Source organism: Microchirus variegatus (genome assembly GCF_963457635.1).
Source record: "Microchirus variegatus genome assembly, chromosome: 21".
Lineage (NCBI taxonomy): Eukaryota > Metazoa > Chordata > Actinopteri > Pleuronectiformes > Soleidae > Microchirus > Microchirus variegatus.
The window spans coordinates 18,835,878-18,971,332 of NC_139822.1; the positions used below are offsets into that span (position 1 = coordinate 18,835,878).

Sequence of the window (135,455 nt, forward strand, 5' to 3'; positions counted from 1 at the left end):
AGCATTTAAAAATGATCAGATTAATATTTGTATGTCTGAAATTTAGCAAAAAGAAAACAACAACAAACTCCAGTGCATGAGAGAGAGCAGGAGATGCATTCAATGACCCCGGGAAATTCTATCAAAGTCACTGGAGAATCCAGGTTGTTCAATTCTCTCTCTCTCTCTCTCTCTTTTTGGTAATCTGATTATGAAAAATCTCCTTTACTTTTTTCAGTCAATCTGGGGTCAAACCGGCAACTTTGTCTGGAGAAACTGTCATCATTGAACTTTGAGCCCTGAATTCTACACTGTGAAATGCAGCAAGCTAAGCTACAGCAGCATGCTTGTAAAAACCTAGCTTGCGTGAACGCTACCGAACTATTGGGTCAATAAAAGAGCTAATGCCAATATCACAGTTTCGCCAGACCTGACCTCCATGCTAAGTTTCAGGTGTTTTTAATGCACGTCAACCCCCTCAAAAATGACCGCAAAGCCACAGAGAGAACAATAATCTGAAGGATTAAAATAGGTTCCTTGCACTAATAACAAACACGGACCACGTCTCATCATCCTCAGACTTCTGTTTGTCAAAGCTCCACTGTACGACGCCATCTTCTCCTTCTTCTGTGACGACAGAAGGTATAATGTTTTCAAGATCTCCTCAAAACTCTTTCTTCTGCTGCTGCTGCTATGACTGCTATGACTGCTGCTCCTGCTGTTGCTCCTGCTAACACTGCTGCTAACACTGCTGCTAACACTGCTGCTAACACTGCTGCTCTTACTCCTCCTACTGCTGCTCCTAGTGCTACTGCTGCTGCTACTGCTGCTGCTGCTGCTGCTGCTGCTGCTCCTGCTGTTGCTCCTGCTGCTGCTGCCGCTGCTGCCCCTACTACTACTGCTGCTGCTGCTCCTGCTGCTGCTGCTGCTCCTGCTGCTGCTGCTGCTACTACTGTTGCTGCTGCTCCTGCTGTTGCTGCTACTGCTAATACCATTGCTGCCAGTCCTGCTGTTGCTCCTACTGTTACTGCTACTGCTACTGTTGCTGCTGCTTTCATCATGTCCTCAGTGTTTGGTTCTAAAAGGAGAAGAACATTTTCAGTCCATCAAACCAACAGGAAAGTGAGTGAAATGTAATATCTGTACATGACGTTCATCATCTCCTCCTCTAATGTTCTCCTCATCTTTCTTGTTGTGTTACAGTTTTCCACATTAATGTCATTCAGCAGCTCATTCTGTTCTCAATCAAGAGCCAAATATTTAAATATGTGGTGATTAAAACTAAATAATGTTGCTTTGTGGACATAAGAAGACATTTGAGGACTTCACTGAATCAAGGTTTGGGAAACACTGATCAACATCTTCTGACATTCTATGGATCAAACAACTCAACAAACAATTATTTACTGATTGATTATGAAAAGAATTGTTAGCAAAAGCACAATTAATATTTAAATGCCATCAATTATTTAAGAACTTACGTTGACGTCTGCTTATTATGATGATCAGATACAGAAACATAAGCAGCTGAACTGACGTTATGGCAACTACAAGAAACCACACGCCTACGAGTTCACCTGTACTGAGTTTCTCAAAGAGTTTCTCTGAGGAAAAGAGGAAACAAACAGGATGTAAATGCACAGACGACAACACGAGCATCATCACAGGTGAAGATCTGAGAGTCTCACCTGACAGAGTGATGTTAACCTGAACTCTGTGGTAAATGTCCTTCTGTTTGACCACACAGTTGAAGCAGTTGGTCTCCGTCTTTGTCACAGTGACAAACCTTGTGGTGTCGTAACGTCCTCGTGTCTCAGAGACTGTTTGATTTGTGGCTTTAAGAGAGATTCCTTCACACGTCTCCCACTCTACACTCGGCTTTGATGAAGAACCTCTGACGACACACTGGAGCTCCACGCTGTCCTCTGTCACGTTAACAATATTGAGGACTGGATCCTGAGCGGCTCCTACAAACACAGGAAAAACAATACAGTCATTATAAACCACTGCAGCACGAGACATGTCATATTCCTGTGGTTATCATCATCCTTCCAGAGTCAGGAGATCCTCCTCCAGATGTGATGAAGTCTTTTCAGTAGCTGCTCACAGTCTATAGAAAGTTTAACTTATCACGTAAGAGCAGCTCAGACCTGAGAAACATCCAAGTCCCTCCTGAAAACACAGCTTTTCTCCTTCAGCATTCAACTCAGGACGAGATAGACAACTTTCTATTGCACTGCCTCGTTCTTATTTTATTATATCCATCCATCATCTACCGCTTTTTCCTCCACCAGAGGGTCGCGGGCGGTGTTGTGCCTATCTCAGCTGACATTTGGGCGATATTATTTTAGAGACAAACAACCATTCACTCACACTCTCACACCTACGGTCAATTTAGAGTGACCAATTCACCTAATCCCCATATCGCATGTTTTTGGACTGTTGGAGGAAGCGGGAGAACCCGGAGAAAACCCACGCACACACGGGGAGAACATGCAAACTCCTTGCAGAAAGGTCCTTGTTCCGAAGATGTTCCAAACGGGCCTCGAACCCAAGAACCTGGGTCTTCTTGCTGCAAAGGCAAGAGTGCTAACCACTACACCAACAGTGGGCCCATTTTATTATATCTCTATATTTATTTATTTATTAGTTTGCTTTTTTATGAAAGTACTCACCGACAATGAGCTCCATCCTGGACTTTTCTAAATGTCCTGGCCTTATTGAGAAGCTGCAGGTGTAAATCCCTGTGTCTTCAACCCTCGTGTTTCTGAGGATCAAAGATGAGTTTCCGTTCTTCAGCTCGTGGTAGAAAAGTGACACTCGTCCTCTGTACTGATCAGACCAGCCACCCTTAGAATAACGTCCACGGTTGTAGAGGAACACCTCATTATTGTCTTTATTCTTCCACTGTATCACTGAGTCTTCGAGGTTCTCACTGTTTCCAGAAGAACATTGAAGGACGACGTCTTCTCCCTCCTTCACGTACGTTCTGGAGACACCTGGACCAAAGAAAACATAATCAAAATGTATACATTTAAAGTTGACAATAATAAACACAGCCAGTCCAAGGCATACGCATTAGTGGTTTGGTCCAAAATATGTCAGAAAATGTTTTAAAATGTGTGTTGCTGCTGTTAGCATCACTTTGAAGAAGCTAACATTCATGATTAAATATATAACGTATGTTAGTATAACTCTATACTCTTTATGGTTAAATATGTAGCTTCTGTTAGCATCAAGCTATACTCTTTATGGTTAAATATGTAGCTTCTGTTAGCATCACTCTATACTCTTTATGGTTAAATATGTAGCTTCTGTTAGCATCTCTCTATACTCTTTATGGTTAAATATGTAGCTTCTGTTAGCATCACTCTATGCCAGGGGTCTCAAACTGGCGGCCCCCCACTTAATATCATGTTATCATGAAAACATGGCCCACGACTTCACCATCACAGTGTGTAGCTGATGCACAGCTGCCAGCGAGGTGATAGAATATAATTTGCTAGAAATGTTTATTATCACAGTAATAATAAGACATTTGGTCACAATTATCCCATTATTAAAAAATAATAAAAAATAATAAATAAATAAAATAAATGTCTGTTTTTGATATTAATACATTAATTTTGCTTCATAAATAGTATTATTAAGTTAGCATCACTCTATACTCGTTATGGTTAAATATGTAGCTCCTGTTAGCATCACTATGGTTAAATATGTAGCTTCTGGAAGCATCATTCTATACTCTTTATTGTTAAATATGTAGCTTCTGGAAGCATCATTCTATACTCTTTATTGTTAAATATGTAGCTTCTGGAAGCATCATTCTATACTCTTTATTGTTAAATATGTAGCTTCTGTTAGCATCATTCTATACTCTTTATTGTTAAATATGTAGCTTCTGGAAGCATCATTCTATACTCTTTATTGTTAAATATGTAGCTTCTGGAAGCACATCTCTATGGTTAAATGTGTTGCAAGGGTTAGCATCTCTTTGAAGAAGCTAACATTCACGATTAAACATGTAGCTTCCCCCTTTATTATGCTAACCGTTAGCGAAAGGTAACGCGCACACACACACACGCACCACTTTTAAAGATGGCGGATTCATGGAAATATATTATAATGAAACATGATTAATGATATTTTACTAAAGCAGCAGGTAGAGAGTGAACCGAGTGTGTTATCGTGGTTCTGACAGCAGCAGTAACTTTGTAATAAACCTCGCAAATAACTTATAATAATATTTATCACTTTTTAATGAGTGTGGACGTGAAAGTGAAAGCTAAAGTAAACAGAGCGGAAGTGAAAGTGAAGCCTGTATTTTTAAAATAAGTTATTATTTATCGTTTCGACACAAACAATCAGCAAAGTTTGACTTTATTTCTGTCACATGTTTAACTCGACATCTCTCCGTCACCGCAGCTGTGTGTGTGTCTGACACCGTTTACGATAATAAAGATAACTGCGTTCTCAAATCTAAAAAGAAGCGAAAAAACTTCACCGTTTGCTCACCTTTATCTTCTTCTTCCTCAGATGTTGATCCAAAACAAACCAGAGAACAAACGAGGACGAACGCGAGCGTGTTTTCAGCAGAAAAACACATCCTTTACGCTCATTTAAAGCTAATAAATGATGGAACAGTCTTTTCTACACGTTTATTTCCGACATGAGATTGAAACAGAGTCGGCGCTTCAGTCGCGCTCTGGAGAGGCTGCTGTGGCTGCAGTTGTCCACCAGATGGCGCTGTCACTGAAGGGTTGAAGCTTTGACTCTTTTTCAGCACAATTGTGAGGAAAGACTTTCATAATAAGGCTTCACTTGACCATCACTATAAGATAGATGAGATATTATTATATATATATACAGGGCCGTTTCTAGCTGTTTGGGGGCCCTATGCGAGATACTATTTGGGGGCCCCTATTTTTTTTCAAACTCGAGGTAGAGATTCCTAACTTTTTCATATATTCTGTGATGATGCAGCAGTTTGTTACATTTTAAGAGGAAAGCAGGATAGAGTACATTCATAAATGCAACAGATTACAGTATGTTCTTTAAAAAAAATTTAATATAAAATTTAAGGTAGCATAACAAGGTAGCATAAGAATGTAGCATAACAAGGTGGCATAACAAGGTAGCATAAGAATGTAGCATAACAAGGTGGCGTAACAAGGTAGCATAAGAACGTAGCATAACAAGGTGGCATAACAAGGTAGCATAAGAAGGTGGCATAACAAGGTGGCATAACAAGGTAGCATAACAAGGTAGCATAACAAGGTGGCATAACAAGGTAGCATAAGAAGGTAGCATGACGAGGTAGCATAACAAGGTAGCATAAGATCATTCTTTTTATTTGGTATCTGTGATAAGGCCTGATGTTAATGTAAAATTTCAAAAAAAAAATACAAAGTACAAATGTATACAATCTTTATAGTTTGTGCTTTTTAACGTCATCACACTTTCATTCACATTTAGATTAAAGAAATACAGAGGACGCTGAAGAATTTCCTTTCAATACGTAAACATTAAAAGTGCAAACACCTTTTATGTGTCTTTTAAAGGACCAGTGTGTTGATTTAATGGCATTAGGGCGAAGTTGAATGTTGAACTAAGGAAAGAGCATTTAAAAATGATCAGATTAATATTTGTATGTCTGAAATTTAGCAAAAAGAAAACAACAACAAACTCCAGTGCATGAGAGAGAGCAGGAGATGCATTCAATGACCCCGGGAAATTCTATCAAAGTCACTGGAGAATCCAGGTTGTTCAATTCTCTCTCTCTCTCTCTCTCTTGTTTTTTGGTAATCTGATTATGTAAAATCTCCTTTACTTTTTTCAGTCAATCTGGGGTCAAACCGGCAGCTTTGTCTGGAGAAACTGTCATCATTGAACTTTGAGCCCTGAATTCTACACTGTGAAATGCAGCAAGCTAAGCTACAGCAGCATGCTTGTAAAAACCTAGCTTGCGTGAACGCTACCGAACTATTGGGTCAATAAAAGAGCTAATGCCAATATCACAGTTTAGCCAGACCTGACCTCCATGCTAAGTTTCAGGTGTTTTTAATGCACGTCAACCCCCTCAAAAATGACCGCAAAGCCACAGAGAGAACAATAATCTGAAGGATTAAAATAGATTCCTTGCACTAATAACAAACACGGACCACGTCTCATCATCCTCAGACTTCTGTTTGTCAAAGCTCCACTGTACGACGTCATCTTCTCCTTCTTCTGTGACGACAGAAGGTATAATGTTTTCAATATCTCCTCAAAACTCTTTCTCCTACTGCTGCTATGACTGCTATGACTGCTGCTATTGCTGCTATTGCTGCTATGACTGCTGCTCCTGCTGCTGCTGCTGCTGTTGCTCCTGCTGCTATGACTGCTGCTCCTACTACTGCTGCTGCTGCTGCTGCTCCTGCTGCTGCTCCTGCTGCTGCTCCTGCTACTGCTGCTAACACTGCTGCTCCTGCTCCTGCTCCTACTGCTACTGCTGCTGCTACTACTGCTGCTGCTACTGCTGCTCCTGCTGCTCCTGCTGCTCCTGCTGTTGCTCCTGCTGCTGCTGCTACCACTGCTGCTGCTGCTGCTACCACTGCTGCTGCTGCTGCTGCTGCCCCTACTACTGTTGCTGCTGCTCCTGCTGTTGCTCCTTCTGCTGCTACCACTACTGCCACTCCTGCTGCTGCTGCTGCTGCTGCTGCTGCTGCTTTCATCTCGTCCTTGGTGATTTGTTCTAAAAGGAGAAGAACATTTTCAGTCCATCAAACCAACAGGAAAGTGAGTGAAATGTAATATCTGTACATGACGTTCATCATCTCCTCCTCTAATGTTCTCCTCATCTTTCCTGTTGTGTTACAGTTTTCCACATTAATGTCATTCAGCAGCTCATTCTGTTCTCAATCAAGAGCCAAATATTTAAATATGTGGTGATTAAAACTGAATAATGTTGCTTTGTGGACATAAGAAGACATTTGAGGACTTCACTGAATCAAGGTTTGGGAAACACTGATCAACATCTTCTGACATTCTATGGATCAAACAACTCAACAAACAATTATTTACTGATTTATTTAAGTATTAAAAATATATAAAATATTATTTAAGAACTTACGTTGAAGTCTGCTTATTATGATGATCAGATACAGAGCCATAAGCAGCAGAACTGACGTCATGGCAACTACAAGAAACCACATGCCTACGAGTTCACCTGTACTGAATTTCTCAAAGAGTTTCTCTGAGGAAAAGAGGAAACAAACAGGATGTAAACGCACAGACGACAACACGAGCATCATCACAGGTGAAGATCTGAGAGTCTCACCTGACAGAGTGATGTTAACCTGAACTCTGTGGTAAATGTCCTTCTGTTTGACCACACAGTTGAAGCAGTTGGTCTCCGTCTTTGTCACAGTGACAAACCTTGTGGTGTCGTAACGTCCTCGTGTCTCAGAGACTGTTTGATTTGTGGCTTTAAGAGAGATTCCTTCACACGTCTCCCACTCTACACTCGGCTTTGATGAAGAACCTCTGACGACACACTGGAGCTCCACGATGCCCTTTGACGCTTTATATACTCCAACATACGGAGCCTGAGCGGCTCCTACAAACACAGGAAAAACAAAACAGTTATTATAAACCACTGCAGCACGAGAAATGTCATATTCCTGTGGTTATCATCATCCTTCCAGAGTCAGGAGATCCTCCTCCAGATGTGATGAAGTCTTTTCAGTAGCTGCTCACAGTCTATAGAAAGTTTAACTTATCACGTAAGAGCAGCTCAGACCTGAGAAACATCCAAGTCCCTCCTGAAAACACAGCTTTTCTCCTTCAGCATTCAACTCAGGACGAGATAGACAACTTTCTATTGCACTGCCTCGTTCTTATTTTATTATATCCATCCATCCATTATCTACCGCTTTATCCTCCACCAGAGGGTCGCGGGGGGTGCTGTGCCTATCTCAGCTGACATTTGGGCGATAGGCGGGGTACGCCCTGGACAGTTCGCCAGTCCATCGCAGTGCCACATATAGAGACAAACAACCATTCACTCACACTCTCACACCTACGGTCAATTTAGAGTGACCAATTCACCTAATCCCCATATCGCATGTTTTTGGACTGTTGGAGGAAGCCGGAGAACCCGGAGAAAACCCACGCACACACGGGGAGAACATGCAAACTCCTTGCAGAAAGGTCCTTGTTCCGAAGATGTTCCAAACGGGCCTCGAACCCAGGAACCTGGGTCTTCTTGCTGCAAAGGCAAGAGTGCTAACCACTACACCAACAGTGGGCCCATTTTATTATATCTCTATATTTATTTATTTATTAGTTTGCTTTTTTATGAAAGTACTCACCGACAATGAGCTCCATCCTGGACTTTTCTAAATGTCCTGGCCTTATTGAGAAGCTGCAGGTGTAAATCCCTGTGTCTTCAACCCTCGTGTTTCTGAGGATCAAAGATGAGTTTCCGTTCTTCAGCTCGTGGTAGAAAAGTGACACTCGTCCTCTGTACTGAACAGACCAGCCACCCTTAGAATAACGTCCACGGTCGTAGAGGAACACCTCATTATTGTCTTTATTCTTCCACTGTATCACTGAGTCTTCGAGGTTCTCACTGTTTCCAGAAGAACATTGAAGGACGATGTCTTCTCCCTCCTTCACGTACGTTCTGGAGACACCTGGACCAAAGAAAACATAATCAAAATGTATACATTTAAAGTTGACAATAATAAACACAGCCAGTCCAAGGCATACACATTAGTGGTTTGGTCCAAAATATGTCAGAAAATGTTTTAAAATGTGTGTTGCTGCTGTTAGCATCACTTTGAAGAAGCTAACATTCATGATTAAATATATAACATATGTTAGCATAACTCTATACTCTTTATGGTTAAATATGTAGCTTCTGTTAGCATCAAGCTATACTCTTTATGGTTAAATATGTAGCTTCTGTTAGCATCACTCTATACTCTTTATGGTTAAATATGTAGCTTCTGTTAGCATCACTCTATACTCTTTATGGTTAAATATGTAGCTTCTGGTAGCATCACTCTATACTCTTTATGGTTAAATATGTAGCTTCTGTTAGCATCACTCTATACTCTTTATGGTTAAATATGTAGCTTCTGTTAGCATCACTCTATACCAGGGGTCTCAAACTGGCGGCCCCCCACTTAATATCATGTTATCATGAAAACATGGCCCACGACCTCACCATCACAGTGTGTAGCTGATGCACAGCTGCCAGCGAGGTGATAGAATATAATTTGCTAGAAATGTTTATTATCACAGTAATAATAAGACATTTGGTCACAATTATCCCATTATTAAAAAATAATAAAAAATAATAAATAAATAAAATAAATGTCTGTTTTTGATATTAATACATTAATTTTGCATCATAAATAGTATTATTAAGTTAGCATCACTCTATACTCGTTATTGTTAAATATGTAGCTCCTGTTTGCATCACTATGGTTAAATATGTAGCTTCTGTTAGCATCATTCTATACTCTTTGTTGTTAAATATGTAGCTTCTGTTAGCATCACTCTATACTCTTTGTTGTTAAATATGTAGCTTCTGTTAGCACATCTCTATGGTTAAATGTGTTACTAGTGTTAGCATCTCTTTGAAGAAGCTAACATTCACGATTAAACATGTAGCTTCCCCCTTTATTATGCTAACCGTTAGCGAAAGGTAACACACACACACACACACACGCACCACTTTTAAAGATGGCGGATTCACGGCAATATATTACGATTATAATAATGAAACATCATTAATGATGATATTTTACTAAAGCAGCAGGTAGAGAGTGAACCGAGCGTGTTCTCGTGGTTCTGACATCAGCAGTAACTTTGTAATAAACCTCGCAAATAACTTATAATAATATTTATCACTTTTTAATGAGTGTGGGCGTGAAAGTGAAAGCTAAAGTAAACAGAGCGGAAGTGAAAGTGAAGCCTGTATTTTTAAAATAAGTTATTATTTAACATTTCGACACAAACAATCAGCAAAGTTTGACTTTGTTTCTGTCACATGTTTATCTCGACATCTCTCCGTCACCGCAGCTGTGTGTGTGTGTCTGACACCGTTTACGATAATAAAGATTACTGCGTTCTCAAATCTAAAAAGAAGCGAAAAAACTTCACCGTTTGCTCACCTTTATCTTCTTCTTCCTCAGATGTTGATCCAAAACAAACCAGAGAACAAACGAGGACGAACGCGAGCGTGTTTTCAGCAGAAAAACACATCCTTTACGCTCATTTAAAGCTAATAAATGATGGAACAGTCTTTTCTACACGTTTATTTCCGACATGAGATTGAAACAGAGTCGGCGCTTCAGTCGCGCTCTGGAGAGGCTGCTGTGGCTGCAGTTGTCCACCAGATGGCGCTGTCACTGAAGGGTTGAAGCTTTGAATCTTTTTCAGCACAATTGTGAGGAAAGACTTTCATAATAAGGCTTCACTTGACCATCACTATAAGATAGATGAGATATTATTATATATATATACAGGGCCGTTTCTAGCTGTTTGGGGGCCCTATGCGAGATACTATTTGGGGGCCCCTATTTTTTTTCAAACTCGAGGTAGAGATTCCTAACTTTTTCATATAGTCTGTGATGATGCAGCAGTTTGTTACATTTTAAGAGGAAAGCAGGATAGAGTACATTCATAAATGCAACAGATACAGTATGTTCTTGAAATTTTTTTTAATATAAAATTTAAGGTAGCATAACAAGGTAGCATAAGAATGTAGCATAACAAGGTGGCGTAACAAGGTAGCATAAGAAGGTAGCATAACAAGGTAGCATAAGAAGGTGGCATAACAAGGTGGCATAACAAGGTAGCATAACAAGGTAGCATAACAAGGTGGCATAACAAGGTAGCATAAGAAGGTGGCATGACGAGGTAGCATAACAAGGTAGCATAAGATCATTCTTTTTATTTGGTATCTGTGATAAGGCCTGATGCTAATGTAAAATTTCAAAAAAAAAATACAAAGTACAAATGTATACAATCTTTATAGTTTGTGCTTTTTAACGTCATCACACTTTCATTCACATTTAGATTAAAGAAATACAGAGGACGCTGAAGAATTTCCTTTCAATACGTAAACATTAAAAGTGCAAACACCTTTTATGTGTCTTTTAAAGGACCAGTGTGTTGATTTAATGGCATTAGGGCGAAGTTGAATGTTGAACTAAGGAAAGAGCATTTAAAAATGATCAGATTAATATTTGTATCTCTGAAATTTAGCAAAAAGAAAACAACAACAAACTCCAGTGCATGAGAGAGAGCAGGAGATGCATTCAATGACCCCGGGAAATTCTATCAAAGTCACTGGAGAATCCAGGTTGTTCAATTCTCTCTCTCTCTCTCTCTCTTGTTTTTTGGTAATCTGATTATGAAAAATCTCCTTTACTTTTTTCAGTCAATCTGGGGTCAAACCGGCAGCTTTGTCTGGAGAAACTGTCATCATTGAACTTTGAGCCCTGAATTCTACACTGTGAAATGCAGCAAGCTAAGCTACAGCAGCATGCTTGTAAAAACCTAGCTTGCGTGAACGCTACCGAACTATTGGGTCAATAAAAGAGCTAATGCCAATATCACAGTTTAGCCAGACCTGACCTCCATGCTAAGTTTCAGGTGTTTTTAATGCACGTCAACCCCCTCAAAAATGACCGCAAAGCCACAGAGAGAACAATAATCTGAAGGATTAAAATAGGTTCCTTGCACTAATAACAAACACGGACCACGTCTCATCATCCTCAGACTTCTGTTTGTCAAAGCTCCACTGTACGACGCCATCTTCTCCTTCTTCTGTGACGACAGAAGGTATAATGTTTTCAAGATCTCCTCAAAACTCTTTCTTCTGCTGCTGCTCCTACTACTGCTGCTGCTGCTGCTCCTGCTGTTGCTCCTGCTGCTGCTGCCGCTGCTGCCCCTACTACTACTGCTGCTGCTGCTGCTGCTCCTGCTGCTGCTGCTGCTACTACTGTTGCTGCTGCTCCTGCTGCTGCTGCTGCTGCTACTACTGTTGCTGCCAGTCCTGCTGTTGCTCCTACTGTTACTGGTACTGCTACTGCTGCTGCTGCTTTCATCTCGTCCTTGGTGATTTGTTCTAAAAGGAGAAGCACATTTTCAGTCCATCAAACCAACAGGAAAGTGAGTGAAATGTAATATCTGTACATGACGTTCATCATCTCCTCCTCTAATGTTCTCCTCATCTTTCCTGTTGTGTTACAGTTTTCCACATTAATGTCATTCAGCAGCTCATTCTGTTCTCAATCAAGAGCCAAATATTTAAATATGTGGCGACTAAAACTAAATAATATTGTTTTGTGGACATAAGAAGACATTTGAGGACTTCACTGAATCAAGGTTTGGGAAACACTGATCAACATCTTCTGACATTCTATGGATCAAACAACTCAACAAACAATTATTTACTGATTGATTATGAAAAGAATTGTTAGCAAAAGCACAATTAATATTTAAATGCCATCAATTATTTAAGAACTTACGTTGACGTCTGCTTGTGCTGATGATCAGATACAGAGCCATAAGCAGCTGAACTGACGTTATGGCAACTACAAGAAACCACACGCCGACGAGTTCACCTGTACTGAGTTTCTCAAAGAGTTTCTCTGAGGAAAAGAGGAAACAAACAGGATGTAAACGCACAGACGACAACACGAGCATCATCACAGGTGAAGATCTGAGAGTCTCACCTGACAGAGTGATGTTAACCTGAACTCTGTGGTAAATGTCCTCCTGTTTGACCACACAGTTGAAGCAGTTGGTCTTCGTCTTTGTCACAGTGACAAACCTTGTGGTGTCGTAACGTCCTCGTGTCTCAGAGACTGTTGGATCTGTGGCTTTAAGAGAGATTCCTTCACACGTCTCCCACTCTACACTCGGCTTTGATGAAGAACCTCTGACGACACACTGGAGCTCCACGATGCCCTTTGACGCTTTATATACTCCAACATACGGAGCCTGAGCAGCTCCTACAAACACAGGAAAAACAAAACAGTTATTATAAACCACTGCAGCACGAGAAATGTCATATTCCTGTGGTTATCATTATCCTTCCAGAGTCAGGAGATCCTCCTCCAGATGTGATGAAGTCTTTTCAGTAGCTGCTCACAGTCTATAGAAAGTCTATCCATCACAGTGCCACATATAGAGACAAACAACCATTCACTCACACTCTCACACCTACGGTCAATTTAGAGTGACCAATTCACCTAATCCCCATATCGCATGTTTTTGGACTGTTGGAGGAAGCCGGAGAACCCGGAGAAAACCCACGCACACACGGGGAGAACATGCAAACTCCTTGCAGAAAGGCCCTTGTTCCGAAGATGTTCCAAACGGGCCTCGAACCCAGGAACCTGGGTCTTCTTGCTGCAAAGGCAAGAGTGCTAACCACTACACCAACAGTGGGCCCATTTTATTATATCTCTATATTTATTTATTTATAAGTTTGCTTTTTTATTAAAGTACTCACCGACAATGAGCTCCATCCTGGACTTTTCTAAATGTCCTGGCCTTATTGAGAAGCTGCAGGTGTAAATCCCTGTGTCTTCAACCCTCGTGTTTCTGAGGATCAAAGATGAGTTTCCGTTCTTCAGCTCGTGGTAGAAAAGTGACACTCGTCCTCTGTACTGAACAGACCAGCTATCCTCAGAGTAACGTCCACGGTTGTAGAGGAACACCTCATCATTGTCTTTATTCGTCCACAGTATCACTGAGTCTTCGAGGTTCTCACTGTTTCCAGAAGAACATTGAAGGACGATGTCTTCTCCCTCCTTCACGTACGTTCTGGAGACACCTGGACCAAAGAAAACATATAATCAAAATGTATACATTTAAAGTTGACAATAATAAACACAGCCAGTCCAAGGCATACGCATTAGTGGTTTGGTCCAAAATATGTCAGAAAATGTTTTAAAATGTGTGTTGCTGCTGTTAGCATCACTTTGAAGAAGCTAACATTCATGATTAAATATATAACGTATGTTAGCATAACTCTATACTCTTTATGGTTAAATATGTAGCTTCTGTTAGCATCAAGCTATACTCTTTATGGTTAAATATGTAGCTTCTGTTAGCATCACTCTATACTCTTTATGGTTAAATATGTAGCTTCTGTTAGCATCATTCTATACTCTTTATTGTTAAATATGTAGCTTCTGTTAGCACATCTCTATGGTTAAATGTGTTGCTAGTGTTAGCATCTCTTTGAAGAAGCTAACATTCACGATTAAACATGTAGCTTCCCCCTTTATTATGCTAACCGTTAGCGAAAGGTAACGCGCACACACACACACGCACCACTTTTAAAGATGGCGGATTCATGGAAATATATTATAATGAAACATGATTAATGATATTTTACTAAAGCAGCAGGTAGAGAGTGAACCGAGTGTGTTATCGTGGTTCTGACAGCAGCAGTAACTTTGTAATAAACCTCGCAAATAACTTATAATAATATTTATCACTTTTTAATGAGTGTGGACGTGAAAGTGAAAGCTAAAGTAAACAGAGCGGAAGTGAAAGTGAAGCCTGTATTTTTAAAATAAGTTATTATTTATCGTTTCGACACAAACAATCAGCAAAGTTTGACTTTATTTCTGTCACATGTTTAACTCGACATCTCTCCGTCACCGCAGCTGTGTGTGTGTCTGACACCGTTTACGATAATAAAGATTACTGCGTTCTCAAATCTAAAAAGAAGCGAATAAACTTCACCGTTTGCTCACCTTTATCTTCTTCTTCCTCAGATGTTGATCCAAAACAAACCAGAGAACAAACGAGGACGAACGCGAGCGTGTTTTCAGCAGAAAAACACATCCTTTACGCTCATTTAAAGCTGTAAATAAATGATTGGAACAGTCTTTTCTACACGTTTATTTCCGACATGAGGTTGAAACAGAGTCGGCGCTTCAGTCGCGCTCTGGAGAGGCTGCTGTGGCTGCAGTTGTCCACCAGATGGCGCTGTCACTGAAGGGTTGAAGCTTTGACTCTTTTTCAGCACAATTGTGAGGAAAGACTTTCATAATAAGGCTTCACTTGACCACCATTATAAGGTAGATGAGATATTATAATATATATATATATATACAGGGCCGTTTCTAGCTGTTTGGGGGCCCTATGCGAGATACTATTTCGGGGCCCCTATTTTTTTCAAACTCGAGGTAGAGATTCCTAACTTTTTCATATATTCTGTGATGATGCAGCAGTTTGTTACATTTTAAGAGGAAAGCAGGATAGAGTACATTCATAAATGCAACAGATTACAGTATGTTCTTTAAATTTTTTTTAATATAAAATTTAAGGTAGCATAAGAATGTAGCATAACAAGGTGGCATAACAAGGTAGCATAAGAATGTAGCATAACAAGGTGGCGTAACAAGGTAGCATAAGAAGGTAGCATAACAAGGTAGCATAACAAGGTAGCATAACAAGGTGGCATAAGAAGGTGGCATGACGAGGTAGCATAACAAGGTAGCATAAGATCATTCTTTTTATTTGGTATCTGTGATAAGGCCTGATGCTAATGTAAAATTTCAAAAAAAAAATACAAAGTACAAATGTATACAATCTTTATAGTTTGTGCTTTTTAACGTCATCACACTTTCATTCACATTTAGATTAAAGAAATACAGAGGACGCTGAAGAATTTCCTTTCAATACGTAAACATTAAAAGTGCAAACACCTTTTATGTGTCTTTTAAAGGACCAGTGTGTTGATTTAATGGCATTAGGGCGAAGTTGAATGTTGAACTAAGGAAAGAGCATTTAAAAATGATCAGATTAATATTTGTATCTCTGAAATTTAGCAAAAAGAAAACAACAACAAACTCCAGTGCATGAGAGAGAGCAGGAGATGCATTCAATGACCCCGGGAAATTCTATCAAAGTCACTGGAGAATCCAGGTTGTTCAATTCTCTCTCTCTCTCTCTCTTGTTTTTTGGTAATCTGATTATGTAAAATCTCCTTTACTTTTTTCAGTCAATCTGGGGTCAAACCGGCAGCTTTGTCTGGAGAAACTGTCATCATTGAACTTTGAGCCCTGAATTCTACACTGTGAAATGCAGCAAGCTAAGCTACAGCAGCATGCTTGTAAAAACCTAGCTTGCGTGAACGCTACCGAACTATTGGGTCAATAAAAGAGCTAATGCCAATATCACAGTTTAGCCAGACCTGACCTCCATGCTAAGTTTCAGGTGTTTTTAATGCACGTCAACCCCCTCAAAAATGACCGCAAAGCCACAGAGAGAACAATAATCTGAAGGATTAAAATAGGTTCCTTGCACTAATAACAAACACGGACCACGTCTCATCATCCTCAGACTTCTGTTTGTCAAAGCTCCACTGTACGACGCCATCTTCTCCTTCTTCTGTGACGACAGAAGGTATAATGTTTTCAATATCTCCTCAAAGCTCTTTCTCCTACTGCTGCTATGACTGCTGCTATTGCTGCTATGACTGCTGCTATTGCTGCTATTGCTGCTATTGCTGCTATGACTGCTGCTCCTACTACTGCTGCTGCTGCTGCTGCTCCTGCTGCTGCTGCTGCTGCTATGACTGCTGCTCCTGCTCCTGCTCCTAGTGCTACTGCTGCTGCTGCTACTGCTGCTGCTGCTGCTGCTGCTGCTGCTGCTGCTATTGCTGCTATGACTGCTGCTGCTGCTGCTGCTGCTGCTGCTGCTCCTGCTGGTGCTCCTGCTGCTATGACTGCTGCTCCTGCTCCTGCTCCTAGTGCTACTGCTGCTGCTGCTACTGCTGCTGCTGCTGCTGCTGCTGCTGCTGCTGCTGCTCCTGCTGCTACCATTGCTGCTGTCGCTGCTGCTGCCACTGCTGCTGCTGCTGCTGCTACCCCTACTACTGTTGCTGGTGCTCCTGCTGTTGATCCTTCTGCTAATACCACTGCTGCCACTCCTGCTGTTGCTCCTACTGCTACTGCTCCTGCTGCTGCTGCTGTCATCACGCCCTTGGTGATTTGTCCTTAAAGGAGAAGAACATTTTCAGTCCATCAAACCAACAGGAAAGTGAGTGAAATGTAATATCTGTACATGACGTTCATCATCTCCTCCTCTAATGTTCTCCTCATCTTTCTTGTTGTGTTACAGTTTTCCACATTAATGTCATTCAGCAGCTCATTCTGTTCTCAATCAAGAGCCAAATATTTAAATATGTGGTGATTAAAACTAAATAATGTTGCTTTGTGGACATAAGAAGACATTTGAGGACTTCACTGAATCAAGGTTTGGGAAACACTGATCAACATCTTCTGACATTCTATGGATCAAACAACTCAACAAACAATTATTTACTGATTGATTATGAAAAGAATTGTTAGCAAAAGCACAATTAATATTTAAATGCCATCAATTATTTAAGAACTTACGTTGAAGTCTGCTTATTATGATGATCAGATACAGAGCCATATGCAGCAGAACTGACGTCATGGCAACTACAAGAAACCACATGCCTACGAGTTCACCTGTACTGAATTTCTCAAAGAGTTTCTCTGAGGAAAAGAGGAAACAAACAGGATGTAAACGCACAGACGACAACACGAGCATCATCACAGGTGAAGATCTGAGAGTCTCACCTGACAGAGTGATCTCACTGTGAACTCTGTGGTAAATGTCCTCCTGTTTGACCACACAGTTGAAGCAGTTGGTCTCCGTCTTTGTCACAGTGACAAACCTTGTGGTGTCGTAACGTCCTCGTGTCTCAGAGACTGTTTGATTTGTGGCTTTAAGAGAGATTCCTTCACACGTCTCCCACTCTACACTCGGCTTTGACGAAGAACCTCTGACCACACACTGGAGCTCCACGATGCCCTCTGACGCTTTAGATACTCCAACATACGGAGACTGAGCGGCTCCTACAAACAGACAAGAGAAGCATGAGAAATGTAATATTCCTGTGGTCATCATCATCATCCAGACAAGTGTCTGTGGGTCAGCTAAGTGGTACACAAAAACTGTTCATTTAACACATGAATAGATGACAAAAGGTGCACTGGTCTCTGAGAACCATTTCAACCATGTGTCAAACTCAAGGCCCGGGGGCCAGATGAGGCCCACCAAGTCATTTTATGTGGCCCGCGAGTGATTAATTGATCTTAGAAATCTGTGTTAAAATAGGTCCGTGCTGCTTTAAGGCCTGCGTTGATCATAAACTACATTTCCCACAATGCATGCCGATTGCGTTACCCGCAAAGTGACGACATCCCACCACTAGATGGCAGTGTATCATCGTATATGCATCATGCGACGAGTGAAATTGAGATTGAGGCTGTGATCGCAGCATAATGTGTTCACAAAAGCCACATTCAAAAACGATGCTGCAGTGAAAGCTAGCTTTATTGTGGCTGAAGAAAATTTTTCTGAGGGTGTGTTTTTGAAGGAGTGACTGCTGTTGCCTCGTGTGGTCAGTTTGTGTCACTGAGGTAAATCGGAATTAAAAAGGATTTCAAACACTGCAGTCACAAAATAACACGTTTGAACTTAGTGATGGAGGCAGCAGTGGATCAACAAACTCCTGTGTACTGTGATGTTAAAATCACTAAATATCTCTGTGGACTTTGGTGTGGGAGAGTGAGTGGTTTACAGTAACCATGGCAACTGCAGATTTAGGGCGACACACTGACCAATGAGGTTTATGTATGAAGATATGACGTGTTTATACATCGTCAGAGGTGATTGGTCCATTCTACGTCTGAGATCCGCCTCAGCTGGGGTCACTGTTAATAATTGTGTGTCGAGCACGTCCACTTTCAACTTGAAGGTTGTGGGGTTTGATTCCCGCTCCGCTCGTCTGCACACTTAACCCTACGTTAGTCCTGAGGGCTGTGCTGACATGGTGTGAATGGGTGATAGAAAATGAGCTGCACGTGAATGTGTGAGTGAATGTGTGAATAGTGACACTGAAGTTTGAGTTGCTGTATAAATAAAGACCATTGACCATCGACCATCATCACTCACCTTTTTCAAGTCCAAATCTGTTTCTGTAGACCGGTTCTAAAAGGAAATAAATAAATACATTATGTTTCTTAAAACCTTAAACTAGTCATGAAATGAGTCTCGTAAGTAACGTTAACCTTTAAAACAGAGGCACACATACGCAGTACACAGGTACGCTGGTTATTTGTAGCGCTGCTCTTTTCCTTTAATAAACAAACCGCTCTAGTTCCACTGTAGGCTAACACTAATGGTGCTAAAGGAGCTGATGCAGCTAACGGAGCTAACTGATAAACGGTGCCTGGACTCCGGTGTCGCGGCACGTAAACATGACGTCACGCGCGTCTTTTTCCAGTCAGTCGTCATGGAAACGCGGCATGCGTTAACCTAGTGCCCAGCACTAGTATCATTATTTGGAGAATGACAGACAATGGAAGAAAATGTTTTTCATGAAGAGGAGACAAGGGAGAGGACGAGGTGGAGGTGACCTCTGAAGAGAGAAGGTAAAAGACGACGACTCACTGACGATCAGCTCCATCCTGAATATTTTACTTCCAGGACTCAACAGTGGAAGTTCACAGGTGTAATTCCCTGTGTCTTCAATCCTGGTGTTTCTGAGGATCATGGATGCGTTTCCTTTCTTCAGCTCGTCGTAGAAAAGTGACACTCGTCCTTTGTACTGATCGTCCTGACAGCACCAGCCGTCCTCAGTGTGATGTCCACGCTCGTAGAGGAACAAATCTTTACCGTTTGTGTTCTTCCAGTGTATCACTTTGTTCTCAAGGCTTTCTCCAGAAGAACAGTGAAGGACGGCGTCTTCTCCCTCTGTGACGTACGTTCTGGAGACACCTGAGTTTGAGAGGAAACATCATATATTTGAATGTTTACATTTGAACAATTGACCGTCTTAAATCCTGGGTTGGTATCAGGGACACAGCACTTGATTGGTTTTGTTCTTACCTTTTTAACAGAACCTGTGCGGTCACCATTGGCAACTACCCATCCTTTACATCCTCCCAAATAGCATATAGTGTACCACAGGGTTCTATTTTAGGTCCAGGTTTATTTTCTATTTATATGCTCTCACCTCCAATTTAACAACTCCAAACCAGAAATAATACTGTTCAACCCGCCATCTCCAGTCCCATCAGTCTTGGTTTGTTATCTGGTAACATTAAGCCCACTGCCAGAAACCTAGATATCATTTTTGACTCAGACTTCACCTTCTGTTAGCATCACTCTATACTCTTTATGGTTAAATATGTAGCATCTGTTAGCATCACTCTATACTCTTTATTGTTAAATATGTAGCTTCTGTTAGCATCATTCTATACTCTTTGTTGTAAAATATGTAGTTTCTGTTAGCATCACTCTATACTCTTTATGGTTAAATATGTAGCTTCTGTTAGCATCACTCTATACTCTTTATGGTTAAATATGTAGCTTCTGTTAGCATCACTCTATACTCTTTATGGTTAAATATGTAGCTTCTGTTAGCATCACTCTATACTCTTTATGGTTAAATATGTAGCTTCTGTTAGCATCACTCTATAATCTTTATGGTTAAATATGTAGCTTCTGTTAGGATCACTCTATACTCTTTATGGTTAAACATGTAGCTTCTGTTAGCATCTCTCTATACTCTTTATGGTTAAATATGTAGCTTCTGTTAGGATCACTCTATACTCTTTATGGTTAAATATGTAGCTTCTGTTAGGATCACTCTATACTCTTTATGGTTAAATATGTAGCTTCTGTTAGCATCACTCTATACTCTCTATGGTTAAATATGTCGCTTCTGTTAGCATCTCTCTATACTCTTTATGGTTAAATATGAAGCTCTTTATGGTTAAATATGTAGCTTCTGTTAGCATCACTCTATACTCTTTATGGTTAAATGAGTTGCTACTGTTAGCATCACTCTATACACTTTATGGTTAAATATGTAGCTTCTGTTAGCATCACTCTATACTCTTTATGGTTAAATGAGTTGCTACTGTTAGCATCACTCTATACTCTCTATGGTTAAATATGTAGCTTCTGTTAGCATCTCTCTCTATACTCTTTATGGTTAAATATGAAGCTCTTTATGGTTAAATATGTAGCTTCTGTTAGCATCTCTCTATACTCTTTATGGTAAAAAGTGTAGCTTCTGTTAGCATCACTCTATACTTTTTATGGTTAAATGAGTTGCTACTGTTAGCATCTCTTTGAAGAAGCTAACGTTCACGATTAAATATGTAGCTTCCCCACAAGACACTTTTAAAGACAGTGGATTGACATCAAGATTTGTGATTATAATTAAACATCAGTCATTGTGATATCGTTTCACCCAAGTTGTGCGCTACAAGTGAGTGACGTCCCTCATGTAGCGCAAGGCTTGTTGTTGATTAATAGATTTTTATGACTTTTCTTTGAATCCGTTATGCTTCCTTATCTTTTGACCTATGGACAGGACGGCGTCCTGTATTTGACACAAACATCAGCAAAGTTTGACTTTGTTTCTGTCACATTTTTAACTCGACATCTCTCCGTCACCGCAGCTGTGTGTGTGTGTCTGACACCGTTTACAATAATAAAGATTACTGCGTTCTCAAATCTAAAAGAAGCGAACAACTTAACAGTTTGCTCACCTTTATCTTCTTCTTCCTCAGCTGTTGATCCAAAACAAACCAGAGAACAAACGAGGACGAACACGAGCGTGTTTTCAGCAGAAAAACACATTCTCCTTCAGCTAATTTAAAACTATTAAATGATGGAAAATTATCGATTACTCAGTTATTATTCAGTAATCGATCAGTACTCAGGCAAGTTTGAGCACCGTCACGCATACACATGGATGTAGTTATTATAAGAAGTGGGTAAAAAACAAACAAAAACCCTCCTGTGGAAGAGCTCAGCGGATGATACCTGTCTACAGGTGGATTAAGCCCTGACTGCAGTATGCTGATTGAGGAGTGGCTCGAGTGTGATTGACCCGTGGGTGTATTATAAAATCTGGATAGATCACCGCCCCTTTGGCTCCGTTTGTTCCTATGGAGTTGCTCACCCAGCGCATACGCCAAAAAAGTTTTTAAACATTTAAAAGTAGCTTCATAACGCCAGATTCTTTCACTGAGCCTGTTTATCTTATCCCTAATTTGCATGTTCATCACATTTATCAGTAAATTTATGAACAGATGGCGATAAGACAAAAAGCCTCCCCTGGAATCAGTGGTGAAGTGAGCGCTGGTCTCAGTGGATCACACGGTCACAGCTCCACAGTCAACACCGTCATCAGTGTCATGACATCATCATCACACGGTCACAGCTCCACACTGTCATCAGTGTCACGATGACATCATCACACGGTCACAGCTCCACACTGTCGTCAGTGTCACGATGACATCATCACACGGTCACAGCTCCACAGTCAACACCGTCATCAGTGTCACGATGACATCATCACACCGTCATCAGTGTCACGATGACATCATCACACCGTCATCAGTGTCACAATGACGTCATCACACCGTCATCAGTGTCACAATGACGTCATTACACCGTCATCAGTGTCATGACATCATCATCACACAGTCACAGCTCCACACCGGCATCAGTGTCACGATGACATCATCACACGGTCACAGCTCCACACCGTCATCAGTGTCACGGTGACTTCATCACACGGTCACAGCTCCACACTGTCATCAGTGTCACGATGACATCATCATCACACGGTCACAGCTCCACACTGTCATCAGTGTCGCGATGACATCATCACACGGTCACAGCTCCACAGTCAACACCACAGTCAACACCTGCATCATCATCACACTGTCATCAGTGTCACGATGACATCATCACACGGTCACAGCTCCACACTGTCATCAGTGTCACGATGACATCATCACACGGTCACAGCTCCACAGTCAACACCCTCATCAGTGTCACGATGACATCATCACACCGTCATCAGTGTCATGATGACATCATCATCACACGGTCACAGCTCCACACCGTCATCAGTGTCATGATGACATCATCATCACACTGTCACAGCTCCACACCGGCATCAGTGTCACGATGACATCATCACGCAGTCACAGCTCCACACTGTCATCAGTGTCACGATGACATCATCATCACAACTTCACAGCTCCACAGTCCACACCGTCATCAGTGTCACGATGACATCATCATCACACTGTCATCAGTGTCACGATGACATCATCACACGGTCACAGCTCCACACAGTCATCAGTGTCACGATGAAATCATCATCACAACGTCATCAGTGCCATGACAAATGTAGACAAAGGTGTGTGAAAGTGTGTGAAAGCACGGCCTGGAGGGGCAGACCCCTGCAACAGACAAAGGGATGTGAGAGGTGCGTTCCTCAGGTATAAAAGATTAGCTCTCGCTATGCTCTGGGTCGTTCTTCATCTTCGATCACTCGTGTGTTGATTGACCTTTTCTTTGCAAAGATTATTCTCTATTTCATTCTTCACCAGCAGCAGAGAGAATTTCCACAACAATTTGGTGTCAGAAGTGGGATCCCTCGAGCGATCATCAGGGGCAGTACATGGCCAGTGACTGGCCATCCTGGAAGAACAATTTTCTAGCCTCCAATCTCAAAATACTCCTCTGAGAAGGGAGGACTGACCCCAAACGCCCCGGATCATCGCCGCTGGGATGGGATTTCCACGGGCGCAATTCACTGAAATATTAACATTTAAATTACACTTGTTCCATAAACGAAGTAACCAGGTCTTCGTTAGGCTGTTAAGTTGAGGCGGCTTTTAACAATAGAAAGTTTCATGTGATCCAAGAGTTAATGTCTCAGACATTCCTGGAGTTGAACAACCTGATTTAAAGTATGTGTCAACTTGGAAAAGGGCAGTGCTCTCTCGCAGCCATTGGTGCGCCGGGGATTCCGTGTTTTGTGTCCGTCAGAGTGAGTTAGTACTAAATACAGAGTAAATTATCAAGTTATCGCTAAATACAGAGTCAGTTCTCAGGTGTGTTGGTTTATTAGTGCTAGACGAGCGTCAGTTGCGTCTCTTTAACCGCTCACTCTGGACTAACACTTTGTCAACAGTCGAGTTTTGGTTCAAGCTAACTTACGCTAACTGTTAGCATCGCACGTCGCTAAAGGAACGATGAAAACTCACTTTTCTACTGAAAACTCGCTCGTGTTTGTCGTCGTTTGTTCTCTGGTTTGTTTTGGATCAACAAAGAAGGACGAGACTAAAGGTGAGAAACACTTTTTTACTAAGTTTGAGTAAAATTAGCACTTTAATAACCTGGTTTAAGTCTATTTTAACCACTTTATTAAGTTACAAAGTGGAGATGACATGATGATCCTCAGTGACAACAAGTTTAATTCTTTAACTCTGGTAGAGCTGCAACTAACCATTATTTTCACCGTCGTCTTGATCTGTCGGTTATTTTCTAATTGTTCCATAAAATGTAAAGAATAATATAATAAATATTGATCATCATTAATCATTAATCGAGTAACTGACTCTGGATTTTGTGATATTTAGACCAAACACTGCAGCTGTTATCTTAGGTGTTAACACATAAGGAAGAAAACTAGATTTTTGTATTTGATTGAAAAGTTTATTTAACTGTTAAGATTTTTGAGTCATGTATTTAATATGTTGGGTGAATACATCATTTTATTTAAAATGCAGGCCTAATGGCCTTCTTGTACATTTTTACTTTCACTTTCCTCTGAACGTCTTAACAGCCATTTATTATTGTTTCCTGTTTGTTTCAGCGGAACCTCACCCTCAAGTTTGTACTTTTCAAAATAAAAGTCTGCATTCTCATGGAAGAAATATAGACAACAAAAGGACTAAACCATCCAGCAACAATAAATATGTGCAGAGAAACTCTCACCCTCCAATCTGAGTGTTACAGTGAATTTAGATGCAAAGACACTTTATTGTCATCCTCATGGACAAATTCAAATATCCACACAGAAGCTCCCACTCTCCACTTCTAAAGACTGAAAGAATGGAAAACCAAAGAATTAATAGTTAGTTAATGGTGTTCAAATAATACTGTGAGCATACTAAGGTGATCAGGTTTAGAGTGAAAGAGCACAGTCACATCACTTCAATTATAACAGCTGTTTATTAAAGTGTGTTTGAAGTGTAAATAGTATGAACTTAACATTTACGTTAGCCTGCTTGGCGTTCTGTAGCATAGTTTCATGTTCATGAAATGATTAAATCCAAGGTTTTTCCACGACTGAATAAGGTCAAAGTTCTTAGTAATACAGTAATGATGATAATAATCATAATGATATGATTTTGGAGGAATTGGAATCACGTACCAGGAATCACCAGGAAAATTGTAAGTCTGATTGCTCTGTTCAAATGTAACCATTCAAATATACGATGTTTCCTCTCAAACTCAGGTGTCTCCAGAACGTACGTCACAGAGGGAGAAGACGCCGTCCTTCACTGTTCTTCTGGAGAAAGCCTTGTGAAGACAGTGATAGACTGGAAGAACAAAGATAAAGAAGTGTTCCTCTACTCGTACGGCGAGCACTATGAGAACGGGCGACCAGGTCAGGACGATCAGTACAAAGGACGAGTGTCACTTTTCTACGACGAGCTGAAGAACGGAAACGCATCCATGATCCTCAGAAACACCAGGATTGAAGACGCAGGGATTTACACCTGCATACTTCCACATGTGAGTTTTGGCAGGGAAATACCTGCGATGGAGCTGATCGTCGGTGAGTCGTGGTCTTTTACCTTCTCTCTTCAGAGGTCACCACAGCAGGTCACCTCCACCTCTGTGCTCCTCACAAAGTGTCCTGGTGACGGAGCGCTGTACTTCAGAGTTTTAACATAGTCTGTTTTATGTTGTTTGAAATTATAAATAATGGGAATCGATTCAGTATCGTCCACGTCTGGATCACGATGCATCCAAGAATCGTTGTTTTTCCCACTCCTAACTCGTTCATGAACGTCACAGCTCGAGTTGTAAATGCTCATAACGTACATCACCAGGAAATGTGTACGTTTGATTATTTGTTTTGACTGTTCTGTTCAAATGTAACCATTCAAATATATGATGTTTCCTCTCAAACTCAGGTGTCTCCAGAACGTACGTCAAAGAGGGAGAAGACGTCGTCCTTCACTGTTCTGCTGGAGGAAACCTTGAGAACACGGTGATACAGTGGAAGAACACAAATGGTAAAAAAGTGTTCCTCTACTCGTACGGACAGCACTCTGAGAGCGGCCGGTCCAGTCAGGACGATCAGTACAAAGGACGAGTGTCACTTTTCTACAAAGAGCTGAAGAACGGAAACGCATCCATGATCCTCAGAAACACCAGGATTGAAGACACAGGGATTTACACCTGTGTACTTCTACTGTTCAGTTCTGGAAGTAAAATATGGATGAAGCTCATCGTCGGTGAGTCGTCGTCTTTTACCTTCTCTCTCCACGTTGTCATTTTGAGTGATGGAAAACATTTTCCTCCATTGTCTGACATTCTTTCCAAATAACAATACCGATATCACAAACTAGAGTATCTACCGATACAGATATTTGTCCAATACCATCATGTTAGACTCATTTATGCTGAGTCATTTCAGAGACATAATTCTCCAACTGTGGAAGAAATATTATTTGAAGAAACAAACAGCCCAAACAGCTAAAATGCTTTTGCTGATTTTTATTTACCTTTTTCTTCAGTCTGTGCAGAGTGAAGCATGAGATATCTAGGATTTTTGGATTTTACATTTTTATCTGTCTGATATCTGATCCAGTGATTTTGACCAGTATCAGACTGATACACATGACTAGTTTAAGGTTTTATGAAAAATAAATGTATTTATTTATTTCCCTTTTAGAACCGGTCTACAAAAACAGATTTGGACTTGAAAAAGGTGAGTGATGATGGTCAATGACAACTCAAAGCTGCTTTACACCAGTGTCACTATTCACACATTCACTCACACATTCACGTGCAGCTCATTTTCTATCACCCATTCACACCATGTCAGCACAGCCCTCAGGACTAACGCGGGGGTTAAGTGTGTAGACGAGCGGAGCGGGAATCAAACCCCACAACCTTCAAGTTGAAAGTGGACGTGCTCGACACACAATTATTAACGAAGTGACCCAAGTGGACGAGGTATAAATACGTCATGTCCTCGTACATAAACCGCATTATCCTCCTCAACACTGGCGACGTCACACTGGGGGGCGTGGTTAAATCCTCGATTCCATCGTTTCGATTTACAATCGAGATCGTGACGCCTCTGTTAGACGACCTTGTTTAAAGTATCAGAAGAAGGACTGGCTAACTGGTTTCCCTCAGACCAGTGCCGTGTTTGGTTTTCCTGCCTCCTCTTTCAGATGCCAGACACTGAACAAGCCTGGATAATGGTATCAGACATGAGAATGGTGCTTTTGCGTGTCCACTGGGCTACATAACCACCAGGAATATTACATTTCTCATGCTTCTCTTGTCTGTTTGTAGGAGCCGCTCAGGCTCCGTATGTTGGAGTATATAAAGCGTCAGAGGACAGCGTGGAGCTCCAGTGTGAGGTCAGAGGTTCTTCGTCAAAGCCGAGTGTAGAGTGGGAGACGTGTGAAGGAATCTCTCTTAAAGCCACAAATCAAACAGTCTCTGAGACACGAGGACGTTACGACACCACAAGGTTTGTCACTGTGACAAAGACGGAGACCAACTGCTTCAACTGTGTGGTCAAACAGGAGGACATTTACCACAGGGTTCACCAGGAGATCACTCTGTCAGGTGAGACTCTCAGATCTTCACCTGTGATGATGCTCGTGTTGTCGTCTGTGCGTTTACATCCTGTTTGTTTCCTCTTTTCCTCAGAGAAACTCTTTGAGAAAAAATCCTGCAACTGTACAGGTGAACTCGTATTCATGTGGTTGACTGGAGGTGTCATAGTTGTGTCACTGCTGGCTCTGCTTCTGTATCTGATTAAAACTAGACGCAGTGTTCGAGGTAAGTTCTTAAATATTTGATGGCATTTAAATATTAATTGTGCTGCAGCTAACAATTCTTTTCATAATCAATCAGTAAATACTTTTCTAGCATTAATCAATGAGTTGTTTGATCCATAGAATGTCAGAAGATGTTGATCAGTGTTTCCCAAACCTTGATTCAGTGAAGTCCTCAAATGTCTTCTTATGTCCACAAAGCAACATTATTTAGTTTGAATGATTTTGTTGTCGTTGTGTTTATATGGATTAGCGCAGCCAACGTTAATCGACTATTGATGACTGAGTTTTTGACTGATGACATTTTAAGCTTCATAAATGTGAATATTTTCTGATTTCTTTGCTTCATATGACAAACACTGATCAACGTTTTTTAACATTTTCTGACCAAGCGATTCATCGAGAAAATAATCGTCAGTTGCAGCTCTACTCACGTCTGTGACTTGTTCATCATGAAATGGTTGATATTTGTCACAGTTTATTCTCTTGATTCACTTTGACGTGATTTGAGTTTGTGTCAGAACAGAATGAGCTGCTGAATGTTATTAATGTGGAAAACTGTCACTGTGACACAACAGGGTGGATGATGGGAAAGATGAAACACATGATTAAATCAATGGAAGAGATGGAGCACAGGTCCACTTACAAGACCCCAGGTAAATATTATCTACATTTTATGTTTCATTCACTCATTTCGCTCACTTTCCTGTTGGTTTGATGTGATTCTGTTTATGAGACGAACATTTGCTGATCCTTTAAGATCAAAACACTGGAAACGGAGGCGAGAATGACGAGATGAACTTGTTACGCAAGTCCAGTAACAAGACCTCAGGTAAACATGAGCAGGGGTTTTCAACCTTCAACTAATTCCCCTGAAATAATCAGGTTTATTGATGATTTGACTGATTAAACATGATCATTAAAAAGTAGAACTTCTGTCTTCACAGGTGAAACGGACGGTGTTGTCAAACGGAAGATTCCACAAACTGGCGATTTGCCCCCTACGTAAATGAACAGGAAGTGCTCTATGACTTCAGCATACATCGATCGCCTCCAAACTTTATACGTGACACAACACACTGACCCTGAACACGTCTACGTTCTCTATTATTATGTATATTTTATGTCTCTAGTGTTTCCTGTGTGTGGCTCTGTGTAACAGAACATAGATTATTAATGTCCGATTTAAAAGATCGTGGAGATGATGGAACAACAATGAATCGTCCAAAGATATTTTTATATATGTTTGAAGAACTTGTTTTAAATGTCCTCGAAGCCATTAAATCTACACACTGGTCCTTTAAAGACAAATAATGTGTTTGCACTGTTACTGTTTATAAGGAACATGTTAAACTTCTGTGTATTTCTAGAATCTGAATATGATGAATGTTGACACGTTTTTGTATTTGATGAAATCAAGTCATGCAAACACTGTTTAACCTTAAATAAGTTTTAAGTTTTTCATTCTTTGTTTCATTATCAGGTAAAAATACACTTGTGCCTTCTTTTATACACTGTATATACATTTGTCACTTTATTAATGTGAAATAAATATATGTTACTGCCTCTGTGTTGTTTCCTGAAAACTGAAACACAAACGTCTCCGTTTGTCTTCGGACACAAAGTCAAAGTGCGTTAAACCATCATTGATGGTCGGTTCCTGACGTTCTGACAATGTTGTTTTTACTGTGACGTCAGAAAATGTCTTCAAACATCATTATCATCATCTAAAGTTTATTCATAATAATAATAATAATAATTAACATTAGACATAATCGACACGAGTTTGTTAAAATGAATGAAAGATGTCAAAAACGACATTAACACATGTTCACATAGTTGTATAATGAGATGTCGGTAAGGTCCAAATGTAGCGTCGTTACACGTCACAACACAATCTATTAAAACCAGAAGAACTATAAAATTCTATGTATTAAATGAATTATTCTTTTTACAAAATATATTATGAACAGCCTAAGAATTTTTAAGAAAAGTATGTGCAATTTCAACAACACTATCACTCAGTTCAACATTTATTTCAGTTATACCTGAGCACAGGTTAACAAAACATTTACATTTGTCCCTGAAACATGGCGTCTTTTAGCCTACAAAAGTGCATCAAATCTAACTTCCCGTTTAACGCATAATACATCCATGGGAAGACACGCCAACAGTTCATATAACTATGTTGGGCCGGACAAAAATGTCGATAAAATAACAGCAACGCACAGAGAACGTCAGACGACCTGAAACTGCTTAGCGCTGTTGTTAGCCACACCGGAGCTAACTGCTGGCAACGCAGCACATGACGTCATGACGCGCGAACGTCGCAACCAATGAATGACGGACGTTAAGAAACTACGTCATCGCGCTCTTTGCGAGCAGTGCTGCGTTCAAGTCAGCTTAGGAGATCGCCTACTCTTCCACTCGGATAATGTTACAAGGATGCGTTCAAGTACCGATTCCCCGGGCCGGACTGGAGCCACTGGCGGGCCGTATGTTTGACACCCCTGCACTATAACATATAAGTACTTAAACGCACCGCAGTTCAAATACACTATAACATTAAAGTACTTAAACGCACCACAGTTCAAATAAAAGTACTTAAACGCACCACAGTTCAAATACACTATAACATAACAGTACTTAAACGCTCCACAGTTCAAATAAAAGTACTTAAACGCACCACTGTTCAGATACACTATAACATTAAAGTACTTAAACGCACCACAGTTCAAATACACTATAACATTAAAGTACTTAAACGCACCACAGTTCAAATAAAAGTACTTAAACGCACCACAGTTCAAATACACTATAACATAACAGTACTTAAACGCACCACAGTTCAAATAAAAGTACTTAAACGCACCACAGTTCAAATACACTATAACATAACAGTACTTAAACGCTCCACAGTTCAAATAAAAGTACTTAAACGCACCACTGTTCAGATACACTATAACATTAAAGTACTTAAACGCACCACAGTTCAAATACACTATAACATTAAAGTACTTGAACGCACCACAGTTCAAATAAAAGTACTTAAACGCACCACAGTTCAAATACACTATAACATTAAAGTACTTAAACGCACCACAGTTCAAATAAAAGTACTTAAACGCACCACAGTTCAGATACACTATAACATAACAGTACTTAAACGCTCCACAGTTCAAATAAAAGAACTTAAACGCACCACAGTTCAAATAAAAGAACTTAAACGCACCACAGTTCTCCGCCCTAAACTACCAGTTTCCACAAGCACATTCTGCAATTTGACAGGGCTTTTATTTTGAAATGCTGACTTGCTCGGTGCGATGTGAGTAAACACACTGACAGCTGCTGTCGTGTTTACTGGGATTTATTATAAAAAATATTGTGTGGTTTTGTGATTTTTTTTTTTTCAATGCTGTATTTAATATTTAGTATATTTGTAATGCGTTTAAAAAATGTTGATCCGCCTCAACTGACGAAAATCAAAGTGACTGTAAACTGAAGGGAAAAAAAAGAAAGAAAAAAAAAGCAGCGCGAGAGCATACGCCCATTTTCAAGTGGTAGCTTGGTGCTGCGGTTCAGTGTGTGTGTGTGTGTGTGTGTGTGTGTGTGTGTGTGTGTGTGTGTGTCAGAGTCAGTTGTCAGTTGTGTTGTTTTATTATAGTGTTAGTCGAGAGTCAGTTGTGTCTGTTTAACCGCTCCCTCGCTCATTCTGGTCTAAAACTTTGTCGACAGTCAAGTTTTGTTTTAAGCTAACTTAGGCTAACTGTTAGCATCGCACGTCGCTAAAGGAACGATGAAAACTCACTTTTCTACTGAAAACTCGCTCGTCTTTGTCGTCGTTTGTTCTCTGGTTTGTTTTGGATCAACACAGAAGGACGAGACTAAAGGTGAGGAACACTTTTTTACTAAGTTTGAGTAAAATTAGCACTTTAATAACCTGGTTAAAGTCTATTTTAACCACGTTATTACGTTAAAGTGGAGATGACATGATGATTACAACAAGTTTAATTCTTTAACTCGCTCATTTTTCGTCTAATGTGTTCAGACATTGTGAAATTTGAATTATTATTGTTAATGAAGTGACTCTGGTAGAGCTGAACTAACCATTATTTCCACCGTCGTCATGATCTGTCGGTTATTTTCTAATTGTTCCATAAAATGTGAAGAATAATATAATAAATGTTGATCATCATTAATCACTAATTGAGTAACTGACTCTGGATTTTGTGATATTTAGACCAAACACTGTTTCTTAGCTGTTATATACAGTATATATAGGGAAGTTTACAAAAGTATGTTTACTGAAGTGTTTTTATTTTTAAAAACTAGATTTTTGTATTCTATTCAAAAGTTTATTTGACAGTTAAGATTTCTGAGTCATGTATTTAATATTTTGGGTGAATACATCATTTTATTTAAAATACTTCTTGTACACGTTCACTTTCACTTTGAACAAAGGCTGACAGTCAGACACGCACTAAGATTATGTCTGTTTCCTGTTTTGTTCAGCGGAACATCACCCTCAAGTTTGTACTTGAATGAACCAAGTGTGAACTCGCGTAGAAGGAAACTAGACAATGAAAGGAATAAACCATCCACATAAATATGTGCAGAGAAACTCTCACCCTCCAATCTGAGTTTTACACTGAATTTAGATGCAAAGACACTGTATTGTCATCCCCATGGACAAATTCAAATATCCACACAGAAGCTTCCACTCTCCACTTCTAAAGACTGAAAGAATGGAAAACCAAAAAATTAACAGCTAATAAATCCTACTTAATTTAAAAGTTAGTTAATCTAGTTATCAGTAATACAGTATAATCATCATTATAATTATTATTATTATAATCATCATCATAATGATATGATCTTAGAGGAATTGGAATCACTCTTAATTCTAACTCCCTGGTTTTTGACATCACTGTTCTATATTTAACCTTTTTATAAATGATTTAACTGCTGCTTTACAGTAAAAGACGTGTCATGTAAATGTTACCCGATTGCTCTGTTCAAATGTAACCATTCAAATATATTATGTTTCCTCTCAAACTCAGGTGTCTCCAGAACGTACGTCACAGAGGGGGAGGCCGCCATCCTTCACTGTTCTTATAGAGGAAGCCTCGAGAAAACAGTGGTAGACTGGAAGAAAGACCAAGATAAAGAAGTGTTCTTCTACGAGAACGGCGTGCACTACGACAACGGGCGCCATGGTCAGGACGCTCAGTACAAAGACCGAGTGGAACTTTTCTACGACGAGCTGAAGAACGGAAACGCATCCATGATCCTCAGAAACACCAGGATTGAAGACACAGGGATTTACTCCTGTGTACTTCCACATTTGAGTTCTGGAAGGCAAATATTTAATATGGAGCTCATCGTCAGTGAGTCGTCGTCTTTTACCTTCTTCATTCAGAGGTCACCGCCAGGCTTTTAGCGATGGATTAACATGGGATAAGGAAATGTTCTACTCAACGTTCAAGTCCCATTTTCTTACAACACATTAGTCTGTAACTTTATTTTGGAGCGTTTAAAGGGACACTGTGTAGTATTTATGGGTTTATATGACCCAAAATCCACTTTTTTATACATATTATGTGCTTCTGCATTGTCTAGTCGCTGTATAATAGTTTTTGTTTCATTTTCGTAGTGTTTCAAAAAGTCATGTAAAATAACATGATCGCGGGCCGCGGTTGCATAGCCACTGTTAGCAGAGAGACGCCATGTTTCTACCGGAGCCTGTAAGGACAAACGCGAGAGAACAAATCAAGCGTCTCTTTACTCGTAGCTGAAGTCCCGCCTCCTCTCTCTCCGCTTCGTCTGCTACAGCCGCGGTAGCTCCGCCCTCTCCCTCGCCTCACGAACCTCATCTGCTGACACGGAGAAAGACGACGAGGACGACATTTGACCGGCTGAGGACACCGTAGCGCTCAGGGAAGGGAGGGGGTGAGCAGAGGAGCAGTTCTTTGTTGTACATTTCAGCCTCTCCTCTAGATGGCACTATAAACTACTTATTTCCCCTTTAAAACATTGTAGATTGACGTGTGTTCACGTCTTCACGTCAGCAGCTGTGTAGACATAATGAAATTATTTTGAAACACTGCGATAAGTTTCAGAGCTTAATATTGCAGCAAATTCTCACGGCAGCCCGAGAGTTTGCGCTGCGGTCCGCAAAGTTCCACGCCAAGTACATTTTTATAAATGCCATCGTGTGCGTGAAAGCAAGCGTACGCCCGTCTTTTTGTGCGTACGCACTGTTTATACATGAGGCCCCTGGAAATTTGTAAGTTTGATTATTTGTTTTGATTGCTCTGTTCAAATGTAAACACTCAAATATATTACGTTTCCTCTCCGACTCAGGTGTCTCCAGAACGTACGTCAACAAGGGGGAAGACGCCGTCCTTCACTGTTCTTCTGGAAGAAGCCTTGAGAACACAGTGGTAAACTGGAAGAACAAAGATAAAGAAGTGTTCTTCTACGAGAGCGGCCTGCACTATGAGAACGGGCGATCAGGTCAGGACGATCAGTACAAAGGACGAGTGTCACTTTTCTACGACAAGCTGAAGAACAGAAACGCATCCATGATCCTCAGAAACACCAGTGTTGAAGACGCAGGGATTTACACCTGCAGCCTCTCAGTAAGGACAGGACATTCAGAACAGTCCAGGAAGGAGCTCATCGTCGGTGAGTCGTCGTCGTCTTTGACCTTCTCTATTCAGAGGTCGTCTATTTTACGTTATTTAAAATGTAATATAAAGGGAATTTGGACATTTGTGAATCGATTCAGAATCGTCCGCGTCTGAATTGCGATGCATCTAAGAAGCAATGTTTTCTAGTTGTAAATGCTCATAACGTACATCACCAGGAAATGTGTAAGTTTGATTATTTGTTTTGATTGCTCTGTTGAAATGTAACCATTCAAATATACGATGTTTCCTCTCAAACTCAGGTGTCTCCAGAACGTACGTCAAAGAGGGAGAAGACGCCGTCCTTCACTGTTCTGCTGGAGGAAACCTTAAGGACACGGTGATACAGTGGAAGGACAAACACAGTACAGAAGTGTTCCTCTACTCGTACGGACAGCACTCTGAGAGCGGCCGGTCCAGTCAGGACGATCAGTACAGAGGACGAGTGTCACTTTTCTACGACGAGCTGAAGAACGGAAACGCATCCATGATCCTCAGAAACACCAGGGTTGAAGACACAGGGATTTACACCTGTGAATTTCCACGTTTGAGTTCTGGAAAGCAAATATGGATGAAGCTCATCGTCGGTGAGTCGTCGTCTTTTACCTTCTCTCTTCAGAAAAAACATTTTCCTCCATTGTCTGTCATTCTGTCCACTAAACAACAAATCCATTAATCATGAAAATAACGATAAAGATATCACAATCTCGAGTATCGTTTTAGACGGTTTATGAACGTATGAATCCGTTAACGACACATTTATCATTTCAGAGACATAATTCTCCAACTGTGGAACAAATATTGTTCTCCTAAAAGAAGAAGAAACAAACAGCCCAAACATGACTCAGCTGACATTTATTTAAATGTTTTCAGTCCTGTGCAGAGTGAAGCATGAGATTTAGTTTTGGATTTTACATTTTTATCTGTCCGATATCTGATCCAGTGATTTTGACCAGTATCAGACTGATACACATGCCTAGTTTAAGGTTTTATGGAAAAAGTCATGGCGTAAAAACATACATTTGTTTATTTTCCTTTTAGAACCAGTCTTCAAAGACAGATGTGGACTTGAAAAAGGTGAGCGGTCTTTATTTATACAGCACTTTCCTTGACTTGATGACAACTCAAACTTCAGTTTCACACACGTCGTCGTTTCCCCGGCCGATTCCGCGGAGTAGACGCGGACATCGCTGGGATTCACGGCAGCACAAGGACTCGGTCTGTGTGTCCAATCGGCGCAGAGTGTGAGCACTTTACCACGTTACTCTGCAGAGCAAGAGCCGGTCAGCGTAACTATTGTCAAAGGCGGCAGACACTGTGTTTACATTCTGAGGATGAGGTCACTCTCCTCCCCCTATGGGTGGGTCTAAAAAGTGTGGCACTCGTGTTGTAGTTCAAACCTTGAACCGACGCTTGGCCACCGAAGACTCGCGTCATTTGATGTCATCAATTACCTTGTAAGTCGCTGTGGATAAAAGCGTCTGCTAAATGACTGTAATTTAATGTAATGCAATGTCATTTCTCGTGCTGTTTCTAGGAGCCGTTCATGCTCCATACCTTGGAATATCTAAAGAGACGGAGGACGGCGTGGAGCTCCAGTGTGTGGTCAGAGGTTCTCCATCAAAGCTGAGTGTAGAGTGGGAGACGTGTGAAGGAATCCCTTTAAATGCCACAGGTCAAACAGTCTCTGAGAGACGAGGACGTTACGACACCACGGTCTACATCACTGTGACAGATATGAGGACCAACTGCTTCAGCTGTGTGGTCAAACAGGAGGACATTTACCACAGGGTTGACAGTCAGATCACTCTGCCAGGTGAGACCCTCCTTAAATACATGTCAGCTCTTCACGTGTGATGTTGTTATGACCACTCAGTGTTTCCCCCAGAGCTGGGACGACTAGTCGACTTAAAACATTCGTCGGCATGGATATTTTTGCGTCGACGTGTCTCGGCCTGTCCTGAGGACCAATCGCAGCTCTTGCCGTCTCCGTTGTCCCTTGACGGAGTGACGGACACCTGAAAAATATTTTGTGCAGCCGGAGACGACGCAGAGGCTCTGTGACGGGCTCTACGGTGACATAGAGGGCTCTGCGTAACCGACGTAGAGTACTTTACGCAGGAGTATACATTGGGCTTGAGCCCACTCTCCACCTCTCCGGTCCGCCGCTGCCACGTACATGTAGGGGAAACACTGTTCTGCTCGTGTTGTCGTCTGTGCATTTACATCCCGTTTGTTTTCTCTTTTCCTCAGAGAAACGCTTTGAGAAAACCCTCTACAGTACGGGAGATCTCGTAGGCTTTTGTTTTGCTGGAATTTTCACAGTTGTGTTACTTCTGCTGCCTCTGACTCTGCTCCTGATCATCACAATACGCAGAAGTCGACGTAAGTTCTGAAATATTTGACGGCATTTAAATATTAATTGTGCTGCAGCTGACGATTCTTTTCATAATCAATCGGCAAATAATTTTCCAGCATTAATCAATGAGTTGTTTGATCCATAGAATGTCAGAAGATTTGTTTTTTTTACATTTTCAGCTTCATAAATGTGAATATTTTCTGCTTCCTTTGCTTCATATAAAGAAGAAATAATTATCAAGTGAAAAATGTCAGTTAGTGAGGAAAAAGGAAACGTTTCAGAACTTGGGCAAACCTTGGGAAACACATCACTGTTATTTATGTGCTTCAAAATTGTTCTTTCAATAAGAGAAAAGCAGATTTCTTGTACTTTTCCATGTGAAATAGTCACAGCTGATGACAGCTGCTGGGTAAAATGTGAATTCTAGGGTGTTTGTTACATACAGTAAATGTATGTGCTGGTTAATATGTCATTTATTTCACATTTCCTACTGTCTCTCAGCGACTGAACAGCTGTTCAGACACGGGCTTGGAGTCGCCGTTTTCCCCGTCGACATCTGACAAAATAATCGTAAATATCTAACGTTTATAATCTGACAAACGTTAGATATTTACAATTAGAAGTTCCAGACGGACAGCGACTGCAAGCCTGTGACGACTTCCTGTCCAGTGAGCTGTCACTCCAAAACCCAGTAGCCAATCAGCAGGCAGCTTCCTAAGCCCCGCCCACAGTCAGAACCACTAACAAAAAACGAAACTTAAAGAACAAATGTATTTTTAACAATAAAATACAATATTTTTGAATGATTAAATCAATTTTATTATTGTATTTTATTGACACAAATCTAATTCCATGTGATGGTTACAGCCCTAAAATCAATGCGGTTTTAGTTCATTAACGACTGATAATCTCACGTCTGTTACTTGTTCATCATGAAGTGGTTGATGTTTGTCACAGTTTATTCTCTTTGATTCACTTTGATGTGATTTGAGTTTGTGTCAGAACAGAATGAGCTGCTGAATGTTATTAATGTGGAAAACTGTCACACAACAGGGAAGATGATGGGAATGATGACCCGCATGATGACATCAATGGAAGAGATGGAGTGCAGGTCGACTAACACGACCTCAGGTAAATATAATCTACATTTTATGTTTCATTCACTCACTTTCCTGTTGGTTCGATATAGAGCTGCAACCAACGATTATTTTGGTAATCGATTAATCTGTCGATTATTTTCTCGATGAATCGCTTAGTTCATAAAAATGTCAAAAAACGTTGATCAGTGTTTGTCAAACCTGGAAACGACGATGTTCTCCAATGTTTTGTTTTGTCCACAAACCCAAATTATTCAGTTTGAATGATTTCTTTGTTTATGTGGAGCAGAGAAGCAAAGAAAATATTCACTTTAAGAAGCTAAAACAATCAGAAATCTTGCTTTAATCATGAAAAAAAGCTTCAAAGCGATTATCGATCATCAAAATAGTTGACGATTCATTTAGTAATCGAGTAATAATCGATTCATCAATTAATCGTTTCAGCTCTAGTTTGATGTGATTCTGTTTATGAGAAGGAACATTTTCTGCTTCTTTTAGTTCAAAACATTGGAAACCGAATCATCAACGTGGAGAATGTACCAGAGGAGGAAGTGAAGTTCATGCCCACTAACAAGACCTCAGGTAAACATGAGCAGGTGTTTTCCAACTTTCCTGTTCAGTCAAAGTCATCTAGTTTTTTTTCTAACTCGTTATTTCAACTAATTCACCTGAAATAATCAGGTTTATTGATGATTTGACTGATTGAAACATGAACTTCTGTCTTCACAGGTGAAACAAACGGTGACATCGAACTGAAGATTCGACAAACTGACTCTGTCTATGATGAGAGGTGGACCTCACAGAGCATTTATGGTATGAATGAATAGAACAAACCTTTAAAGCTGCTCTCAGTAAATGATGAGTTTAAAGAACTGACACTAAAATAGGACCAGTTCAACGATAATGTTTGACGTAGCAGAGAAATATTGACTGTCCAGTCTTCATGTCATAGAAACACTGACAAACTCATGAAGCTCTTAAAGACACAACCATCAGTTTAAAAACAGATGTTTTGCACCTAATTATAGAGAATAGTATCAATAACAGTGTTAATAATGATCAATATCAATAAGAGTGTCGATAATTATCGGTATCAATAATTATCAGTATCAATAAGGGTGTTGATAATTATCAGTATCAATAATTATCAGTATCAATAAGAGTGTTGATAATTATCGGTATCTATTATTATCAGTATAAATAAGAGTGTTGATAATTATCGGTATCAATAATTATCAGTATCAATAAGAGTGTCGATAATTATCGGTATCAATAATTATCAGTATCAATAAGAGTGTCGATAATTATCGGTATCAATAATTATCAGTATCAATAAGAGTGTCGATAATTATCGGTATCTATTATTATCAGTATAAATAAGAGTGTTGATAATTATCGGTATCAATAATTATCAGTATCAATAAGAGTGTCGATAATTATCGGTATCAATAATTATCAGTATCAATAAGAGTGTCGATAATTATCGGTATCAATAATTATCAGTATCAATAAGAGTGTCGATAATTATCAGTATCAATAAGAGTGTCGATAATTATCGGTATCAATAATTATCAGTATCAATAAGAGTGTCGATAATTATCGGTATCTATAATTATCAGTATCAATAAGAGTGTCGATAATTATCGGTATCAATAATTATCAGTATCAATAAGAGTGTCGATAATTATCGGTATCTATAATTATCAGTATCAATAAGAGTGTCGATAATTATCGGTATCAATAATTATCAGTATCAATAAGAGTGTCGATAATTATCGGTATCTATAATTATCAGTATCAATAAGAGTGTCGACAATTATCGGTATCAATAATTATCAGTATCAATAAGAGTGTCAATTATCAGCATCTATAATTATCAGTATCAATAAGAGTGTCGATAATTATCGGTATCAATAATTATCAGTATCAATAAGAGTGTCGATAATTATCGGTATCAATAATTATCAGTATCAATAAGAGTGTCAATTATCAGCATCTATAATTATCAGTATCAATAAGAGTGTCGATAATTATCGGTATCAATAATTATCAGTATCAATAAGAGTGTCGATAATTATCGGTATCTATAATTATCAGTATCAATAAGAGTGTCGATAATTATCGGTATCAATAATTATCAATATCAATAAGAGTGTCAATTATCAGCATCTATAATTATCAGTATCAATAAGAGTGTCGATAATTATCAGTATCTATAATTATCAGTATCAATAACAGTGTTAATAATTATCAGTATCTATAATTATCAGTATCAATAAGAGTGTCGATGATTATCAGTATCAATAAGAGTGTTGATAATTATCAGTATCAATAATTATCAGTATCAATAACAGTGTTAATAATTATCAGTATGACTAACAGTGTTAATAAATATCAGTATCAATATCATTGTCGTCAATGATCTGTGATCAGTTTAACTAAATGTCCTGATGATCCGTTCACATCTGATACTGGAGGACAAGATCTGGCCGTCCTCGTCTGTCTCATTGATCACCACAGTGATCAATGTACACAGTAAAAAAAAAAGGGCTCTATAGCGCCCCCTTAGGTGAAAATGTGGGCAAAATTAAGTTCCATCCAATTTTCCCGAAACCTGGTGTGAAGATGTTATCGACCAAGACGAACAAAAAAAAGTCTGTCGTAACCATGGCCTCAACTCAACAGGAAGTCGGCCATTTTTAGTTTTGGCATTTGTCGTGCTGACGGCAATTCAAAACGTTGTGGCCACGGCAACCCTCTGCGTTTTGGCGAATTTCGACCATTCGCCATGAAACAGGAAGTGCCCTATGACTTCAGAAGACATCGACCGATCGCCTCCAAACATCATACGTGACACAACACGCTGACCCTGAACACGTCTACGTTCTCTATTATTATGTATATTTCATGTCTCCAGTGTTTCCTGTAGGGATCGACCAATTATCGGCCTGGCCGATAATATCGGCCGATATTCGGCATTTTTGCGATAATCAGCATCGGCCATTTTTTTCACCGATAACCGATATAATTAATTAATGTATTTTAAAACGCGCTCCTTTGGCTCTGATGCAGCGTCTCTGCCTGAAGTCACCACTCTCTTGGTTGTGTAACAATGTCCCGCCCACAACCCTCACTGATTGGCTACTTGGCGCAAGTCAGTCAGTGACAGCCAATCAGTCCACACTGAAGCCTCTACATGCAGCGCCACAGACACGGAGGATGGTGGAAGTTTTAAAAAATACCACAGCCTTATCCTCTAGTATAATGGAGGAAAACCTGCACTTTGGCTCTGGAGATTAAACTACTTCAACACGTGTACCGCTCAATAAACACCCGCGGTGATTATAGCCTATAAGTTTAACAGCACACGCTAACGTGTCCTTGTTTGTTTTCAGTCGCCTCTCTCTCAGCGCTCTCTTTTTTCATTCAATAAATTTACCGTCGTGTCTACAACTCACGTGTGTAAAGTAGACTTTATTGTTTTGATTTCCAATTGCCAAGTGCCTTATTCTTATTTATGTAATATGACACAGTTCTAAGAACAAGAGTGTACATTTAATGATCTGAGATTCCAAATATGACTTAATTTCTCTAAATATATAAATACATATAATAATAAATAAGGAACTATAAGTGAAAAACTCAGCACTGAAAGTTGTGTCTTTATTTACTCATTATGCTGTTTGATGTAAAATTTTTCATAAATAACTATTAAATCTATAAAATGAATGTAGTGAGCCAAGGTTCAGGCCACACTCTGTATTGGTTTGCCCTTAATCAGGCTGAATCAGATGTAGCCGACCTGAAAGAACATAAGACGTCATTAATTAAATGTTATTCATAATAATATTATGTAGTGCAGTGGAAGTTTAATAGACAGTTTTGCTCTAATAAATTAATATAAATGTTCTCTTTTAATTCTCACTCTTTCTTTTTGTCTCTCTTTCTCTAAATCCTCATTACACATGGATGGATCCAAGAAGTGGGTGAAAAGTACAGTACGGCAGTATTTCACAAAGCCAACCCCAGGAAGTGCAGCGTGTAATACCTGCAAATACATTAATGATTATGTGATTATGTTATTATGTTAATTGTGTATTCATGTTATTTTACAAAAAGTTAAGGCCATTTGTCAGTTTAAACAAACGGTATACTGTATTCAATTTAATCCCAAGTTTGTTTCTCAAAATTTTGACACCAAAATTTTAATTTTTACTGCAAATACATATCGGTTCTACATATCGGCTATCGGTTTCGCTTGGTTATTAATAATCGGTATCGGTATCGGCCCTGAAAAACCCATATCGGTCGATCCCTAGTTTCCTGTGTGTGGCTCTGTGTAACAGACCATAGATTATTCATGTCAGATCTAAAAGATCGTGGAGATGATGGAACAACAATGAATCGTCCAAAGATATTTTTATATATGTTTTTATGAAAGTGTGCTTAACTCCAGCTGTCACACAGAGGAGAAGCTGAAAGTCAATCACTGTCATCTATACAATCCTTTGAGTTTATATTTTTACCGCTTTAATGAAAGAATTTCTATATTTTTAAATACGTCTTTGAACAGGTCAGTTAGTTTCCAGTGTAGCCTGACCTGTTACTATGGAAACACATTTCTGTGTTTTTAAAAATTAGTAAATAGTGTTTGTTTATGGATCCACTTTGTCGTCTGCACTAAAATGTATTTTGCGTTGATGTAAATGAGTGTTAAAGGTCCACTGTGTAGAATTTAGAAGTCAAAGTTTTGTGACAACATGTTTGTTTTAGTTTAACCTCAGATTGACTGAAGAGTTGATCAGTGACGACATTTACCAGGGTCACTGAATGCATCTCAGTGTCGCTCTAAACTTACTTGTTGTGGTTGTTGCCGTCAGAATAAATTACGTTTAAATTTCGGACATAATTTAAAGCGCTGACGTCTGATAATCCAGAGTGAGTTTGGAAGATCTTTTTCTTTTATTTTTCTTAAATGTCCTGATTGAATGCCATTAAATCTACACACTGATCCTTTAAAGACACATTTACTGTGTTTGCACTGTTACTGTTTATGTTTATAAGGAACATTTTTAAGCTTCTGTATTTGTAGAATCTGAATGTGAAAATGTTCAGGGAGTTTTTAAAAGTCGAATGAAATCAAGTCATACAGACACGGTTTAACCTTCAATAAGTTTTTCATGCTTTGTTTCATTATCAGGTAAAAATGCACTTGTGCCTTCTTTTATATACTGTATACACATTTTTCACTTTATTAATGTGAAATAAATATATTTTACTGCCTCTGTGTTGTTTCTTGAAAACTGAGCGTCAGAAAAACAAAACAAAAAAAACAACTAGAGTGGCGATAGTCGACGACTACTAATGCTCCGCGCTGAGTCCATGCGCCCACATTTTTATGCCAATTTTAAAGCAAAATTTGCATAGGCAATGAAGGCCACTTTGGACATGTGGTGTGCAGCGGTGACCTTGGAAATAGGTTGAGGTCACCGATCTTCGAACTTGTCCAAGATACTTGTAAGAGGCATCCACAGTGCCAGTTTGGCAGCAATACAATAAATATTTGTCAAGTTATCGCGTTGACGAGGTTGAAAAGTGCCGGTTTTTGGCTATTTTTCAAGTTTCAAGTGCAGCTGTGACCTTGAAAAGTAGGTCAAGGTCACCCATCTTGGAACTTATTCAAGATACTTGTAAGAGGCATGGACAGTGCCAGTTTGGCAGCAACACAATAAATATTTGTCAAGTTATCGCGTTGACAAGCTTGAAAAGTGCCAGTTTTTGGCTATTTTTCAAGTTTCAAGTGCAGCTGTGACCTTGGAAAGTAGGTCAAGGTCACCCATCTTCGAACTCGTCCAAGATACTTGTAAGAGGCACGGACAGTGCCAGTTTGACATCAATATGTCGAATAGTTGTCAAGTTATCGTGTTGACAAGCTCGTAAAGTGCCGTTTACACATTTCTCACATTTCCCCGGGAAAAAAAAAAGCGCAAAAATTCACGAAAAATTCAAAAAAAGGTTTTTGAACAAAACGAAAAAAAACACCTGGAGATATTCACCCAGTAAACAATCCTGCAAAATGTGAAGGACGTACGCGCACAGGAAGGTATTCATTTTAGTCCGGACGTCCGGACGGAACGGTGCGAACGCTATATGCTCCACGTCGCTCATAACAACTGTTTCACTGTCTCTTAAACAAAGTCAAAGTGCGTTAAACCATCATTGATCGTCGGTTCCTGACGTTCTGACAATGTTGTTTTTACTGTGACGTCAGAAAATGTCTTCAAACATCATCGTCATCATCATCATCGACATGAAGAACGACGTATGAACACATGAAATAATGTGTTCACGTCGTCGTACAGCGAGATGTCAGAAAGGTCAAAATATAGCGTAGTTTCACGTCACGACACAATCTATTAAAACCACAAAAATGATATCGTTTAGCGAAACGTCGTCATAAATGTGATGGTATGGTCAGACACGTACGGAGGAGCATAAATGACATAATAATATATAAATAAATAGAGGAATTGATGAATAAATAGAAGAATAGAGTAAATTAATGTATAAATAAACATTCTGTCACACTTTCTTCTCTCATGCTTTGATGTTGTGACGCCCTCTAGTGTACAAAGTGTGAAATAAAAACATCGATCCTGAACAAAGTGTGTATGTGTGATTTCTGCTCATGGTGTTTCTTTCGTTTACATTTGGTCATGTTTAAAAAGTACATGAACGCACCACAGTTCAAATACACTATAATGTAAAAGTACCTGAACGCACCACGGTTCAGATACACTTTAATGTAAAAGTACGTAAACGCACCACGGTTCAGATACACTATAATGTAAAAGTACTTAAACGCACAACGGTTCAGATACACTATAATGTAAAAGTACCTGAACGCACCACGGTTCAGATACACTATAATGTAAAAGTACGTAAACACACCACAGTTCAAATACACTATAACATTAAAGCACGTAAACGCACCACAGTTCAAATACACTATAATGTAAAAGTACGTAAACGCACCACAGTTCAGATACACTATAATGTAAAAGTACGTAAACGCACCACAGTTCAGATACACTATAACATTGAAGCACGTAAACACACCACAGTTCAGATAAAAGTACTAAAAAGTATATATATATTATTATTGTTGAAATAATGCACTATTTAAACCGAACGGAAGCCGCGGACCAGACTTTTTGGACATAACCTGGTTTAAAACGACGTCACTCGTAAACACTGTCGAACAAACCAAGTGTCAAAATACACACCAGAACCTTGTAAACGTTGATAAATTAAACAAAGTTTACCTCCGTCAGAACAGCACGTTTCCCCGCTTCCCGGAGCCGAACCTCGCTCACGCCTCACGGTCCCTCGGTGTCGAATTAATCCCGGTTCTGTCAAACTTTTCCTCCATGTTTGAGAAAATCACCGCCGTGAGGTTGAATTGCCGGCGTTACGTCATGACGTCACGTCACGTCACGTCACGTCTCCCCCTCCTCTGCCTTGAAGACGTTTGTCCTGGTGGCCACTGTGAGTACTGCAACAACAAATACTCACGGGGCCCAAAAAATCAATTTTCCCATTGAGCACAATAGTAAAAGAGACGCGTGTAAAAGTGTCCACAGGACACCTCGAGACATGGACACGAGCTTTTATAGATCTTTATATTCTATATTTTTAATTCATGGAGATCCATATTTGAAAAACATTCCTAAAGATCATAAAAAGCTCAGACAAATCTTATATCCCAGAGTGACGGAACGGCGCTGCTGTCGGTGAACATACGACATGAAAACTTTATGAGAAATGTGAATAAATGAAGACAATGAGGGTTTTTTAAAAACATTATGACAAAGTAGTTTTTAGTTATTTATTTGTGGCTCATTAGCATTTATTTTCAAACTTATTATCGATGTATTAAAAAGCTGCTGTGTGGATTCATGGAGGACATTCTAGAAATGAAAAGCCCAAAATATGTGTTTAAGGGTTAAAACATTTATTCAGTATTATATAAACATTAGTTCCAGAACTTAAACCTAAGACGTCAGAACCAAACTCAACAGGAACAGTTAATCTGTGACACACAAACATGATCTATACACTTTTAATGTTTGTCTTTATTTATGGGTTTGTCACATTATTTAAATTAGCTTTAACCGCTACGTCTTTTCATCATGATGATGATGATGATGTTTGAAGACATTTTCTGACGTCACAGTAAAAACAACAATGTCAGGAACCGACCATCAATGATGTTTAACGTACTTTGACTTTGTCTGAGAAAAACACAGTGAAATAATAAATACAACATTTCTATTTTACATAGTGCAACGACAATTGTATATATGAAGAAGGCACAATCTTTTTTTCCTGATAATGAAACAAAGCATGAAAAGCTTACACTACTTCAATATCAAATACTTGATGTTCGAATGCAGACTTTGAAAGACAGTCAACATTCATTCATTCATCCCTTTAAAGTCATCTGTCCATTCATTCACAGTTCAGTTTTCAGTTCAGTTTAAAAAAATACAGAGTCTTAAAAATGTTCCTTATATACATAAACTGTAACAGTTCAAACACATTGTATGGGTCTTTAAAGGACTAGTATGTAGATGTATGATAATGGCATTCAGGACATTTAAGAAAAAAAAATCCTTCCAAACTCAAACTGGATCATCAGACGTTAGCGCTTTAAATTATGTTTAAACATTTAAACCTACGGTCGAGTTTCGGGGAGCGACACCGAGATGCATTCAGTGACCCTGGTAAATGTCTACGACTGCAGATATCAAATATTTTTGAAGTCGAGTATTCGACTAATTATTTTTTAATTAATCGAGGACTCAAAATGCTAAGTTTATATCAATGTCTTTTTCTGTTATTTAGAGTATTTTATTGTTCTATACATTTATATTGTCTTATGATGCGAGTTCTTTACAGTATAATGTTTATATATAATTTTTTAACTAAGCTTATATATTAAAAAAAAAAAAAAAAAAAGTTATTTACAGTATTTTTTTGTTCTTTACATTTATATTTACACATACTTTATTGTCTAAATTACAAGGTTTTCCAATGTTTTTCGTTCGTTTGGAATAAACAACCGTTTGACTTCATACATTTTGGTTGGTCTTCGGTGTCAGATTATTTATGACATAATAATGATGAACACCGCTCAGAAGGGCCCCCTGGGTATTTTTTGGTTCAGGCCCCAACTGAATCTAGAGTCGCCTAGATTCAGTTGATGTTTAAGTTCTCTAGAATCTTCCCCAACTCTCTGACAACGATAAAGACCTCACAGGTTACTTTGCATTTTCCACCGAGGAGTAAAAACAATTACGATTAATAAGAGCAGCACACGCAAGAAATGTGTTTCCATAGTAACACGTCAAGCTACACTGACACTGGAAACAAACTGACCGTTTCAAAGACGTCTTTACAAACGCAGAACTCCTGCAGTAAAAGGATTGTACAGATGGCAGTGGTTGACGCAGCTTTTAGATTTGTGTAACAGCTGGAGTTAAGTACACTTTCATAAAAATATAAAAATATCTTTGGTTGTGTCACGTATAAAGTTTGGAAAATTGTACAAATTGGCTAGTTTTTTTTTGTCAGTACAACAAACGCACTTGGCTTCGCTCATTTACGGAGAGGGTGAGGACGCTAAAATTAAAAAATGGCCGACTTCCTGTTCCATCGTCAGACTCAGTTTATGGAATCTTCAGTTCAAAGTCACCTTTTGTTTCACCTGTGAAGACAGAAGTTCTACTTTTTAATGATCATGTTTAATCAGTCAAATCATCAATGAACCTGATTATTTCAGGGGAATTAATCGAAATAATGAGGACTAAACAGGAAAACACCTGCTCATGTTTACCTGAGGTCTGGTTAGTGGACATGAACTTCTCCTCCTCTGGTCCATTCATCATGTTCTTGCTTCCGTTCCCAATGTTTTGATCTTAAAGAAGCAGCAAATGTTCGTCTCATAAACAGAATCACATCAAAACAGCAGGAAAGTGAGTGAAATGAGTGAATTAAACATAAAACGATGATTATATTTACCTGAGGTCGTGTTAGTGGACCTGTGGTTCATCTCTTTCATTGATTTAATCATGTGGTTCATCTTTCCCATCATCCACCCTGTTGTGTTACAGTGACAGTTTTCCACATTAATAACATTCAGCAGCTCATTCTGTTCTGACACTAACTCAAATCACATCAAAGTGAATCAAGAGAATAAACTGTGACAAATATCAACCACTTCATGATGAACAAGTCACAGACGTGAACTAAAACCACAATGATTTTTAAAATGATCAATTCATAAATAAGATGTAGTGAAATTAAAACTGAATAACTTCAAGGTTTGGGAAACACTGATCAACATCTTCTGACATGGTTCAGGTCAAACGACTCATTGATTAAAAGAGAAAAACGATTGATTATGAAAATAATTGTTAGCTGCAGCAGAATTGATATTTAAATGTCATCAAATATTGAAGAACTTACGTCGACCCCTGTGTGTTCCGACGATCAGAACCAGAGCCAGAACCAGAGGTAACAGAACTGTGACAACACCAGAAAACCAGACTACGAGAACTCCTGCATCACAGCCAAGAGTATAGCGATCTTCAGCATCGTGATGTTGAGTATTGTTGCAGGACTTTATCTCAAAGAGTTCCTCTGAGGAAAAGAGAAAACAAACAGGATGTAAATGCACAGACGACAACATGAGCAGAACAGTGGTCACAACAACATCACAGGTGAAGATCTGAGAGTCTCACGTGGTACGATGATCTCCTGGTGAACCATGTGGTAAATGTCCTCCTGTTTGACCACACAGCTGAAGCAGTTGGTCTCCGTCTCTGTCACATTGACAGAGCTTGTGGCGTCGTAACGTCCTCGTGTCTCAGAGACTGTTAAATCTGCTGCATTTAGAGCGATTCCTTCACACGTCTTCCACTCTACACTCGGCTTTGATGAAGAACCTTCGACCTCACACTGGAGCTCCACGATGCCCTCCGTCACTTTCTTCACATTCTTGACGTGTGGTTTATTCACGGCTCCTACAAACACAGGAAAAACACAGTGGTTTGATTTTTCAGCTTCTTGAAAGTGAATATTTACTGGTTTCTCTGCTCCATTTGACAAAGACATAATTAAAGCTGAATCATTTCAGATCATCGCGTCAAGGGTTTATGAACCAAACATGTAATCAATCACGGGAGAAGCTTTGTACGGGAACCCTCGTTTGTAGGGGCGGGAATCTTTTACAATCTCATGATTCGATTCCGATTTTTGTTGCTACGATTCGATTCAAAACGATGAGATTCACGATGATTTCTGCTTCAATCTATAAGGACAATCTTCTTCAGTCTGCTTTACAAGACAGAATGACAGATGGAGACATTAAAGTGTCTATTTCACATTTATTAATTGCATAAGTAACACAAATAAAAGTGCCTCTTTATTAGTACTGGGCACTGTAATGGTAAATATAATTTCTCTGTCTCAGACCTACAACTGCCCATCACCCTATACCTGCCCAACACACAATACCAGGTCCTTTTGTATATTGTGTATATCTGAACTGACACCTTCCTACAACATCCGCAGGGAGTCGGCTCCCAGATAGCTACAGTAGACAAAGAGGTGTGAAAACACAGCCTGGAATGGCAGACTCTTTGTCTATTGGAGGAATGCGAAAGGGGAGTTGCTCAGGTTTAAATGTGGAGGGCTCACTTTGCTCGGCCGGCAGACGTTTCTCTATTTCATTCTTCACCAGCAGCAGAGAAATTTCCACAACAGCACGCTAACGGCGTCAACATTAACGCGCGACACGTTTCCATGACGACTGACATGTTTGCGAAACTCGCGATTGTTAAAATGAGTCTCTAAAGTAACGCTAAAGTTTAAAAACAGAGGCACACATACGCAGTGCACAGGTACGCTACGTTATTTGTTAGCGCTGCTCTTGTCTTTTAATAAACAGACCGCTCCAGTTCCACTGTAGGCTAACGCTAACGCTGACGCAGCTAAAAGGAGCTAACTGGTAAACAGTGCCTGGACTTGACATCGTGCGCGTATTTTTCCCGGTCAGTCGTCATGGAAACACTGCTCTTTAAAATAAAAAATATTCTGGGACATTTTATATCAATTCTGAATCGTACAAAACGAGGATTGCGATTCTTATGCGAATAGATTTTTTCGGCACAGCCGTATTGATTTGAGAATTTTGAAATTATTCCAAATAGGAAACGTTCCATGGGAATTATGGGAAGTCATGAGAATTAACTTGATATTTTGGAAAATATGAATTATTATTATTATTATTGTTGTTGTTGAATTATTATTATTATTAAGTTGATGATTAGCAGCAACACCGTCATTGGTGCCATCAAGTGGAAATACCTTGTTTTTTCCCCATATGCGGAATATGGCCAAAAATGATGCGCCATCTGGTGGAGAGTAGCAGAACATCTCATTCCAAGGCAAAAGCCCAGGTTGACATCCACACATAATAAAAGGCATGTATTACGCGTTAATGGAAGTGAGATGAAAAATTGCACTTTGAATGGGTTTCAATGGAAATATTTTTGCGCCCAACGCTGTGAGCGTAACAATGAGCTGAGCTGGAAATAACAAGATCAAAGATTTCATGTCATATACATTTACTGACATTTAGCATATGTGGCTTTAGCAGCTAATCCATGTTTATATACTAGTTAAACTAGTTAAGCTAATATCGACCTCATACTTGACTTCATTTAGTCTTTGGGCTCAAATGTGTGGCTTCAATAGTTTAGGTTTGTGGAAATCACCTGTGAAGTCATGTGACAGTGTAGGGGGCGTGGCCTCAATAGCTCTGCAGTAACTCGTGGAACACGTAATAACATTGATATTCAACTGTATTTGTGTCTAATCGAAGTTGTTTTAGCCAAAGATTTTGATTCAATGTATTATTTAACAACTATATTTATGATCAGAGCCTGAACATTTTGATAAAATTTCCACTTTATTCCCGTTATTTCCTTTTCTAAATATTATTATTATTATTTTGCAAAAAATTAAAAAAAAAGATTTATTTTGGTTTGTGGACAAAAAAAAAGACATTTGAGAATCAGTTTCATCATTTTCTGACATTGTACTATGGACCGATTTACTGAATAATCCAGAAAATAATCAAGAGATGAATGGATTCTAAAACCAATCATTAGTTGCCCTATGTTGTTGTTGTATCTTCCGCCCGCTCAATCTGCTAATCTTTGTGTGGAAAAACTCACCCTTTTCAAGTCCAAATCGGTTTTTAAAGACTTGTTCTAAAAAAGAAGAAACAACAATTAATGTTTTTTACAGTGAACCCTTGCTACACTAGCTATTGTTTTAATATTAATGTTGGTTACCGTGAACTATTATGAGTTCAAGGCTGCAACAAATGGTTATTTTCTGGATTAATCGATTAGTTGTTGGTGAACAGAACGTCAGAAAATGGTGGAATATTTGACAACAAAAAAATCAAGACCAAAAAAGTGTTCAGTTATTAGTCATCGAGGATGAAAGAAATGTGAAAAGTGGAATAAAAATGCTTAGTTTTTGATCACTATTGATAAAAATTAAACTAATCCATTAATCCATTCATTGTTGCAGCACAACACAAGTGACAAGAAAGAAACACATGCTAAGCTAACTGTGGTTGTTCCTCCACCAACTAAGCAGCAAACACACCTGAGTCTAACAAGAATAGAAACCTAATGATACGATAATACTGTTGTATATCGGAAAATCAATTCAGTGAAATATCACAATATTTTGCTTTTGAGAAAGCAGGTATGACTATTTTTTTAACTGGTAACAAATAAATATTCAACTTTTTGTGGATTAGCAAAAAACAAACAAAAAAAACACGTTCACGTTACAGTCCACTAGATGGTGCCAAGTGCTCACAATCACTGGAGTTGTTGTGTGTACATTACAAATACTCAGTATGTCACAATAACGTGATAATGTTGTACTGCAGTTTCTCTGGTTGTAAACCCGTGAAACTGCTTCGAAAAGTACCAGAATATAAAGTTTTGGTCAAACGGCCCAGCACGACATTCACGCTGCGATAACAAAGCAACGACCACGGTCAGCGTTCCTGAACCACCACAGCTCCAGTGACGACGTTTTTTACCAAAGTACTCACCGATAATAAGCTGGCTGAAGGCAGAAGAGGAGAGAGACAAGTGTTAGTGAAACAGAAGGAAGGTTAGGAGTGAGGAGGAGACAGATAGGACTTCAGATGTAGGGACTGTGACTGGTAAAGGTAGAGAGCTGCGTTTTATTTCTATACCTTTACAACAGTGAGACGCAGAGACTGCTGCTCTCTCACTGCACACCACTACAGCTGAGATACTGTTGCCGCTCGAGCTCAGCTGAGACGAGGATACTGTCGCCAAAGGTCTGCTGTCACTGTGCCGAGTTGCTTTACTCCAGATACGATGGCTGCGCTGGCTGAAGAGTCTGAGTGTACCCGCCCATGAGCAGCTCCTGCTGCAAGCGTGGCTTCTCATGCATGAAACGGGTGAAGTCGGACTGGGGGTCTCGCCTATCCAATCTCTTAGCGACACTCTTAACAGCCAATATACTCAAATAGGTTTTAAAAACAGACATTCAGAGGTGACAGGTCTACAGGTAGTTATGTGTCGTTGTATTAGTTCGTCCTGTTATTGACGTCATGCTGTCATCACCTGACAGTCTGGCTGATTTAAAGCCCCCAGATGCAGCGGATGCAACGCACACCAGATGCGCGCGTCATTATATCGTGCACAAATACAGATATTCGAATATGTGTGTTTTTTTTCAAACATCATTTTTAGAGCAATTTTGACAGCCCTAAACAGCGTCATGCAGATCTCAATGCATGGCCCTTCTCATGACGACTACAACCCACTAAATGCAGTCACTAAATGGTGGAGTAGTGGCATAAGGTCCAGTAGACCACAGTTCTGTGACTGAGCGTGTTGGTTGTCATCTACAACAACACAACAAATCTAGTCTGGAAATAAATATATTATCCAATATCAACATAATGTATTGTGTTTCCGGGACGGTGGTGAAAAAAGTTATTTGTTGCTTGCTTTTATTTGTGAGATAAATATGTCGATTAAATATAGATTTATTTCCTCTGCCAAGTGTTGCAGATTAATGTTCTCAGGATTTTTAAGTCTTTTTCTCTTAATCTACAGTAGGACATTGTTGGCTTTGATTCTGAGGCCGTCAGTCTGTTGACGTCACATTTCAGCATCGACTCTGCTCGCTTGGAACCGTCGCCAGAGTAGGAACTAAAAAAAACTGGAACTGTGTTGTGGAAAAGTGCAAAAGGATGGAAGGGAAAAAAGGGAAAATGAGGGAGAGAAAGTGAAAATAGGGAGGTGAGGTAAAGACCAGGGGCAGATAAAGTTTAGAACAGTTGCATTAAGTTATAAGCTTAGTCAGGACAGTTCTGAATAGTAACGCCGGCTCACTGAGGAGAACAGTACTGACAGCGGCTTAAAAACAATGAAAACCACACTCCTCCGAGCTAGGGTTCAACGTTAGCCGGAATATGCCGGTTTTTGTCATGTGAATTTGGCCGGCAAAAGAAATGTCAAATCTAAACCAAGGTGACTCCTGAGATGTTGCCTCAGTCACAGAGGTGTTGGTAATGAACAGTTAAATACTTTTAAAGGTGGACTAAAGGTGACCTGCTGTGGTGACCTCTGAATGAAGAAGGTAAAAGACGAGGACTCACCGACGAACAGCTCCATCGTGGACCTTTGGACATTTCCAGAACTCAAACGTGGAAGTACACAGGTGTAATTCCCTGTGTCTTCAATCCTGGTGTTTCCGATGTTCAAAGATGCGTTTCCGTTCTTCAGCTCTTTGTAGAAAGGTGACACTCGTCCTTTGTACTGATCGTCTGGACAGCATTCTCCGTTCTCGTAGTGCTTGCCGCTATCGTAGAAGTACACTTCTTTGTTATCTTTGTTCTTCCAGTGTATCACTGTGTTCACAAGGCTTTCTGCAGCAGAACAGTGAAGGACGACGTCTTCTCCCTCTTTGACGTACGTTCTGGAGACACCTGAGTTTGAGAGGAAACATCATATATTTGAATGGTTACATTTGAACAGAGCAATCGGGTAACATTCACATGTTTTACTGTAAAGCAGCAGTTAAATCATTTATAAAAAGGTGAAATATGTGAGCTCAACAGTGATGTCAAAAACCAGGGAGTTAGAATTAAGAATTAATTGTAATTCCTCCAAAATCATATAATTATTATAATATATTTTAATATAATAATTTTATATATATATATATATATATATTATTATAATGTTAGTGTGATTATCATCAGGAAGACATAAATAGGGAAGCTCTTCATTTATGATTTATTAAAATAACATTTAGAGGTAAACAGATTAAAAGTGTCACAGATTAATTGGTGCATTTTGTTAAAATGTTACTGTTATTTATTTATACCCAGATTTGAGCCATTTGGGATGTTTGGCTTTTGGATTCAATTTTAGAATGCACCTAAAATGCACTCGAACCTTTACAGGTGAACTTAGGTTAACCTTTGAATGCACATGTCCAATTGTTCAATCACATTATTGAGACATTGAGATGTTTTGTTGTGGTATTGTCACCACTGTTGTTAGCTCTTGTTTGAGATAAACAAATGACCTTTTCATCCTTCTATTTAAATGTTCTGCTTTCATGGTACAATATCACTGTAGCACCAACTTTACATAGGGACATTCTTGTCCAATATCCCAAATGTTCGCTTCGCTCGGGCGAAATCCGTGTTGTAGCTTGTTTTCTACCTCACTACGGTTAGATAGAGATGCCCATTGTGGAACAAAAAGATTTTGCCTATGATTTATTGAACTGCAAACAGCAAATCTTGCAAATCCGAGTTTTTTCGGTTTCAGAACAGGTGATAACACTTCGTTCACTCGACTCTGAGGCCCATGCATGAGAATATAAAAAGCCCTCATCGATTGGAACACAGAGAACACTATGTCAAAAAGTGGTAAGAAGACTTGATCCTCCTACATCTCCCCAGTGGAGTTGGATATATTAATGAAGGCATATACATTTAAAAATATATATATAATAATAATAAAAAATAAATGAAAAAAAAAACATGGCAGCAACTAAAGATGAAAAACTAAATGTGAAAATGTAGTTCAAACAGCTAAGGTATCATTTAATATATAGTGTATACAAGTACACTATCTATTTATCTATCTATGTAAAAATGGTAAAAGAAAAGTGCTCATTTTTGGACCAACCAAAAATAAACAACTCAATAGAAACAAAACACTACTTTTATGACTTGTTTTCAGTGACTCGCTAAACTCCAGCTCTATGTGATCTTAAACATGTTCTTACATATTCTGTACTTGGATCAAGATATACTAAGTATTAGTAAAAAGTATACTAAAACACAAGTATAGAGGGTTTTCACAGTGTGTCATCAAACCGGAAGTCGACATTGGTTGTAAAAGGGTTCATATAGTGTACAGTGTATTGAAATATAGACTGTTGTCTGTGGACTTATGCATATCAAACTGTAGGTCCTTGAAATGAAAAACTCTTGTTTAACGTTACACCTTGGGTAATTCATGATATCATACAGTTAAGGTTAGGTTGAATAAAGACGTTATTGACGATATCAGGATATGCAATAGACGGAAGACTCTCCGGGTCGTCGTCAACTCTTATGGATCTGCACCACCAATAAACCGCAACTTTTCCAACGTCCTTCCCTGTATGCCTGTGCAGCTTTAACGCGTTTTGAGGGGCTTTTCTGTGGTTTCGGACATTTATCCATCAGTTTTTAGCGCATCCGGGTTACTGCTCCCAACGTGACGTAGGTGAAAACCCTCTATAAGCTATTATTATTAAATATTAAAGTATAAGAGTAAGTCTTTGTATCAATGTACTTAGTCTTAGATTTTTGTTTATACTTTTCAATATAAGCCAAGTATACCTCACTATACTATTCTTAAGTAGAGCTGAAACGATGAATCGATGATTAATCGATTACTAAATTAATCTCCAACTATTTTGATAATCGATTAATCGATCGGTTTGAAGCTTTTTTCATGATTAAAACCAGATTTCTGATTGTTTTAGCTTCTTAAATGTGAATATTTTCTTAGTCTTTGCTCCACATAAACAAAGAAATCATTAAAACTGAATCATTTTGGTTTGTGGACAAAACAAGACATTCAAGAACATCATCATTTCCAGGTTTGACAAACACTGATCAATGTTTTTTTTTAACATTTTCTGCCATTTTATGAACCAACCGATTCATCGATTCAGAAAATAATCGTTAGTTGCAGCTCTATTCTTAAGTATATAATATATAGTATATGAAAATTAAACTTAGAATACTGCCTCTGTTTTAGTATAAAATAAGTATACTCGTAGTACACTTGAATAAGGGAGTATCTGGGCCTCGACATCAACTGGCTCTTGAAGAATACAGGACAGACCATAACATCTGCCACTGCCTTTAACTTAAGAACAGGACAAACTCTGGGTTAGCTAAAGAAAACATGTCAGCAGCAGGTTAGGTTCACAGAGAAGGTTGTTGTCATGGTAACTGACTCAGAGTTAAGCTGAACTGGCTGTTTGAAACAGACCCAAACGACAAACTGCTGTCACTGAGGATGCTAACATGAAGGTCACCTCCTCACATCTGTACGACCCCAAACATCATCATGTCTCCGTGTATCACTGAAAGCCTCACGCGTTTAAAAGGTTTAAAGACCTCGACATCGCCAACTTAATAACGTGGTTGAAATAGACTTAAACCAGGCGAGTGTTTATTTATCTTATTTATTATTATTATACGTATTTGTTTATTGAACAGGGTCCAGCGCACGGCTATTAGCTACTAGCTAGCATTTTCACAGCGTCTGTAGTCCCCAGGCAGTAACGATTACAGGTTTATTAAAGTGCTATATTGTTTTTTACCTTTAGTCGTCTCGTCCTTCTGTGTTGATCCAAAACAAACCAGAGAACAAAGGAGGACGACAAACCCGAGCGAGAAAAAAGGAGTCTTCATCGTTACGACGTGCAACGCGAGCAGTCAGCGTAAGCTAGCAGTCAGCGTAAGCTAGCAGTCAGCGTAAGCTAGCAGTCAGCGTAAGCTAGCAGTCAGCGTAAGCTAGCAGTCAGCGTAAGCTAGCAGTCAGCGTAAGCTAGCAGTCAGCGTAAGCTAGCAGTCAGCGTAAGCTAGCAGTCAGCGTAAGCTAGCAGTCAGCGTAAGCTAGCGTTAGCTCAAATCAAACCAGGAAAAATAGTTAGTCCAGAGTGAGCGAGAGAGCGGTTAAAGAGACACAATCGATAATTTACTCTGTATTTAGCGACAACTGACTATGACACACACACACACACACACACTGAACTGGAAGGACCAACGGCTGCTGGAGAAGTACGGTGTTTGAGAGCAGCGAGCGAGCAACGGCACACAATCACAAACACTCATTTACCGCACACATCCTCTGGGGGTCACAACCAGGGTTTTCACTCACTGGCTGTCAGTGAAGGCGTGCAGGGTTTCCCCCCAGTGTGTTATATAAGCCTGGCGGGCCGCCAATGTTTACTTTTTGTTTTTGAGATTTAAGTAAGCTCACTATTATGATGGTAATTTTCAAGTCATTCCGAGATACTTTTTGTTTTTGAGACTTAAGTCAGCTCACTGTCAAAGGGCATGAGGGAAAATGGATCATTTCCTAAATTTCAAAAAAATCATAAAAATTATTCCTTAAGAGGTTTGCAAATATTTTTAACGGATCCTTGTTCAAGGCGATGCTGATTATTATGATGGTAAATTTTCAAGTAATTCCGAGATACTTTTTGTTTTTGAGACTAAAGTCAGCTCACTGTCAAAGTGCATCAGGGCAAATGGATCATTTCCTGAAATTCAAAAAAATCATAAAAATTATTCCTTAAGAGGTTTCCAAATATTTTCAACGGATCCTTGTTCAGGGCGATGCCGACTATTATGATGGTAAATTTCAAGTCATTCCGAGATACTTTTTGTTTTTTTGAAGAAAGTCAGCTCACTGTCAAAGTGCATCAGAGCAAATGGATAATTTCCTAAATTTCAAAAATTCATTAAAATTATTCCTTAAGAGGTTTCCAAAAATTTTCAACGGATCCTTGTTCAGGGCGATGCCGACTATTATGATGGTAAATTTCAAGTCATTCCGAGTTACTTTTTGTTTTTTTGAAGAAAGTCAACTCACTGTCAAAGTGCATCAGGGAAAATGGATAATTTCCTAAATTTCAAAAAATCCTAAAAATTATTCCTTAAGAGGTTTCCAAATATTTTCAACGGATCCTTGTTCAGGGCGATGCCGACTATTATGATGGTAAATTTAAAGTCATTCCGAGATACTTTTTGTTTTTTTGAAGAAAGTCAGCTCACTGTCAAAGTGCATCAGGGCAGATGGATCATTTCCTAAATTTCAAAAAATCATAAAAATTATTCCTTAAGAGGTTTGCAAATTTTTTCAACAGATCATTGTTCAGGGCGATGCCGACTATTATGATGGTAAATTTCAAGTTATTCCGAGATACTTTTTGTTTTTCAGACTCAAGTCAGCTCACTGTCAAAGTGCATGTCATGAGGGCAAATGGATCATTTCCTGAAATTCAAAAATTCATAAAAATTATTCCTTAAGAGGTTTGCAAATATTTTCAACTGATCCTTATTTAGGGCGATGTCGACTATTATGATGGTACATTTCAAGTCATTCCGAGATACTTTTTGTTTTTGAGACTAAAGTCAGCTCACTGTCAAAGTGATAGAATGGCAGAGGAGTTCTGTGCCTTTGCTCTGTATTATATCGCAATGGCGAACGGCTTGTGCAGCCGCTGCCTGGTCAGAAGACATCGCTGTTGATGAAAACCACCAAATGCCGACACATTCAAACCTATAGTAAAGCTATCTAAAGTTAAAACACATATATATGATTAATTTACGTGTGTGTGTATAAGCGACGTGCAGTATATATACGTATATATAGCTCTGTGCACACCAGAACCATGTAAACGTTATTAAATTAAACAAAGTTTACCTCCGTCAGAACAGCAGGTTTCCCGCTCCCCGGAGCCGAACCTCGCTCACGCCTCACGGTTCCTCGCTGTCGAATTAATCCCGGTTCTGTTGTCAAACGTTTCGTCCACATGTTTGAGAAAATCACCGCCGTTAATTTGAATCGCCGGATTTACGTCACGACGTCAAGTCACGTCACGACGTCAAGTCACGTAACCTTACGTCTCTACGTCTCGTCCTCTTTCTCTTTTTCTATTGCATCTATCATCTATTGCTTCCCCCTGCTGGAGTGGAGTATTCAATTCAATTCAAAAAAAACTTTATTTGTCCCCAGTAGGCGATCAAAGGCTCACAGACGTTCTGTGGAATTCGGTGCAGCTTTATTTCGGCATTGTCCTACCGTGTTTTAACCGTTTGAGGCGCTACTGAGCCATTTTTGCACCAATCTGACTCATTTCCCTTATTCATTTATTTATTTTTCAAAATACATTTTCCGCCAATTTTCTTCAAAATTTAACTAACTTAAAAGAAGCATAGGCATTTATTTCAAAACGTTGTTGTTACAACAAACAGATGAATGAGTTCAACACTGTTGAGTTTCATCAGTCAAATGATGGCGGAGGACAAAATAAATGTTCATTTCAGACTTTGGACACTAGAGAGCGCCACAACATTAAAAATGAGAGAAGGGTTACAAGTGCCACACAAACAGTGACGCAGCATTTTGTTCATTCATTTGAATGTATGACATTCATTATTAATGTTTAATTAAAGGTTAACGATGGTTAATAAATGCTTAATTACAGTGAAGTGAAGCTTATTCTGCACATTTATGAAGTCAAAGTTAAGTGATGCATGTTTTACACGTTACAATAAGGCTCACGAGGAGCATTAATCAAGCTAACCTTATCTTAACTAAGTGTTATTATACTTTAATTAAGTGTCACTTAAGGGAAACTTTACAGACAGAATTTATCATGAGCTCAGATTTTTAAAATGGCCGCCGTCATGTTTAGTCTCAGAGTGAAAAGACAGAAACAATAACAACACATTTGTTGACGTCTTCATGTTTATTTGTCAGATGTGATTCAGTGGAGATAAAACAGTAGAAAGTGAACCTGACTGACTCTGGATCAGCATCAACAACAAACACAAACAAGAAAAACAACAACAAAAACATGGTAAACAACAATAAAAATAATAATTAAATAAAAAATCACATTATGATTAACTTCAAAAATATTCACATTGATTTAAATCAGAACTCACTCACAGCGAGTTAGCTGCTAGTTTGGTCTTTTAATGTAAATAAAACATATATATATTGATGAGTCAGTGTGTAGCTAGTTAGCGTAGCCACTTCTCCAGCATGTTTCCACGTCTTCAGACTGTCACAGTAAATATGTGTCAGTGTGTACGATCATGTGACCTCCTCTTTAACATGTGACCATCAAACCACTGGAGCTTCTTTGGTCCAAGTCTCTTTGAGCTTTAAACACTAAACAAAGAAAAAGTGCTGAGTCACTGTGTGATTCTTTCTCTTTTCTTCTTCTTCTCTCACTTTCTTTGTTTCTATCAAGTTGACTTTGATTTGGGATTTAAAAACAGAAACGTGGCGACACATCTGTGGGTCCAGAGCCAGAGTTTGAGAACCACTGGTTAAAGTCATGATGATGATGATGATGATGATGATGTCACGGGAGGACGAGTGTGAGGTCATCATGACATCATCATGACGTCATCATAAATAATGTACAGAAGCTTCAGGTGGTGTCCACTGTCCTATCAGACGATGACATCACTGATGAGACGACAGTCCATCGTCTTCCAAAACCTTGACAACGTGACCTTTGACCTTACTGTTACCATGGTGAAGGAGGTCAGAGGTCAAAGGTCACAGACTGGCCTCATCAGTGGGGACTCTGGACTTTGTTGGTTGATCTGCAGCGAGAAAAAAGATGATAAACGGAGAGAAAACAGTGTAAACAAGTGTTTGTGTCGTTCAATGATCTATTTATGATTTTAATGAAATATTAAAACATTATTTAAACTTACTGTTTTTACATTTGCACCATAAAAACAGAGCAACACCAACAATAAGAAGAGTCACAACTGCAGTAGCAACAACAGCAATAACTATTCCTCCAGTGTTATTATCTGAAACACAAAGTAAAACATCACTTTTATTCATCATCATTTTCCTTTTAATGAACTCTTTATTCTCTCACTCTCTCACACCACAGTCCACATAAACAGTGATTTTAGCTGCTGGTCCTCTGCTGCCTCGTGTGGTCACTCTGTGTCACTGAGGTCAATCTGAACACGAGCTTTTCAAAACACAGAAGTCACTAAATAAGACATTTAAACGTATTAATGTTTGCAGCAGTGGATCAACAAACTCCTGTGAGCCGTGACGTTAAAATCACTGATTTTCTCTGTGGACTTTGGTGTAGACAGAGTGAGTGGTTTATAATCGTATTGATCTTATGGCGTTTATTTCCGTGTAAACGGCAGAACCAGTTTGTGTGGTTTTCCTCAGAAGAGCTGAGCTGTTAAACTCACCCACTCACTGTCTTTGGTCACACACAGATCTTAAGAATGTTCATTTCTCAGACATCATTAATCGTCATTTATCTAGATCTTTGTTTTGACTTTACTCGCTCGTTGTTCTGCACGGAATCTCACGTCAACATCAGAGAGACAGAGACAGTGGACAGTGTCCACAACACAGTCCTAGTGATTATGTCTCCATGTTTGTCCTGAGTAAACCTCGTCTACGTACATCAAACAACGCAGGGTATGAAACAGTAGGTGGCGCTGTCACAAACGAGGGAGACATTTACCTAAATATCGACTTCACTTCTTTACTGCACAGAATTAAAGCACTTTCAATGACCCATGTCTATTTTAGGGCAACTTTCAAATATTTTTAAGGGCCTTTCATTGTTTTTTTTTCCAAATTCAAGAACTTTCCAGGATTTCAAGGCACATTGAGCCCATGTCCATTTACGGCAATTTTCAATAACTTTCAAGGGTCTTTTATTTCCACAAGGACTTTAAGGACCTGTGTGAACCCTGAAGTGACATCAGTGGCAGGATACATTGACTTTCAAGGGCCTGGACTTGTTTTTCCCAAATTCACAAACTTTCAAGGATTTCAAGGACCCATGAACATCAGTGAAATGAGACATTTACCTAAATATCAACTTATTTCTTTCTTGCACAAAATTCAAGCACTTTTAATAACCCATGTCTATTAAGCGCAATTTTCAAAAACTTTCAAGGGCCTTGAATTTGTATTCAAGTACCAATGGGAACCTTGAAGTGACACCAGTGGCAGGATACATTGACTTTCAAGGACATGGATTTTTTTTTTCCACCCCCTAATTCTCAAACTTTCATGGATTTCAAGGAGCCGTGTGAACCCTGACATACTAATGCTAACCTAGCCTAGCCTAGCCTAGCAGTGAGTTTAGCAGTGATGTGTCCTCTCTGTCCCTCTGAGTCTCATGTGGGCGGAGTCAAACACAAACAGTGAAAGTGAACGACATGAATGTGACACAACTGTTACACAATCACACTGAAGGAGAGGATTTTAGAGTTTAGTTATTTTAATATGTGTAAATGATCTGAATATAAAAGCAGAGACACAAAGAAACTCACCAGGATCAGGAACAATGACGTGTGTCTCCTCAAAAACCCTGTGTTTGATCTCCTCCTGTGTGGCGACACACTGATAGTAGTCAGTCTTGGTCACAGTAGTTTGAAGGATGATGTCGTAGCTGCCTCCTCTTTCAGAAACCTGTGGTTCTTCAGCAGGAACAATGTTTCCAGCTCTGTCCTGAAAATGGACGACTGGTTTTGGAAAAGCTCCAAGAATTTCACATTGAAGCTGAACTCCTTTCGCTGTTGGACTGAGTGTCTTGATGGACGGCTTTGAAGCTGCACCTGTGAACATAAACACAAAAAAGAACATAATAATGAATATTCATTGGTTTAAATGTATAAAAACCTGATCTAATATCAGGAAAAATCTGATTTGAATCTGATTTTCTGAACGTAACCTGCTCAGGTTTGATGTTAAAGTTGCCAAAGTTAAACTGTTATTTAAAGCAGATGATCCATGTTGTGTTAATAATTATAAACATATATATATCCTGACATCAAATTATGTGAGTAAATAATTGTACAAATACAGTTTTAATGGTGTAAAATAAAATTATATCACAAACATGAATCAGTTTGTCTGTTTTCTGGTTTGATTTTCTCACTAAACTAAAGTAGATTGTTCTGTGGAGTTCCCCAGGGTTCTATTCTGGGACCATTATTATTTATGATTTATATAAATTATTCCATCACCTGCTTTAACACGAGAATTATAATGTGTTACATGGTATAAACTACATAAATTATTATATTTAATGGAAAATAAATGGTACTTTTGTGGAGTTTTAGTTGATCAGTTTGTGCTGGAGAGAACAAACTGACTGAGGTTTGAAGGAAAATTCATAAATCTATTGTTATAATAAGAAAAGTTTGTTTTTTGTTCACACAAACTGTCTTTTTAACTCTTTATTATAGTTATATAAAGTGATTTTCTCTTTACTGTTGACGACACACGTGTGAAGATGTAAACGACGTTATCTTTGACGTTAAAATGGGATAAAACATGAAATATATGATGATTATTATTATTATTATTATGGTGTCGTTGTGAAAACATGTTGAATTTAAATCAGGGTAAAAACTAACATCAAATCAGAAACACTGAGTGTTTTTCTTTGTGTCATCAGTGACACGTTGACTCAGTGTTCACTTTATTAGGTACACCTGTACAATCTGATGCTGTTCTGCCATAGACTCCACTGTCATGATGCGTTTAATGTCCTGTTTGTTTGTCCACACTCACAGATGATGTGGATTCAGTCACGTGTTTGAGTCAGTGATGATGTTGTTGTTGCAACGATTCACTGATTATTAATCAATAACTACATTTATTGGCAACTAATATGTGCTTTTTTAAGAATTACAAAGAAACTCACCAGGAACATGAACAGGAACGTACGTCTCAGTAAAAACCCTGTGTTTGATCTCCTCCTGTGTGGCGACACACTGATAGTAGTCAGTCTTGGTCACAGTAGTTTGAAGGATGATGTCGTAGCTGCCTCCTCTTTCAGAAACCTGTGGTTCTTCAGCAGGAACAATGTTTCCAGCTCTGTCCTGAAAATGGACGACTGGTTTAGGAGACGCTCCTTTAACAGAACACTGAAGCTGAACTCCATCTGCTGTCCCACCGAGTATTATGATATTTGGCTCTGGAGCTGCACCTGTGAACACAGTGTAAACAGTAGATAATGTGAGACAAGTAGAAAGATAACCTTGGTTAATAGCATGTACATATTTTCTCTGATGTTTTGGTTTGAGAGAAAGAAAATTGCAGCAGAAACATAAATCAACATTCAAACTATCTGTGTAGATTCTTGTTCATCCAGGTCAAAGCATCAAAGGTCAGTGAATCAGGAGCAGCTGTACTTTGGAGATTTCTTTCTTCAAGTTCTCTATAAGTAAAGTTTTTACTGATTCAGTGACTTTTGAAGATTTTTCCAAAAAATCAAACATTTGAACATATTCCAGGTTGTGTCGAGGTTTCTGACGTATATCATGACAGAAACTGTAGAGCTAATAACAATAAATCAATAATTAATAAAGATATTGTGTAGGAATTTTCCTCAATAACAATTTAACAAAGGGTTAATATAAATTGACATGATGTAAAACTCATAATCACATGAAATGTTTGTTGTCTTTAGTCCAATTAAAATTCAACTGTTCAATTTCAATTCAGTGGAGGAAAAAAACACTGAAAAACACAATTATGAGATTTTATCATGTCATGTTTAGATCATATTCTTTGGTAAAAATTATTCAACAACAACAGAAACAAACTTTCTTTACCTAAAAACCATGAAAACTGGTCAATTTCAGAAGAAATCATGTAAAATGTATTGATTAAAAGTTCACGAAGAAACAGATATTTTATATTTTATCAGTGAAAGAAGCAAAAAAATGAAAAACCTCAGCGTCAAAGACGAAAGTGTTGATTTATTTCAACTAAAGTCAACTTTCTAACAGGTGAACTTTGACCTGAAAACCTAAAAACAGCTCAGACTCACCTGGGATTTGGGCTCTGGGTTTTAACCCTTTGAGGCGCGGAGGTTGCCTGCGACCCGACATTTACCCGTAAAACTCAACAAATACATCAACTCTATGTTTACATGTTGACTCTGAACCTAAATACACACATATTATAGCTCGTTTGAAAGCTCAGCGGCTCGTTTTGACGGAGAATTGAAGCATTTTCACGGGGGATTTACGACAGAACAACACGAGCGTCTGACTTTACGGCAGTAAACAGTTTACAAACTCACCTGCTAGCATGTCTCACCGCAGTTTAAGACATTTTTAACCGGAAAAACAGACGTTTACAGACAAACTGGGCTCATTTTGAACAACGTAACAAACACACATTGAGTCAAAGTGCGTTAAAATGAAGCGGAAGTGAAAAATAAGCGGAATAAAAGCGGATTAAGTCCGTTGTTCGCTTTTTAACGCTGCTCCTCAAACTTCCGAAACAACGTCATTTCTGTTCAGTTTAATTAGTTGGTAAAATATTTGACCAATCATGTTCAGTGTCTCTGGAATCAGGACACGCCCACAAACAAAAAGAGCCAATTAGCTTCTTCCTACGAACTAAAGTGACGAACCTGACGAACTTTTAACTCCGTCAGCCAATCACAAGTGAGCATCCTTCCACGAGCCCCACATGACTTTGATTGACAGCTGCTTCCGTCCAATAGGAAGTGAGCACGGTGAAAACACCGGGAGTTCGTCGCCAGGCAAATTACCTGTGTGACCAAATATGGAAGTGGACGTTGCTGGACGTCCGGTGTCAGTGGGACGTTTCACATCACAGAGAAACGTGATTATCGGTCCAAAGAGACGAGATTTAACGAGACTAAACGTGTCAATCTTCATCTAAACGTCAACAACGTCTTCTTTTAATCAACGTTGACATTTAGAGACAGTTTTTCAGCGACATTAAAGACGTTTACCGTCACTATTTGGCGACTTTGGAGAAGTTTTCTCCAACTCTGTGGCCCTCTGATGGAGATGATCGGTACTGCACTTTGTCAAATATCTCAGAGCCACTTCAGTGCATCAACATGAAACTTGGTGCAGATGCTGAAGACGAGTGGACGCAGAGATCCTGTGAATTTCAGCCTGATAGCTCTGATTATGACTGATTTGTTGTGCTTTGAGTGTGAATTAAAGAGCAGAGAAGGAGAAAAGTGGTGTTTTTGTCTGTTTAATGCTCGACTACATGAAGTGTGTGAGAGCTGTGAGTGAGATCAACACACCTGATGGAACTTATGACAGTTTGTTTACAGTGATGCGGCTGAAAATGCATCACTTCCTCCTGGTCTTGGTATTAATGGCTGTTTAAAATGCTAAAGTGTTCAGAGACTGAAGTGCACATGAGAAAAATGGGCCCTAAGAGGTTAAGATAGGATCTAAAAGGGAGGGAAAAAAAGAAAATATACAACGTTAGTGTTTGTGTGACATCGTACATTTAATAAAAAAATGAGATTATGGACAAAATAATAGACATTTTTAACATAAAAAGAGGTAAAAAAGAACAGAGTGTGGTTGAAGTTTGCAGCACATTTCCAGATGAGACTGGTTTGAGTCAGTAAACACATCACACAGTTTTCTGCTGTCACTCACAAACCTGCTCATAATTCATTCATTTATACAGAAACACATTGACATCATTCACTGTGTCAACATTAGGGATGTGATGATTTATCACAATTTAATCACATGTGACAATAAAACGCTGTCGCAATAAAGCGATCGACATCGTTCCGTGATCATCGTAAACGGGTCAAAGTGTTAATATTTAACTTGATTAATGTGGAAATGTCTTTCATTAAGGTTAAAATCACCTTAGGTGACCACTTTAGCTTAAGGTAAGGGTTACTTTATTAAGTTAAGATCACTTTAGCTTAAGGTAAGGGTTATTTTATTAAATTATTATCACTTTAGCTTAAGCTAAGGGTAACTTTATCAAGGTTAGCATCACTTTAGATTAAGCTAAGGGTAACTTTATCAAGGTTAGCATAACTTTAGCTTCAGGTAAGGTTACTTTATCAAGGTTAACGTCACTTTAGCTTAAGGTAAGGCTACTTTATCAAGGTTAGCACCACTTAAGCTTCAGGCAAGGGTTACTTTATTAGGTTAAGATCACTTTAGCTTAAGGTAAGGGTTATCTTATTGAATTAAGATCACTTTAGCTTAAGCTAAGGGTTACTTTATCAAGCTTAGCATCACTTTAGCTTAAGGTAAGGATAACTTTATCAAAGTTAGCATCACTTTAGCTTAAGGTAAGGTTACTTTATCAAGGTTAACATCCCTTTAGCTTAAAGTAAGGGTTACTTTGTCAAGGTTAGCATCACTTTAGCTTAATGTAAGGGATACTTTATCAAGGTTAGCATCACTTTAGCTTTACGTAAGGGTCACTTTATCAAGGTTAGCATCACTTTTGATTAAGCTAAGGGTTACTTTATCAAGGTTAGCTTCGCTTTAGATTAAGCTAATGGTTACTTTATCAAGATAACAATAAAACACTGTCGCAATAACGTGATCGTCATCGTTTTGTTATAATCGTAAACGGGTCAAAGTGTTAATATTTAACTTGATTAACGTGGAAATGTCTGACGTTCATATTGTTTTATTTCTCAGAGCCACCAGAGGGAGCCTGTGTCTTTTCACTCATGACAGGACTTGAGTAAAAACTATGGATCCAGTCTATGACGTGAACCAGTCCCGTCTGTAAATGATGATCTTTGTGTTTTTGTCTCACTCACCAACAACAAGAGCAATGTGTGATCTTCTGCGTGGCTGATGAAAGGGAAAATCACAGGTGTAGCTTCCACTGTCAGTCACCTTTGTCGCTCTGATAACTACAGAGGCGTTACCGACCTGCAGCTCTTGTGCAAAATGAAAGACTCGTCCTCTGAAGTCGGGGTCTTGGTCTTGGTTTGTGGGGTTGTTGTTGTAGTGAGTGCCCCGATCGTACATGAACACCTCCTTCTGACCGTCCTTCTTCCAGTCAAACAGCTCCTGCTTGATGCTCCTGCTGCCGAAGGAACAGCTTAAAAGTGCATCGTCCCCTTCACTCACCACCATCTTGATGACGGCTGGAGCTGGAAGACACATGGGTTCACACGCAGAGTAATCACATTACTAAGGTTAAGATCACGTTAGCTTAAGATAAGGGTTACTTTAGCAAGGGTAGCATCACTTTAGCTTAAGGTGAGGGTTACTTTATCAAGGTTAGCATCACTTTGGCTTAAGGTAAGGGTTACTTTATCAAGGTTAGCATCACTTTGGCTTAAGGTAAGGGTTACTTTATCAAGGTTAGCATCACTTTAGCTTAAGGTAAGGGTCACTTTATCAAAATTAGCATCACTTAAACTTAAGGTAAGGGTTACTTTATCAAGGTTAGCATCACTTTGGCTTAAGGTAAGGGTTACTTTATCAAGGTTAGCATCACTTTGGCTTAAGGTAAGGGTTACTTTATCAAGGTTAGCATCACTTTAGCTTAAGGTAAGGGTCACTTTATCAAAATTAGCATCACTTAAACTTAAGGTAAGAGTTACTTTATCAAGGTTAGCGTCATTTTAGCTTAAGGTAAGGGTTACTCTTAAGGCAAGGGTTACTTTAGCAAGATTAGCATCACTTTAGCTTAAGGTAAGGGTTACTTTATCAAGGTTAACATCACTTTAGCTTGATGTAAGGGTTACTTTATCAAGGTTAGCATCACTTTAGCTTAAGGTAAGGGTTACTTTATCAAGGTTGACATCAAGTTAGCTTAAGGTAAGGGTTACTTTATCAAGATTAACATTTGTTAGCTTAAGGTAAGGGTTACTCATAAGGCAAGGGTTACTTTAGCAAGATTAGCATCACTTTAGCTTAAGGTAAGGGTTACTCATAAGGTAAGGGTTACTTTATCAAGATTAACATCATGTTAGCTTAAGGTAAGGGTTACCCTTAAAGTAAGAGTTACTTTAGCAAGATTAGCATCACTTTAGAATGAAAGAGAAGGAAGGAAAACAAACACAGCTACAATAAGACACAGCGCCACCTGCTGGAGTCACAGCACAGTTTCTGTGTGGATTCACAATTGAGACAGAGATGTTTCGAGAAGATGGAGACCACGCCCTGCATCACACACACACACACACACACACACACTGCAGCAGTGACGTCACATGTAAAGTCTCTCGCGCACACACACACACACACACACACTGCAGCAGTGACGTCACATGTAAAGTCTCTCGCGCACACACACACATACAGTGTTACTTTTCTCACCGCTGTCGTCATCAGTCGTTGAAACGTCACAGACCAGCACGAGGACAAGAAGCAGCTCCATAGTTGTCCACAGAGTCACGTGACCGTCCATCATCGCTGTCCCGTCACTTTAACGTGTTTGAATAACGAGGCTTCAGCCGCTGCTCTTAACTACTGACCAAGACACGCCCACTGGGGGCGGGACCACGCCCACTAACCGGAACACCGACCCACGCACTCGAGCGTTTGTCGCTTCTCTCGAGAACACTTTCACTTTACTTCACTTCCGGATATGAAGTATGGAGGATTACAAGTGCCACACAAACAGTGACGCAGCATTTTGTTCATTCATTAGAGTTTATGACATTCATTATTAATGTTTAATTAAAGTTAACGATGGTTAATAAATGCTTAATTACAGTGAAGTAAAGCTTATTCTGCACATTTATGAAGTCAAAGTTAAGTGATGCATGTTTTACACTTTACAATAAGGCTCACAAGGAGCATTAATAAAGCTAACCTTATCTTAACTAAGTGTTATTATACTTTATTTAAGTGTCACTTAAGAGAAACTTTACAGACACAGAATTTAACATGAGCTCAGATTTTTAAAATGGCCGCCGTCATGTTTAGTCTCAGAGTGAAAAGACAGAAACAATAACAACACATTTGTTGACGTCTTCATGTTTATTTGTCAGATGTGATTCAGTGGAGATAAAACAGTAGAAAGTGAACCTGACTGACTCTGGATCAGCATCAACAACAAACACAAACAAGAAAAGTCCAGAAAAACAACAACAAAAACAAGGTAAACAACAATAAAAATAATAATTAAATAAAAAATCACATTATGATTAACTTCAAAAATATTCACATTGATTTAAATCAGAACTCACTCACAGCGAGTTAGCTGCTAGTTTGGTCTTTTAATGTAAATAAAACATATATATATATTGATGAGTCAGTGTGTAGCTAGTTAGCGTAGCCACTTCTCCAGCATGTTTCCACGTCTTCAGACTGTCACAGTAAATATGTGTCAGTGTGTACGATCATGTGACCTCCTCTTTAACATGTGACCATCAAACCACTGGAGCTTCTTTGGTCCAAGTCTCTTTGAGCTTTAAACACTAAACAAAGAAAAAGTGCTGAGTCACTGTGTGATTCTTTCTCTTTTCTTCTTCTTCTTCTTCTTCTTCTTCTTCTTCTCTCACTTTCTTTGTTTCTATCAAGTTGACTTTGATTTGGGATTTAAAAACAGAAACGTGGCGACACATCTGTGGGTCCAGAGCCAGAGTTTGAGAACCACTGGTTAAAGTCATGATGATGATGATGATGATGATGATGTCACAGGAGGACGAGTGTGAGGTCATCGTGACATCATCATGACGTCATTGTAAATAATGTACAGAAGCTTCAGGTGGTGTCCACTGTCCTATCAGACGATGACATCACTGATGAGACGACAGTCCATCGTCTTCCAAAACCTTGACACCGTGACCTTTGACCTTACTGTTACCATGGTGAAGGAGGTCAGAGGTCAAAGGTCACAGACTGGCCTCATCAGTGGGGACTCTGGACTTTGTTGGTTGATCTGCAGAAAGAAAAAAAAGACGATAAACAGAGAGAAAACACTGTAAACAAGTGGTTTTGTCGTTCTATAATCTCTTTATGATTTTAATGAAATATTAAAACATTATTTAAACTTACTGTTTTTACATTTGCGAACACCAAAAACAATAAGAAGAGTCACGACAACTGCAACAACAACTGAAACTATTGCAACAGCAACAACCACTCCTCCAGTGTAATTTTCTGAAAACAAAGTAAAACATCACTTTTATTCATTGACAAAAACAGTGATTTTTTTTAGCTCAGAGACACAGGAGCTGCTGCTCTGCTGCCCTCGTGTGGTCACTTTGTGTCACTGAGCTAAATCTGAATTTTAAACACCGACTTTCTTTTTGACTTAAATCAGACGTTTGAACTTCACTGATGGAGGCAGCAGTGGATCAACAAACTCCTGAGAGCCGCGATGTTAAAAAAAATGACTGATTTCCTCTGTGGACTTTGGTGTGACAGAGTGAGCGGTTCACGCGTTCATCTTCTCCCTCTTTATCTCGATAAACTCGTAACGAAAAGACAAAGGTGACTCACCAGAGGCTCGTGGCTCTGCAGCTGCACCTGTGAACACAGAGGTTTGATCAAAACACACTTTTCTGTCACTAGATTGTTCTGTGGAGTTCCCCAGGGTTCTATTCTGGGACCATTATTATTTCTGATTTATATCAATTATTCCATCACCTGCTTTATCACGAGAATTTGAGCGCGTTACATGATATAAACTAAATAAATTCTTATATTTGATGGATTTTAGGGAGTTTTAGTTGATTTATCTGAACACAAGGTTTTCAAAACACAGAAGTCACTAAATAAAGACATTTAAACATATTAATGTTTGCAGCAGTGGATCAACAAACTCCTGTGAGCCGTGACGTTAAAATCACTGATTTTCTCTGTGGACTTTGGTGTAGACAGAGTGAGCGGTTTATAAACGTATTGATCTTATCGCGTTTATTTCCGTGTAAACAGCAGAACCAGTTTGTGTGGTTTTCCTCAGAAGAGCTGAGCTGTTAAACTCACCCACTCACTGTCTTTGGTCACACACAGATCTTAAGAATTTTCATTTCCCAGACATCATTAATCGTCATTTATCTAGATCTTTGTTTTGACTTTACTCGCTCATTGTTCTGCACGGAATCTCACGTCAACATCAGAGAGACAGAGACAGAGGACAGTGTCCACAACACAGTCCTAGTGATTATGTCTCCATGTTTGTCCTGAGTAAACCTCGTCTACGTACATCAAACAATGCAGGGTATGAAACAGTAGGTGGCGCTGTCACAAACGAGGTAGACCTTTACCTAAATATCAACTTCACTTCTTTACAGCACAGAATTCAAGCACTTTCAATGACCCATGTCTATTTTAGGGAAACTTTCAAATACGTTTAAGGACCTTTCATTGTTTTTTTTTCCAAATTCAACAACTTTCAAGGATTTCAAGGCACATTGAACCATTTATGTCCATTTATGGCAATTTTCAATAACTTTCAAGGGTCATTTAAGGGATTTCAAGGGATTTTAAGGACCTGTGGGAACCCTGAAGTGACATCAGTGGCAGGATACATTGACTTTCAAGGGCCTGGAATTGTTTTTCCCTAATTCACAAACTTTCAAGGACCGATGAACATCGAGACATTTACCTAAATATCAACTTATTTATTTCTTGCACAGAATTCAAGCACTTTTAATAACTAATGTCTATTTAGGGCAATTTTCAAAAACTTTCAAGGGCCTTGAACGTTTTTCAAGGATTTCAAGGACCCATGGGAATGCTGAAGTGGCAGGATCCAATGACTTTCAATGGCCTGGAATTGTGTTTCCCAAATTCACAAACTTTCAAGGACCCATGAACATCAGTGGCATTAGACATTTACCAGAATATCAACTTATTTCTTTCAGGTACAAAATTCAAGCACTTTTAAAGACCCATGTCTATTTAAGGCAATTTTCAAAAACTTTCAAGGGCCTTGAATTTTTTTCAAGGACCCATTGGAACCTTGAAGTGACATCTGTGGCAGGATACATTGACTTTCAAGGACATGGATTTTTTTTCCCCACCCAAATACACAAACTTTCAAGGATTTCAAGGAGCCGTGTGAACCCTGACATACTGGTGCTAACCTAGCCTAGCCTAGTTTAGCAGTGAGTTTAGCAGTGATGTGTCCTCTCTGTCCCTCTGAGTCTCATGTGGGCGGAGTCAAACACAAACAGGGAAAGTGAACGACATGAATGTGACACAACTGTTACACAATCACACTGAAGGAGAGGATTTTAGAGTTTAGTTATTTTACTATATGTAAATTATCTGAATTTAGAAGCAGACACAAAGAAACTCACCATGAACAGATACGTGTGTTTCCTCAAAAACCCTGTGTTTGATCTCCTCCTGTGTGGCGACACACTGATAGTAGTCAGTCTTGGTCACAGTAGTTTGAAGGATGATGTCGTAGCTGCCTCCTCTTTCAGAAACCTGTGGTTCTTCAGCAGGAATAATGTTTCCAGCTCTGTCCTGAAAATGGACTTTAGGTTTAGGAGACGCTCCTTTAACAGAACACTGAAGCTTGACTCCATCTGCTGTTTGACCAAGTATTTTGGTGACTGGCTCTGGAGCTGCACCTGTGAACATAAACAATAACATATGGACATTATAATGATTATTTACAGGTTTAAATGTAGAAAAACCTGATCTAATATCAGGAAAACTCAGATTTGAATCTGATTTTCTGAACGTAACCTGCTCAGGTTTGATGTTAAAGTTTCCAAAGTTAAACTGTTATTTAAAGCAGATGATCCATGTTGTGTTAATAATTATAAACACATCTATCCTGACTTGTTTTATATATAAAAACTATTGTAAAAACAGATTCTTTGATCATTTAGATTCCAGTTCATTTCCTTATAAACACCAGTGTGGTTTTCACAAACACTGACTTCTGTCTTTGAAAAGAATGAATTTTCTTGACGCATTTTTATTGATATTTAAAAAAGCTTTTCATTCAGTGAACCATCAAATTATGTGAGTAAATAATTGTACAAATACAGTTTTAATGGTGTAAAATAAAATTATATCACAAACATGAATCAGTTTGTCTGTTTTCAGGTTTGATTTTCTCACTAAACTAAACTAGATTGTTCTGTGGAGTTCCCCAGGGTTCTATTCTGGGACCATTATTATTTCTGATTTATATAAATTATTACATCACCTGCTTTATCACGAGAATTATAATGTAATACGTGGTATAAACTACATAAATTATTATATTTAATGGAAAATAAATTGTACTTTTGTGGAGTTTTAGTTGATCAGTTTGTGCTGGAGAGAACAAACTGACTGAGGTTTGAAGGAAAATTCATAAATCTATTGTTATAATAAGAAAAGTTAGTTTTTGTTCACACAAACTGTCTTTTTAACTCTTTATTCTAGTTATATAAAGTGATTTTCTCTTTACTGTTGACGACACACGTGTGAAGATGTAAACGACGTTATCTTTGACGTTAAAATGGGATAAAACATGAAATATATTATTATTATTATTATTATTATGGTGTGGTTGTGAAAACATGTTGAATTTAAATCAGGGTAAAAACTAATATCAAATCAGAAACACAGTGTTTTTCTTTGTGTCATCAGTGACACGTTGACTCAGTGTTCACTTTATTAGGTACACCTGTACAATCTGATGCTGTTCTGCCATAGACTCCACTGTCATGATGCGTTTAATGTCCTGTTTGTTTGTCCACACTCACAGATGATGTGGATTCAGTCACATGTTTGAGTCAGTGATGATGTTGTTGTTGAACGATTCACTGATTATTAATCAATAACTACATTATTATGCAACTATACTGTGTTTTGGAAGAATAAAAACAACTTCTCAGAGTGTTCAGGTCATTGCTCTAGTTACCGACAGACTGTTCTGACCCAGTTTAGGACATATTTCAATCACAAATATCTTCATCCAACGTTATTTTGAGTTCAGACTCAACATTATTGGAATAAAAGCAGAGAAACTCACCAGGAACATGAACAGGCACAAGTGTCTCAGTATAAACTCTATGGTTGATCTCCTTCTGTGTGGCGACACACTGATAGTAGTCAGTCTTGGTCACAGTAGTTTGAAGGATGATGTCGTAGCTGCCTCCTCTTTCAGAAACCTGTGGTTCTTCAGCAGGAACAATGTTTCCAGCTCTGTCCTGAAAATGGACGACTGGTTTGGGGAAAGCACCGAGAACCTCACACTGAAGATGAACTCCGTCAGGTGTATCAGCAAGGGTTATGATATTTGGCTTAGGAGCTGCACCTGTGAACACAGTGTAAACAGTACATAATGTGAGACAAGTAGAATGATAATGTGTTTATATTTTCTCTGCTTTGGTTTCAGAGAAAGAGAAATCAGCAGCAGAAACATTAATCAACATTCAAACTATCTGTGTAGATTCTTCTTCATCCAGGTCAAAGGTCATCCAAGGTCAGTGAATCAGGAGCAGTTGCACTTTCAGATTTCTTTCTTTAAGTTCTCTATAAGTCCAGTGTTTACTGATTCAGTGACTTTTGAAGATTTTTCCAAAGAATCAAATATTTTAACATATTCCAGGTTGTGTCGAGGTTTCTGACGTTCTGACAGAAACTGTAGAGCTAATAACAATAAGTCAATAATTAATAAAGATATTGTGTGGTAATTTTCCTCAATAGTAGTTTAACAAAGGGTAAATATAAAATGACATGATGTAAAACTAATCATCACATGAAATGTTTGTCATCTTTAGTCCAATTAAAAAACTTAAATTCAGTTGAAAAAAACCTGTAATGATCAGTTAGTGACAATTATGAGATTTTATGTTGTTTAGATCATATTCTTTGGTAAAATTATCCAACAACAACAACAGAAACAAACGTTCTTTGACTAAAAACCATGAAAACAGGTCAATTTCAGAAGAAATCATATAAAATGTGTTGATAAAAAGTTCATGAAGAAACATATATTTCATATTTTATCAGTGAAAGAAGCAAAAACATTAAAAAACCTCAGAGTCAAAGACGAAAGTGTTGATTTATTTCAACTAAAGTCAACTTTCTAACAGGTGAACTTTGACCTGAAAACCTAAAAACAGCTCAGACTCACCTGGGATTTGGGCTCTGGGTTTTAAGATAGGATCTAAAAGGGAGGGAAAAAAAGAAAATATACAACGTTAGTGTTTGTGTGACATCGTACATTTAATAAAAAAATGAGATTATGGACAAAATAATAGACATTTTTAACATAAAAAGAGGTATAAAAAAAAGAACAGAGTGTGGTTGAAGTTTGCAGCACATTTCCAGATGAGACTGGTTTGAGTCAGTAAACACATCACACAGTTTTCTGCTGTCACTCACAAACCTGCTCATAATTCATTCATTTATACAGAAACACATTGACATCATTCACTGTGTCAACATTAGGGATGTGATGATTTATCACAATTTAATCACATGTGACAATAAAACGCTGTCGCAATAAAGCGATCGACGTTGTTTCGTGATCATCGTAAACGGGTCAAAGTGTTAATATTTAACTTGATTAACATGGGAATGTCTTTCATTAAGGTTAAAATCACTTTAGGTTAAGGTAAGGGTTACTTTATCAAAGTTAGCATCACTTTAGCTTCAGGTAAGGTTATTTTATCAAGGTTAGCACCACTTTAGCTTAAGGTAAGGATTGTTTTATTAAATTAAGATCACTTTGGCTTAAGCTAAGGGTTACTTTTATCAAGGTTAGCATCACTTTAGCTCAAGCTAAGGGTTACTTTATCAAGGTTAGCATCACTTTAGCTTAGGGTAAGGGTTACTTTATCAAGGTTAGCATCACTTTAGCTTTACGTAAGGGTCACTTTATCAAGGTTAGCATCACTTTTGTTTAAGCTAAGGGTTACTTTATCAAGGTTAGCATCACTTTAGCTTTACGTAAGGGTTACTTTATTAAGGTTAGCATCGCTTTAGCTTAAGCTAAGGGTTACTTTATCAAGATAAAACATAATAAAACACTGTCGCAATAAAGCGATCGTCATCGTTTCGTCATAATCGTAAACGTGTTAATATTTAACCTGATTAACGTGGAAATGTCTGAAGTTCATATTGTTTTACTTCTCAGAGCCACCAGGGGGAGCCTGTGTCTTTTCACTCATGACAGGACTCGGGTAAAAACTATGGATCCCGTCTATGACGTGAACCAGTCCCGTCTGTAAATGATGATCTTTGTGTTTTTGTCTCACTCACCAACAACAAGAGCAATGTGTGATCTTCTGCGTGGCTGATGAAAGGGAAAATCACAGGTGTAGCTTCCACTGTCAGTCACCTTTGTCGCTCTGATAACTACAGAGGCGTTACCGACCTGCAGCTCTTGTGCAAAATGAAAGACTCGTCCTCTGAAGTCTTGGTCTTGGTTTGTGGGGTTGTTGTTGTAGTGAGTGCCCCGATCGTACATGAACACCTCCTTCTGACCGTCCTTCTTCCAGTCAAACAGCTCCTGCTTGATGCTCCTGCTGCCGAAGGAACAGCTTAAAAGTGCATCGTCCCCTTCACTCACCACCATCTTGATGACGTCTGGAGCTGGAAGACACATGGGTTCACACGCAGAGTAATCACATTACTAGGGTTAAGATCACGTTAGCTTAAGCTAAGGGTTACTTTAGCAAGGGTAGCATCACTTTAGCTTAAGGTAAGGGTTACTTTAGCAAGGTTAGCATCACTTTGGCTTAAGGTAAGGGTTACTTTATCAAGGTTAGCATCACTTTGGCTTAAGGTAAGGGTTACTTTATCAAGGTTAGCATCACTTTAGCTTAAGGTAAGGGTCACTTTATCAAAATTAGCATCACTTAAACTTAAGGTAAGGGTTACTTTATCAAGGTTAGCATCACTTTGGCTTAAGGTAAGGGTTACTTTATCAAGGTTAGATTCACTTTGGCTTAAGGTAAGGGTTACTTTATCAAGGTTAGCATCACTTTAGCTTAAGGTAAGGGTCACTTTATCAAAATTAGCATCACTTAAACTTAAGGTAAGGGTTACTTTATCAAGGTTAGCATCACTTTGGCTTAAGGTAAGGGTTACTTTATCAAGGTTAGCATCACTTTGGCTTAAGGTAAGGGTTACTTTATCAAGGTTAGCATCACTTTAGCTTAAGGTAAGGGTCACTTTATCAAAATTAGCATCACTTAAACTTAAGGTAAGAGTTACTTTATCAAGGTTAGCGTCATTTTAGCTTAAGGTAAGGGTTACTCTTAAGGCAAGGGTTACTTTAGCAAGATTAGCATCACTTTAGCTTAAGGTAAGGGTTACTTTATCAAGGTTAACATCACTTTAGCTTAATGTAAGGGTTACTTTATCAAGGTTAGCATCACTTTAGCTTAAGGTAAGGTTACTTTATCAAGGTTAACATCCCTTTAGCTTAAAGTAAGGGTTACTTTATCAAGGTTAACATCACTTTAGCTTAAGGTAAGGGTTACTTTATCAAGGTTAACATCACTTTAGCTTAAGGTAAGGGTTACTTTATCAAGGTTAACATCACTTTAGCTTAAGGTAAGGGTTACTTTATCAAGGTTAGCATCACTTTAGCTTAAGGTAAGGGTCACTTTATCAAAATTAGCATCACTTAAACTTAAGGTAAGAGTTACTTTATCAAGGTTAGCGTCATTTTAGCTTAAGGTAAGGGTTACTCTTAAGGCAAGGGTTACTTTAGCAAGATTAGCATCACTTTAGCTTAAGGTAAGGGTTACTTTATCAAGGTTAACATCACTTTAGCTTAAGGTAAGGGTTACTTTATCAAGGTTAACATCTGTTAGCTTAAGGTAAGGGTTACCCTTAAAGTAAGAGTTACTTTAGCAAGATTAGCATCACTTTAGAATGAAAGAGAAGGAAGGAAAACAAACACAGCTACAATAAGACACAGCGCCACCTGCTGGAGTCACAGCACAGTTTCTGTGTGGATTCACAATTGAGACAGAGATGTTTCGAGAAGATGGAGACCACGCCCTGCATCACACACACACACACACACACACACACACACACACACACACACACACACACACACACACACACACACACACACACACACACAGCAGCAGTGACGTCACATGTAAAGTCTCTCGCGCACACACACACACACACACTGCAGCAGTGACGTCACATGTAAAGTCTCTCTCTCACACACACACACAGTGTTACTTTTCTCACCGCTGTCGTCATCAGTCGTTGAAACGTCACAGACCAGCACGAGGACAAGAAGCAGCTCCATAGTTGTCCACAGAGTCACGTGACCGTCCATCATCGCTGTCCCGTCACTTTAACGTGTTTGAATAACGAGGCTTCAGCCGCTGCTCTTAACTACTGACCAAGACACGCCCACTGGGGGCGGGACCACGCCCACTAACCGGAACACCGACCCACGCACTCGAGCGTTTGTCGCTTCTCTCGAGAACACTTTCACTTTACTTCACTTCCGGATATGAAGTATGGAGGATTACAAGTGCCACACAAACAGTGACGCAGCATTTTGTTCATTCATTAGAGTTTATGACATTCATTATTAATGTTTAATTAAAGTTAACGATGGTTAATAAATGCTTAATTACAGTGAAGTAAAGCTTATTCTGCACATTTATGAAGTCAAAGTTAAGTGATGCATGTTTTACACTTTACAATAAGGCTCACAAGGAGCATTAATAAAGCTAACCTTATCTTAACTAAATGTTATTATACTTTAATTAAGTGTCACTTAAGGGAAACTTTACAGACACAGAATTTATCATGAGCTCAGATTTTAAAATGGCCGCCGTCATGTTTAGTCTCAGAGTGAAAAGACAGAAACAATAACAACACATTTGTTGTTGTCTTCATGTTTATTTGTCAGATGTGATTCAGTGGAGATGAAACAGTAGAAAGTGAACCTGAATGACTCTGGATCAGCATCAACAACAAACAAGAAAAGTCCAGAAAAACAACAACAAAAACAAGGTAAACAATAATAATAATTAAATAAAAATCACATTATGATCAACTTCAAACTTCTCTCACTTTAATTGTTTCTATCAAGTTGACTTTGATTTGGGATTTAAAAACAGAAACGTGGCGACACATCTGTGGGTCCAGAGCCAGAGTTTGAGAACCACTGGTTAAAGTCATGATGATGATGATGATGATGTCACGGGAGGATGAGTGTGAGGTCATCATGACGTCATCATGACGTCGTCGTAAATAATGTACAGAAGCTTCAGGTGGTGTCCACTGTCCTATCAGACGATGACATCACTGATGAGACGACAGTCCATCGTCTTCCAAAACCTTGACAACGTGACCTTTGACCTTACTGTTACCATGGTGAAGGAGGTCAGAGGTCAAAGGTCACAGACTGGCCTCATCAGTGGGGACTCTGGACATTGTTGGTTGATCTGCAGCAAGAAAAAAAGACGATAAACGGAGAGAAAACAGTGTAAACAAGTGTTTGTGTTGTTCTATAATCTCTTTATGATTTTAATGAAATATTAAAACATTATTTAAACTTACTGTTTTTACATTTGTGCCATAAAAACAGAGCAACACCACCAATAAGAAGAGTCACGACAACTGCACCAACAACTACACCAATAACCATTCCTCCAGTGTAATTCTCTGAAACATAAAGTAAAACATCACTTTTATTCATTGACAAAAACACAGATTTTTTAGCTCAGAGACACAGGAGCTGCTGCTCTGCTGCCCTCGTGTGGTCACTTTGTGTCACTGAGCTAAATCTGAATTTTAAACACCGACTTTCTTTTTGACTAAAATCAGATGTTTGAACTTCACTGATGGAGGCAGCAGTGGATCAACAAACTCCTGAGAGCCGCGACGTTAAAGAAATGACTGATGATTTTCTCTGTGGACTTTGGTGTGACAGAGTGAGTGGTTCACTCGTTCATCTTCTCCCTCTTTATCTCGATGAACTCGTAATGAAAAGACAAAGGTGACTCACCAGAGGCTCGTGGCTCTGCATCTGCACCTGTGAACACAGAGGTTTGATCAAAACACACTTTTCTGTCACTAGATTGTTCTGTGGAGTTCCCCAGGGTTCTATTCTGGGACCATTATTATTTCTGATTTATATCAATTATTCCATCACCTGCTTTATCACGAGAATTTGAGCGCGTTACATGATATAAACTGAATAAATTCTAATATTTGATGGATTTTAGGGAGTTTTAGTTGATTTATCTGAACACAAGGTTTTCAAAACACAGAAGTCACTAAATAAAGACATTTAAACGTATTAATGTTTGCAGCAGTGGATCAACAAACTCCTGTGAGCCGTGACGTTAAAATCACTGATTTTCTCTGTGGACTTTGGTGTAGACAGAGTGAGCGGTTTATAAACGTATAGATCTTATCGCGTTTATTTCCGTGTTAACGGCAGAACCAGTTTGTGCGGTTTTCCTCAGAAGAGCTGAGCTGTTAAACTCACCCACTCACTGTCTTTGGTCACACACAGATCTTAAGAATGTTCATTTCTCAGACATCATTAATCGTCATTTATCTAGATCTTTGTTTTGACTTTACTCGCTCGTTGTTCTGCACGGAATCTCACGTCAACATCAGAGAGACAGAGACAGAGGACAATGAGGCCTTTCATTGTTTTTTTTTCCAAATTCAAGAACTTTCCAGGATTTCAAGGCACATTGAGCCCATGTCCATTTACGGCAATTTTCAATAACTTTCAAGGGTCTTTTATTTCCACAAGGACTTTAAGGACCTGTGTGAACCCTGAAGTGACATCAGTGGCAGGATACATTGACTTTCAAGGGCCTGGACTTGTTTTTCCCAAATTCACAAACTTTCAAGGATTTCAAGGACCCATGAACATCAGTGAAATGAGACATTTACCTAAATATCAACTTATTTCTTTCTTGCACAAAATTCAAGCCCTTTTAATAACCCATGTCTATTAAGGGCAATTTTCAAAAACTTTCAAGGGCCTTGAATTTGTATTCAAGTACCAATGGGAACCTTGAAGTGACACCAGTGGCAGGATACATTGACTTTCAAGGACATGGATTTTCTTTTTCCACCCAAATTCACAAACTTTCAAGGATTTCAAGGAGCTGTGTGAACCCTGACATACTGGTGCTAACCTAGCCTAGCCTAGCCTAGCAGTGAGTTTAGCAGTGATGTGTCCTCTCTGTCCCTCTGAGTCTCATGTGGGCGGAGTCAAACACAAACAGCGAAAGTGAACGACGTGAATGTGACACAACTGTTACACAATCACACTGAAGGAGAGGATTTTAGAGTTTAGGGAAAGAAAGAAAAACAACTATGTGAAAATTATAATTATTATAATATTATTATGAAACTCACCGGGAAGAACAGGGATTAGTGTTTCCTCAAAAACCCTGTGGTTGATTTCCTCCTGTGTGGCGACACACTGATAGTAGTCAGTCTTGGTCACAGTAGTTTGAAGGATGATGTCGTAGCTGCCTCCTCTTTCAGAAACCTGTGGTTCTTCAGCAGGAACAATGTTTCCAGCTCTGTCCTGAAAATGGACTTTAGGTTTAGGAGAAGAACCAAGAACTTCACACTGAAGCTGAACTCCTTTTTCTGTTTCACTGAGTATTTTGATGTATGGTTTTGTAGCTGCACCTGTGAACATAAACAAACAAAAAAGGAAATAATAATGAATATCTACAGGTTTAAATGTAGAAAAACCTGATCTAATATCAGGAAAAATCTGATTTGAATCTGATATTCTGAACGTAACCTGCTCAGGTTTGATGTTAAAGTTGCCAAAGTTAAACTGTTATTTAAAGCAGATGATCCATGTTGTGTTAATAATTATAAACATATCTATCCTGACTTGTTTTATATATAAAAACTATTGTAAAAACAGATTCTTTTATCATTTAGATTCCAGTTCATTTCCTTATAAACATCAGTGTGGTTTTCACAAACACTGACTTCTGTCTTTGAAAAGAATGAATTTTCTTGACGCATTTTTATTGATATTAAAAAAAAAAAAAAAAAAAAGCTTTTGATTCAGTGAACCATCAAATTATGTGAGTAAATAATTGTACAAATACAGTTTTAATGGTGTAAAATAACATTATATCACAAACATGAATCAGTTTGTCTGTTTTCAGGTTTGATTTTCTCACTAAACTAAACTAGATTGTTCTGTGGAGTTCCCCAGGGTTCTATTCTGGGACCATTATTATTTATGATTTATATCAATTATTACATCACCTGCTTTATCACGAGAATTATAATGTGTTTCATGGTATAAACTACATAAATTATTATATTTAATGGAAAATAAATTGTACTTTTGTGGAGTTTTAGTTGATCAGTTTGTGCTGGAGAGAACAAACTGACTGAGGTTTGAAGGAAAATTCATAAATCTATTGCTATAATAAGAAAAGTTTGGTTTTTGTTCCCACAAACTGTCTTTTTAACTCTTTATTATAGTTATATAAAGTGATTTTCTCTTTACTGTTGACGACACACGTGTGAAGATGTAAACGACGTTATCTTTGAAGTTAAAATGGGATAAAACATGAAATATATTATAATTATTATTATTATTATTATGGTGTGGTTGTGAAAACATGTTGAATTTAAATCAGGGTAAAAACTAACATCAAATCAGAAACACTGAGTGTTTTTCTTTGTGTCATCAGTGACACGTTGACTCAGTGTTCACTTTATTAGGTACACCTGTACAATCTGATGCTGTTCTGCCATAGACTCCACTGTCATGATGCGTTTAATGTCCTGTTTGTTTGTCCACACTCACAGATGATGTGGATTCAGTCACGTGTTTGAGTCAGTGATGATGTTGTGCTGCAACGATTCACTGATTATTAATCAATAACTACATTAATCTGCAACTATTCTGTGATTTTTGGAAGATTTAAAACAAGTTCTCAGACTTTTTAGCTTCTTAAATGTGAATATTTTCTTTCTTTGCTTCTAATAACAAAACTATTTTTTAAATTCAAATGTTTATCTATCCTTCAATTATACAGGTGATCTCACAAAGACACTGGGTTTCATTGCTCTAGTTACTGACAGACTGTTCTGACCCAGTTTAGGACAATTTTTAAATCACAAACATCTTCATCCAACGTTACTTTGAGTTCAGACTCAACATTATTGGAACAAAAAAGTAGAGAAACTCACCAGGAACAGGAACAATGATGAGTGTCTCCTCAAAAACCCTGTGTTTGATCTCCTCCTGTGTGGCGACACACTGATAGTAGTCAGTCTTGGTCACAGTAGTTTGAAGGATGATGTCGTAGCTGCCTCCTCTTTCAGAAACCTGTGGTTCTTCAGCAGGAATAATGTTTCCAGCTCTGTTCTGCCAATGGACGACTGGTTTTGGAAAAGCACCGAGAACCTCACACTGCACCAGAACGCCATCAGGTGTTTCAGCAAGTGTTCTGGTTACTGGTTTTGGAGCTGCACCTGCGAACACAGTGTCAACAGAAGATACTGTGAGACAAGTAGAAAGATAACCTTGGTTCTTTGTTCATATTTCCTCTGCTTGATAGTTTTGGGTTCAGAAAGAGAAAATTGCAGCAGAAACATTAATCAACATTCAAACTATCTGTGTAGATTCTTGTTCATCCAGGTCAAAGGTCATCAAAGGTCAGTGAATCAGGAGCAGCTGCACTTTGGAGATTTCTTTCTTTAAGTTCTCTACAAGTCCAGTTTCGACTTTTGAAGATTTTTCCAAAGAATCAAACATTTTAACATATTCCAGGTTGTGTCTAGGTTTCTGACGTATATCATGACAGAAACTGTAGAGCTAATAACAATAAATCAATATTTAATTTCAAGGTATTGTGTAATAATTTTCCTTAATAGCAATTTAACGAAGGGTAAATGTAAATTGACATGATGAATAACTCATAATCACATGAAATGTTTGTCATCTTTAGTCTAATTAAAAATCAACTGTTCAATTCAGTGAGGAAAAAAACCCTGTAATTATCAGTTAGTGACAATTATGAGATTTTATCATGTCATGTTAAGATCATATCCTTTGGTAAAAATATCCAACAACAACAGAAACAAACATTCTTTAGCTAAAAAACATGAAAACAGGTCAATTTCAGAAGAAAACATGTAAAATTCGTTGATAAAAAGTTAATGAAGAAACAGATATTTTATATTTTAGCAGTAAAAGAAGCAAAAACATGAAAAACCTCAGAGTCAAACACGAAAGTGTTGATTTATTTCAACTAAAGTCAACTTTCTAACAGGTGAACTTTGACCTGAAAACCTAAAAACAGCTCAGACTCACCTGGGATTTGGGCTCTGGGTTTTAAGATAGGATCTAAAAGGGAGGGAAAAAAAAGAAAATATACAACGTTAGTGTTTGTGTGACATCGTACATTTAATAAAAAAATGAGATTATGGACAAAATAATAGACATTTTTAACATAAAAAGAGGTATAAAAAAAAGAACAGAGTGTGGTTGAAGTTTGCAGCACATTTCCAGATGAGACTGGTTTGAGTCAGTAAACACATCACACAGTTTTCTGCTGTCACTCACAAACCTGCTCATAATTCATTCATTTATACAGAAACACATTGACATCATTCACTGTGTCAACATTAGGGATGTGATGATTTATCACAATTTAATCACATGTGACAATAAAACGCTGTCGCAATAAAGCGATCGACATCGTTCCGTGATCATCGTAAACGGGTCAAAGTGTTAATATTTAACTTGATTAATGTGGAAATGTCATTAAGGTTAAAATCACCTTAGGTGACCACTTTAGCTTAAGGTAAGGGTTATTTTATTAAATTATTATCACTTTAGCTTAAGCTAAGGGTAACTTTATCAAGGTTAGCATCACTTTAGATTAAGCTAAGGGTAACTTTATCAAGGTTAGCATAACTTTAGCTTCAGGTAAGGTTACTTTATCAAGGTTAACGTCACTTTAGCTTAAGGTAAGGGTTACTTTATTGAATTAAGATCACTTTAGCTTAAGGTAAGGGTTACTTTATTGAATTAAGATCACTTTAGCTTAAGCTAAGGGTTACTTTATCAAGCTTAGCATCACTTTAGCTTACGGTAAGGATAACTTTATCAAAGTTAGCATCACTTTAGCTTAAGGTAAGGTTACTTTATCAAGGTTAACATCCCTTTAGCTTAAAGTAAGGGTTACTTTATCAAGGTTAGCATCACTTTAGATTAAGCTAAGGGTAACTTTATCAAGGTTAGCATAACTTTAGCTTCAGGTAAGGTTACTTTATCAAGGTTAACGTCACTTTAGCTTAAGGTAAGGCTACTTTATCAAGGTTAGCACCACTTAAGCTTCAGGCAAGGGTTACTTTATTAGGTTAAGATCACTTTAGCTTAAGGTAAGGGTTATCTTATTGAATTAAGATCACTTTAGCTTAAGCTAAGGGTTACTTTATCAAGCTTAGCATCACTTTAGCTTAAGGTAAGGATAACTTTATCAAAGTTAGCATCACTTTAGCTTAAGGTAAGGTTACTTTATCAAGGTTAACATCCCTTTAGCTTAAAGTAAGGGTTACTTTGTCAAGGTTAGCATCACTTTAGCTTAATGTAAGGGATACTTTATCAAGGTTAGCATCACTTTAGCTTTACGTAAGGGTCACTTTATCAAGGTTAGCATCACTTTTGATTAAGCTAAGGGTTACTTTATCAAGGTTAGCTTCGCTTTAGATTAAGCTAATGGTTACTTTATCAAGATAACAATAAAACACTGTCGCAATAACGTGATCGTCATCGTTTTGTGATAATCGTAAACGGGTCAAAGTGTTAATATTTAACTTGATTAACGTGGAAATGTCTGACGTTCATATTGTTTTATTTCTCAGAGCCACCAGAGGGAGCCTGTGTCTTTTCACTCATGACAGGACTTGAGTAAAAACTATGGATTAATGTAAGGGATACTTTATCAAGGTTAGCATCACTTTAGCTTTACGTAAGGGTCACTTTATCAAGGTTAGCATCACTTTTGATTAAGCTAAGGGTTACTTTATCAAGGTTAGCTTCGCTTTAGATTAAGCTAATGGTTACTTTATCAAGATAACAATAAAACACTGTCGCAATAACGTGATCGTCATCGTTTTGTGATAATCGTAAACGGGTCAAAGTGTTAATATTTAACTTGATTAACGTGGAAATGTCTGACGTTCATATTGTTTTATTTCTCAGAGCCACCAGAGGGAGCCTGTGTCTTTTCACTCATGACAGGACTTGAGTAAAAACTATGGATCCAGTCTATGACGTGAACCAGTCCCGTCTGTAAATGATGATCTTTGTGTTTTTGTCTCACTCACCAACAACAAGAGCAATGTGTGATCTTCTGCGTGGCTGATGAAAGGGAAAATCACAGGTGTAGCTTCCACTGTCAGTCACCTTTGTCGCTCTGATAACTACAGAGGCGTTACCGACCTGCAGCTCTTGTGCAAAATGAAAGACTCGTCCTCTGAAGTCGGGGTCTTGGTCTTGGTTTGTGGGTTTGTTGTTGTAGTGAGTGCCCCGATCGTACATGAACACCTCCTTCTGACCGTCCTTCTTCCAGTCAAACAGCTCCTGCTTGATGCTCCTGCTGCCGAAGGAACAGCTTAAAAGTGCATCGTCCCCTTCACTCACCACCATCTTGATGACGGCTGGAGCTGGAAGACACATGGGTTCACACGCAGAGTAATCACATTACTAAGGTTAAGATCACGTTAGCTTAAGGTAAGGGTTACTTTATCAAGGTTAGCATCACTTTGGCTTAAGGTAAGGGTTACTTTATCAAGGTTAGCATCACTTTGGCTTAAGGTAAGGGTTACTTTATCAAGGTTAGCATCACTTTAGCTTAAGGTAAGGGTCACTTTATCAAAATTAGCATCACTTAAACTTAAGGTAAGGGTTACTTTATCAAGGTTAGCAGCACTTTGGCTTAAGGTAAGGGTTACTTTATCAAGGTTAGCATCACTTTGGCTTAAGGTAAGGGTTACTTTATCAAGGTTAGCATCACTTTAGCTTAAGGTAAGGGTCACTTTATCAAAATTAGCATCACTTAAACTTAAGGTAAGAGTTACTTTATCAAGGTTAGCGTCATTTTAGCTTAAGGTAAGGGTTACTCTTAAGGCAAGGGTTACTTTAGCAAGATTAGCATCACTTTAGCTTAAGGTAAGGGTTACTTTATCAAGGTTAACATCACTTTAGCTTGATGTAAGGGTTACTTTATCAAGGTTAGCATCACTTTAGCTTAAGGTAAGGGTTACTTTATCAAGGTTAACATCAAGTTAGCTTAAGGTAAGGGTTACTTTATCAAGATTAACATCTGTTAGCTTAAGGTAAGGGTTACTCATAAGGCAAGGGTTACTTTAGCAAGATTAGCATCACTTTAGCTTAAGGTAAGGGTTACTCATAAGGTAAGGGTTACTTTATCAAGATTAACATCACGTTAGCTTAAGGTAAGGGTTACCCTTAAAGTAAGAGTTACTTTAGCAAGATTAGCATCACTTTAGAATGAAAGAGAAGGAAGGAAAACAAACACAGCTACAATAAGACACAGCGCCACCTGCTGGAGTCACAGCACAGTTTCTGTGTGGATTCACAATTGAGACAGCGATGTTTCGAGAAGATGGAGACCACGCCCTGCATCACACACACACACACACACACACACACACTGCAGCAGTGACGTCACATGTAAAGTCTCTCGCGCACACACACACACACACACTGCAGCAGTGACGTCACATGTAAAGTCTCTCGCGCACACACACACATACAGTGTTACTTTTCTCACCGCTGTCGTCATCAGTCGTTGAAACGTCACAGACCAGCACGAGGACAAGAAGCAGCTCCATAGTTGTCCACAGAGTCACGTGACCGTCCATCATCGCTGTCCCGTCACTTTAACGTGTTTGAATAACGAGGCTTCAGCCGCTGCTCTTAACTACTGACCAAGACACGCCCACTGGGGGCGGGACCACGCCCACTAACCGGAACACCGACCCACGCACTCGAGCGTTTGTCGCTTCTCTCGAGAACACTTTCACTTTACTTCACTTCCGGATATGAAGTATGGAGGATTACAAGTGCCACACAAACAGTGACGCAGCATTTTGTTCATTCATTAGAGTTTATGACATTCATTATTAATGTTTAATTAAAGTTAACGATGGTTAATAAATGCTTAATTACAGTGAAGTAAAGCTTATTCTGCACATTTATGAAGTCAAAGTTAAGTGATGCATGTTTTACACTTTACAATAAGGCTCACAAGGAGCATTAATAAAGCTAACCTTATCTTAACTAAGTGTTATTATACTTTAATTAAGTGTCACTTAAGGGAAACTTTACAGACACAGAATTTATCATGAGCTCAGATTTTAAAATGGCCGCCGTCATGTTTAGTCTCAGAGTGAAAAGACAGAAACAATAACACATTTGTTGTTGTCTTCATGTTTATTTGTCAGATGTGATTCAGTGGAGATGAAACAGTAGAAAGTGAACCTGACTGACTCTGGATCAGCATCAACAACAAACAAGAAAAGTCCAGAAAAACAACAACAAAAACAAGGTAAACAATAATAATAATTAAATAAAAATCACATTATGATCAACTTCAAAAATATTCACATTGATTTAAATCAGAACTCACTCACAGCGAGTTAGCTGCTAGTTTGGTCTTTTAATGTAAATAAAACATATATATATAGATGAGTCAGTGTGTAGCTAGTTAGCGTAGCCACTTCTCCAGCATGTTTCCACGTCTTCAGACTGTCACAGTAAATATGTGTCAGTGTGTACGATCATGTGACCTCCTCTTTAACATGTGACCATCAAACCACTGGAGCTTCTTTGGTCCAAGTCTCTTTGAGCTTTAAACACTAAACAAAGAAAAAGTGCTGAGTCACTGTGTGATTCTTTATCTTTTCTTCTTCTTCTTCTTCTTCTCTCACTTTCTTTGTTTCTATCAAGTCGACTTTGATTTGGGATTTAAAAACAGAAACGTGGCGACACATCTGTGGGTCCAGAGCCAGAGTTTGAGAACCACTGGTTAAAGTCATGATGATGATGATGATGATGATGATGATGATGTCACGGGAGGACGAGTGTGAGGTCATCATGACATCATCATGACGTCATCACAAATAATGTACAGAAGCTTCAGGTGGTGTCCACTGTCCTATCAGACGATGACATCACTGATGAGACCATGTCACATGACGCTGAATCGTTTTCTGATCAACGTCAGTTTCGGATCATTTTAGATGACCTTTGACCTTACTGTTACCATGGTGAAGGAGGTCAGAGGTCAAAGGTCACAGACTGGCCTCATCAGTGGGGACTCTGGACTTTGTTGGTTGATCTGCAGCAAGAAAAAAAAGACGATAAACGGAGAGAAAACAGTGTAAACAAGTGTTTGTGTCGTTCTATAATCTATTGATGATTTTAATATAAAAACATTATTTAAACTTACATTTATTACAGTGGATGATCCGAGTTTTTACGAGCACAAACAGAACAACACCAACAATAAGAAGAATCACGACTGCAACTACAACACCAACAGCAATCATTCCTCCAGTGTAATTCTCTGAAACAAAGTAAAACATCACTTTTATTCATTGACAAAAACACAGATTTTTTAGCTCAGAGACACAGGAGCTGCTGCTCTGCTGCCCTCGTGTGGTCACTTTGTGTCACTGAGCTAAATCTGAATGTAAACACCATTTTTTTTTTACTAAAATAAGACGTTTGAACTTCACTGATGGAGGCAGCAGTGGATCAACAAACTCCTGAGAGCCGTGACGTTAAAAAAATGACTGATTTCCTCTGTGGACTTTGGTGTGACAGAGTGAGCGGTTCACGCGTTCATCTCCTCCCTCTTTATCTCGATGAACTCGTAATGAAAAGACAAAGGTGACTCACCAGAGGCTTGTGGCTCTGAAGCTGCACCTGTGAACACAGAGGTTTGATCAAAACACACTTTTCTGTCACTAGATTGTTCTGTGGAGTTCCCCAGGGTTCTATTCTGGGACCATTATTATTTCTGATTTATATCAATTATTCCATCACCTGCTTTATCACGAGAATTTGAGCGTGTTACATGATATAAACTAAATAAATTCTTATATTTGATGGATTTTAGGGAGTTTTAGTTGATTTATCTGAACACAAGGTTTTCAAAACACAGAAGTCACTAAATAAAGACATTTAAACATATTAATGTTTGCAGCAGTGGATCAACAAACTCCTGTGAGCCGTGACGTTAAAATCACTGATTTTCTCTGTGGACTTTGGTGTAGACAGAGTGAGCGGTTTACAAACGTATTGATCTTATCGCGTTTATTTCCGTGTAAACGGCAGAACCAGTTTGTGTGGTTTTCCTCAGAAGAGCTGAGCTGTTAAACTCACCCACTCACTGTCTTTGGTCACACAGAGATCTTAAGAATGTTCATTTCCCAGACATCATTAATCGTCATTTATCTAGATCTTTGTTTTGACTTTACTCGCTCATTGTTCTGCACGGAATCTCACGTCAAAATCAGAGAGACAGAGACAGTGGACAGTGTCCACAACACAGTCCTAGTGATTATGTCTCCATGTTTGTCCTGAGTAAACCTCGTCTACGTACATCAAACAACGCAGGGTATGAAACAGTAGGTGGCGCTGTCACAAACGAGGTAGACCTTTACCTAAATATCAACTTCACTTCTTTACTGCACAGAATTCAAGCACTTTCAATGACCCATGTATATTTTAGGGCAACTTTCAAATATTTTTAAGGGCCTTTCATTGGTTTTTTTTTCCAAATTCAAGAACTTTCCAGGATTTCAAGGCACATTGAGCCCATGTCCATTTACGGCAATTTTCAATAACTTTCAAGGGTCTTTTATTTCCACAAGGACTTTAAGGACCTGTGTGAACCCTGAAGTGACATCAGTGGCAGGATACATTGACTTTCAAGGGCCTGGACTTGTTTTTCCCAAATTCACAAACTTTCAAGGATTTCAAGGACCCATGAACATCAGTGAAATGAGACATTTACCTAAATATCAACTGATTTCTTTCTTTCACAAAATTCAAGCACTTTTAATAACCCATGTCTATTTAGGGCACTTTTCAAAAACTTTCAAGGGCCTTGAATTTTTTTTCAAGGACCCATTGGAACCTTGAAGTGACATCTGTGGCAGGATACATTGACTTTCAAGGACATGGATTTTTTTTTTCCACCCCCTAATTCTCAAACTTTCAAGGATTTCAAGGAGCCGTGTGAACCCTGACATACTAATGCTAACCTAGCCTAGCTTAGCCTAGCAGTGAGTTTAGCAGTGATGTGTCCTCTCTGTCCCTCTGAGTCTCATGTGAGCGGAGTCAAACACAAACAGCGAAAGTGAACGACATGAATGTGACACAACTGTTACACAATCACACTGAAGGAGAGGATTTTAGAGTTTAGAGAAAGAAAGAAAAACAGACTATGTGTAAATTATCTGAATATATAAGTAGAGACACAATGAAACTCACCATGAACAGGTACATATGTTTCCCCAGAAACTCTATGTTTGATCTCCTCCTGTGTGGCGACACACTGATAGTAGTCAGTCTTGGTCACAGTAGTTTGAAGGATGATGTCGTAGCTGCCTCCTCTTTCAGAAACCTGTGGTTCTTCAGCAGGAACAATGTTTCCAGCTCTGTCCTGAAAATGGACTTTAGGTTTAGGAGACGCTCCTTTAACAGAACACTGAAGCTTGACTCCATCTGCTGTTTGACCTAGTATTTTGGGGATCGGCTCTGGAGCTGCACCTGTGAACATAAACACACAAAAAAGGACATAATAATGAATATTTACAGGTTTAAATGTAGAAAAACCTGATCTAATATCAGGAAAAATCTGATTTGAATCTGATTTTCTGAACGTAACCTGCTCAGGTTTGATGTTAAAGTTGTTAAAGTTAAACTGTTATTTAAAGCAGATGATCCATGTTGTGTTAATAATTATAAACATATCTATCCTGACTCGTTTTATTTATATATATAAACATTTTAAAAAACTATTGTAAAAACAGATTCTTTTATCATTTAGATTCCAGTTCATTTCCTTATAAACACCAGTGTGGTTTTCACAAACACTGACTTCTGTCTTTGAAAAGAATGAATTTTATTGACGCATTTTTATTGATATTTAAAAAAAAAAGCTTTTGATTCAGTGAACCATCAAATTATGTGAGTAAATAATTGTACAAATACAGTTTTAATGGTGTAAAATAAAATTATATCACAAACATGAATCAGTTTGTCTGTTTTCAGGTTTGATTTTCTCACTAAACTAAACTAGATTGTTCTGTGGAGTTCCCCAGGGTTCTATTCTGGGACCATTATTATTTCTGATTTATATAAATTATTACATCACCTGCTTTATCACGAGAATTATAATGTGTTACATGGTATAAACTACATAAATTATTATATTTAATGGAAAATAAACTGTACTTTTGTGGAGTTTTAGTTGATCAGTTTGTGCTGGAGAGAACAAACTGACTGAGGTTTGAAGGAAAATTCATAAATCTATTGTTATAATAAGAAAAGTTTGGTTTTTGTTTCCACAAACTGTCTTTTTAACTCTTTATTATAGTTAGATAAAGTGTTTTTGTCTTGACTGTTGACGACACACGTTATCTTTGACGTTAAAATGGGATAAAACATGAAATATATTATTATTATTATTATTATTATTATGGTGTCGTTGTGAAAACATGTTGAATTTAAAATCAGGGTAAAAACTAACATCAAATCAGAAACACTGAGTGTTTTTCTTTGTGTCATCAGTGACACATTGACTCAGTGTTCACTTTATTAGGTACACCTGTACAATCTGATGCTGTTCTGCCATAGACTCCACTGTCATGATGCGTTTAATGTCCTGTTTGTTTGTCCACACTCACAGATGATGTGGATTCAGTCACGTGTTTGAGTCAGTGATGATGTTGTGCTGCAACGATTCACTGATTAATAATCAACAACAACTCTATTCTGATCTGATAACCTTAACCCTACCCTTACATTTACCTAAAGGTTTCTTCTTCTGTGGTGGGCAGCAGCTGATGACAGATGGAACTGAAGTGTGGAGAGCACCAGCATTTATATGTAGTTACTTATAAACCACACGTCTGTTCACGTTTTAGATTCAGTCCTGAAACCTGAGAGCTGAATCTACATATCCACACCGTTTTCATCCTGATTTTACATTCACAAGTCTTCATTATTCTTAAACATGAGTAAAGAATCAAAAGAAATAAACCTCACCTGGGACAGGAACAGAAACATACGTCTCCTCAAAAACCCTGTGTTTGATTTCCTCCTGTGTGGCGACACACTGATAGTAGTCAGTCTTGGTCACAGTAGTTTGAAGGATGATGTCGTAGCTGCCTCCTCTTTCAGAAACCTGTGGTTCTTCAGCAGGAACAAAGTTTCCAGCTCTGTCCTGAAAATGGACGACTGGTTTGGGGAAAGCACCGAGAACTTCACACTGAAGATGAAATCCATCTGCTGTTTCACTGAGTGTTTTGATGTATGGCCTTGGAGCTGCACCTGTGAACACAGTGTAAACAGTACATAATGTGAGACAAGTAGAAAGATAACATGTAAAATAATATTTTCTCTGCTTGACGTCGTTTATGGTTTGAGAGAAAGAGAAAATTGCAGCAGAAACATTAATCAACATTCAAACTATCTTTGTAGATTCTTATTCATCCAGGTCAAAGGTCAGTGAATCAGGAGCAGCTGCACTTTGGAGATTTCTTTCTTCAAGTTCTCTATAAGTAAAGTTTTTACTGATTCAGTGACTTTTGAAGATTTTTCCAAAAAATCAAACATTTGAACATATTCCAGGTTGTGTCGAGGTTTCTGACGTATATCATGACAGAAACTGTAGAGCTAATAACAATAAATCAATAATTAATAAAGATATTGTGTAGGAATTTTCCTCAATAACAATTTAACAAAGGGTTAATATAAATTGACATTATGTAAAACTCATTATCACATGAAATGTTTGTCATCTTTAGTCCAATTAAAATTCAACTGTTCAATTTCAATTCAGTGGAGGAAAAAAACACTGAAAAACACAATTATGAGATTCTATCATGTCATGTTTAGATCATATTCTTTGGTAAAAATGTCCAACAACAACAGAAACAAACTTCCTTTAGCCATAAACCATGAAAACAGGTCAATTTCAGAAGAAAACATGTAAAATTCGATGATAAAAAGTTCATGAAGAAACAGATATTTTATATTTTATCAGTGAAAGAAGCAAAAACATGAAAAACCTCAGAGTCAAAGATGAAAGTGCTGATTTATTTCAACTAAAGTCAACTTTCTAACAGGTGAACTTTGACCTGAAAACCTAAAAACAGCTCAGACTCACCTGGGATTTGGGCTCTGGGTTTTAACCCTTTGAGGCGCGGAGGTTGCCTGCGACCCGACATTTACCCGTAAAACTCAACAAATACATCAACTCTATGTTTACATGTTGACTCTGAACCTAAATACACACATATTATAGCTCGTTTGAAAGCTCAGCGGCTCGTTTTGACGGAGAATTGGAGCATTTTCACGGGGGATTTACGACAGAACAACACGAGCGTCTGACTTTACGGCAGTAAACAGTTTACAAACTCACCTGCTAGCATGTCTCACCGCAGTTTGAGACATTTTTAACCGGAAAAACAGACGTTTAAAGACAGACTGGGCTCATTTTAAACAACATAACAAACACAAATTGAGTCAAAGTGCGTTAAAATGAAGCGGAAGTGAAAAATAAACGGAATAAAAGCGGATTAAGTCCGTTGTTCGCTTTTTAACGCTGCTCCTCAAACTTCCGAAACAACGTCATTTCTGTTCAGTTTAATTAGTTGGTAAAATATTTGACCAATCATGTTCAGTGTCTCTGGAATCAGGACACGCCCACAAACAAAAAGAGCCAATCAGCTTCTTCCTACGAACTAAACTGACGAACCTGACGAACTTTTAACTCCGTCAGCCAATCACAAGTGAGCATCCTTCCACGAGCCCCACATGACTTTGATTGACAGCTGCTTCCGTCCAATAGGAAGTGAGCACCGTGAAAACACCGGGAGTTCGTCGCCAGGCAAATTACCTGTGTGACCATATATGGAAGTGGACGTTACTGGACAACCGGTGACAGTGGGACGTTTCACATCACAGAGAAACGTGATTATCGGTCCAAAGACACGAGATTTAACGAGACTAAACGAGTCAATCTTCATCTAAATGTCAACAACGTCTTCTTTTAGTCAACGTTGACATTTAGAGACAGTTTTTCAGCGACATTAAAGACGTTTATCGTCACTATTTGGCGACTTTGGAGAAGTTTTCTCCAACTCTGTGGCCCTCTGATGGAGATGATCGGTACTGCACTTTGTCAAATATCTCAGAGCCACTTCAGTGCATCAACATGAAACTTGGTGCAGATGCTGAAGACGAGTGGACGCAGAGATCCTGTGAATTTCAGCCTGATAGCTCTGATTATGACTGATTTGTTGTGCTTTGAGTGTGAATTAAAGAGCAGAGAAGGAGAAAAGTGGTGTTTTTGTCTGTTTAATGCTCGACTACATGAAGTGTGTGAGAGCTGTGAGTGAGATCAACACACCTGATGGAACTTATGACAGTTTGTTTACAGTGATGCGGCTGAAAATGCATCACTTCCTCCTGGTCTTGGTATTAATGGCTGTTTAAAATGCTAAAGTGTTCAGAGACTGAAGTGCGCATGAGAAAAATGGGCCCTAAGAGGTTAAGATAGGATCTAAAAGGGAGGGAAAAAAAGAAAATATACAACGTTAGTGTTTGTGTGACATCGTACATTTAATAAAAAAATGAGATTATGGACAAAATAATAGACATTTTTAACATAAAAAGAGGTATAAAAAAAAGAACAGAGTGTGGTTGAAGTTTGCAGCACATTTCCAGATGAGACTGGTTTGAGTCAGTAAACACATCACACAGTTTTCTGCTGTCACTCACAAACCTGCTCATAATTCATTCATTTATACAGAAACACATTGACATCATTCACTGTGTCAACATTAGGGATGTGATGATTTATCACAATTTAATCACATGTGACAATAAAACGCTGTCGCAATAAAGCGATCGACATCGTTCCGTGATCATCGTAAACGGGTCAAAGTGTTAATATTTAACTTGATTAATGTGGAAATGTCATTAAGGTTAAAATCACCTTAGGTGACCACTTTAGCTTAAGGTAAGGGTTATTTTATTAAATTATTATCACTTTAGCTTAAGCTAAGGGTAACTTTATCAAGGTTAGCATCACTTTAGATTAAGCTAAGGGTAACTTTATCAAGGTTAGCATAACTTTAGCTTCAGGTAAGGTTACTTTATCAAGGTTAACGTCACTTTAGCTTAAGGTAAGGGTTACTTTATTGAATTAAGATCACTTTAGCTTAAGGTAAGGGTTACTTTATTGAATTAAGATCACTTTAGCTTAAGCTAAGGGTTACTTTATCAAGCTTAGCATCACTTTAGCTTAAGGTAAGGATAACTTTATCAAAGTTAGCATCACTTTAGCTTAAGGTAAGGTTACTTTATCAAGGTTAACATCCCTTTAGCTTAAAGTAAGGGTTACTTTATCAAGGTTAGCATCACTTTAGATTAAGCTAAGGGTAACTTTATCAAGGTTAGCATAACTTTAGCTTCAGGTAAGGTTACTTTATCAAGGTTAACGTCACTTTAGCTTAAGGTAAGGCTACTTTATCAAGGTTAGCACCACTTAAGCTTCAGGCAAGGGTTACTTTATTAGGTTAAGATCACTTTAGCTTAAGGTAAGGGTTATCTTATTGAATTAAGATCACTTTAGCTTAAGCTAAGGGTTACTTTATCAAGCTTAGCATCACTTTAGCTTAAGGTAAGGATAACTTTATCAAAGTTAGCATCACTTTAGCTTAAGGTAAGGTTACTTTATCAAGGTTAACATCCCTTTAGCTTAAAGTAAGGGTTACTTTGTCAAGGTTAGCATCACTTTAGCTTAATGTAAGGGATACTTTATCAAGGTTAGCATCACTTTAGCTTTACGTAAGGGTCACTTTATCAAGGTTAGCATCACTTTTGATTAAGCTAAGGGTTACTTTATCAAGGTTAGCTTCGCTTTAGATTAAGCTAATGGTTACTTTATCAAGATAACAATAAAACACTGTCGCAATAACGTGATCGTCATCGTTTTGTGATAATCGTAAACGGGTCAAAGTGTTAATATTTAACTTGATTAACGTGGAAATGTCTGAAGTTCATATTGTTTTATTTTTCAGAGCCACCAGGGGGAGCCTGTGTCTTTTCACTAATGACAGGACTTGAGTAAAAACTATGGATCCAGTCTATGACGTGAACCAGTCCCGTCTGTAAATGATGATCTTTGTGTTTTTGTCTCACTCACCAACAACAAGAGCAATGTGTGATCTTCTGCGTGGCTGATGAAAGGGAAAATCACAGGTGTAGCTTCCACTGTCAGTCACCTTTGTCGCTCTGATAACTACAGAGGCGTTACCGACCTGCAGCTCTTGTGCAAAATGAAAGACTCGTCCTCTGAAGTCGGGGTCTTGGTCTTGGTTTGTGGGGTTGTTGTTGTAGTGAGTGCCCCGATCGTACATGAACACCTCCTTCTGACCGTCCTTCTTCCAGTCAAACAGCTCCTGCTTGATGCTCCTGCTGCCGAAGGAACAGCTTAAAAGTGCATCGTCCCCTTCACTCACCACCATCTTGATGACGGCTGGAGCTGGAAGACACATGGGTTCACACGCAGAGTAATCACATTACTAAGGTTAAGATCACGTTAGCTTAAGATAAGGGTTACTTTAGCAAGGGTAGCATCACTTTAGCTTAAGGTGAGGGTTACTTTATCAAGGTTAGCATCACTTTGGCTTAAGGTAAGGGTTACTTTATCAAGGTTAGCATCACTTTGGCTTAAGGTAAGGGTTACTTTATCAAGGTTAGCATCACTTTAGCTTAAGGTAAGGGTCACTTTATCAAAATTAGCATCACTTAAACTTAAGGTAAGGGTTACTTTATCAAGGTTAGCATCACTTTGGCTTAAGGTAAGGGTTACTTTATCAAGGTTAGCATCACTTTGGCTTAAGGTAAGGGTTACTTTATCAAGGTTAGCATCACTTTAGCTTAAGGTAAGGGTCACTTTATCAAAATTAGCATCACTTAAACTTAAGGTAAGAGTTACTTTATCAAGGTTAGCGTCATTTTAGCTTAAGGTAAGGGTTACTCTTAAGGCAAGGGTTACTTTAGCAAGATTAGCATCACTTTAGCTTAAGGTAAGGGTTACTTTATCAAGGTTAACATCACTTTAGCTTGATGTAAGGGTTACTTTATCAAGGTTAGCATCACTTTAGCTTAAGGTAAGGGTTACTTTATCAAGGTTAACATCAAGTTAGCTTAAGGTAAGGGTTACTTTATCAAGATTAACATCTGTTAGCTTAAGGTAAGGGTTACTCATAAGGCAAGGGTTACTTTAGCAAGATTAGCATCACTTTAGCTTAAGGTAAGGGTTACTTTATCAAGATTAACATCACGTTAGCTTAAGGTAAGGGTTACCCTTAAAGTAAGAGTTACTTTAGCAAGATTAGCATCACTTTAGAATGAAAGAGAAGGAAGGAAAACAAACACAGCTACAATAAGACACAGCGCCACCTGCTGGAGTCACAGCACAGTTTCTGTGTGGATTCACAATTGAGACAGAGATGTTTCGAGAAGATGGAGACCACGCCCTGCATCACACACACACACACACACACACACACACACACTGCAGCAGTGACGTCACATGTAAAGTCTCTCGCGCACACACACACACACACACTGCAGCAGTGACGTCACATGTAAAGTCTCTCGCGCACACACACACATACAGTGTTACTTTTCTCACCGCTGTCGTCATCAGTCGTTGAAACGTCACAGAGCAGCACGAGGACAAGAAGCAGCTCCATAGTTGTCCACAGAGTCACGTGACCGTCCATCATCGCTGTCCCGTCACTTTAACGTGTTTGAATAACGAGGCTTCAGCCGCTGCTCTTAACTACTGACCAAGACACGCCCACTGGGGGCGGGACCACGCCCACTAACCGGAACACCGACCCACGCACTCGAGCGTTTGTCGCTTCTCTCGAGAACACTTTCACTTTACTTCACTTCCGGATATGAAGTATGGAGGATTACAAGTGCCACACAAACAGTGACGCAGCATTTTGTTCATTCATTAGAGTTTATGACATTCATTATTAATGTTTAATTAAAGTTAACGATGGTTAATAAATGCTTAATTACAGTGAAGTAAAGCTTATTCTGCACATTTATGAAGTCAAAGTTAAGTGATGCATGTTTTACACTTTACAATAAGGCTCACAAGGAGCATTAATAAAGCTAACCTTATCTTAACTAAGTGTTATTATACTTTAATTAAGTGTCACTTAAGGGAAACTTTACAGACACAGAATTTATCATGAGCTCAGATTTTAAAATGGCCGCCGTCATGTTTAGTCTCAGAGTGAAAAGACAGAAACAATAACAACACATTTGTTGTTGTCTTCATGTTTATTTGTCAGATGTGATTCAGTGGAGATGAAACAGTAGAAAGTGAACCTGAATGACTCTGGATCAGCATCAACAACAAACAAGAAAAGTCCAGAAAAACAACAACAAAAACAAGGTAAACAATAATAATAATTAAATAAAAATCACATTATGATCAACTTCAAAAATATTCACATTGATTTAAATCAGAACTCACTCACAGTGAGTTAGCTGCTAGTTTGGTCTTTTAATGTAAATAAAACATATATATATTGATGAGTCAGTGTGTAGCTAGTTAGCGTAGCCACTTCTCCAGCATGTTTCCACGTCTTCAGACTGTCACAGTAAATATGTGTCAGTGTGTACGATCATGTGACCTCCTCTTTAACATGTGACCATCAAACCACTGGAGCTTCTTTGGTCCAAGTCTCTTTGAGCTTCAAACACTAAACAAAGAAAAAGTGCTGAGTCACTGTGTGATTCTTTATCTTTTCTTCTTCTTCTTCTCTCACTTTAATTGTTTCTATCAAGTTGACTTTGATTTGGGATTTAAAAACAGAAACGTGGCGACACATCTGTGGGTCCAGAGCCAGAGTTTGAGAACCACTGGTTAAAGTCATGATGATGATGATGATGATGATGATGATGATGTCACGGGAGGAAGAGTGTGAGGTCATCGTGACATCATCATGACGTCATCGTAAATAATGTACAGAAGCTTCAGGTGGTGTCCACTGTACTATCAGACGATGACATCACTGACGAGACGTCAGTCCATCGTCTTCCAAAACCTTGACAACGTGACCTTTGACCTTACTGTTACCATGGTGAAGGAGGTCAGAGGTCAAAGGTCACAGACTGGCCTCATCAGTGGGGACTCTGGACTTTGTTGGTTGATCTGCAGCAAGAAAAAAAAAAGACGATAAACGGAGAGAAAACAGTGTAAACGAGTGTTTGTGTCGTTCTATGATCTATTTATGATTTTAATGAAATATTAAAACATTTAAACTTACTGTTTTTACATTTACGCCATAAAAACAGAGCAACGCCAACAATAAGAAGAGTCACAACTGCACCGACAACGATACCAATAACCACTCCTCCAGTGTAATTATCTGAAACACAAAGTAAAACATCACTTTTATTCATTGACAAAAACATAGATTTTTTTTAGCTCAGAGACACAGGAGCTGCTGCTCTGCTGCCCTCGTGTGGTCACTTTGTGTCACTGAGCTAAATCTGAATTTTAAACACCGACTTTCTTTTTTACTAAAATCAGACGTTTGAACTTCACTGATGGAGGCAGCAGTGGATCAACAAACTCCTGAGAGCCGTGACGTTAAAAAAAATGACTGATTTCCTCTGTGGACTTTGGTGTGACAGAGTGAGCGGTTCACGAGTTCGTCTTCTCCCAATTTATCTCGATAAACTCGTAATGAAAAGACAAAGGTGACTCACCAGAGGCTCGTGGCTCTGCAGCTGCACCTGTGAACACAGAGGTTTGATCAAAACACACTTTTCTGTCACTAGATTGTTCTGTGGAGTTCCCCAGGGTTCTATTCTGGGACCATTATTATTTCTGATTTATATCAATTATTCCATCACCTGCTTTATCACGAGAATTTGAGCGCGTTACATGATATAAACTAAATAAATTCTTATATTTGATGGATTTTAGGGAGTTTTAGTTGATTTATCTGAACACAAGGTTTTCAAAACACAGAAGTCACTAAATAAAGACATTTAAACGTATTAATGTTTGCAGCAGTGGATCAACAAACTCCTGTGAGCCGTGACGGTAAAATCACTGATTTTCTCTGTGGACTTTGGTGTAGACAGAGTGAGCGGTTTATAAACGTGTTGATCTTATCGCGTTTATTTCCGTGTAAACAGCAGAACCAGTTTGTGTGGTTTTCCTCAGAAGAGCTGAGCTGTTAAACTCACCCACTCACTGTCTTTGGTCACACACAGATCTTAAGAATGTTCATTTCTCAGACATCATTAGTCGTCATTTATCTAGATCTTTGTTTTGACTTTACTCGCTCATTGTTCTGCACGGAATCTCACGTCAACATCAGAGAGACAGAGACAGTGGACAGTGTCCACAACACAGTCCTAGTGATTATGTCTCCATGTTTGTCCTGAGTAAACCTCGTCTACGTACATCAAACAAGGCAGGGTATGAAACAGTAGGTGGCGCTGTCACAAACGACCTAAATATCAACTTCACTTCTTTACTGCACAGAATTCAAGCACTTTCAATGACCCAGGTCTATTTTAGGGCAACTTTCAAATACTTTTAAGGGCCTTTCATTGTTTTTTTTTCCAAATTCAAGAACTTTCCAGGATTTCAAGGCACATTGAGCCCATGTCCATTTACGGCAATTTTCAATAACTTTCAAGGGTCTTTTATTTCCACAAGGACTTTAAGGACCTGTGTGAACCCTGAAGTGACATCAGTGGCAGGATACATTGACTTTCAAGGGCCTGGACTTGTTTTTCCCAAATTCACAAACTTTCAAGGATTTCAAGGACCCATGAACATCGGTGAAATGAGACATTTACCTAAATATCAACTTATTTCTTTCTTGCACAAAATTCAAGCCCTTTTAATAACCCATGTCTATTTAGGGCAATTTTCAAAAACTTTCAAGGGCCTTGAATTTGTATTCAAGTACCAATGGGAACCTTGAAGTGACACCAGTGGCAGGATACATTGACTTTCAAGGACATGGATTTTCTTTTTCCACCCAAATTCACAAACTTTCAAGGATTTCAAGGAGCCGTATGAACCCTGACATACTGGTGCTAACCTAGCCTAGCCTAGCCTAGCAGTGAGTTTAGCAGTGATGTGTCCTCTCTGTCCCTCTGAGTCTCATGTGGGCGGAGTCAAACACAAACAGCGAAAGTGAACGACATGAATGTGACACAACTGTTACACAATCACACTGAAGGAGAGGATTTTAGAGTTTAGAGAAAAGAAGAAAACAGACTATGTCTAAAATATCTGAATATAAAAGCAGAAATATAAAGAAACTCACCAGGATCAGGAACAATGACGAGTGTTTCCTCAAAAACCCTGTGGTTGATTTCCTCCTGTGTGGCGACACACTGATAGTAGTCAGTCTTGGTCACAGTAGTTTGAAGGATGATGTCGTAGCTGCCTCCTCTTTCAGAAACCTGTGGTTCTTCAGCAGGAACAATGTTTCCAGCTCTGTCCTGAAAATGGACTTTAGGTTTAGGAGAAGAACCAAGAACTTCACACTGAAGCTGAACTCCTTTCTCTGTCACTTTGAGTGTCTTGATGTACGGCTTTGTAGCTGCACCTGTGAACATAAACAACAACATAAGGACATAATAATGAATATTTACAGGTTTAAATGTAGAAAAACCTGATCTAATATCAGGAAAAATCTGATTTTAATCTGATTTTCTGAACGTAACCTGCTCAGGTTTGATGTTAAAGTTTCCAAAGTTAAACTGCTATTTAAAGCAGATGATCCATGTTGTGTTAATAATTATAAACATATCTATCCTGACTTGTTTTATATATAAAAACTATAGTAAAAACAGATTCTTTTATCATTTAGATTCCAGTTCATTTCCTTATAAACACCAGTGTGGTTTTCACAAACACTGACTTCTGTCTTTGAAAAGAATGAATTTTCTTGACGCATTTTTATTGATATTTAAAAAAAAGCTTTTGATTCAGTGAACCATCAAATTATGTGAGTAAATAATTGTACAAATACAGTTTTAATGGTGTAAAATAAAATTATATCACAAACATGAATCAGTTTGTCTGTTTTCAGGTTTGATTTTCTCACTAAACTAAACTAGATTGTTCTGTGGAGTTCCCCAGGGTTCTATTCTGGGACCATTATTATTTCTGATTTATATCAATTATTACATCACCTGCTTTATCACGAGAATTATAATGTGTTACATGGTATAAACTACATAAATTATTATATTTAAAGGAAAATAAATGGTACTTTTGTGGAGTTTTAGTTGATCAGTTTGTGCTGGAGAGAACAAACTGACTGAGGTTTGAAGGAAAATTCATAAATCTGTTGTTATAATAAGAAAAGTTATATTTTTATTCACACAAACTGTCTTTTTAACTCTTTATTACAGTTATATAAAGTGATTTTCTCTTTACTGTTGACGACACACGTGTGAAGATGTAAACGACGTTATCTTTGACGTTGAAATGGGATAAAACATGAAATATATTATTATTATTATTATTATTATTATTATTATTATGGTGTGGTTGTGGAAACATGTTGAATTTAAAATCAGGGTAAAAACTAACATCAAATCAGAAACACTGAGTGTTTTTCTTTGTGTCATCAGTGACACGTTGACTCAGTGTTCACTTTATTAGGTACACCTGTACAATATGATGCTGTTCTGCCATAGACTCCACTGTCATGATGCGTTTAATGTCCCGTTTGTTTGTCCACACTCACAGATGATGTGGATTCAGTCACGTGTTTGAGTCAGTGATGATGTTGTGCTGCAACGATTCACTGATTATTAATCAATAAATACATTATTATGCAACTATGCTGTGTTTTGGAAGAATAAAAACAACTTCTCAGAGTTTTCAGGTCATTGCTCTAGTTACTGACAGACTGTTCTGACCCAGTTTAGGACATTTTTCAATCACAAACGTCTTCATCCAACATTAGTTTGAGTTCAGACTCAACATTATTGGAACAAAAAAGCAGTGAAACTCACCAGGAACAGGAATGTACGTCTCAGTAAAAACCCTGTGTTTGATCTCCTCCTGTGTGGCGACACACTGATAGTAGTCAGTCTTGGTCACAGTAGTTTGAAGGATGATGTCGTAGCTGCCTCCTCTTTCAGAAACCTGTGGTTCTTCAGCAGGAACAATGTTTCCAGCTCTGTCCTGAAAATGGACTTTAGGTTTAGGAGACGCTCCTTTAACAGAACACTGAAGCTGAACTCCATCTGCTGTCCCACCGAGTATTATGATATTTGGCTCTGGAGCTGCACCTGTGAACACAGTGTAAACAGTAGATAATGTGAGACAAGTAGAAAGATAACCTTGGTTAATAGCATGTACATATTTTCTCTGATGTTTTGGTTCGAGAGAAAAAAAAAATTGCAGCAGAAACATTAATAAACATTTAAACTATCTGTGTAGATTCTTGTTCATCCAGGTCAAAGGTCATCAAAAGTCAGTGAATCAGGAGCAGCTGCACTTTGGAGATTTCTTTCTTTAAGTTCTCTACAAGTTCAGTTGTGACTTTTGAAGATTTTTCCAAAGAATTTGGAAAGTTTTAACATATTCCAGGTTGTGTCGAGGTTTCTGACGTATATCATGACAGAAACTGTAGAGCTAATAACAATAAATCAATAAATAATAAAGATATTGTGTAGTAATTTTCCTCAATAGTAGTTTAACAAAAGGTAAATATAAATTGACATGATGTAAAACTCATTATCACATGAAATGTTTGTCATCTTTAGTCCAATTAAAATTCAACTGTTCAATTTCTATTCAGTGGAGTAAAAAACACTGAAAAACACAATTATGAGATGTTATAATGTCATGTTTAGATCATATTCTTTGGTAAAAATGTCCAACAACAACAGAAACAAACTTCCTTTAGCTAAAAAACTTGAAAACAGTTTCATTCCAGAAGAAATCATGTAAAATGTGTTGATTAAAAGTTCACGAAGAAACAGATATTTTATATTTTATCAGTGAAAGAAGCAAAAACCATTAAAAACCTCAGAGTCAAAGACGAAAGTGTTGATTTATTTCAACTAAAGTCAACTTTCTAACAGGTGAACTTTGACCTGAAAACCTAAAAACAGCTCAGACTCACCTGGGATTTGGGCTCTGGGTTTTAACCCTTTGAGGCGCGGAGGTTGCCTGCGACCCGACATTTACCCGTAAAACTCAACAAATACATCAACTCTATGTTTACATGTTGACTCTGAACCTAAATACACACATATTATAGCTCGTTTGAAAGCTCAGCGGCTCGTTTTGACGGAGAATTGAAGCATTTTCACGGCGGATTTACGACAGAACAACACGAGCGTCTGACTTTACGGCAGTAAACAGTTTACAAACTCACCTGCTAGCATGTCTCACCGCAGTTTGAGACATTTTTAACCGGAAAAACAGACGTTTAAAGACAAACTGGGCTCATTTTAAACAACATAACAAACACAAATTGAGTCAAAGTGCGTTAAAATGAAGCGGAAGTGAAAAATAAGCGGAATAAAAGCGGATTAAGTCCGTTGTTCGCTTTTTAACGCTGCTCCTCAAACTTCCCAAACAACGTCATTTCTGTTCAGTTTAATTAGTTGGTAAAATATTAGACCAATCATGTTCAGTGTCTCTGGAAACAGGACACGCCCACAAACAAAAAGAGCCAATCAGCTTCTTTCTACGAACTAAAGTGACGAACCTGACGAACTTTTAACTCCGTCAGCCAATCACAAGTGAGCATCCTTCCACGAGCCCCACATGACTTTGATTGACAGCTGCTTCCGTCCAATAGGAAGTGAGCACCGTGAAAACACCGGGAGTTCGTCGCCAGGCAAATTACCTGTGTGACCATATATGGAAGTGGACGTTACGGGACAACCGGTGGCAGTGGGACATTTCACATCACAGAGAAACGTGATTATCGGTCCAAAGAGACGAGATTTAACGAGACTAAACATGTCAATCTTTATCTAAACGTCAACAACGTCTTCTTTTAGTCAACGTTGACACTTAGGGACAGTTTTTCAGCGACATTAAAGACGTTTATTGTCACTATTTGGCGACTTTGGAGAAGTTTTCTCCAACTCTGTGGCCCTCTGATGGAGATGATCGGTACTGCACTTTGTCAAATATCTCAGAGCCACTTCAGTGCATCAACATGAAACTTGGTGCAGATGCTGAAGACGAGTGGACGCAGAGATCCTGTGAATTTCAGCCTGATAGCTCTGATTATGACTGATTTATTGTGCTTTGAGTGTGAATTAAAGAGCAGAGAAGGAGAAAAGTGGTGTTTTTGTCTGTTTAATGCTCGACTACATGAAGTGTGTGAGAGCTGTGAGTGAGATCAACACACCTGATGGAACTTATGACAGTTTGTTTACAGTGATGCGGCTGAAAATGCATCACTTCCTCCTGGTCTTGGTATTAATGGCTGTTTAAAATGCTAAAGTGTTCAGAGACTGAAGTGCACATGAGAAAAATGGGCCCTAAGAGGTTAAGATAGGATCTAAAAGGGAGGGAAAAAAAAGAAAATATACAACATTAGTGTTTGTGTGACATCGTACATTTAATAAAAAAAATGAGATTATGGACAAAATAATAGACATTTTTAACATAAAAAGAGGTAAAAAAGAACAGAGTGTGGTTGAAGTTTGCAGCACATTTCCAGATGAGACTGGTTTGAGTCAGTAAACACATCACACAGTTTTCTGCTGTCACTCACAAACCTGCTCATAATTCATTCATTTATACAGAAACACATTGACATCATTCACTGTGTCAACATTAGGGATGTGATGATTTATCACAATTTAATCACATGTGACAATAAAACGCTGTCGCAATAAAGCGATCGACGTTGTTTCGTGATCATCGTAAACGGGTCAAAGTGTTAATATTTAACTTGATTAACATGGGAATGTCTTTCATTAAGGTTAAAATCACTTTAGGTTAAGGTAAGGGTTACTTTATCAAAGTTAGCATCACTTTAGCTTCAGGTAAGGTTATTTTATCAAGGTTAGCACCACTTTAGCTTAAGGTAAGGATTGTTTTATTAAATTAAGATCACTTTGGCTTAAGCTAAGGGTTACTTTTATCAAGGTTAGCATCACTTTAGCTCAAGCTAAGGGTTACTTTATCAAGGTTAGCATCACTTTAGCTTAGGGTAAGGGTTACTTTATCAAGGTTAGCATCACTTTAGCTTTACGTAAGGGTCACTTTATCAAGGTTAGCATCACTTTTGATTAAGCTAAGGGTTACTTTATCAAGGTTAGCATCACTTTAGCTTTACGTAAGGGTTACTTTATTAAGGTTAGCATCACTTCAGATTAAGCTAAGGGTTACTTTATCAAGATAAAACATAATAAAACACTGTCGCAATAAAGCGATCGTCATCGTTTCGTCATAATCGTAAACGTGTTAATATTTAACCTGATTAACGTGGAAATGTCTGAAGTTCATATTGTTTTACTTCTCAGAGCCACCAGGGGGAGCCTGTGTCTTTTCACTCATGACAGGACTCGAGTAAAAACTATGGATCCAGTCTATGACGTGAACCAGTCCCGTCTGTAAATGATGATCTTTGTGTTTTTGTCTCACTCACCAACAACAAGAGCAATGTGTGATCTTCTGCGTGGCTGATGAAAGGGAAAATCACAGGTGTAGCTTCCACTGTCAGTCACCTTTGTCGCTCTGATAACTACAGAGGCGTTACCGACCTGCAGCTCTTGTGCAAAATGAAAGACTCGTCCTCTGAAGTCGGGGTCTTGGTTTGTGGGGTTGTTGTTGTAGTGAGTGCCCCGATCGTACATGAACACCTCCTTCTGACCGTCCTTCTTCCAGTCAAACAGCTCCTGCTTGATGCTCCTGCTGCCGAAGGAACAGCTTAAAAGTGCATCGTCCCCTTCACTCACCACCATCTTGATGACGTCTGGAGCTGGAAGACACATGGGTTCACACGCAGAGTAATCACATTACTAGGGTTAAGATCACGTTAGCTTAAGCTAAGGGTTACTTTAGCAAGGGTAGCATCACTTTAGCTTAAGGTAAGGGTTACTTTAGCAAGGTTAGCATCACTTTAGCTTAAGCTAAGGGTTACTTTATCAAGGTTAGCATGACTTTAGCTTAAGGTAAGGGTTACTCTTGAGGTAAGGGTTACTTTAGCAAGATTAGCGTCACTTTAGCTTAAGCTAAGGGTTACTTTAGCAAGGTTAGTATCACTTTATTACGGTTAGCATCACTTTAGGTTAAGGTAAATGTTACTTTATTACGTTAGCATCACTTTAGGTTAAGGTAAACGTTACTTTATTATGATAGCATCACGTTAGGTTAAGGCAAGGGTTACTTTATTTAGGTTAACGTCACTTTATTACGGTTAGCATCACTTTAGGTTAAGGTAAGGGTTACTTCATTAAGGTTAGCATCACTTTAGCTTAAGGTAAGGGTTACTTTATTATGGTTAACATCACTTTATTACGGTTAGCATCACTTTAGGTTAAGGTAAATGTTACTTTATTACGTTAGCATCACTTTAGGTTAAGGTAAACGTTACTTTATTATGATAGCATCACGTTAGGTTAAGGCAAGGGTTACTTTATTTAGGTTAACGTCACTTTATTACGGTTAGCATCACTTTAGGTTAAGGTAAGGGTTACTTCATTAAGGTTAGCATCACTTTAGGTTAAGGTAAGGGTTACTCTTGAGGTAAGGGTTACTTTAGCAAGATTAGCGTCACTTTAGCTTAAGCTAAGGGTTACTTTAGCAAGGTTAGTATCACTTTAGCTTAAGGTAAGGGTTACTTTATTATGGTTAACATCACTTTATTACGGTTAGCATCACTTTAGGTTAAGGTAAATGTTACTTTATTACGTTAGCATCACTTTAGGTTAAGGTAAACGTTACTTTATTATGATAGCATAACTTTAGGTTAAGGTAAGGGTTACTTTATTAAGGTTAGCATCACGTTAGGTTAAGGCAAGGGTTACTTCATTAAGGTTAGCATCACGTTGGGTTAAGATAAGGGTTAGGGTTTACCCAACTGTCCCTTTAACAGCAGAGGAAATGAAACTTAAGTTTCTATTCACCTGTGGATATGACGTCACCTGTTATGAAGCAATAAATGTGAGTGTACACACACACACACACACACACACACACACACACACGCACACGCACACGCACACACACACACACACACACACACACACACACACACACACACACACACACACTTTGGCATGAGAGAGAGGATGGAGACCACGCCCTGCATCACACACACGCGCGCGCGCTTACACACACACACACACACACACACACACATTCACACAAACACTGCAGCAGTGACGTCACCACACGTAAAGTCACAGACCACATCTTTGAGTGACAGCTCCCCTTCATACAACTACTGAAGAAAAAACAACAACAACACATATATGACGTCACATTATGGTGATGACGTCAAAACTATACGGTGATCGTGCGACAGGTACACACACACACACACACACACACACGCACACACACACGGCGTTACTTTTCTCACCGCTTTCCTCAGCAGTCGCGAAAAGAAGAGGCACGAGGACAAGAAAGAGCTCCATCGTTTGTCCCGAGTCCTGAGTCACGTGACCGTCCAACGTCCACTGTCCCGTCACGTTCACGCGCGCGCGTACACACCGACACCGACGCACAAACTCACAAACTCACTCCTCTTTCTTCCGCATCTGGTGTATGGAGGATTGCAAGTGCCACACAGTGACACATCATTTATTCATCCATGACGAATGAAAACTTACTAAATACTAATCTTTAACTATCTTTTAACACTTATTCATTCATAAATTCAGCATTTCATCAGTTCATCTGTCATTCACTCATTCATGTTGTTCCACTTCCCTCCACCCTGTGAAGTCATATATTCAAATTTCATTTAAAAAAAAATGAAAACGAACCAGTTCTCTTTGCTTGCGTTCATGTAAAAAGTAACGTTGTCGCAAGTGTTTGGAATTCATTTCCTTCACGATCCCAGACTGAACTCATTGTTGACGCCCGGATTAGCAACATTTACCTTAGATCCCAGATTGAGAACATTATACCGTGATGGAGAACTCGAACGGGAATGAGACGCGGGAGCGCAGATTTTGATTTACACTCATGTGGACGACCTAAAGTAAAGCGTGATAACTGACCTTAACCATGACCACGATTCAAATCTTAACCCTCAGAGAAGAAGTTCTGCCTCATTAGGACCAGGTTCTGGGGTGAATTCCAATTCCTTGCTTAACCCTCAATCTCAAAAATGCGCCCTCAATATTGAAATCTGGCTACCCAGAATGCATTGCGTGTTTTGACAGAACAAAGATGGCGCCGAAAGCAGCGAAACGAGTATGCTACAAATGAAGTATTTTCTTTGTTAATAGAGATATAAAAAATGATGAAAACCATTGTATTATCTTAGTTTAGGCCCATATTATGGATTACTGACGTCATTGTTGCGTAACATCTTTTGTCATTTGGCCGGTGCGGACAAGCGATCGTTTGCTATCGTTTACTTTTTAATAAGCAGTGGTGTGTGGTATCATCTTATAACTAACTGACAAGCTAATTACTTGACTGACAAACGGATTCGTAATAAATAATCCTGACGTAAATGTGTTCTTGTTCTTCTTCTTCTTTGGAGTTGACAGACTGGACGCAGCTTTGGCGTTATTCTGCCCCCTACAGTCTGAAGTCGTATTTGCATTTAAGGGGTGTCCCATTTCTAAGTGACAAAATAACCCTCAACACTTGGTTTTGAGGGCCAGTTAAGATTAAGGGTTGAGCTTCAGGGTTAAGATAGGAATCGGAATTGGCCCCAGGTCTCCATGACAACTACTGGAGTAACAAACACAAGGACCCTCACACATAATCACTGCCATCGTTGAGAAGATTCTTCTCAAGGAAATAAAACATCCTGTACTTGGTTTTGGATGTCATGGCAACAGTCACGGAGTACCAAAATGTCTCTGTTTTGGATAAAAGTCATCAAAATTCCCTTTGCCTTTGATGATTTTGAACAAAAAAGGCAGGGGTGAAACGGCGCGGGTCAACGTGAAGATGAAGACGGAGAAGGAGAAGGAAAATGATGGATTTGTCCACCGAGGACTCAGAAGGATGACCGCTGCCGAAGAAGAAGGCACTCGTGCGACGATAAACTGCTAACTACCGTAAAAAAACTGACGAAGAAGAAGAAGAAGAAGATGGATGAGAACGTAGATCAACTGGAGTGGGAGACCTTCTCGTGTCCGATGTGTCTGGATCTCCTCAAAGATCCCGTGGCCATCTTCTGCGGACACAGCTACTGCATGAACTGCATTCAGTCGCACTGGGACTCGGAGAGCGGCATTTACAGCTGCCTTCAGTGCACACAGACCGTCCTGGGAAGACCGAGGCTGATGAAGAACATCCTGTTGGCGGATCTGGTGGAGCAGCTGAGGACGAGCGCCGTCCAGGCGTCTCCCGCTGACCACCGATGCTACGCCGGAGCCGAAGATGTGGCCTGCGACGTCTGCGCCGGCAGGAAACTCAAAGCCGCCATGTCCTGTTTGAGCTGTTTGGCCTCGTACTGCGAGAAACACCTGCAGCCTCATTACGAGTCGCCGCCGTTCAAGAAGCACAAGCTGGTGGAGCCCTGCAAGAAGCTCCAGGAGAACATCTGCCCCCAGCACAACAAGATGATGGACATGTTCTGCTTCAGCGATCAGCAGCACATCTGCTACCTCTGCTCCGTGGACAAACATAAAGGTCACGACACGGTCACGGCCGCAGCCGGGAGGATGCAGAAGCAGAAAGAGCTGGATCTGAGTCTGGAGGAAATCCAGCAGAGGCTCCAGGACAGAAAGAAGGACGTGGAGATGATCGAGCAGCAGGGGAAGGACGTCAACCTCGCCGTGTTTCAAGCCCTGGAGGACAACGAGAAGATCTTCACCGAACTGATCCAACTCCTGAAGAGGACGCGCTCTAACGTGAAGCAGCTGCTCCGGTCGCAGCACGAGCCCGAAGAGCGGAGATTCAAAGATCTCCAGGAGGATCTGCAGCAGGAGATCGCCGAGCTGAAGGGGAAAGTGGCCGAACTGAAGCAGCTGTCGCTCGTCCAGGATCACAACCAGTTCCTCCTCGGCTACTGCTCGCTGTCAGGAGAACTCGGTCCGTCCGCGCGCTCGTCCGGCGTCGACGCCGCCGCTCCGGCGAGGTTCTGCGAAGACGTGAGCGTCGCGTTGTCACAGGTCAGAGGTCAAGTTCAGGACGTCCTCGCCGGGACGTGGACGAACATGGGGCTGACGCTGAATCAAGACGACGTTTTACTGCCGCAGCCAGAGCCCAGGACCAGAGCGGAATTCCTGCAGTATTCCCGCGAAATCACGATGGATCCAAACACGCTAAACACGTGGATAATATTATCCGAGGGCAACAGAAAGGTGACGTTGATGAACCACAGACAGTCTTATTCGAGTCACCCGGACAGGTTTACTGACTGGTACCAGGTCCTGAGTCGAGAGAGTCTGACCGGACGTTGTTACTGGGAGGTGGAGTACGGAGGGTTGGGAGTTTACGTCGCGGTCACGTACAAGACGTTCAGGAGAGCAGGGCGATCGGTGAGAGGCGTTTTCGGATTCAACGACAAATCGTGGGCGCTGTGTCTCGGCTCCCGCTGTTATTACCTGCTTCACAGCAGCATCAGCACCAAAGTCTCGGACGGCTTGTCCTCCAGACTGGGAGTGTACCTGGACCACAGTGCAGGCCTTCTGTCCTTCTACAGCGTCTCCAACACCATGACCCTGCTCCACAGAGTCCAGACCACGTTCACGCAGCCTCTCTACGTGGGAGTCGGGTTCAAGCATTATCGTCCAGGAGACACTGTCGAGATCTGTGACGTGTGAATGTAGACACCGACGAGGCCTGTGATAAGATTGTGTCGTCGGCATCTTCTGCTTATCTGGGTCTGGGTTGCTAGCAGCCTTAGCAAGGAAGCAAGGACGCAAGGGGGATCCTAGGTGTTCCCACACCAGCCGAGAGTTATAATACCTCCAGCAAGTCCTGGGTTGGCCCTGAGGTCTCGTCCCAGAAGGACATGCCAGAACCACCTCCTCACCAAGTCACAAAATAACACGTTTGAACTTACTGGTGGAGGTGTTTATCAGCTAAGTATTGTCAAGATTTCCAAGTAGATTTAAAACAGAACATCGAAAAACAACCTGCAAGTGTCAGTATTGATGTTGGCGCGTCGCACTGCAATAAAAACCTAAAGTCTGTCATTTGTTGATGTCACATGAACCTTTATTCAACAGCTTAAAGAACAAAGAATATGTTTCCTGTGTGTTTTCACTGACAAACCTGGAATTGTGCTCTGGAAGATTCTAAAATGAGTCGTATATGGTATGAGTGGGTATGATAAGAGCCACCATCAAAGTTTTAGTCTTTGTAAAAGTGGGATGGGACGTGGATCCTTCTCTTTTGTGCTTGTTTTAGCCCAACTTGATGAGTGACTAGGGTAACCCTCCTTAACCTAGGGTTACCCCTAATCCTAACCCATAATCTAGGGTTAACCACACCTGTTTCCTGTTAACCTTCTCATTTTAGAATCTTCCAAGGTTAACCCTAGGTTAGGCTAACCCTAACCCTAACCCTAACCATTTCGCCAAAAGTCAAAGTCCAAGTCAAAATACTGTAATGGGAGCCTTTGAACTGCTTTGAAAGGCAGCGTTCAAAGTTCCCAATCACATTTTCCTTTTCAGTCTCCTCATTTCCTGTCCTGCACATGTTCTCCTCGTACTCTAGAGGGCAGCATCGCGCCTCTCACTGCACGTCCTGCTGGAATTCATTGGGAAAAAAAGATGAAAGGAACAGGTGACATCACACCACCAGAATCCGTACGAAAGCTGCTCAGTTTTGGATCAAAGTTGTCAAAATTCCCTCAGCCTTTGATTAAACAAAAGGCCGTAATGGAACAATGTGAGAACACAGCAGTGTGAGTCGGTGTGAAGAAGAAGAAGGACAAGGAAAAGAGGAAAGAGAAGAACTCAGTCAACAGTCAGTTGTTGAGGAAACCCCTCATCTTCTCATGTGCAACTCAACAACAACATCGGCATCTTTTTAATCCTGATTCATCCACCAACGACATCACGGCCATTAAAAGTTGAAGAACAAGAAGAATGAGAAGAAGTAAAAGACGACAACAGGGACAGGAAATGGAGCCCAAAGAAAAAGCTTCCAAGACCTGTTTGGATTGTTCGGTGTCTTCCTGTGAGAAAGACCACCACCACCACCACCAACCTCACTGTCATTCACCGCCGTTTGAGACACACAAGCTGGTGGAGCCCTCCCAGAACCTCCAGGAGAACATCTGCGCTCTCCACAACAAGGCCATGGACATGTTCTGCTACACCGATCAGCAGTGCATCTGCTACCTCTGCTCCGTCTACGACCACAAAGACCACGACACGGTCTCGGCGGCGGAGGAGAGGACGCAGAAGCAGAAGGAGGTCGAGCTGAGTCTGAGGGAGATCGAGCAGAGGCTCCAGGACAGGAAGAAGGACGCCAGGAAGCTGGAGAAGAAGGGCAAGGGCGTCAACCACTGCGTGGATAAAGCGGTGGAGGACAGCGACAGGATCTTCACCGAGCTCATCCAACTCCTGCGGGAAAGGAGCTGCGACGTGACGCAGCTGATCCGGTCGCAGCGGGAGAACGAAGAGAGGCGATTCAAAGAGCTGGAGGAGAAGCTGCAGCAGGAGATCGGCGAGCTGAAGAGGAAGGACGACGAGCTGAAGCGGCTGTCGCTCACGCAGGACCACACCCAGTTCCTGCTCAACTACCCGTCGCTGTCGGCGGAAGTCGGACCGTCGGCGCGCTCGTCCGCCGCCGACATCGCCGCCGTGAGCTTCTGCGAAGACGTGACGGCGGCGTTGTCACAGGTCAGAGGTCAAGTTCGGGGAGTTCTGACTCAGACGTGGACGAACATGGGGCTGACGCTGACGCTAGATGATGTTTTAAAGCCATGATGCTGGATACAAGCAAAGGGTTTTAAAGTCTGTACCTGTGCATCCATTGACAAATTTAACAGTTGTTTTTCTTTTCCGATTGTACCGTCATGTCCTGATGCTCATGTCCACAACGTTCATAACCAGTATTGTGAATCACTTGAATCTTTATTCAACAGATAAAAGTACAAAGAAATTGTTTTGGTGTGTTTTGGTGTTCTGTAAGGTTCTACAATCGGCAGATTAAAGGGATAGTTTGGGACATAAGACCTATTTTCCAACTCAGCCGGTGTGATGGAGACGTCTGGAGATGGGCCCACGGTTGGTGTAGTGGTTAGCACTCTTGCCTTTGCAGCAAGAAGACCCGGGTTCCTGGGTTTGAGCGTGTGCGTGGGTTTTCTCCGGGTTCTCCGGCTTCCTCCCACAGTCCAAAAACATGCGATATGGGGATTGGGTGAATTGGTCACTCTAAATTGACCGTGAGAGTGTGAGTGAATGGTTGTTTGTCTCTATATGTGGCCCTGCGATGGACTGGCGAACTGTCCAGGGCGTACCCCGCCTTTCGCCCAATGTCAGCTGAGATAGGCACAGCACCCCTCCGCGGCCCTCTGGTGGAGGATAAAGCGGTAGATGATGGATGGATGGATAGTTGCCGATTTCGATGGTGCTACGGCTAGCGCAAGTCAATGGTACCAGCTAGCACTCATACCGACTCCACAGTGCACCCGAGGCAAATCAGTTGTAACGGCAGACTATCGATGTACATATCTGTGTTGATAGAATGTTTGGAATAAAACCAACCTTGCAATTTGAAGAATTTATGTCTCAGCAGGGCGTCATACTTCCTGTTAGGCTATGGCAGCGGCGGACTGATTCGGACTGCTGCCTAGAAAGTAGTCCCTCAAAAATTCATGCGATGCAAGGTTAGTTTTGCTTCAAATATTATTCTATCGACACAGATATGTACATCGATAGTCTGCCTTTACAATCGATTTGCTTCGGGTGCACTGTGGAGTCGGTATGAGTGTTTCTAAAGCCATCATGCTAGCTGGTACCATTCGACTTGCGCTAGCCATAGCGCCAGCGAACTCGGCAACTAGAAGAACTGAATGAAATTTCTTGAAAACGTCTCCAGACATCAACAAAGTTTTGGTGTTTGCAAAAGTGTGGATGGGTCATGGAAATGTGTGGGGCCCACCACAAACTAGAGGACAAGTGGCCAGATTTTGGTCACGATCTGGTCCTGGTCCTTCTGACAATCGTGGGTGTCTTCTGATTTTAGGCAGATTTGAAGATCTTTGAAGATTAAAGAACTGTGATTTTGCACTTCTGATTGGGAACTTGAAACTGTGCAGGGCAGCATTGCTCTTTTCAAGCCCCAAAAACGCCACCGCCGTCTAAACGAAAGGCACTTCTGATCAAATATTTTGTCGGTTTCACCCGGGAGCGTTGTGGTGTAAAAGCCAGCCTCAGTGTCATCCTCTTATTCCTTCTTCAACGTTGCTCAGGCAAACGTATTAGTTCTTATTCAAGTGTGTTCCACCAGTTCCAATAATTCAGCACAGGCTGTTCCGCCAAGGAGCGTTATGCTGCCCCCCACAGGTCAGAGTTCTTCTATTTTCCAAGTTCCACGGGCAGATGAACACTCACCACGTGTCACTGTTCACGGAGTATAAAAGCTCCTCAGATTGGATCAAAGTCATCGCTTTCCCTTTGCCTTTGATCATGAACAAACTGATTCTCACAGAACAGGAAACGGTGTGAAGACGACGACCAAGGAGAAGAACTTCAGCCTGTGATTGAAAACTTTAAATCGTGCAGGTCAGCATTGCAAGAAGAAGAATGAGTGTGAGGAAAAGAAGACACCAGGAACAGGACATGGAGCAGGATGAGAATCAGCCGGAGTGGGAAACCTTTATTTGTCCAATCTGTCACGATCTGCTCAAAGATCCCGTGGCCATTCTCTGCGGACACAGCTACTGCATGAACTGCATTCAGTCGTACTGGGACACGGAGATCGTCTTCAGCTGTCCCATGTGCAGAGAGACCTTCAAAATGAGGCCCAAGCTCACCAAGAACCTCATGCTGGCCGATCTGGTGGAGCAGCTGAAGAAGAACAGGCTCCGAGCCGCCGGAGCCGAAGATGTGGCCTGCGACGTCTGCGCCGGCAGGAAGCTCAAAGCCGCCATGTCCTGTTTGAGCTGTTTGGCGTCGTACTGCGAGAAACACCTGCAGCCTCATTACGAGTCGCCGCCGTTCAAGAAGCACAAGCTGGTGGAGCCCTGCAAGAAGCTCCAGGAGAACATCTGCCCCCTCCACGACGTGGCGATGGACATGTTCTGCTGCACCGACCAGCAGTGCATCTGCTACCTCTGCTCCGCGGACCAACACAAAGACCACGACGCGGTCACGGCCGCGGCAGAGAGGACGCAGAAGCAGAGAGAGCTGGATCTGGGTCAAAAAGAAATCCGGCAGAGGCTCCAGGACAGGAAGAAGGACGTGGAGACGATCGAGCAGCAGAGGAAGGACGTCGGTCGCTCCGTGAACACAGCGGTGGAGGACAGCGAGAAGATCTTCGCCGAGCTCGTCCAGCTCCTGAAGAAGACGCGCTCTCACGTCAAGCAGCTGCTCCGGTCGCAGCAGGAACCCGAAGAGCGACGATTCAAAGATCTCCAGGAGGATCTGCAGCAGGAGATCGCCGAGCTGAAGAGGAAAGACGCCAAACTGAGGCAGCTGTCGCTCGTCCGGGATCACAACCAGTTCCTGCTCAGCTACCCGTCGCTGTCGGGAGAACTCGGTCCGTCGGCTCGCTCGCCGAGCGTCGCGGACGTCGCCGCTCCCGCGAACGTCTGCAAAGACGTGACGGCGGCCGCGTCGCAGGTCAGAGGTCAACTGGAGGACATCCTGAACGAGACGTGGGCGAACATCGGGCTGACGTCGACTCGGGACGACGATTTGCTGCCGTGACCGGAGCTGGATTCTTACCAAATCCACGGGAAATGGCGCTGGATCCACACCTGAACGCTATTATCTGAGGAAAATGGAAAAGGGAACATTAACAAATCACTTTTTCAGATCTTTTACTGATCGGTGTCAGGTCCTGAGTGGAGAGAGTCTGACTGGACTTTCAGGAGAGCAGGGACATCAGTGTGTTTGGCTCTGGTTGTTTCAGGACTCAGGTCTTAGCTGGATCGTCCTCCAGAGAAGGATTAGAAGCCTGGATTACAGTGCATGTGTTCTGTGTGCTGTGATGTAAAATCACTGATTTTCCCGATGGCCGGAAAGAATGGGTCACAAATGTTCACTTAATAGAGTTTTTCAATTACCTTTAAACAGGGCTGTTTCTAACTGTTTGGGGGCCCTATGCCAGATACTATTTGGGGGGCCCCTATTTTTTCAAACTCTACAACGATACAATGAATGCATCAAATACATAAATAAAGACTTTTAATTCTCAAAAATATAATAAAATATGAGTCTGAACTTGCAGTTTGGGGCCCCCCCCGGTGGCTGTGAGCAAGAAGCGGCTCTGCCTTTAAAGGTGCATTATGTAATAAATCTAAATCAATTGGCCACAAAATCCTCACCAACAACAACAGTACAGAAAAAATATTTGCATTAAAAACAAATATTTTGCAGACTGCAAATCATGTTTATGGTTTGAAATCACGTTTTGGCGTCATGTGGCGCCACCTATCGCCGCCTACCAATCATTGCAGTAGAGTAGAGTCTCAGCTGCCGAGCAACCACGGGTTGCCAGTTATGACAGAAAACCAAACCTAAAAAACCTCGGTATTTTTGAATTATTGAACGTAGTAACCGTTTTTGACCACATTCTTACATATGGCGCCTTTTAATTTACAGAAATACGTCGTTAAGATATTTAATCAACACGTTTCGAAGTTTAAAATCTAACGCAACAAGCTAGTTCCCCTAATGTTAGTTTTACTCCATCACACGTCAATTGTTTTAGTTACTTTTCTACAACCTTCACAGTACGGAATTTACCGACAATATTATTGGGCTAATAAATACTGACTGAGAAATAACCTCGTCAACACCGGCGCCGACCACCAGATGGTGTCGACGAGCGCGCTTTACCTCTGAAGAACATCTGTTTTCCAGACCTAACGTTCTGCTCCGTCTGCGAGCTGGAAGCCCCCCCCCCCCAGTTAACGACGTTAGCGCCGTCACCGCAGCTACATCCTGTCTGCTCTTTCAAAACAAGAGCCACGTGACTTTAACGGCTAACACCCCCCCACCAAAGACACAAACCATAATTACTCGACAATGTCAGAAACATGTCGGGTCAACAACCCGCCGATTGACTCGTTCGCTTGAGTTATTTTTCTCGACCGGGTGATTTGCAGAATGTAGGCCGCGTCAGGCGCGTTCCACTCTACGCCGATGACGGACGACGTTCGCGGTGAGCTCGTAAAACACAGTTCACACCACGATACGAGACATTTAACGTCTGTGGAGCCTCATAAATTTTTTCTTCTCCCTGCTCTACATGTGACCCTGGACCGTCTGGGTATCTGGGGTAACTTCCTGTGGTGTGCACAATTACACAACACACACACACAAACCCGTGTGTGTGTGTGTGTGTGTATCCCTTTAAGTTAACCTTAGCCTAACAACCAGTTAAAAACCCTAACCCCTAACTTTAACCCTAATCTTAAGTCCTCGACTTAACCAGTTCTTCACAAACGAGGTTCTGCCTCATTAGGACCAGGTTTTTGGTCTCCGTGAAGACGACTGGTCCCGACCAAGGTCCTGAATAGTTAACAAATACAAGAACACACACACACACACACACACACTCGCATACACAAGAGGCGGTGAACAGAAGGAATGTACATCTGTGTTTGTTCCTGTCAGGACTGGACTAAAGGGACTGGAGGCATGTGTGTCGTCCTGGTTTTATAATAATAAAAGGATTTGTTTGATTTTCAAAGACGGTATTATCTTTAGTGTGTGTGTGTGTTTGCAGGGGGTTGTGAGGACACCATCAAAGAGCCTTTTCAGGGTTAAGACCCGGTTTTATGGTTGGAATTAGGTTAACTTTAAGGGTGAGGTTAAGGTGAAGGTGCTAAATAATGCACCGTGTCTTTGAATGTCCTCACAAAAGAGACTCAAGGATGTTCTCCATGTTCAAGTTGACCCAAATCTGTAGAAACGAGGAGTCAGACATGACACGACAACTGCTTTATCTACACTATTTCATTCAACCAACATCCATCCATCCATCCATCATCTACCGATTTATCCTCCTGACCAAGGGCGATAGTCGGGGTTCACCCTGGACAGTTCGCCAGTCCATCGCAGGGCCACAACCATTCAATTTAGAGTGACCAATTCACCTAATCCCCATATCGCATGTTTTTGGACTGTGGGAGGAAGCCGGAGAACCCGGAGTAAACCCACGCACACACGGGGAGAACATGCACACTCCGTGCAGAAAGGCCCTTGTTGGAACCCAGGAACCCGGGTCTTCTTGCTGCAAATGCAAGAGTGCTAACCACTACACCAACCGTATTCAATCAACAAAATCATCTAAATTGGCCTTACATATGATCTATGATGGAGCTACGATTGGCTCATTGCCTGATCTTAGAAGTAAATTTGAACTTTCAAGTGAGTTTCCATTCGCAATAATGCCAAAATTATCGTCCCAAAATCAATTTTTTGGTACCCTACCCTTGAGGCAACAGAGGAATAACACCTGGTGCAGGTGGAGCTGATTTGGTGACAGAAAAGCCCCGCCTACAAAGTAAATGTACTGTCCTCAATGGAAATGCTAGTCTGACTGAGGGCTGTACCACCAAACCGAAAAACGTACCATAATGGAAACACCATGAAAATCAAACTTTAGCCTCTTAACAAAAGTTTCCCCCTCATAAAATCCATGTTAAATACATGTCTTTGATAGTTTGCGATCATGTTTGCTGCTCTTCCAATGCAGGAAACTGAACTTTTCTGAATCGCTCACTCTCCCACACCAAAGTCCATGGAGAAAATCATCGATTTTTACACCACAGCACACATACGCTTGTTGATCCACTGCTGCCTCCATAAACAAGTCATTTTGTGAATTCTGTGTTTTAAACCCGTTACACCAGAGAGCTAAAATCGATGATTTTCTCTATGGACTTTGGTTTAGCAGAGTGAGCGGTTTAAAGATTTAGCTTATGGTCAGAAAAGGTTGAGATGAAGTGGAATAGATTTTATTGGGGAAGCTTTTGGCGAAGTGGCTGAAATCCGTTTTTCTTGCCGTCGTTGTCAGCAACGCAACGGGCCTTTCACATCGCTAACGTTGTTGCTAACCGTTGCTAACACAGTTTGTGCGGCGTAAACAAAGTCCTTCCCGTCCTCGTCTTCTCGTGCTTTATGGACGCTAACAACTGCTGCTGCTGCTGCTGCTGCTGCCACCTGGAGATAATCTCCATTAGCCATCATTAGCATTCCTCCCATATTTCTCATGCTCCGCTAGCCCGGGCACAATTAGCCGCTCTGCTCCTGTTCCTCAGATCACCTGACGGGAGGATTCCTCGGCGACAGCTGCTGTCGGCGGCGGCGGTGGCGGCGGCAGCTCCACAGCTGTGCGAGAAACGGCGGAGGACGTCCACCGTCCACCGAGTGGACGGCGTCCTGCTGTCAGAGCCGGGGACGGACGCCGTCTTTCGTCGGCTCTCTCGTCTGTTCGCTGTGTTTATCATTTCATTTCATCCGCGGTTTCTTCCGCTGTGCGAGAGAATTTCCGCTAACGTGGACAGAAGACGCCGCTCGTCCGAACTCCAGACAGTTTTTTCCTCGTCTCCGTCCTGCCGTCGTCCGTCCATCACAGTGATGTTGAGGTGATGATGTGCAGCAGCTAGAGTTGGACAGTAGGTTCCTTTATGCCACTGTAATACACAAGAAACCCCACAGAGGCCGGGGGGCCCCTCCACCACACTGTGAAGGATATTAGAGCTAAAGCTGCAGGGAAAAGGGTCGAGGGGGCCCCCCCGGTAACACACACACGCGCACACACACACACACATTCTTGTACTTGCTGCATACTGAGGACCAGCATTTCCACTTTATAAATCAACACAAATACAAATATCTACTTAAAAATTTGGGTCATTTTTTTTTTTAAATGTTGGTTTCCAAAATTTGACAAAAAAAAGTTGGTCCAAAATTTGACAAAAAAAAAGTTGGTCCAAAATTTGACAAACAAATGTTGTTCCAAAATTTGACAAAAAAATGTTGTTCCAAAATTTGACAAAAAAAATTTGGTCCAAAATTTGACAAAAAAATGTTGGTGCAAAATTTTACAAAAATGATGGTCCAAAATTTGACAAAAAAATGTTGGTGCAAAATTTTACAAAAATGATGGTCCAAAATTTGACAAAAAAATGTTGGTCCAAAATTTGACAAAAAAATTTGGTCCAAAATTTGACAAAAAAAATTTGGTCCAAAATTTGACAAAAAAAATTTGGTCCAAAATTTGACAAAAAAAATTTGGTCCAAAATTTGACAAAAAAAATTTGGTCCAAAATTTGACAAAAAAAATTTGGTCCAAAATTTGACAAAAAAATTTGGTCCAAAATTTGACAAAAAAACTTTTGTCCAAAATTTGACAAAAAAACTTTTGTCCAAAATTTGACAAAAAAAATTTGGTCCAAAATTTGACAAAAAAAATTTGGTCCAAAATTTGACAAAAAAATGTTGGTCCAAAATTTGACAAAAAACCTATGTCGTCCAAAATTGAATTTTTTTTTTTTTTTTTTACAAATTAAGTATAGCATGTTATAGCAACCTAAGGAAGTGATTTCAATGAAAACAAAGTGAGGACCGGCCAAAATGTCCTCACTTCGTAAAAATGACCTCACTTTGTTGGTTAAAAACCCTCATTGGTCCTCAGTATGCCGCAAGTACAAGAACACACACACACACACACACACACACACACACACACACACACACACACACACACACACACACACACACACACACACACACACACACACACACACACACACACACACACACACACTTCCCTGTGAGGATTCAAAAATGTACTACTAATCCAATTTCCCTTTAAACTGTACAAAGAATCCTAAGTGTAACTCACCTCTCTTCCTTTAAAATACTATATTTTTTAATGTAAAAGCTGAAAGAAAACAGTATAGATTTAAAGGTTTCTGCAGTTTTTTTTAACAGTCGAGTCCTGATTTTCACATTTTAGACTTAATTTGGACTCGGATGAGACTGAATTTTGCTCACGACATTAAGATTTCACATTATCTGTGTTTACAGGTACACATGATTTGGTTTAAATTGTGCTCAGTGAACTGACGAGGGCTGAAACCATTATTTTCATTATCTACTTATCGGTCAATTGGTCCAGAAAATGTCAGAAAATGTTCAAAAATGTCAATCAGTGTTTCCAAAACCAGGAAATGATGATGTTCTCAAATGTCTAATTTTGCCCACAATGCAAAATTATTCCGTTTTAAATGATTTCTTTGTTATATGGAGCAAATAATCAAGAAAATATTCACATTTAAGAAGCTGAAAAATCTGAGAAACTTGTACAAATTATTGACAAAAAGCCTGTTTTAATCTACGATATCTTAACTAGCTTTTAAAAAGCTCACTTCCTGCACCAAAGTCCATACAGAAAATCAACAATTTTACACCACATCACACAGGACCTGCTGATCCACCGCTGCCTCTGTCAGTTAAACTGTCTTTATTTAAGCGACTTTAGTGTTTGAAATACTATTTTTTTTTAAATATATTTTGCAGATTGCAAATCATGTTTATGTTTTGAAATCATGTTTTGGCGTCAGGTGGCGCCACCTACCGCCGTCTACCAATCATTGCAGTCAGTAGAGTCTCAGCTGCCGAGCAACCACGGGTTGCCAGCTACGTCTGAATAACGAAAACCTAAAAGACCTCTGTATTTTGAATTTGAATGTAGTAACTGTTTTTGGCCACATTCTTACATATGGCGCCTTTAAGTTAAAAATCATAAAACATCATTAAAAAACTGGAACTATTCCTTTAATATATAATTTTTTTACAGTTCGTTCAAAAACAAACGAGTCCTATCATAAAAAACAAATGATGTAATGTAAACAGATGGGGTTCCCAATCACTGGGTCGCGGCCCACAGATGGGTCGCAGGAGATAATTTCTGGGTCCCCAAATGAATTTTCGCAACCTTTTTAAGGTAAAATTTAAGTGTAAAATGAAATGGTTAAGTTACTAAATCAAAATGATATATATATATAAATATAAAATAATATATATATATTTAATGATATATGGATATGGCGCTAAACGAGTCGCTACATTCCGCACAAATTCGCTCTCCGTCGTGATTTGGGTCACGATAGTTTGCCTTCTTTATTCGGGTCTTCAAACGGACAGTTTTGGATAGCGATGGCGGATCATCATCATCATCATCATCATCATCACGTCAAAGGTCATCTTTCATCTTAATGACCCGACGTCAAAAAATCGCGGCGCAGCGTAAACCGTTGCGATGACAGAGCGCGGCGCTGAAGAAAGGCTGCATTCACAGCCAACATGAGGCGAGAGCACTGAGAGTGAAGGAGGTGAAGGGTCTGAGTGTGTTGTTTTTACTGTGAGACGGGAACCAAAGAATGGCTCTTTTCATTCGCCCGGACGGACGGACGGAGAAAAACGTGGCGCGCGAGCGTCCGCTGTTTTCGAGGCACGTGAACGCGTCCGTTTGAAGCTTCTCCCTCGTGACGGAGATCAGGAGTCCGGCGTCCGCTGGGTCTGGTGCCGCTGCCGCTGTGTCGTCGTCTTCTTCCTCCTCCTCCTCCTCCTCCGCTCACACACGTGTTTGTCTTGTTAATGATGAGGAAGGAGAAGAACAGGAAGCAGAGAGAAGGAGCTTCCTGTTCCCCTCAGAACATCAGACACGTGAGGGTTTGAAGGCGGTGGATGAAGGAGCAGCTGCTGTGAAGTCACACAACGGTCCAGAACTTTGCTGATCAACATGAAAATAGATCAAGTTTAATAAAATTCACCTTTAATATTGAAAGTGTCAATCGAGACACATTTACTGACCGTTGTTGGTTTTCATTTGAATCATTGATTGTTGATAGTTTGTGGTTGATTGGTGGATTTATTGACCTTGGTTGTTGGTTGGTTGGTTGTTGGTTGGTTGGTTGTTGGTTGGTTGGTTGGTTGGTTGGTTGGTTGGTTGTTGGTTGGTTGTTGGTTGGTTGGTTGGTTGGTTGTTGGTTGTTGGTTGGTTGTTGGTTGGTTGGTTGGTTGGTTGGTTGGTTGGTGGTTGGTTGGTTGGTTGGTTGGTTGGTTGTTGGTTGGTTTCTGGTTGGTTGGTTATGAATTTGTTAGTTGATTTGTTGATCGACAGATGTTAGTGGTTGGTTAGTTGGTTGACCGACTAGTGTTTGTTGTTGGTGGTTTGTGTGTGGTCGATTGACAGATGTTGGTCGTTGAAGGTTTACAGTTGGATTGTTGTTGGTTGGTTGACTGACTGATGTTCATTGTCGGTGGTTTGTGTTTGGTTGGTTGGTTGACAGATGTTGGCTGTTGTTAGTTGATTAGTTGTGGTTGTTGGTTAACTGATAGCTTGGTTGGTTAGTTGTTGGTGGTCAATTTGGTTGACTGACTGTTGTTGGTTGTTGGTTTTCAGTTGAATGACTGATTGTTGATGGTTTGTGGTTGGGTGGTTGACTGATTGTTAGATTGTGGTTGGTTTCTGGTTGGTTGGTTATGAATTTGTTAGTTGATTCGTTGATCGTCAGATGTTTGCGGTTTGTTAGTGGTTGGTTAGTTGGTTGACTGACTGGTGTTCGTTGTTGGTGGTTTGTGTTTGGTTGATTGACAGATGTTGATTGTTGTTTGTTGATTAGTTGTGGTTGTTGGTTAACCGATTGCTTGGTTGGTTAGTTAGTTGTTGGTGGTTAATTTGGTTGACCGACCGTTGTTGGTTGTTGGTTTTCAGTTGACTGATTGATTGTCGATGGTTTGTTTGGTTGACTGGTGGATTTATTGACCTTGGTTGTTGGGCGTTTGGCTGATTAGTTATGGGTAGTTTTCAACCAGAAAAATTATTACCTAGTGGTCAGGATAAGACTTAGCTAATTTTAGCAACACATTATTAGCTGGTGGTCAGGGCAAGATCTAGCTAATATTAGCAACATCTTTTCCCAGTAGAGGCAAACATATTGTGCTTTTAAATAAGTTTAATGATTAGAGGAAACAAAGAGTTGTCTGTTTTGATATCCTGAATTTTCTGATTCAACAAACATCAACGATAACAGAGAAATCTCTAACTCAGATTGTTGTTGGCAGTGTTTTTTTCCCAGCTGATAATCAGATTGTGCTCCAAACCTTCACTGGAGGAACAGCTTTGTCAACTTTGCATGAAGAGGTGGAAGTTTGCTCGGGTGAACTCCTGATGGATGGTCTCCAAGAGGACGTCGTCCTCCTGGCTTCTGTCCGTCCCGCCTTCTCTCTTCCCTCCTCCGGCTGCTCGCGCGGACGCCAGCGGCTTGAGTTCGGGGGTGTACGTGAAACTGAACGACGTGCGGTAAATCAGGCCGTCCAGTCGGATCAGAGACAGCGGGACGGTGGTGACGCAGCGCTGAGATCGCCAGCCGGCGCCGAACGCCGACACGTCGGGGACGACGCAGAGCAGAGATTTGGGAGATCTGAGGACAGAAGTATGAAGAATTTACCTCGAGATCAGATTTACGGTTTGTTTCCATGGCAGAAATCAGAACCCTTTACCTGGAACCAGGGTCAGAAACACATTTTTTGTCGTAAATTTGTGATTATTGTGAGTGAAATTCATAACCGGCAGTCAGAGTTTAGTGTTCTACAAAACCCTGAAAGCAAAAAGTCCACAACAGTTATGGTGTCAAAAATTAAAGCTCACATAGAGTGGTCCTGTCGCACATATATGTTAGTTATGGAGGTCTATTTACATACATTAAAGGTGCCATATGTAAGAATGTGGCCAAAAACAGTTACTACATCCAAATTCAAAATACCGAGGTTTTTTAGGTTTCGTGTTTCTGACGTAACTGGCAACCCGTGGTTGCTCTGCAGCTGAGACTCTACTGACTGCAATGATTGGTAGACGGCAGTAGGTGGCGCCACATGACGCCAAAACATGATTTCAAAACATAAACATGATTTGCAGTCTGCAAAATATTTTACTTTTTAAAGCAAATATTTTGTCTGTACTGTTGTTGTTGGTGAGTTCAGTTTGTTATATGAACATTATTCCTGAGTCTCTGTGACACATTAGGAGGATTTTATCATTTATTACATAATGCTCCTTTAACTTTTTCAACTTTAAGTTTTTTATGGTCAAAAACCTCCTAGTTGCTGTAAACGAGCCCATAGAAATCTCTCCTCACTGAAGCTCTCATCAGCAGCGGTGTTTTCAGACTGAAATCTAACCCCGAGAAGACAGACTGTGTTGTGATTGGCCAGCCAACGACAGCTTTCCCAACCGTCTTCTGATTGGCCAGGTACCAGGAAGTGACGTAATCAGCACGTCAGCTCTCAGAAGCGCAGCTCCCCCCTCTGGAACGGTGGATGCACTGCGACTAATTATCAAAACATTGTTTTAACAGTGTTTAAAAATAGCTTCTTCACGACTCCCCGCCGCAGTCCCTTTGACGACGCTGTCGCTCGTGAAACACCTCCACAACGGACGTTCTTCTTCTTCTGTGGTTCAATGTACGCAACCGGATGTACCCGGACTAGTGCCCGGAGCAGGAGAATCTGCTGTTCAGGAGACGCGATCCTTACATCACGAATCCAGAGCCCAAGAATACAATAAAACCCAGACTTTAGGGCTTCATAAACAAGCTAATGGCACAGATCTACACCAAAAAACAGCGCTTGGAACTTCCGGTCTATGGGAGCTGTAAAACAAGTATGGTACGGTTTGGAATGGTAAAGCCCTGAGTCAGGCTTGCAATTTGATACCTTTGTGCCCGATGGCCTTCATATAATTGCAATGAACGTGACAACAGACAACAAAGGAGGACATCCAGCAGCTCTTATTTTTTCTTGCTCAGTTCGTGGCTCTTTTGTCTCAACAAGACGTCAAACTTTGTATGAGCATAGATTGGTGGAGCCGGTATCGCTCAACCCTAACCGTACCGTACCATTTTACCTCGATGGGAAGGGTGCTAAAGAATAGCATGGTTGGGGTCGGTTATTCTGGTGCTATTGCTAATGAAAACGCAACAAAAAATAACCATATATATCGAACTTGAACTGCACCAGGTGGAAACTCCACCTGTGTCCGAACTGTTAATCTTGCTACTACTGTCAAACAATGACCACTAGGGGGCGTGAACGTTGTCAATCAAAGTTCCGAGATTTATTTATTTTTTTGTTACTGGAAAAACTCCCTTTCTCTCAAATTTGCACTTTTACGATAAAGGGGAGGGGTTTGCAGAGATAATAGCTTTCAAAATAAACTTCCTGATTTAACGTTTTCATTGTATATATAACACACACATATATATATATATGGTGTTTTGATGAGATTTTGCATGAGATTATGTAGTGGAGAAGATAATGACATGATTATGTGACAGACATAAACACAATCGTTGGGGTGATGGAGCAGACGCACTGAACGCCTCCGTCACAAGGCGCTTCATTCAACCTCTGGTTTAAACGGCAGCAGAGGATCATGTTCCTAATTGGCTGCAGCCTCCTGTGCAAACAGCGCGGTTTGGTTTGAGTGTTGTAGAAACACGGCTAACGTCCCGACGATGGGAGGTGTGTTTGCTGCTGCTGGTGCTGGTGGTCGTGGTGGTGAACCGATCTCTGCACAGACACCTCGGCTTACGACGTCTCAGCACTTCTGCTGCGGCGTCTGAGGTGGATTCCAACGCCAGAGACGCTTGTTTTGCTTTGAGCAAACGCGTCACCTGAGATTCTGCGAGGAGACGCCTGGATGTCAGGATTCTGCCCGAGTCCTCATGTAGTTTATAAAGTGAGGAAAGGTCTGTTCACTGTGAGCCGGACTCAGTTACTGCAGGTGATGAGTTTAACATTTAAGCCTCTTTAAGCCTCACACGGCCAGTCTGGGTTAAGATTTTCACAATGGATGAAAGAATCAGAATAATTGAAATTAACTTTATCATACAATATTCAGACTTTTCTAAATGTTTTTGTATTTTTCAAACTGTATTAAAACTAAACTTTACAAACTTCATGAAACTGATCTGACAAAAAACACTCTCAAGGAGCAAATGCAGTTAAATATTTGTATTTTGCAAGCTACGTTCAACGCTAATGTGGCTAAGTAAGAGCTAGAAGCTCGATAGATAGCTAGAATAGCGAGAACATTAGCTGATCTGGCATTAGAAGCCAAATCAGCAAAGCTCGCAAATGGTTTCTCTATTGCTAGCAACCATTACAAGCTAGGTTAGCTAAGAGCTAGTGATCGATGTCAGCAACACATTACTAGCTTTAGAAGCTAAACTTGCGCCGGGAGCTATAAACTAGGGAACAATGGAACAATGGTTTATTTATTGCTAGCAACAACGTAATTCCTTTACAAGCTAAATTAGCTAAGGTAGCTTTAAGCTAGAGAACATGTGCGAAAAACAAACTACTTCCTTTACAAGTTTTAGCCAAGGTAGATTAGTAAGAGTTGGTGATCGGTGTTAATTACTAGCTTTACAAGCTACATTAATAAACGTTTGGTGTAAATATAGTCTATGTCAGTAAAGTCTATGTCAGTGATGATGTAATGTCAATTATTGTATCTGTTAAGCTGTAGATAAGGAAAATTCAGTCACATCAAATATCATGTAGCAGTAGCTTTCAGTAGAACTCTGCTGTTATGTTTTCGTAGAATTCCTCAACAAAACTGGGACAAATGAAATATAATTTGGGTCAAAACGTCTTGGTTACTTAACATTTGTTGATATTTAGGTCAACTTTAATGATAACTGTTGGTACAGTTTACACATAAACTTAAAGTAAAACTGCTAAGACCGTCTCTCTGGTGTTTTATTTGCACAGATAGTTTTAGAACTTACTTGAACATCGTCTCCGCTTCGTTGTTTCCGAACCAGACTTTAAGATGAGGGCTGAAGTTTTCTCCGTGGATTTCCAGCATGGCCACGTGTCCTCCACCGTTCACCTGCAGTCAGAGAAACGCAAGGAGGTTCTGTTTCCATCGGCGTGGGTTTATCCATAACTTTGTCCTGTTAGCAACTCTGAACAAAACCTTAAGTTTACATTAATTACATTTTCACATTAAAATCATGGTGTTTTCTGTCTCTCTGTTAGCTAACTTGGCACATTTTTACTGTAGTGTAGTAATATATACTACCTTAGCTAATTTAGCTTGTAAAGCTAGTACAGTGTTGTTAATATCGATCACCAGCTCTTACTAATCTACCTTAGCTAAAGCTTATAAGGGAAATCGTTTGTTGTTTGCACTCCATAAACCATGGTCATGCTCCCTAGCTTATAGCTATTTTAGCTTGTAAAGCTTGTAATGTCTTTTGCCTTTGAGCGCCAGCTCTTAGCTACCTTGGTAACTTAGCTTGTAAAGGAAATTTTATGAAAGTTTGTTGCTAGCAGTAAATAAACCATGGTCGTGTTACCTAGCTTATAGTTATTTTAGCCTTATTAGCTTGTAAAGCCAGTGTTGTCTTTTGCCTTTTTAGCACCAGCTCTTAGCTACCTTGGCTAACTTAGCTTGTAAAGGAAATTTTAGTAAAGTTTGTTGCTAGCAATAAATAAACCATGATCATGTTCTCTAGCTTATAGCTATTTCCGCCTTATTAGCTTGTAAAGCCAGTGTTGTCTTTTGCCCTTTTAGCACCAGCTCTTAGCTACCTTGGTAACTTAGCTTGTAAAGGAAATTTTAGGAAAGTTTGTTGCTAGCAGTAAATAAACCATGGTCGTGTTACCTAGCTTATAGTTATTTTAGCCTTATTAGCTTGTAAAGCCAGTGTTGTCTTTTGCCCTTTTAGCACCAGCTCTTTGCTACCTTGGCTAACTTAGCTTGTAAAGGAAATTTTAGGAAAGTTTGTTGCTAGCAATAAATAAACCATGATCATGTTCTCTAGCTTATAGCTATTTTAGCATTATTAGCTTGTAAAGCCAGTGTTGTCTTTTGCCCTTTTAGCACCAGCTCTTAGCTACCTTGTAAAGGAAATTTTAGGAAAGTTTGTTGCTAGCAGTAAATAAACCATGGTCGTGTTCCCTAGCTTATAGTTATTTTAGCCTTATTAGCGTGTAAAGCTAGTGTTGTCTTTTACCCTTTTAGCACCAGCTCTTTGTTACCTTGGCTAACTTATCTTGTAAAGGATATTTTAGGAAAGTTTGTTGCTAGCAGTAAATAAACCATGGTTGTGTTCCTTAGCTTATGGTTAGCTGTTGGCAAACTAAAATTAAAACCCCAACAGAGGAATCCAAGATGGCTGCCACTCACGTCAACAGTAAAAACTCTTTTACAGTTAATTACAGTTGTGTCTTATTTTATTCACATTAAATCAGTCTTACAAATAGCACCGTTCAATTTTGTAATCACAGAAATGTAGCTACGCTGTTTTTTTGAGCAAAATACCACTGTTTTTATCAACTGGTATTGCTAACAATAGCTAACAACGGCTAGCAAATGAAAAATAGTCCCTTGGGGAAACATAAAATGACAACATTACCCACTCACCTCCAACCCTGTGATGACAGGAAAAGGACTGACTGGCGTCTGGATGCAGGTCAGACCCTCATTAAAGGTGAATTCCACCATTTCCACCCCGATGATGGTCCAACAGGCTCCGTCGTTCAGCACCACTCTGCTGGGGTCTTTGGCGCTGGATGGAGCCTGGAACCAGGAACCAAAAGACAAGTAGTATGAGATTGATGTACGAGGGGGAGACGTTTGGACGCCGGACCGAGACGGACCACGTCTCACCTGGTACTGTACGATGTTGTCGTTAGCCAGACACAGGTAAGAGTGAGGCTCGTCTTTGAACTGCAGAGCACATTTGTGGAGCTGAGACACCGGCTCGTCCACGTCTAAGATGGCGTGTTGTTTGTTGACTTTACGGATCACCTGGAGTTTAGAAAGTCAAGAAAAACAAACATTATTAAAAATGAATTCATTCAATTTGTATTTGATGAAACAAAACTTGAGCTAGGCCCCTCCCCCAAACTGCACAAACTGTCAGCTTCTTTAAATCAGGGTTGAAAACATTATTGTTTACTGCAGCTTTATAATATTACTCATTTTAACCACTTTAATTACAAACTTTCAAGGACCCATGTCTATTTTTAGGGCGACTTTCAAGGGCCTTGAAAATAAAATTAATTCACAAACTTTCAATGACCCATGTCTATCTTTAGGTCGACTTTCAAGAACTTTCAAGGGCCTTGATAAAAAAAAGTAATTCACAAACTTTCAATGACCCATGTCTATATTTAGGATGACTTGCAAGAACTTTCAAGGGCCTTGAGGAAAAAAAATGTAAGACACAAACTTTCAAGGACCCATGTCTATTTTTAGGGCAACTTTCAAGAACTTTCAAGAACTTTCAAGAACTTTCAAGGGCCTTGAGGAAAAAAAATTTAATTCACAAACTTTCAAGGACCCATGTCTATTTTTAGGGCAACTTTCAAGAACTTTCAAGAACTTTCAAGGGCCTTGAAAAAAATTTAATTTACAAACTTTCAAGGACCCATGTCTATTTTAGGGTGACTTTCAAGAACTTTCAAGGGCCTTGATAAAAAAAAAGTAATTCACAAACTTTCAATGACCCATGTCTATATTTAGGATGACTTGCAAGAACTTTCAAGGGCCTTGAGGAAAAAAAATGTAAGACACAAACTTTCAAGGACCCATGTCTATTTTTAGGGCAACTTTCAAGAACTTTCAAGAACTTTCAAGAACTTTCAAGGGCCTTGAGGAAAAAAAATTTAATTCACAAACTTTCAAGGACCCATGTCTATTTTTAGGGCAACTTTCAAGAACTTTCAAGAACTTTCAAGGGCCTTGAAAAAAATTTAATTTACAAACTTTCAAGGACCCATGTCTATTTTAGGGTGACTTTCAAGAACTTTCAAGGGCCTTGATAAAAAAAAAGTAATTCACAAACTTTCAATGACCCATGTCTATATTTAGGATGACTTGCAAGAACTTTCAAGAACTTTCAAGGGCCTTGAGGAAAAAAAATGTAAGACACAAACTTTCAAGGACCCATGTCTATTTTTAGGGCAACTTTCAAGAACTTTCAAGAACTTTCAAGGGCCTTGAGGAAAAAAAATTTAATTCACAAACTTTCAAGGGCCCATGTCTATTTTTAGGGCAACTTTCAAGAACGTTCAAGAACTTTCAAGGGCCTTGAAAAAAATGTAATTCACAAACTTTCAAGGACCCATGTCTATTTTTAGGGCAACTTTATATACATAATATATACAGTAGAACAGTATTTCTGATTTTCCTCAGAGTACCATCAGATGAAGCTGACGTACCACTGATGGTGCACGTACCACAGTTTGAGAACCGTGGGGGTTAAAGTCAGTGTGTGTGTGTGTGTGTGTCTTACCATCGGTGGCAGAGCGACTCCAGACTCAGTACACACTAACTGGACCACACATCCGTAACAGACGAAGCCTTCGCTCAGCACAAAGTCTCCTTGGTCAGAGCTGTGGTCGTCCACTGCACACACACACACACACACACACACACACACACACACACACACACACACACACACACACACACACACACACACACACACACATGAATATTCATATATGTTGTATATATA

General features: G+C 39.6%; 6 protein-coding genes across 8 annotated transcripts in view; 2 read left to right on the forward strand and 4 right to left on the reverse strand.

Annotated features, from left to right (window-relative positions):
* The first annotated feature begins 33,201 nt into the window (after positions 1-33,201).
* On the forward strand, positions 33,202-43,369 carry LOC310942159 (V-set domain-containing T-cell activation inhibitor 1-like). Of its 2 annotated transcripts, none has more exons than XM_083907475.1 (10): positions 33,202-33,334; positions 34,311-34,634; positions 34,900-35,223; positions 35,678-35,713; positions 36,174-36,452; positions 36,890-37,021; positions 38,049-38,126; positions 38,591-38,674; positions 38,822-38,905; positions 42,073-43,369. In XM_083907475.1, exons 1-10 carry the CDS (start codon positions 33,232-33,234, stop codon positions 42,135-42,137), a joined length of 1,509 nt encoding a protein of 502 aa, XP_083763601.1. In that variant the 5' UTR covers positions 33,202-33,231; the 3' UTR covers positions 42,138-43,369. The 2 variants fall into 2 exon arrangements, with proteins under 2 accessions (XP_083763601.1, XP_083763602.1); XM_083907476.1 differs by lacking the exon at positions 33,202-33,334 and adding an exon at positions 34,123-34,233.
* Positions 43,370-46,106: 2,737 nt separating this feature from the next.
* On the reverse strand, positions 46,107-57,261 carry LOC310942551 (CD276 antigen homolog). 2 transcript variants are annotated; one of them, XM_083907953.1, is made up of 8 exons: positions 57,128-57,261; positions 53,886-54,215; positions 51,397-51,432; positions 48,898-49,179; positions 48,623-48,796; positions 48,176-48,253; positions 47,991-48,071; positions 46,107-47,861 (listed from the first exon to the last, which is right to left on the reverse strand). In XM_083907953.1, the coding sequence occupies exons 1-8, from the start codon at positions 57,216-57,218 to the stop codon at positions 47,824-47,826; spliced, it is 1,110 nt and encodes a 369-aa protein (XP_083764079.1). In that variant the 5' UTR covers positions 57,219-57,261; the 3' UTR covers positions 46,107-47,823. The 2 variants fall into 2 exon arrangements, with proteins under 2 accessions (XP_083764079.1, XP_083764080.1); XM_083907954.1 differs by lacking the exon at positions 51,397-51,432.
* Positions 57,262-62,791: 5,530 nt separating this feature from the next.
* On the reverse strand, positions 62,792-69,747 carry LOC310942662 (V-set and immunoglobulin domain-containing protein 1-like; the record flags this gene model as incomplete). The annotated part of the gene is made up of 5 exons (XM_083908076.1): positions 62,792-62,796; positions 62,880-63,164; positions 64,259-64,543; positions 68,144-68,482; positions 69,657-69,747. 5 exons carry the CDS (start codon positions 69,745-69,747, stop codon positions 62,792-62,794), a joined length of 1,005 nt encoding a protein of 334 aa, XP_083764202.1.
* An 11,431-nt stretch (positions 69,748-81,178) lies between these two features.
* Positions 81,179-95,747, reverse strand: LOC310942664 (netrin receptor DCC-like; the record flags this gene model as incomplete). The annotated part of the gene is made up of 7 exons (XM_083908080.1): positions 81,179-81,270; positions 82,620-82,901; positions 84,438-84,722; positions 92,785-93,063; positions 94,315-94,374; positions 94,564-94,848; positions 95,687-95,747. The coding sequence occupies 7 exons, from the start codon at positions 95,745-95,747 to the stop codon at positions 81,179-81,181; spliced, it is 1,344 nt and encodes a 447-aa protein (XP_083764206.1).
* A 17,113-nt stretch (positions 95,748-112,860) lies between these two features.
* LOC310942665 (tripartite motif-containing protein 16-like) lies at positions 112,861-114,540 on the forward strand (the record flags this gene model as incomplete). Its single annotated transcript, XM_083908081.1, has 1 exon — positions 112,861-114,540. One exon carries the CDS (start codon positions 112,861-112,863, stop codon positions 114,538-114,540), a length of 1,680 nt encoding a protein of 559 aa, XP_083764207.1.
* Positions 114,541-128,044: 13,504 nt separating this feature from the next.
* Positions 128,045-135,455, reverse strand: part of rbpjl (recombination signal binding protein for immunoglobulin kappa J region-like) — a gene marked incomplete at both ends in the record, with an annotated part of 17,303 nt that continues 9,892 nt past the window's right edge. Inside the window, 5 exons of the mRNA XM_083908082.1 lie at positions 128,045-128,342; positions 131,712-131,815; positions 133,355-133,510; positions 133,601-133,741; positions 135,231-135,343. Of these exons, the coding sequence (XP_083764208.1) occupies positions 128,045-128,342; positions 131,712-131,815; positions 133,355-133,510; positions 133,601-133,741; positions 135,231-135,343 (812 nt within the window). The remainder of the gene's footprint in view (positions 128,343-131,711; positions 131,816-133,354; positions 133,511-133,600; positions 133,742-135,230; positions 135,344-135,455) is intronic.

Bases quoted from the DNA above. Each gene is read 5' to 3' on its own strand.
- LOC310942551 (XM_083907953.1), bottom strand. From the start codon at position 57,218: ATGAAGACTCCTTTTTTCTCGCTCGGGTTTGTCGTCCTCCTTTGTTCT. The intron at 49,180-51,396 runs GTGAGTTTTTCC...CTGTGTTTGTAG, and splicing joins CCGATTTGGACTTGAAAAGG to GAGCCGTGAATAAACCACAC. The intron at 47,862-47,990 runs GTAAACATGAGC...CTGTCTTCACAG, and splicing joins GTCCACTAACCAGACCTCAG to GTGAAACAAAAGGTGACTTT.
- LOC310942159 (XM_083907475.1), top strand. From the start codon at position 33,232: ATGATCCTCAGAAACACCAGGATTGAAGACACAGGGATTTACTCCTGT. The intron at 35,224-35,677 runs GTGAGTCGTCGT...TTTTCCTTTTAG, and splicing joins ATGGATGAAGCTCATCGTCG to AACCAGTCTTCAAAGACAGA. The intron at 38,906-42,072 runs GTATGAATGAAT...GATGGATCCAAG, and splicing joins GACCTCACAGAGCATTTATG to AAGTGGGTGAAAAGTACAGT.